The sequence below is a fragment of the Salminus brasiliensis genome, chromosome 18, assembly GCF_030463535.1.
Source record: "Salminus brasiliensis chromosome 18, fSalBra1.hap2, whole genome shotgun sequence".
NCBI lineage: Eukaryota > Metazoa > Chordata > Actinopteri > Characiformes > Bryconidae > Salminus > Salminus brasiliensis.
In genome coordinates, this window is record NC_132895.1 from 12,664,548 (window position 1) to 12,808,726 (window position 144,179).

The following is a 144,179-nucleotide window of genomic DNA, read 5'->3' on the forward strand; positions in this document are numbered from 1 at the left end:
CATTGTTTAGACATTTGTCATTTCTGCAAATAAATGCTCTAAATAGCATTATTTTAATTTGGAATTTAGGGAAAGTGTTGCCCATGGTTTATGAAATACAACACAAATGTTGATTTCCTATAAATAGTAACTCCAGAGATGTAGGGTGGTCTCTTAATTTTTCCAGGGCTGTGTATACAAAAAGTTGTTTACTGAAAAATCTTCACAAAATATCAGTCCAAATTCATCCAAAATATCAGATACTATGATAAACAAATTCCACATTTTTGCATTTCAATGTAACATTTCTAGTGGCCTCACCTGATCATAACTCCATACACATCTAGATGAGGCACATAAAACATCTGTCTGCTAAGTGGTAAAGCCCCTGCACAATGACTAGTGATTGCCATTGTTACTGTTAGTTCACATTTCCTCGATGCTGAAGACTGGGGTTGATTGTTTGTGGTAAAAATATATTTGATTGATGTCTGTCAAACTTAATATAGCCTCAGTTACAGATAATGACCTTTACTGGCCTATGCTAAGTATGTCTTTGATTTGGCGCTCCTTCCCCCTCTAATGGAACTAACTTTACATATAAACATGTCAATATTCATGTGAAGGCCAATGTTCGCCATATTTATAGACACAGTTCATTAAGATGATGGATTCCAAAAGTCAATTAGCATATAACACACCGACTTCAGAATGTCTCATGAAAATGCTCACGGGGCACTGATTTGAATCTGGAGTTTACATTATAATTAAGCATTAATTACCATGCCTAATGGAATCATGCATACCATCATCCGTGCTATCATGGTTCTTAATATTTGAATTACTGGCCATCTCGAGAGATAATTGTGTGTATTAATGTTCTGATATATGTGGATGGACAAGCCTGTGGATGGACATCTGGACCAAATTAGAATTTGCTAAATTTCTGACACAGTATTATTTTAGCAATGTGTTAGTTGTTCATCTGGAGGGGGGAATTTGCTATTTCGGTTAAGCAGGAAGAATAATTGGCCTTGTTGTGCTTGAGGGCAGAGCTGAGTCACAAGGTAGAGAGAGTTAGAGGTTCTGTCACACGTAAAAGACCAGAGCGAGTTTTTTTTTTTTCTTCCAGTCTGTAGACACTCACTCTGTTTTTTTTGTCTCCCCCAAGGGAAGGCCATTCCAAGGGAAAATGTGTGCAGTCACAGTGAAAGGCAGTAGGCAGCGACTTTATCTTACTCTCAGCAGGCGCACATCTACCTCGATGTATGCCATGTATACTGAAAGCTCCATTAAAGCAAAATACATGGAAATCTGAGTGCAATGCATATCTTATTTTGCAGAAGTACCACTTTTCTTTAAGCTGTAAACTCTGGCAATCTTGTTGTCCAAAATTTTGGAGGTGTCCACGCGTTCCGCTTCGTAAATCCCGCTGCTCTCATCTGCTGGCGGTCTGAATTTATTTGACAGGGTGGAGTTGTTTGACTAAAAACAAATGCGAAGGTGAGAGTTTGCATTCTCTTCCAGCTCTTTCACAGTCATACCTGTCTTACACTGCAGTGCACATGACACAGTCCATTACCTTTACAGTCTGTCTCACATTCTCTGGGCAGACAGCAGACAGTACTGCACAAAAGTCACAAAAGCTCACCTTTCATTCAGTTCATTTCTGCTCAAAACAACTATTAAGTAACAAACACAAGTTATTCAGCATCAGCAGAAAGTTATAGACTAAACTGAAAATTATACAAATAACAAAACATTTTATTACATTTTTCAGTATACAGTGTGTATTCCTGCCTCTATTCTTTTCAAGAGACTCGCTTTCAGTTCTGCAGGTAGATTTATCTACACCTCCAAAGTTCAGTCTTAAAAGCTGGACCATTTTCTGCACCAGCTTCTCACCACTTAATGAATCCCAACCAAATTCATTAAGGGTGGCCATTCCATTATTCTAAGACCACCAGCATCTTCTTTGTTTCATTTGTAAAATGTAAAATTTACATGTTATTTGTTTTTCTCTGAAAGAGCTTCTTAATCAGCTCCATATCTTTTCAGACCCACAGAAAGTCTTCTTCTCACAGTTAAAGGATGGACAGAAACACCTGTGAATCTGCAGATATGAATTATCTTCTCTTTCTTAAAAAAAACAAAAAACAACTGGTGGTCTACCAGTCGGAAGCTCTTGTTTTTCATTAATGTTTCTTTAACTTCCCAGGTCGGGCTGGGTGGCCATGTACTCAGAAAAGGTAAAAAGAGATAGAGAAAGTTAGTTCTGAGAGGAATTTTATGGAGGGCGGAGAATGTTGAGCAACAGACGCCTATACCATCCAACATCACTTTAAAAGTGAGTGATGAGGGGTGAGAGCACTATGTGTCCATCTGAGAGAGCAGGGCCAACTACGCCCAATCGGACTTCGGCCGCTGATGGCAAAGCTGAACTTCCCACATTTACTATGCAATGGAATGATTTTATATCTCATCATCTAGATATAAAATCATTGTAGAGTTTCTATTTATTATTTATATCTACTGGTATTTAATACTGACTGTCTAACAGAACGGTGCTGTGACTGCCTTGTGCTGTACTACCAGCAAAAACACAGACCAGAAAGCACACTGAAAAGAATAACCTGCATCATTCTCATTTTCAGTTTGATGTGGATTCTTATGCCACTTCTTATGCCACTGGATGATCATTTTTGCTTGTTTCAAGCATTATTTCCAGAATTAAGTCAAATCTGCATTATATGAACATCTAGAAATACGTTCACAAATCTTATAACATTCTTATGACATCTGTAAATGTAAAGAATATTACACCAAGTTATCACATCATTGTACAATCCACAATTCAATACACAATAAATGTGCCAGGGATCACTTCACTTGGACAGTCCATTATAGATGCTTTGTAAATGCTCACCTGACATTATACTAACATGTATTAAATGTATGTATTAATGTGCAACTGCACTCTATGTTGAATGTATATGGCTGTCAATTAAATGTAACACTAAGTCATAACCCTAAAAGGGTAGGGTTGGGGTTAGGTGTAGGGTTACATTTAATAGACAATCATTAACATTCAATTTAGAGTGCAGTTGCATTTAACAGACATTCAGTTGAATGCCAGGTAAGCATCTATGAGGCATCTACAATGGACCATCCAAGTAAAGTCTTACCATTAGCCAGCAAGCTAAAGCAAAATCAATCAAACAAACAAGTAAAGAATCATAACCCCTATAACCTTCATTCATCCCTTTAGCTTCTGTCCCACTCAGCCTGTCAGCGTTCTTAATCATTTAAGAGTACATCAATAAGATAATCACTCCATTATAAGGATAAGATAACACACTGGGGATTTCATGCAACAGTGCCTCACACCTCTATACTTGTTTGGTTTTGATACAGCCCTTTGGATATTTACATCTTAGAATAAATATTCTGAGCTACTGAAGTACCTGCCCTAAGCCTTAAAGCAGTATAATCCTATCCTAAATAAAAAAGAGCCTACAGGATAAATTGTGAAGGCATCCAACTGAAGGGGTCTAATAATTCCACCTTATCTTGAAAAGCCCTGGTCGCTGTCAATTTTAATCAGTGAGCTGAAGCCATAGGATGGGGAATGATATCATGGTATTAATAAAAATTCCACAGTGGAACATGCCAGAGAAATGAGAATGATTAGATACAAGTCTTTCTTCTTGGTTCCAGTATGTCATCTGTAAGGGGTGGTGAATGGAAGGGACAAATCAGAGCCATCCAGCAGCCTATTATATGTCCTCTCTCTTCAGACAGGCACAGACTGTGGAGACTTTGCCTTTGCCGTTATGAGGTTTCCACTGGAGAATGTGTATAAAAAAAAAGCAAATTGGCTCCAGGAATTCAAGGGAAAAGCCAGAATAGCCAACCATCAGAAGCGCACCATAGAAATATTATACCACAGTGAGTTCAGACCTCGCAATGTGATTGGCTGAGAGGCATTCTTACGATAACAACATTCTTGAATGCATTTCCATAAGATTTAGTCTTCCTGCAACCTAGCAACAGCCAGAAAGTCATTAGAAAGTAATAGCCAAGTGTAACAAGCCATGGGTAACTTATAAGGAACTAATACTAACGACAAGCAACGCAAGCATGCAGCAACAACATACCCAAACGTCCCCATCACAATGAAGATCTCTACACATAATCAGCTCCTGTCCTGACACAGCCTGGTCTCAAGAGGAATTCATACATATTTGACTAACAGACCATTTCAGGATTTGTACAGTGTGTACTAAATATAGTTTGACCCTCATTCTTATGAATGAATGCACACAGAAATCAAACGATTTAGCAGAGAATGTTACAAAGAAACCAGTGAAATTTTATTTCCTGAACCTTCACCTGAAACCACACCTAAACTTAACCAACTACACTTAACCCTAACCTTAACCTAAACATAATCTAATTCTTACCCTAACCTCAACCCTAACCTTAACCATAATCTAACTCTTACCCTAACCCTAACCTTAACCTTAACCTTAACCATAACCTAAACATAATCTAACTCTTACCCTAACCCTAACCCTAACCCTAACCTTAACCTTAACCATAACCTAAACATAATCTAACTCTAACCTTAACCTTGACCTTAACCTTAACCTTAACCTTAACCTTAACCTTAACCTTAACCATAACCATAACCTAAACATAATCTAACTCTTACCTTAACCTTAACCTCACCTTAACCTTAACCTTAACCATAACCTTAACCTTAACCATAACCTAAACATAATCTAACTCTTACCTTAACCTTAACCTTAACCATAACCTAAACATAATCTAACTCTTACCCTAACCCTAACCTTAACCTTAACCATAATCTAACTTTTACCCTAACCCTAACCCTAACCTTAACCTTAACCATAACCTAAACATAATCTAATTCTTACCCTAACCCTAACCTTAACCTTAACCATAATCTAACTTTTACCCTAACCCTAACCCTAACCTTAACCTTAACCATAACCTAAACATAATCTAACTCTTACCCTAACCCTAACCCTAACCCTAACCTTAACCATAACCTAAACATAATCTAACTCTTACCCTAACCCTAACCTTAACCTTAACCATAACCTAAACATAATCTAACTCTTACCCTAACCCTAACCTTGACCTTAACCCTAACCTTAACCTAAACATAATCTAACTCTAACCTTAACCTTAACCTCAACCATAACATAAACATTCTCTAACTCTTACCCTAACCTTAACCTTAACCTTAACCATAACATAAACATTCTCTAACTCTTATCCTAACCTTAACCCTAACCTTAATCATAACCTAAACATAATCTAACTCTTACCCTAACCTTAACCCTAACCTTAACCATAACCTAAACATTCTGTAACTCTTACCCTAACCCTAACCCTAACCCTAACCTTAACCATAACCTAAACAAAATCTAACCCTAATCTTAATCTAAATGCAGATGTGGCAATGCTGTTCTTAACTGGCAGACAAGTTGTGTGTATTTGGCAAAGCAGTGCCACCAGTGGACAGAAGCTGTAGTGTGAGTTGTAAAATATGCATGAAATATCTTTCTACAAATGTTAATCATATCTTGAGGTACACTTTTAGCCATCTATGTGTGAATGTTATGAGATCTTGTTGTTTGACAGATGCCCATTTCTGTGTTTTATGTGCTGCGCTGATGTTCCACCTTAACAAAACCACTGTTATGTAGGCAGACTTTGCCTTTGCCGTTATGAGGTTTACACTGGAAAATGTGTATAAAAAAAAGTGAGTTCAGACCTCGCAATGTGATTGGCTGAGAGGCATTCTTGCGATAACAACATTCTTGAATGCATTTCCATAAGATTTACACAATTTCATCTTGGAGGCGGTCAACCTTGTCTCGAGGACTCCTCTAAGCAGTTGCCCAGCTCTCTGACAATTAAAATAAATGATGCCCACAAAGCTGAACAAGGTTCCAAGAAGATAAAGTGGTTTTAAGGAGGCAAGAAAACCTTCAGGGAGAACTACTTGTAGAAAAAAAACCCTGTTTGACTGCAGAAGACCTTCAGAAGGATTTAGCAAACTCTGGCGGGGCACGCTGTGGGGGCACGCTGTTCCACTGTGGAGGGACACCTGCACAAATATGACCTTCATGGAAGAGTCATCAGAAGAAAACCCCTTTCTGCATCCTTATCACAAAAATCTAAAGGAAATTTAATAGAAAACTGAAACATCCTCTGAACTCACAAACATCTCTACCAACTGTTGAGCACAAAGGTGGATTGATCATGCTGTGGGCTTGTGATGACACCAGTGGCACAAGGATTATTTCACTGGTACAGAGAAGAATGGATCTCTAAAACCTGTAGATGAAAAGAGGACAGCTTCTACAGATGGATAATGATCCTGAACACACATCAAAATCCACAATAGACTACCTCACGGGGGCTCAAGTTGATAGACTTCAAAAAGAGTGCATGTGAGACGGCCCTGAGTGCATACAAACTGAGTTACTATAAAGTTAGTGAAGAAAAAGTTTCCCTCTATAAAATTATACCAGGTCCAGGCTTCTATTTCCTCCTATAACCTGAGAAACCCTGAGCCAGTTTGCACGGTTTATCATGTAATTACCAACAAATAAAGCTTTGGGATTTAATATGTCTGGGAATTTTAAAAAATCTAAGTGATGTTGAGAGTGAGGCACTGAGGTGTGGCCCCACCTTCAGGCCTTTAGAGTTTAAAGGGTTAATTCAGCTCCGGTGAGCTCAGTGAAATCTCCTATATCCATCACGCTGACAGGATGCAGCTAAGAGTAAAGCTTTGAAGCACAAGGTTGTTGCTAGGGGTTATATGGTGGCAGGCGGGGAATGCGAGGCTTGGCTAAAGCCCTCGTCACAGCTGAGCTCCCCTGCCAGCTCCCACTGTTTCATCCCACTCACACTATGGGCTTTCTGCCTTGGCAAGGGAGCTGTTGTGCTCCTTGGTCCAAGATCAGTCTGAAATGCTCCCCAGACACTGAAGAGCTTCCCTGTCAGCAGTATTTTGCGCAAGTAATCACAGATCATTCAAAAAATCTCTCAAGCGTACTGACAGAATGCTTGACATTTTTCATCCCAGTGATGCTGATAATTCGTTTCTTTCCCTTTTAATGATTTGGAAAAGGCAAAGATCCACATGTGGAGACATGACATTCAGTGTTATTCATCAGTGGTGTTAACATTCATTTATCTTCAAATGGCATCATTTACCAAAGGGCTAGATTAAACAAGCTTTTAAGTAGCTTTCATATTAAATAATAGCTTTTATTAAAGGGACGGGTTATGTCCTCAGAAACACGAACGCCCACACACACATACACATACACACAGTAGATTGGAACACAAACTTGGAATACCACAATTAATGATATGTGCATTATAACTTACATCCAGTCCATCCAAATACTATTACTATTGAGGCCTTACACTTTATGCTCATTCAGTATTAATAGAACATTTAACCAAATATAGATTGGAAATATGATCATTCCAGAATTCAGTTTTCATAAGCCCCTACCTTTTTCTACGTTCATCAAGATATAAAGGCAAAAACAAAACAAAACATGAAGACAACTGTTACTCAATTCCACAAGCTAATGGGCTTAGACAATATCAATACTCCTTTGGCAAGAGATGGCAGCTCTATGTAGAATGAGTAAACAGCAGATGCAAATCCTCATTTTCTTTCCCTGCAATATTAATAATGCAGGTGTCAAAGTAGGTTTTTTAAAATGATGTTATAGAAGAACCACTAACCCACAAGTTTTTTACAAGTTTAAAGAATCATTATATCATGTACAGGTTCTGTATACTCTTTAAAGGAATATTCAAGGGTTCTTTAACAAAGGCAGTAGTTTTAAATAGAACCACTAAAACTCAAACCACCTTTTCAAGTTTAAATAATTTAACCCTAACCTGGATAAAGGGTTCTTTAGATTGGTGGAAAGGTATTTGTAGATGATTCAATATAAAACCTTAAAAAGAAGAGTTTCATAGCATCAAAAAGGGATCCATAATCGTAATCATCAAAGAACCCTTTTCAGTACTACATAGAACACTTTTTGCTCAGAGGATACATGTTAAAGATTCCCAGCCCATGTAGGAATCTTTTAGTAACATCTTAAATGCCCAGAAGCCACAGATGAGCCGATTTCCTACTCCCACACTGTAAAACACAGTTCAAATTTACTTCAAAGTTTAAATGAGTAAAGAAAGTTCTGAAATATCCAACAGTTACACTAAAGTAAACATATCAAGCATGTTCAACACTTATTTCTTTTAAGTTCATAAAACTGGTACATTTTGATTGAGTAGAGTTATGATTTAATAGAGAAGGTGGAGCTGTTTGGCATGAGCAAACTTATTCATTTCTTACTCATTATTTCCACATAATGTTATCAGTAAACAATAACATTTAATCTTCATGCTAAAGGTTAGCTTTGGGTGGATTTTACAAGTTGCCATTATACCATGACACTATACTATGTTGGTATATTGGGTTTAAAGACTGTCTGTATCACTGTATACGTCTAGGAGTAAAGAACATGGCAGGTAGTGTTCAGTCTCTTATCAGCCTCTGGTTAGACTGGTCCTAGTGCACATAAACAGTGGAACTACTTAAAATATGTGATTCTGGTCATTCTGAAGTCAAAAAACATAACCATGAGGACACATTGTAAAATACGTACATATGAATATGATTCAGCAGGTGTTAAACGTTCTTCTCTTTACCCGGAACCACCCACTAAGTTTCACACATTTCTGAGGTTCGGAAACAGAACAGTGAGACTGCGCAGACATGTTTTCACCTCTGCAGCTACAGCTTTTGTGAAAAAAAAAAACGGCTCAAGGTGTGAAAAAGCAGCTGTTGCTGGTTTTGACTGTGCTTTTATCCATTTTATCAAGGGGCTTCATGCAGCCTGGTGAGATTTCTTGTAAGCCTTACCTATTGCAGCTCTCATGACATAAGGTGATTCCTCTTATCCTGGTTTTAATGACTGCACTGGTAATAGGGGAGTCTCTGGAGAGTTAGGATGAAATGATACATCAAAGCGGTCCATGTTTCCTCTAGCCAGCCCTACTCACAAAGCTCACCAGTTATACTGCTTCACCTCTTTCAGTTGTAGCTTTACCTCTTCTTTCCTTTAGAGTTATATTTTGTCAATTGCTTAAAAACAAAACTCAAATAAAGAAAAAACTCAAATAAAGAAAAAACTCAAATAAAGAAAAAACAAATGTGTTGTTAAAAAACACAATAAGAAAAATCAACACAACATATCTGCTCAGTGCTTTGTATGCATTTCCCATTGCTTTTATACAGCAGTACAGTGAGACAGGAAATGAGGAAATAATTCAATATTGTAATTTTACATAATATTGTTGTATTTATTTATTTTCAGAATTATGGTAACTGTAAATATTAGAAAGATAAACTTATTTAAAAATGTTTCTGGAAAGTTTTAATTTTATGAATTAAATTGTGGCAATAGCACACATTTTCCCTTAAGAGTATTTATTTCAGCAATAATTATGTTGATAAAGCATTTTCTTCATGGTGTAATATTTATATTTTATTCTGCCATAATTTTTGTAGTTTGTCTTTTGTCTGTATTTTTATTTATATTTTTTTTTAGTTATGAACATGTAAGGATGAAATGCAGTATTTTGTTGTGCTACACATTCTAAACTAAAAAATTGCCAAAGCAACTGAGAGGAAAAAGAAATAGCATTTTATTTCTGTTTATATAACAGCAAAAACAAAAGAAAAGTTGGAGTGTTGCCATTAAAGAACCTTTCAACAGATTACACAAAATGCGTGTGTGGGAAGAACCTTTTTAAAGTCTCAATAATCTCTGCTTAATGTAAAGGATCTATTCTATGTAAAGGGCTTTTCAAGAGTTTAGTAAAAACAATATTTTAAATGATGATGATGATGATGATTATTATTATTATTATTATTATTATTAATAATAATAATAATAATAATAATAATAATAATAATAATTTTTGTGCTGAAATCTACACAAGATCAATGGTAATAGCTCTAAAAAAAACTAGTCTGCTCTTTCCGTTTTATATTTACTCCAATGTTTTGTACTTGATCAATGCTAACAGCCTCAAATGCCCTTTAAAATAGCTTTTTATTTTGACCAAATTTAAACCTATAACAGTGTCAGATTTGTAAGTGTTATCGTAAAACTGCATGAGTTGCCTGACAGATGTGACTTCCGTATTCCGTTTCCACAAAAGAAACCACAGCATTTGTTGTTCTGAGCTCACAGAGACGAGACATAGTTTCCTCCAGCTTTGATGATCCACAGTTTCAAGCATTGCTCATCATCGACACAGCTTTTGTACATTCTTTAAGAGCTGATAAGACGTGATGTTTCACCACAGCCAACGTATTCTTTTTAATGGTATTCTCCTCTTCATCAGTTTAAGACAAGCAGGTAGGATGTTTTTTTCTGCTGTTTACTTTTGGACTCGAAACTAAACACTTTGACTCACCCGTGTTGTCTCTGTAACGGCCGATGATTCTCTTTACAGCATGCATGAATGTATCCATCATAGGAGGTCAAGAGGTCAAGAAGGTGAAGCCATGGCTTGTGTCCATCCAAGCCAAGGACCACCATGTCTGTGGGGGAATACTGATTCATCAGCAGTGGGTCTTGACTGCTGCTCACTGTAAAAAGTAAGGAGGCACAGTTTAACAGCACAGGATGAAGCAGCAGTCAATTGAAACTTTTATGGCAGTCTTTTTAAATTAAACAAGTGCAGTCAATTTAGGCTGCATAAATAAAAACACATTTGGTAAAATGTGCTTTTGGATGAATGCACCGGAGAAATTCTGGTCCAAATTGAATACTAATATACACACTTGAATACGTAATGAAATATAAAGAACAGTTTTGAATCAAAGCTATTTTTAATGAGATAAATGCCTCGACAGTGTTAAAGCATTATATAACATTTACCGGTTGTTAATCTGTACTGAAAAAAAGAAGAAATCTATTTTGTTTATTCTTTTCAGAAAGTTAGACTCATGTCCGTCAGTGACGGTCCTCTTAGGTGCCCTCTCTCTGAGAAAGAGCAAAAACACTCAGCGCATTGAGGTCCTTGAGTACCATATCCCAAAAACATTCAATAACAAAACCAAGGCAAACGACATCATGTTGTTGAAGGTATGGATTTTGGAAATGTATAAAATACTGAAATTCTGAAAACATGAAATATCTTTAAGTAACAGAGAAGCTGCAGTAGAGTAATGAAAATGAAAAGTGAACTATTCTGTGTTCATGCAGAAAGGCTTGTTACACACTAAGGTGTATTATTCAGTAACTGCTGTGTCTTCTGCACAAACTGGTGGGATTGTTCATTCTGAGTAATAGAAGTTTGTAATAACACTTTCGGCGGTCATTCGGCTGTTTAAGGGGTTAAGACAGTGAAACCACAACTGGCTTAGGAGTACCTAAGGAGTACCTGTCCAGCACATCTTCTATTTTTCTTGCTATAACACACTCACTTCAACTTGTGTAGGATTGTTAATCAGCACATCTATTGGATCATGTGCGTTGGGAGCAGGGAAAAATTGTTGGGCAGTCGGTTCACCAAGACCAGGATAAGGAACCACTGCATTAACGGAGTATTTCACCAAAAAACTAATGGACATGATTTATCTCTTAGCCTAGATGCAGTCAATCAGACTGTTCGGTACCTGAAGTGTGCTTCTGTAGTTCTGTAGTTGTAGGGACAGCCGACAGGCCAAAAGTGTTATTACAAACTTCTATTACCAATGAATAGCCCCACCAGTTTCTACAGTAGTTACTGAGTTATAGTGTAATAATGTAATACATGTAACAAGCCTTTCTGCATTTAGGGGTTAAAATGACAGTTGCTAGGCTAATGTTGCTTACAGACTGTTACCAATCTCATCTCTGCAAGTACCTGCCCAAACCAAATCCCTTAACCTGCTAAGGTCCATTGCTGTCCATGTACCATGAATAGTACATTTTACAGATGCAAATGTAATTTTAGTGTTGGTCTATACGTTCCATCAAAGCCATTTTACTATATCATTGTTTACAACTTGTTTATGAAGCTTTTTTGCAAATTAATGTATTTACTGAATGAGATCCACATTAGCATGGCATCTCCCGTTGCAAACTAAAGAGGCACACGCCAGACACCAAACATGTCATGGATGATCAAAATGATGTTTTCTTTCCTGACATAGCTCCAAGAAAAGGTCCAGCTTAAAGAAAAGACTGTGAAAGTGAAGCCAATCCCCAAACCAGTGCGTACAATTATAGATGGTACCAAATGTCAAGTGAGTGGATGGGGAACCACTAATGTGGAAATTTTAGAAGCAAGCGATGTTCTGCGAGAGGTGGAGGTTTCAGTGGTGAACAGAGACCTGTGCAACTGTTACTACAACAACAACCCTGTCATCACTGAGGACATGATATGCGCAGGGAACAAGCAGCAGAGGAAAGATGCATGTTGGGTACGTCTGGAGTCAGTCTTTGATCTATACCTAATCATCGCACGTGCTCAGTGTGTGTGTGCAGAAATAGGCCCACAATCACCTAATATTGCCACAGTCTATAGACATCTTTTCTGTTTTGTAAATGTTTGGAGTTTCACACATGGAAGAACACAGTTGTATAAGATTTCTTCAGTTAGGCTTTTAAAAATAAGGTTCTTGGCCTGGTTGCATATTTCTAGGAAAAACCTACCACATATAAAATAACTTGTCAGCCCAGTAAAAGGCTATGAAACTGGTTTTATTCGACCTGAACACTGAACTAAACAACGCAAAGCAACATTTTACGTTAGACAAAGGTAGTATTTTACTTCAATTCAAATCTTCAAAACTATTTAAATTACATCCAACTGCTTCATTTTTGCACAGTGTGTGAAAGTAGTTTGAAAAAGATCTGATCTATGAAACTGTTTCTTTAAAGCAACATTATGCAGCAATTGTACCTTAAAATAACAGCTTTAAAATGATTCTAATGGCTAAAATCTTGTATTATTACTCTACCACCTCAGTCCATGTGCTTCTTTCACTTTAGATATCAGTTCTGTATCTCTCAGCTTGTCCAGGAATGCACATGTCTATATGGGGAGCTCAAATTATGACAACAGGGGGAGCTCAGGAGCAAAAAGAACCAATTCACGCATAACGTTGCTTTAATGTACCATCTACTGCAAGGAGGTTCCTCAGGGAACATAAAGTGGTTCTTCTATGGCATATCTTTTTTTCAATTGTAAAATAAACCCATTTAAAACCACAGGAAAATCTTTTGGCACAAACATGTTAAACATGCCTTGCTGTCCTTTCCCAGGGTGATTCTGGCGGTCCTCTGGAATGCAAAAACAACATTGTGGGTGTGGTTTCAGGGGGAAACGGATGTGGGGATCCCAAGAAACCTGGTGTCTACACATTGCTCACCAAAAAACATATTTTCTGGATCAACAATGTGCTTAAAAAAAGCATGTGAACAGCACAGCTCCGTAGCAGCGGGAATGTACAGAACTGCTTCAGACTGACAGCTGTAACCCACGCTAGAATGTCATGGTGAGATGTGTGGCAAATACACAGCATGAAGCTGCACTGGTTTTCTTTTATAGTTCCTCTATAGCAGACAATGCATCTTTACACATCAGTGTTGTACTCTGTACATTACTCTGCAGCTTTCAATAAGTGTCTAACTGCTTTCTTCTTTTTAAGTGCTTTCATTTTTTAAGGAACAGTCATGCCAGATGTTTTCACTGTGTAATTCCTGCTAAATCTGAAAATTAGCATAATAACAGATTACGAGGTTTTACTGGCAATTTTCTCTCTCAGCAGATAATGAAGGTAATTACTTCAAAGGATATGTAGGGGATTTGCATAACAACTGGAAGAACATTACCTTGATAAGTTTAATACATCAGAATTTCCCTACTTTGCTATGGAGACCTTAAGTAATAAAGACCAAGTATCCAAGTACATAATGTTTCAGTTTGTCTCTGCTGCACTCATAATGCATTCACACACACTTTCAGTCTAAATGACTTACTAGGCCCAAAAAAGTCTGTAAGGGCTGCCCAGTATGTGGGCATACATAAAGGTTAATTTAATAGCAAAAGGAGTTCATGGACTGTGCGGTCGAAATGCAAAGTCAAGTCCTATCACCCTGTCGTCACTGTCCCACAAAAACCTTGTAGATACAAAAGGCCCCTTTTCAGGAGAAGGAACAAAACTTCTTAACATTCAGTGAAAGCCAATGTAAATCTGGCTATGTAAATTAAAAATGGGGATGCAAGAATTTTGTGTGACAGTGAAGTTATACTCTTCTATAAGTGTTAATGTCTGCAGCTTTAAAGTTTAACAAAAGCTTTGTACACTCGACTTGTCTATCCCAAAAAAACAGAAGATAATTCACAGTGGAACCACAGATCAAAGTAGCGCAGTGATCAGAGTGGACGCTCGCATTTCCAGTCATCACCTTATAGTGAACTGATGTCTGCGAGAAGTCCTGACACATGCAGACTTTTGCTGTCAGTAATGTTCACTAAGGACTTTAATCAGCCTTAGTTTGGGCACAGTTCCAGCGTCAGTTCAAGCACATATCTATGTGGCCTGCTTAGGATTCCTCTGGCATTCTCTGGTTCTGAAATGTAAAGATGGATGGCTTCCAAAAGAATCCCCCAGGAGGAGGTTATCTGGCTATCTAAAAATCAGAGTGCTCCAGAGAAGAACTGATGACTCAAGAGACTGTGGGGAATGAGTGCATGATTGAACTGCCACAGTAGATATGACAGAACTGTACCACCCCCTACTGGATGGATGGCAATTAAAAAGAATATGGCAACACATAATTGGCCTCTAGGGCTCTGAGGCATTCACCAGAAGTAAACACTGCAGTTTATGTTCATGTATTTATTGAGAATGTGTTCATTTTTCATAGCAAATTACACCCACAGCACTTTCTGCTGCCCTGTCTACACTATATGCCCAAATGTTTGTGGACGCCCCTTCTAATGTATGCATTCAGCTACTTTACGTTGCACCCTTTGCTGCTGACACAGATGAGCAAATGCTCACACACAATGCTTTTCTAGTCTCTTTAGAGGAGTACTGTTAATCGAATAGTTCACCTGGAGCAGATGAACATGAACCTATTGTCTAATGCCAGGCATGGGCTAGAGGGGTATAAAGCACCCCACAGAGTGGTGCTGTGTTCTCCTGAATGATGGTTAGTGCTCCATCCAATACTTCTGGGTTGAGTCTGGGAGGTGGGGTGGTGATCATCCAACATCCTGACCTTGGGAAACCTTAAACAACAACTATACCATCATTACTATCATTATTATCATTAACAACAACAGTGACTGATTCAAAAGAACTGCTGAACCCAGGAAAAACACTACCTATCCATGTGAACTCACCTGCTCCCCGCATTCACTCTGCTTTCTTAGCACCTATCTCTTAGATCTGATATTTTCTTAGTCAGTGCACTTACAATATCTAAAAGTTGACAGAGAGTTTTGGTGCTATCCTCATCTGACACCTAGACAAGGAGCTAAATATTATGGATATTAACAAATGCCTTCAGGCACTGGGCCTGATAAACTTGTCATTGAGATAACAGTTTTGATATCTTTTGTTGTCCTGCTGTTTTTAGACCTACTGAATAGGTCACTTTATCCCCTAATTACATTCGTATTTCATCAGAATTGATGCTCCTAGCTCAGTCTCCAATCAAAACGCTGTGTAGAGTATCAGAAGAACCTAACTTTTCTGTAAACATCTGCTTCATGATTGTCTGTGGAATATGTTGTGGCAATCGGCATCACATTTAATAACTCATTTAGAAGCTGTGCGATAGGGGACTGCATACTGACCTACAGAAAAAGACACATGTGCTGTACTTGTGATTTGGTGATCACATGGAGAGATGAAGATGGGCTGGAGAAGGAACTGAAGTTGTGTCTTCTTGGGAAACTCAACTTCTGTTAATCAGTTTATCCACTCAGACTTCTCTCTGAGCTGAACACGGCTTTAGCAGCAAGCATGACATTTTTAGACAGATTTCTATAATGTTAACCTTCTGAAAAGAGGCATAAAGCTTTACACACTGACAGGTCGTCACAGAATATGGTTCTTCACAATACCCAATTTGTCTGTTTGAGAGGGTTGCCGAAATCAGCTCACCAGATCTCTCTGCTCCACAGTGCGGTTATAAATTCTATTACTATTGGCTATGACATCGTGATTTTGTGATTTCCATCACTCTGCGATGGAGAGTTGAGCTTCACTCTGTGAATTATTGAAGATTTTCATCTGTATTGCTGCCCTACTTGCATGCTGAGCAAAATCCTCAGAACAGTTTTACCTAAAGTGGTTGGAATAGAAGGATCCAACCTCCACACTGTAGTTTTCACTGGCTGCTGAATGAAAATATGAAAAACTATTTGGACCTAATTTGTTTAAATAATTACATATTTAAATAAACATATTTTTTGTAGATGTAAACCAAGTAATTCTGAATGTTTTTTATCACCATTCTTGCAAACAATTAAGACAATATACTCAGAATGTTTTTTAATTGAAAGATTTCATTACTATATATTTTTTTAACTATTTTAAATGTTTTAAGGTGTTGTAACATAGTTTAAACCAACCAAACAATGTATTAAAATTAACTAGGTGGAATAGCCTCATGTTTTATAGAGGTATGTATATATATTTTATATTATATGCATATAATGTCACAGCATGTTAAATTTCTAAGCACCTTATTATTAATAGATACCTGTTAAATATATCTATGCACCTTAAACTCAATACTTCATACTCAGAATTGTGACAGCTTCCGTATTTATTGTATTCATCTTGTGTTGCACGTCTGAATTTCTGCAGTCTGTCCTGTACTGTATTGTTTTTGTTCTCGTTTTGTTCCATTTGGCACCCCTGTTCTGGACAAAAATGTAATTTTACTTCACTGTGTACTTGACAATATAAGCCGCTTGACTTGACTTGACTTGAGGTGTGGTTAAGCTATAGAAACTATGCACCATTCCTTTGTTTAGATCCACAGTGGTTCACTATTGAGGATGTTTTCCCTTTTAAACATGGCTTAGAAATGCTCAGATGCTGGATGAGTGAATGGATAAGGCACATATATAAGAGACAGTAGTCAAAAGAGGGCCAGTTTTAAAGTACTTCATTGCCATGCCAACCAACATGACAAGAAATTACTGTGGTGCAGCTCAGGGACTGAATAATATTCACATCACCACACTCATTCTAATAAAAGCACATCTAAATATGGTTCCAACAGAAGAAGTGCAAAGAAATAGTTTTTAATACATCAATTATTTCTAATAAAGAGATCAAACACGTTTCCACACCAATAGCACAGATAAATGTTGCTGTGCTCCTCCGAACCCCTTGTGTTTTCCCCTCATTCCTGCTTTCTTTCTCTCTCTTTCCCATTTATTGAGATGCCCAGTTCCCAACTGTTTCATCCCGGTACGGCCAGATGTGGCTCTGCACTACCCTGCTGCCCACTGTCCTGCTCTGGGGCCTCACATTGATTCACCCTCACCTCACTGCATGGCCATGCTTGTGACTGCCATATATTTGCCATATTCTCTTAATTTAGTATTGTTTTATTGCTGTTTTATCCCTGTTCTGCTTTTTATTGTGCTATCCGGTGTCGACCAGTTGAGGATGGGCTCTCTTTTTGAGTCTTGGTTCTTCTCAAGTTTTTTCTTGAACTTTGAACTGAACTGAACTGGGATAAGAGCTGTTTTTATCTCGTAGTTCTTGTATGAATGGACCTTATTCTATTTCCATATAACGGCATGTCCAACAAGCCGCTTCTAGGACGAGAAGGGTCAGAGAAGGCCTAACGTTGGTCGCATTCGAGGGCTGTATCCACCTCGCGGCGCCCTTCCCTAACATTGCCAACGGTGTTGAGGCCAACAGGGCGATCATCCTCAAAGTTTTACTCCTTCACACTGGGAAGCATAACAACCAACCGCACCCTAGTTTCATGCCATTTCTATCAAGTCGGCAGGGCTATAAAATGAGCTGTATGTCCCGCAACAATCAGTAATTAAAGTTTTAATAGTACTGAATTAGCCCGGCTGCCGTTTGCGGCGTTGTTGTTGTTGTTGTTGTTGTGTTCCGCACCCGTATTCCGGCAAATCCCGCTTCCAGCGTTACGATTGGCTGCTAAGACTAGCGAGTACGAACTATTAGCCAATCGTAGCGTAGCAGCCTGGACCGACTGGAGTCACATGGCAGCTGACATCATTCTGTCACTGCTCAGTGACCAATCAGGTAAGGCGACCGCCTCCGCGCAACACTCCCACTAAAAGCATAGTATTAAGAAGCTCGATCCTGTTCACTGAACCGATTCTTTCGATTCGTTTAAACGAGTCGAGCGCATGGTTCAATAATTCAGTTTCGAATCAGGACTACTACTAACTATCAGTCATATCCTTTATGTAAAACAACTTTTACCAAGTAGGATTCAGTTAGTCTGACACGGTTCTTACACGCAAAACAGCACAATGTCCCTGCTAGCTAAATAGCTAGTTCACAGAGAATAGGGAGGCAAGGTTTGCTGAAATGCTTTGACTTATTTTAGGTTAGATTGTGAAATATTACTATTAATATAGCTAATTAAAATTAAAAGTCTAGCTTTGCCACTCGGACTTGAACGCGGTAGCTACAGAAACAAAAATCGATTAGGTCGGACAGACATGAATCGGTTCTGATTCAGATTTACAAGAGCCGACTCATGCGCGACTCGGACCTCGCTTTCACAGGCCGCCTGAATGGGGTCTTGTCGGTGAACAGCGAGGCTGTCGGTACAAGCGCTTTCTGTCTTAATTAGCTTTGTCGCTCGCACATTCCCCGGTGTTTCACAGTCGACCGGCCAGGCTGCCATTAAACGCGATGTGAAGTACTTTATCGCTCTCTACAGGCAACTGTTCGTTCAGCTTTTTTTTTTTTGCAGTTCAACTTTTTGGTAAAAGTGGGTAAGTGTTCAACAATCTGGGAAAAAGGAGTTGTGTGAGTCGTTTGGCGAATGTGAATCATCTTGTTGGCGATAGATTTGGAGCGGCGTTGCCTGGACGATAAACATGGAAGCCAGCGCGTATTTTAATAGCTAGTGTTTACATTTGCGTTTGCCATTCCTGGCGGTTATATTTGGAGGACATTGTTATCCCTGCTCCTGGCCACTGTTGGCGAAAACGCCGCTCTTTGCTTTTCTTATCTGAACGTTAAGAGTTGGAGGCTAGCTAACGTTAGTCCAGCTAGCCCGAGTGACTGGCTCTGAATGGCCTGGCTGAACTTTCCTCCTTGCCCGCTGAAGTTCCTCAGGAGCAGCACTGATTGCACCATCGGAATATCAATGACTTGTGCTAACATGCTAGCAGTGATAGCTTCTTTATGGGCTGTGTGGCTTAATCACACCTATCTAACAGAGTATAAAGGTTGACGAAATGCTGTCTGGCGTCTTGACCAGGTTATTATAGCAGCCTTTAGATGGAGTGGGTGTGATGCCAGTTTTACTGAAGGAACAGTAGAAGAAGAAGGCCTTTCCGCCCCTTTAAAGAAGTGAAAGTTGGGTCATTGTGGGACCTCTATAAAAAAAAAAGCCCACTGACCTGATGTGACAGTATGGCTCTGAATGAGTGTGGAGTCTGACACAACTTCTGTTTTTATTCAGACCTGCCTGGACCTGCTGGAAATCTGCATGGACTAACATGAAAAGCCTCAAAGCAAAGTTCAGGAAGACTGATGTGAGTAACTGTTCAGTTGAACTCAATGATGTCATGTTGGTGATACATCTGTGTTGAGCAGTTGTATACAGATGTTCACACAAGATCAAGCCTAGAGTCATTTTTACGAAGAAAGGGTGGAGCTGAATGTCTACATGCTCAAGCTCTTTCTGCTTGCAGTCCTACATGGATGTCTGTTGGATGGACTTCATGTTCTTCAGTGGAATGACTGTCTTTGGTGTTTTACACATGCCCATAACGTTCACCAGAACAATCTTTTATTAGAGGCATGATCAAATAGAGCAGGTGTGAAAGGCAGATTTCTGGCAATCTTACTGCTTGGAAATTGAGACTGTCTAGACATAGGATAACTTTGGTCCTCTGCTAAACTGATGTTCTTGAAGTTACACTTGTGGTTCTTTTCTTTTGTTGCACAACTAGTTTAAGACCTCTTCAAAATGAGTCTTTACAGAGGCTTAATGTGATTGTCAGGCAAAGCTGCAGTGCCCATAAAAACGGTACATATACACACCCATAGTGTTATGCAAACGCCTTAAACAGGCCAGAATTTGTTTAAAGCAGCAGCAAGTTTTATATATGTAGGTTAGAAGAACACAGTTAGGGCTGTGGCTTGTTCACAGTCAGCGTTAGGAAAGGCCAGGTGCTTCATATTTCAAAGCTTTATGAATACCCAACAATTAGCAGCCATGGGCTCTTCTAAGAAGCTGTCTGACACTGTAATTGAGTTATTGACACCCAGGAGAAGAAGGAGGCAGTAAGAAAACAGCAGTGTTTTCAGGTCGCATCTTACTTTGTTCGTAATTTGAGATTTGAGACTTGGTAGTTGATCTGAACCCTTGTTTTGACTGGAAAAAGACCTTCTGGAAGTCTGGTGCACTGTTCTACTGTGCAGAAACACTTGCACAAATATGACCTTCATGGAAGCATAATCAGGACAACACCACCTTTCCTATGTCCTTACTACAGAATTTACTTTTAGAAGTTTTCAAAAGAACATTTAAGCAAGCCTGAAGTGTTTTAGAAAAAAACGAAAGACTATTAGCATGCTGCAAAAACATTCACAAACTTTAATGCATACCTAAGGGGGTGTTACTAAGTGCTGACTATGCAGGGTGCCCAGACTTTTTCTTCTGACCCTTTTCCTTTTTTGGGGTCAAAGTCATGCTTAAAATAATAATAAAAAAATTGAAACAAAGAGGAATAAGCTTTAACGTCTTTTAGAAATCCAGTCGTCTTTTACTTGCTTAGATAGTAACGGATATTTTTGCTGGGGTCCCCAAACATTTGCATGCTACTGAACATATTTCTCAATTTTTTTACATTTCTTTTTTTTTTTTAAAGACACACTAACTCCGCCACAACAAAGTGCATACCTGCCTCCTGCTGTTGAACTGTTTTAAGACAGATGTGTCATAACTGAGTCATGACTGGGAGTGACTTTTCTCTGGTTGGGAATTTCTGCCCTCCAAAAAAGGGGGAGCAGTCTGAAGAGGAAGTGACTGGCTTCCACTGTGTGTGATTCAGCAGTCATTTCAGAAACCATAATGGAAGGTCATCACTCCCAGTCTGCTGTGGAGGAATTTCTTGGGCTGAGAGTTAAATGCTCATCCTGCTCAAATGCCAGACCATCTCCTTTTGAGCGTAGTCAAAGGGTAAAGAGTGCTGGGTGACACGATGTGAAGCCACAGCACCAGGTAAAGGTTTTGCTTGCCTGTGGCGCTGCTTTGAACATTCATGCTGGAGGTTGTTCACAGTGGATGATCACAACTGTGATCATAATGAAGACTAATTCTTACAGCCAGGTTGTGGAACATTACAGGTTCTAACAAATTCGGCTTCATTTGAATGTTGAAGGTTTTTTTAGGAGTCTGTTGCGCCATGTCCGTTGGACTGTAGCTCCATCTGTCCTTTTTCTAACTTGAAGCAACAGATTGTTGAGCAGTCCCCGAAGGTTAAATTCCAGTGTGAATTTTCTGTGGTTGAAGATTGTGCCTGCAGTGGCTGCAGATGACATTCTTCCATTGTACCATCCATTGCTTTAGTTAAAAGGAGCACCAGGGCACAATGAGCTTGTTTATATGAGGCAGCCTTGTAACCATCACTTTACATGAGACAGTATGACCTGGGGGTGGGGGAGGTACGAAATTGCATTGTGAAAGTATTTTCTTTATATCATGGTTGTGGGCATCATCAGTACCCAATCATTGTTAAATTTACACCAATTCTAGAGAAAAAAAAACCCAGAAGTTTATAGTAAATCAGGATGCTGGATGCGTCTACCAGTTATGCCACCATCTTATTGTATAAATTATTTATTGCCATTTGTTTAAGCTTTCTTCTTGTTTCTATAAATAGCTGGAATTGGAAAACAACATACTTGTTAACCCTCTTAAAACCTAGCAGTACTGCTTTGCTTCTTTTTGTCCATTCTAACCTATTATACATATTGTTTATTGCGAGTATACACAAGTTATATTTGCCTGCTCCCATTAGTTCAAAGATTCCCATCAGCTTCATATTTTGCCTCCTCTAACCTCTACGATTCAGCTCATGATATGGCTGATGTGTTTAATGGTTCAAAGAGGGGAGATGAACACAACTGACACATTCCCTTCAGGCCAGGAGTTAACCTCCTCTAGTGATGGAAGTCTTAGACAGACTGGTCTACAGTAACCTAATGCTTCCAAATTTCCTTGCTTGTCAGTCGCATTAATTTTCTTTGGCCTGTGTTAAAACATAGCCTAGTTGCATAAATTAATATATCGCACGAGCCTGAATGAAAACGTTTTTTTTTTTTCATGCTGGCTGCAATATATAAGCATATAGCCAGTTTTTAGGCCAGGATGAAAGCTATAACGTTCATCTGAATGTTCTTTCCTCCCCAGGCCTTCAAAGGTAGATTTACTGACATTATCTGTCTTGTTTTTAATAGATATTGTTTTTGTTTTTTCCCCCTAGAAGATATGGATGTAAGATGCTGGGCTTATGAATAAATTCTTGGTATCTGTTTCTGTCAGTGTTTTCTGCATGCAAAAGATAATGAGCTGAAAACTGTCCCCGAACAGAATAATGAAAATGAGCTGGTGTTAAGCCACAAACACTGGAAGGTAAACAACAGGCCTATTGTGAAGGCTATATTTCAGTGGGTTAATGGAGTGCACTTGTGACATTTGTTTCTCCTTATCTGAATTAAGATTAAGCTATCATAATAGCATGTTAAGTCAAGCATGGCTACAATACTGTGAAGTTAGCTTTCAATCTTCCAATCATGCACAAGACTTAGAAATAACAGAATTTGCCATATCGCAGACAGCATCATTTGGTCCAGTCATATTGGGATGGGAAATTCAGCATTCTAGTGGCGTCTTAACGCTCTTTTGCATAACTGCAAGCTAGTTACCAGTGGCAGTAATGATGTGATGTTGAGTATCTGTCAAGTGGCGGATACCCGCTCACGTCCCTGGCTTTTGCTTCCTCGCGCCCCGCCCTTGACCTCCCCCCTTCCCTGGATCGGGCCTCAGACAAAGGTCATGAGGCCTTTTTCCGTTATCTAGCAGAGTCTGGTGGTGATATACATGCTTGCTGCTGAAGGATCGTGGCAAAGACTGTTTCAGAAAATGAACTACAAGTTATAAAAACAACCTTTTCAGCTGTATTTTACTGCGGCAGCAGCTCTGACTAGGGCTACAAGGGATTTCGCCAGTGGGCTGGCTGTATGTACGTTTTGGGAGGGTAAATAACCCATCAAGACCGTTACATACCAGTTTTGGGACTTTGGAATTGGCCCATTTTAGAGCCTAGTGTTGCTTAAGTGGGATTTGCTTTTAAAGGAGGACACAACTGGGTTTGAGGTTTACGGTATGTCACTTCCATGTGGTTATCTCTCATTGTTTAATTGTGCAGAGGTATATTAATGCATAGTTTTTAAACCCTGCTCCAGGCGTGTTGAGGGCAGGAAACACTCCATCTTAATGTAAAGGCAGGGCTTCGTTATGGTTCTGTGTTGTGATATAAATATAGAGCATGTTCCACTGGAACTAAAAACTCCACCTCAAAATATGATAAACTCAATAGAAAAGTCGTACAAACGAATGTCTGGTCTCAATGTGAAAGTAAACCATGGCTGAATGGCCATAATTGAACCACTTTGTGCTGTGTGGTCCTGTGCATACTTTGGAAAAGGAGGAATGAAGATCAAGAGAAAGGAAATATCCTCTTGATTATATTTTAGGTTTTGTGTCCATCCAGAATTGTTTAGGAATTTCATTTGGGGCCAGACATTCATTCTTGGGCAAGCAGAAGATTAGAAGAGCTAGTATAAATAGTTCAGTCGAGACCGTTGCCAAATGGATCTTGTAATGCTCATTTTATTGCTGTAAATCTTACATGTTGCCTGTGCATGAGGCATGTATTACTATAACAAGTACAGAACTGTCATTACATCTGTTGGCTATTAGGCAGCTTGTTCAAGTATGTCTTTTTTCCAGGTTTCCAGCTTCTGTGTAGTATTTTTATGAACTGAAGTTTAAACCTAGAACCTTTAAATGACAGTAAATTACATATCTAGATGCTCTGCACCCTAACTTGCATGTCTGAAATGGCCGTTAAATGAAGAGCAGAGCTTTCATGCGTTCTGCACACATCTCAAATCCAGAGACTTTCCCCAATGTGTGTTTGGGTAGTAACATGAGAAGTGTTTATTTTGCTGTACATGAACTCGTATGTGGGTCATGTATCCAAGGAGTGTTTGCTGTGGCCTTTGAAAGAATGTCTGAAAGTCCCAGCTCCTGCTCTGTGGTTTTTATATGCTTCCATACCAGGTGCCAGACAGCAGCTGACAGGCTCATCATGATTCATTGGAAACGAACATCAGCCCAGTCCTTTTCAGTTAGCTGTGAATTTAGAATGTGTTAAAGTTGGGTAAAGGATGACATTTATCACGTTTATGTCCTCAAACACTATCTCCAAATGTTTGTGGACACCCCTTCTAAAGAATGAATTCAGCTACTTTAGGGTGCACCCATTGCTGGCACAGATTTGCAAATGCGCGCACACACACACACGTGCACACACACAGCTTGTATAGTCTTTGTAGAGATGTATTGCTAATAGAATGGGGCCCTCTGGAGCAGATACACAAACCTATGCTCCAGCATTGATTCTCCATCCAGTATTTTTGTGATGAGTTGGGGAGTTGAGGATGAGATGGGGTGATCATCCAACATCCTGACCTCACTAATGCTCTTGTCGCTGACAGCAATCAAATCCTTACAGCAGTGCTACTAAATCTAGTAGAAAGCAAGAAAACCTTCCTTGGACAGTAGAGACAGTTACTCCAGTTATTTTTTTTATATAAATACCATTGATTTCAGAAGAAACAATAATAAACAATGAATGAGCATATGTCCCAATACCTTTGTTGACAGTGTTTCACTGTAGACACAGTCCTGTTTGTATGTATGCATGTACTGTAGGGGGGGGAACAATAATTCAGTGCACTTAGCAAGTTGCACCTTGACCAGATGCTTTTGGTAGCCACCACCAAGCCTCTGAATTCTGGTTGGATATTTGACCACTCATTTGGCAGAATTGGTAGTTCAGTTAAATCTCTGGTGCAAATCTCAACTTTAAGCACAGTACACATATTTAAGGTCAGTACCCTGGGAAGGCTATTCCAAGTGTATTGTTGGCCAGCTTTATCCATTCCACAACCACTTTTGGTGTGTATTTAGTGTCATTGTGTTGCTGGAAACCCCAGTTGTGTCTGTTTCAATTGTTGGTTTGAGGTTATGCTGGAAGTTTCTGAGGTAATTCTCCCTAGAGCATGTTGCTACCACCACCATGCTTAAGAGTTGGTTCGGGGTTCTTTGGGCTGAATGTTTCACCTTTACTCCTCCAAACATCTTTGTCTTATCTGACCATAAAACCTTCCTCCTGAAAGCATCTTCTCACTTTAATCGAGCCCAGCAGCACAAAGGCTCGCTGTGTACTTTCTGAATGCGTATGTAATTATATATTTTTTTTTCTTGTCAATCCTCAGGCTTAGTCATTCTTAAACCAGTCAGCACCAATAAACACACATTTAGGGCTTTTAATGGGAAGATTTGAGTATTGTTTTGTAAATTGCCTCTGGTTTATGGCTAGCATGAACAAACAAAGCGTTTTTCCTTTGACATGGTTGGGGAAATATTGCTTGAATTTTATGTGTAGGGGGAATGCCACTGGGATTGTCTTGCAGGCTTGAATGCTTAACTGAATCTCTTTAACCTAATTGCTAGTGGGAGGTGTAATATGAAACCCTAGTCATTAGACTTTGCTATGTTTTAATTGCAATATTCTTCTGCGCTCACCTCTGTGCCCTGTGGCCTGATAGTGTCACCTTTAGACTTCCACACGATTGCATATAGTCCCATTTGGTATGCCATCATGTCCACAGCAATTAATTACCATACTTGCCCCAGCCGTCTAATGCCTACGCGCAGCCTCCAGCGCACTGAAACCTTCAAGGGATCAGTGTTAAACTGCCTGAATTAGGAGTATATATATGTATATTTTTTGACTCTGCATGAAAAATAACTACATCCTTCAGGTAACAGATTCAAAATCTCTTAATTAAATAATGCAGGTATACTTTTCTCAGGCCATGTATGTTTACCAAGTTTCACTGTAAATGCACTCCATGTTCTAAAGAAGTGAAATCCCTCCTGTACGAAATGTGTAACAGCAATAGACACAGTTTCTACCTTGTGTGGAGAAACTTGTAGGCCTATTTTACAGGCTGACCTGAAATGACAAGCAACTGTCTACATCACAGTACAATATTTTTACATGACTGTAGGAGTCTGCTACATGGGCTACAAGGAACGCAAGCACCCCCCCCCCCCCACCCTCCCCCCTCTATTGCTGGGCCGCAGCATTTTGGCTAGCCACTAATTCCTCTCTATCCCTTGTCCTAGATTGACACCATTACTAAGCACTGCCTTTCACCGCTTAGACCATAAGGGGAGTGGACCCTTGCCTTGACCATTTGAAAACATGCCCATGCTCTGTCAAAGTGGGTGATGCATGTGGCATAAATAGCTGCTTCTATTGACAGGGACAGGTGTGTATAAATTTGCGTTTTCTTCAGTGTGTCAGCCAACATCAAAATGATGACCAAAAATGGTGTCAGAAATATTAACCCATTACCTAGCTCCACTTGGTAAAGATTGTTAGGGTTGAAATTTGCTCATCAGTGAATATTTTTTATATACATTCTCATCCGGTCAACCTCTTGGGTAGCATGGTCAGTCTTGGGGCCAGTCAAGTTTATACAGCTGCAGAACACTGTAATTAGAACCAATCATGATTAAACTAAACGTCCCTAGTGACCAATCTAAGTGAATGAGTAGAATGTTAAATGAAAAAGAAATGGGCACAGCAGGTTTTTTGCAGGGCTAAGAGAGAGTGTGTATTAGCCCTGGCCCAGCTGCCCAACCCCAAGAGATTAACGACAGCTTGCTCGTCCCAACACGGCCGTCCCCTCAACCTCGGGTCTCGAGTTCATGTACACTCCAGATAATACAGTGCATCCTCTTGACGCTTAATGCATCTGTCTGAATCACAGACTCCACACTCCACTCCCCTGCATGTGGTTGTGGGAAGATGTATCATTCAGATAAGTTGAGATGTTCCACCTGTAATCTTCTCAGTGACCTAATACACGCTGTGAACTGGTCCAACTGATGACTCCTCAACTGCGCTGATTGGCTACGTCTAGATGACCTCATCGGTGCTGTTGTCCTTTGCTTATTTAAGTGTGGCCGTGATGATAAATTAAATGTGAGAAAAAAACAGACATCCTCGCCTCCCTCTGTGTTGCTTCTAACTCCAGAGATGAAGTAATAGCAGAGGCAGCTGATCTGAGATAAGCAGTCCGGCTCACAGGAAATGATAAAACTAGAGCGGAGCAAAGGAGTCGCAAATTAAACTCGTGTGCTCACATTGGACATCTAAAGCAACGTTGTGGAAATACAAGTGATGTTCCAAAAAACGTTATCGCAGTTCTTGTGACCTTTTTGCATTTATTTATTTATTTAGGTTTTAAAAAATGTCAATTTTAATAGTTTTATGTATGCAGTATATCTTATGCATTTTTACTTTAAATTGGATGAGATGTTTTAGGGTGTTTCACCCTAGCTTTTTTTTTTTTCCAGACCCAGGTCCACTTGCTCCACAAGTTCTGTGCGTTTAAACGGTCAAACGTGAAAGCTGTTTTCAAGCCCAGGAGCGGCCCAGAGAATCGATCTCTGGCCCTCCTGAAATCTGTGGGGTTTCACTTCTGTGTCTGGGGTTCGCCTCAAAGGGACTCTGGTGTGGAAGGTGTGCGTTGCAGGTGTGGAAGCTGTCTACTCCCAGTGTGCTGCGTGTAGGGTTGTGTGATTAATTTTGTCACATGACTCCTTCAACAGTATTCACAAACTGAGTTTGCCATTCTGATATCATGACAGTAGCTCTTGTATCAGTGCCATTAACAACACCACAGTTGCTTGGGCAACCAGCAAAATGTGCCAGATCCTGTTTTAAGGGCTGTACATGTGACAAGTACGTAAAGATGTGATGTGGGCAGGAGAACTCCTGCGAAAACCATCAGTCCACTCTGTTTTTAGACAGAGTGAATATATTGGACTTTTTGTCCAATATAGAATTTTTGTCCAATTTTGTCTCAGAAGCACGTTGCTGCCATTTATTTGAATATTTTGTCCCCTCCCCCCTTAGGAATACTGCTACTAATCCTAAAGACTGCTGCTTTAAGAAGTTGAATATATAAATAAGTGTTAAATATATCGTCAGTGTTTGGTGAAAGACAGTGCAACTTATTTTTTTGACACAACGCAGCTCTTGGTAAACGTTCTTTGCATTGTGTCAGAATTTCATGATGGATATTTTTTCGCCTTCTCTTGTAAAGTTGACATTTTTGAGATACAAAGTTATGTGAGACAGCACTGAATGTTTAAATACTATGTACATTAAATCATTTGGAATTTTCTAATCAATCCCAAAGAAAGACAACCAGCATTGAAATATCTGTCAATTGTTATTTAAGCCTTTATGGAAAGCCTGTTTTGTTATGTGAAGTGTGTCAAAGTTAAGCCTATACAGCCCATGTTCAGGTCTGCAGAGGAATGTGAGACAGAGTTCAAAGTATGCTGAGGAAAAAAACAATATCTATTTTTAGCTCTCATTCCTTTGCCTTTCCAGGCATAAATGCTCGGTTTAATTATGACCCATGCAGTCCCAGTGGCTGGACCACATCGCCTGTAAAACAGTGCTCATCACTCTTCAGCATTGTTCTGTACTACATCTCCCCCAGTGCTCCTGCTCACTGCCCTGCTAAGGCAAATCATCTGTGGAGGCCTTCAAAGGGGTTTTAGAGCGTGGCCTTAGGAGGAGAATGGATGGAGTCCAAGTTTAAGTGAACAAGTTAAAAAGCACGAAACGTCCTCGCATTCTTTGTGAGAGGGTCGACGCGGTGGAATGTGATGATGGATGTTCAAAGCTAGATTAAGCTGTCTGCTGCGGAGTTTCTATTTTCGTAACCCATGAATGTGGAATGTTGCCTGAAATCAGTCCTATGGCACGTCTTGGGTAATCTTTATATCTACCCAAACTAACGTAAACTCCTTGATGTTTTGGAACAGGTTAAGCGGTTTCGCTTATTAGTTTGGGAGAGAAGATGTATTGTTTTCAGACATTCATATGGTCTTCATTAGGAAATACTGGAAGTCTTAACTACGCTGTTATGTGACTGGACCTCAAATATTTGCTCCCTATTCTGCTCAAATACAGTTGTGGGAAAGTCTTTTGTGAAGTCTTTGGATTTCTGCATGAATGGATTCTAGAAGGTGATCTCATTTTCGTTGAAGCCATAATAATAAATAATGACTTTTTTTTTTTTATACAAACTGCATTCACAATAGTTAGCATTGCCATATCTCAATTAAACAAACTGTTTAAGCAATCAGGATCATTGATGGAAAACGTATGTGGAATGAGAATGGAAAATTGAATTCAGGTGTTCCATTCCAGGGGTGGGATTGACATAAAAATGTGCAATTTGTGGCGAGCTGCTCTTCAAAATGGAATTCAGTCTTCAGTTTTGCTTGGACGTTTTAGAAGACCTCAGAAGAAAAGTTGCAGACCAAAGCTCTTTAGAACTTCTCATCTTAAGCTTTCTGAAGACCACCCTGATATTTCATATATTTGGAGGAAAGAAAATACTGAACGTTGAAACCAGCACCTACTAATACCAAAAACCTCATCCAGCTGTCAAGCATGGTGGAGGGAGTGTAATGGTTTGGATAGAGATTAAAAAAATTGATGTATTGGTATTGGCCGATTTTCAGCCAAGACATGTGTCTAACTTGCCAAACCAGAGAGCCAATCGGATTGTGTTTTAAGAACAGTTAAGGGCTGTACAGCATCTCTGTGAGGCTTCTTGGTCACAAAATGCTGCAGTTCCTTTGGTCAACCAATAGATCAAGGGAAATACAGCACTACAGAGCTTGTGCATTGCTGCAGAAACCCATTAGAGCCAGAGTTGTATTCCACCCTATGTGCTGATACATCACTGTACTAACAAACACCACTTACCACACAAAACAGTAAACAGTGTAGAGCACATTTAACCATGACCATGAAGTACAGCAGCAGCAGTCGGAAAGCTAAAGGAATTGTGCTCAAAGTGGTGCAATTTTTAGAGCTGGATATGCAGCCTTTTCTGGTTGTTTCCACTTTAAGCTCCACAGGTTAGTTCTATAAGGAAATTCACAGGCTTCAACAGCGAGTTTGACAGCGTTTAAAATGTGGTTGCCTCTGTGAAGCAAAGTAGTAAGATCAGTGATCGGTATCGGCACCCCAAAACTCTGATCGGTCCATCTCTAGGTGTTGGAACTACTTTGACAGCTTGGGGTCATTGAGTGTTTCTTTCTCTGTTGTAAAAGTTGGGTCAGGCAACATGATCATAGTCCAAAACCAGGAGGAAAAAAACAGTGTTTCAAAGGAAAGAAATGACATGTTTCAGAAAAGCCAGGTCAAAGTCCTGACCTCAGTCCCATAGAAAATGCTGTGGTGTGATGCGAAGCATGTCTTCGAGTAAGACGTTCCTAGAAATATACATGAACTGAAAGTGTTGCATAAAGAAATAGGCCAAAACATCTCCTCTAACTGCCGAAGCAGCTGCAGAGAGCATCTGGTTGAGGTTATTGGCAATAAAGGACATTCCAGTAGTTACTAAATATAAATGTTCACGTTCCCTTTGTTTCTGCACATGACCTTGATTTGTTTAACCCATTTGTTTAGTAATGATACGCTGAGCTGTTGTGCAGGTTGTAAATTATGCCATCCTGTATGGTACTTTTGTAACATTACATTTCCTAGCAGCTTTCTCCGGAGCTCTGGAAGCTTACATGAACACTTCATGGAGTGCTTATTGGTGGAGTATGAGCAGAGGAGTAATGGGGGATGGGGGACATGGTGGCAGAGTTTAAGCCCTGATCAACGCAACAGCTAAAACATGACAAAGGGCCAGAGTGGTTTTAACAGCTGTTGTTTGTCTGCACAGACCAGCATAAATCTGGGTTAAGGCTTTTGCCAGGTCTCCACAGCAGCTCCATAGGATTCTCCTTACAGTGCTATACTCTGGAGACACAAGGCATGCACAAAGCATCGGGAGGGAATGCAGAGCTCACTGTTTCTGCCTCAGTTTCCTCCCTGCCATTTCTCGTTTGCTTGGCTTTCCATTGATATGCCACATGGCTGGAAATCTATTAATAAGATTACGGAAGATTATGTCCTTGGCATACTTTCACCCAGAGGAAATGGCATTGCTAGAAGATTCCTTTCCATCATGATATTCAAGCCGGTTTCTGCTGTATGCTATAGACTGCGTTGTGCAGGAATGCAGTGTTGACCTTCCCATGTTTGGGAGTTTTAGAGAGTGTCCATCTCTTTGAGTATTAATTCTCTTGCACTGGTCTCCAAAAAACTTTAAGAAAATGTAATGTTGACGTAAAAAGAAACTGAGGGCTGATTTCCATGTTTCTACCCTTAAGCAGGGATTGATGTGTGGCCAGAACTATAAAAACTGCAACTGTGTACATTCATTTGTATTTACAATAAACAAATATACTTCACTGCTAAGAAAAACTGCTTCTACTCCACTACTTCGTTATTCCAGTCTTCCAGTATGAATGGAGGTCTGTTTTCCATAGTCTAGTCAGCCAGATTGAAGATTATGATTTGATCCCACTGCCCCAACTCCATCTGTGGGTTTGTTACTGGCATCACTGCAGATCATTGAGCTCCAGCAGCGCTGCGACAAAGATACAGCCCTGCTTTCAAATGTTGGTTTCTAGAGGAGAAACATGTGGTACAGAATGAATGTATGGTGGGTTTCTGTCATGGAAATGTAACTCATGCTTTTGTGCAACTTTACACAAAAGTCACGGCTCGGATCGCACCGCAGTTTGGACCTCACGGTTCGGTAGGCTTGCAGTACAACAGGGGGGGAAAAATACAAAAAACAGGCAGTTGTGCAAGTGTCCGAAACTGTGCCCTATTCAGTGTTCCCTACATGCAACAATCCTGATCACTATGTAAAGCACTGTTATAGGGAACAGAGTTTGACAAGGAATTGAACGATGTCTAACCTGTTGTGCTAGTGAGCTCATTTCCACGCAGCATCCGAATGTGTCTTCCTCAGAGAAGCTGCACGCAAATCTTCTAACCTAATAACGCAATGGATTATGGGTATTCCATGTCTGTTTAGTGTACATCGTTTACTGTACACTGCATATTAGGGTGCATTTTGGAATCATTACTGTTCATGGTAAATTTGGCACTACATTCAGACATCACTACAAAATGGCACAATCCCAAAGTAGTGCACTATATAGTGAATAGGGCACACGCACACACACGTATGCCTAAAAACACAAACCCCAGCCTCGAGTTAGAATAAGATGTTAAAGCCAGAATTTAGGAGAAATGCATGTTTTTCTCTCGTTTCTGATCCAGAGGTAAGAGGAAGAATGAAAAGAGAGAAAAAAACGAATGTCTGAGTCTCTCTACCCACGGCAACGAGAGGGAGAGCGACTAGAGAGAAAAGGAGGGGGCAAACAAAACTACAGTTCCCACAATATTGCGCAAATCCAGCACTATACTACTTAAGGTTTATGGATGGAACGTGCGCTTGTGAAATAACCGTATTTACCGTATTTGTGCATATCGTGAATTCATGGTTCATCCCTACTTAAGTGTTAATATCTTTACAATCCGATTCTTGTGTGTTGTTGACACTGCTGCTGACCAATCCATTTTATACAGACCAAACAATGGAAGAAAGGAACTCAGCAGTGCTAATGTTTTGGGGTGATTAGTTTGTTATTTAGTTGGTATCCACTCTGTTTTTTTTTGGTGAACAAAATGTGAGCTGTTGTGGCCAGGATCACCAGGCAATAGGAAATGTCCACCCCTTTCCCTAAGCCATTTATCATGTACAAGATGCCTTTATTAGCTCCAGTCCCTCCAACCACAGCATTGTAGCGTTTTGTTTTTACCAGTTCACACACAATGTATACAATTTCAGGATTTGAGCTTGGCTGCGATCATGTGCGAAGGGAACACTCCAGTTAGCACATTAAGCAGTGCCAGACTTGAACAGAGACTTGTGTGATAAGAGGCCATAGTCCAGTCCTTTCTCAAGGTGTACTACCTCAGCCTCCGAATATGAGAAGCTATTAGCTTGAAATCCAATCAATCCTCCAGCTGGTTCACATGAGGTATTGTGGTACTTTGTCCACTTGGCCTGTGGTCAGAAATGGGCAGCCTGAGCTCTTTTAGTACAAAATGCAGGTTCTTATTTTCAGGATTTTGTACAGTTGGAAATCTATCCGATAGTGAAAGATTCAGAGACGTTTCTAAATCTTAAGTAGAAAAGAGTGAAATCATTAAATAACAGCAGAAATAACAGGCTTTCTAATGGTCTTTATCTACTGAAGTCATAAACTGCTCTTTTTGCTGTCATGGAAGTAAATGAGCCACTACTGACTCAGCATGGCAGCCTGCCCACTCTAATGAGCTAAGGGATGAGCTGGGGAAATGCCATCACGTTTATCCTTCTAGATGAAGCAATGGCTTCAGTTGCTAGCAGCATAGCAGAATTACTGCATACTGATTGACTGTGGATTCTAGTGTCATTAGAAATTAACTAGGTTGTTGATTGGTGCTGGTTGTTTGCGAACGTTGATGTTCAAATTATGCAACTACATTTGATACAATAATTTGAGTTCTTGTTCTCAATAATTAATGGTTATATCTCCATTAGGGCTGGGTGATATGATTAAAAAATAACTGAATAAGTGAAGGAACGGGTCATGAGCTCCTTGATTTCAAACATATTTCAAGTTAATTTTCTTCTCAGGTAGACTACTCTTGTAAACTTGCTTTAAAAAAAACTTTTTGAATTAAATATGATTGAAGTATGATGAGTTATTTTTACCATTTTATTTTCTTTCTTTTTTTTGTTGAATTACAGCTGCATGCAATGGCTTGCATTTCCCTGCAAATTAGCTTTTTTCTGTGTTTTTTTTTTCAGCTATAAATATGAAAATTAAGCACATAAATAAATTAACATGCATACATACATACATTCACATACATATATATGTATATGTATGCTCTGGGTTCACATCCATGTTGTACTGTTGAAACTGTGTGGACGTTCTGGGCACGTTCTGGTGGTGATGTATGGACAAAGAAATGCTGCATTTGCCTGATTGGTCAGTGCGGCTGCCGTGTGTAATTTCCATCAAGCTGTCATGTTCACATAATCATGGTTATGCACACGATCAGTTGCCCAATTATTTGCAGCTACCTGTTGAAATAAAATTGTAACAGAATTTCAGGTGATACATTTGTTCACAGTGAACATGTACAGTGAAGATCTTATATGAAATAGTTTTGATTATTTTCTATATCTAGATCTGTATTTCCCAGCCCTAATTCTTATAATTCCTATGAAGAATAATAGTAAATGTTTGCTTAGAACTTATTTAGATTAATATTTTGGATCACAGCAGTTAGAACCAAGAACTAGAGCTGGATAGGGAATTAAAATAGCCTATACCTGATTCAATAAAATATGATCTGGATTGGGCCTAATACGGTCCAGTGCATCCATCTCTATTGTGTATCATAAAAACTAAAAATACAACATTAAAATACAATTTCAATTGTGCTCTAAATATAGAACAATGCATGCTCTGAAAATAACACTGCACAATCAGCAAGAAAGGAAGTCATGGATTGTGGATATGCTGAATGAAACATGGTAGCTCACAAATTCTACACACTGTTAAGCTTCACTTTAGCCAATTAAAATGTTCATGCTCTGATTTAAACCAGGGTAAAAAAAAAAAAAATCCGAGCTGTAGACATAAAGTTGCCCTGTCCTTTGACTTGCCACGTTTGTATACAAAGTAGAAGTGAGATTCTGTCACTGTTGAAAGCCTTGTGCATGAGCACGATTCTGAAGCCTTTTTAGGTTTATATTACTGGACTACTTAGTTTACACTACACATGCTGGCTGTCCTGTGTTGCTTAAATATTGGTCTGTTGAGGAAGAATTTAATCAGATAAGAGTTAAATGTTTACATTAACACATGGGTGGAGATTGTTTGTTACATGTTTCCTGATCCCTCATGGGTTCAAGTCTCTCGGCTCCGTTTCTGATAAGGTTAAGTGTTGCTGTTTCTGGCTGGATCACAGCTTGGTGTGATAGTTTATGGAACCTTTTTTTATTTTTTATTTTATTTGGGCTCGGAATTCAGTCATTTTTAGTCACCAGAGCTGACCAATAATGGGTTATTCAGAAATAGTTTGAGTGGATGGATTTCTTTTCTTCGTGGGCTACGGGCTTTAAACAGTGTGCCAGTGTACAATGAGACCATTTCGTTACTCTGTCTTTTGGAAGCCTGTTCCAAGAGTGCCAAGAGCGCTGAACTTCACATCTTCATATGCTGAATAACACCACAAACAGACTTGCTGTGGTGTGTTTGTTTACCGGCTGGTTGGCAAGCACAACTGCCTCCCTAAGCTATCATTGCAAAAATTGGAGGTGCTTGGACAGACTCTATCATTTCTGTTTCTCTCAGCCTTAAATGAAGAATGTTTATTTGGTTTTGTTGACATGTTTGAAGTATGAATCTAGAAATCCATCCACGTATTCCTGTGCAGATCTGCTGGGATGCTGTTTTCAGCGGTTCAGAAATGGGAACAGACTCTTAATTTCTATTCACTGTAGGACTGTGTACATGACATACAACATGCCACACACTAGGTTACTAGGTTACTACTGTATTTCACTGTCCTCCTCATGCTTACAGATCCGGAGCTGTCAATTTGATGACGAGAAAAGCTCGAACTAAGTCACATGGAAAGGTCTTATTGTTGCTGTTGGGCAAAATCTTGAATTTTCATTTTTGTCATTGTCACTTTTTTGACAGTTTGAATCTGGCAGTTGTTCACATTGCAGCCATATTTCAGGATGAATGGGCCAATAGAAATGCTACAGGATGACTGGGATTTGAACATTCATCCCTTTTACATTAATTTCCACTGAAATTAAAAAGGTCTTTACTTCTCTTGTAAAGTTATAATTTTGAAGATTCACATTTTATGTGACTGAAGGTTTTCTGTTATATTGTTTAAAGGTGTTACACATGCAGTACTGTGCAGAGATTTCAGGCACCTAGGCGCATTATTTAAAAGTATTTATTGTAAACTTATTTAGCAATAAGAGTTTTTTTTGTTGTTATTGTTTGTCAAAACTACAGATTGCAAAACTAAATACAGTAAAAAGTATCAAGAAATTCTCATTTTGAGGAAAGTTGTTCATCTTGTGAGCTAGTTTGATGAACAAAGCTTGGTTCCAGTGCCCCAGCTAGTGCATGAATGTGTTCAATTCCATCACCAGCTCAGATTCTGATTCAGATTCTCATTCGGTTTTGGAACGTTATTGTCTGTAATTACAGGCCAGACGTTTTTCTTTGATGTGCTGCAACACGTACAACATACCACTTATATACATACAGTCATTACACATACTCAGACATATTCAGACCTCCTTTAAAGAACATGCAATACATACTAGTAATAATATACTTAAAAATCAATCCACAATATACCTTCTTGATATTTCATACATTTCACAATATATACTGCCATGGTTATTAAAACAGCTCTCCTCATTTATCATCATTTTATTATTTAATACAATGCTGTAAAACCACTGCTTTTTGTACGAATGTTATTTATATTTAATATTAGTATTTTGAGTAAATATACACCTACTGCCCAAATAAGGAGTTTGTTTTTTCCACAGGTGCAAGTCTTTTGGTGCAGTATGTATATGTTAAATAATATGGTTAAAGTCAAAGTACCATATATATTTTCTTTAAGTGACCAATTTTAATTAAGTTGTCACTGTCACGTGCCTTCCAAGTGACAAATGTATGGTGTATGGTAAGGAAATACATATATTTTAACATATATTTGAATTCTGTGTATTGCTGTGTCAGATTTCTGCATGGGATCAATGTACCAATAGAAATACTCCAGAATGACTTGGAATAACACAATTTTACATTGATTTCCACTATAAGTTTAAAAAGGTCCTTCTTTCTCCTGTAAAGTTTTTTGGGATACAAGGTTTTTGCAGGACAGAGATGATATGTTAAATGCAGCTACATTGCATGTAATGTAGCAACAACAGGAGAAACAGTGACCATGAATAAGGCCGTGTCCACGTGTCAGCTTTAATGTAATTCACTTCTCTTACACAGCCTTTTTTTATGCTGGTCAGTATAACCATTTCAGTAATTCCTGGTGCTGTGGAAAGGTTCTCCTGCTTTTGTTTTTTAATCTGCGTACACACACACACTTGTCAGTCAGTGTACACAGTTCTACATCTTATCTGCAAGTGTGCTGATTGATACAGCAACAACAGCTTATTTTACAGCTTTTTTTAAAGAGAATTTGTGTTGATTAGAGCACTGACTGATCTCCCACTGTCGCAGCGTGGCTCAAAATAATTAATGCAAATATAATTGGAGGACGTCTTCTTATTTTTTTATTTTATTAAAGAAGTTAATGAATTTGTTTTGGGTTGCGGTTCAGCTGCACCCGCTGACTTCTAGTAGTAGGTCAGAGAGAAGCAGTTTACAAATATAGCAGTGAGTTTTCCATAGTCTGTCAGTAGGCCGTGTAGTGTTGCAGAGCCTTTCCGAAAATAGTGACCGACTCGAGCAACGGCCGCTGCGTTTTGTCCGCTGACCTCTGTGGTGTTTCCTGCTGCTGCTGTAAACACGGCCTTTCCTCAGCTGACGGTTTACAATGAAATGCGAAGCTAGAGAGCAGTGTCAACCAGTAATGGTCAAATGTAGATTACTTAACACATTTCATGCAATCTCTGTAACATAATATAGAGAATGCAAAGAATTAATAAATAAAAAAATAAAAAGGCAAAGTCAAACACTTATGCACCAAGAAGCTGTGAGCATTACATCTTTCTTTTTTATATTGAAAGCAAAATTGTCTTTTCTTGTTTGTTTATTTGTTGTGTGTTTATTGCAGTGCAGAGGGAAATACGTCTGTCCCCATTTGACTCCGTGGCCTTCTCAGGTTGTTCTGCATTCTCAAGCATGGCACGTCTTTAGTGGTACAGTGTTATTGTGCACTGCTCTCTTTATTTTTGCCTTCAAGTTCCATTCCATGAATTGTTGTAATGGGTTTTCGTGGCATTGAAGCATTCGTCAATTCAAAAAATAGTACTGTTTATTTCCCTTTTTGTTGTAGAACTATGCAGCCTTATGTGCTGATTCATTGGTATTCTACTTTAGTAGTCTCTCTGTCATTTTGTATTATGAAGCTACTATTTCATTTCAGTGTGGTGGAAGATGATGTGATAGTTTGTGACTGAGTGAAATAAATGAAAGAATAAACGCTTTATCATGTTTTTGGAAATTTCTGGTATAAGAAAATTGTAATAGAGTGGGTAAAAGTGTCCTCTGTATTCACTCAAGGTTTCTTCAGAGCAACATACGATCAGTGGATTGGGCCTGAAATCTTTGTGGCATGGATTCCACAAGATTTTGGAAACTTTCCTTTGACTTGGTTGCATGATGCAAATTCCTGCAGTAGCCCTTTCATGCTATGAAGCTCCCATTCTGCCACATCCCAAAGCTGTTCCATTGAGTTCAGATTTGGAAACTGGGAAGACCACTGAAGAACACTGACTGAATTCTTAGTAATGTTCATGAAGCCAGTTTGAGACCGCTTTTGCTTTGTTTTGTGGTGCATTCGCATGCTGGAAGTAGCTGTTAGAAGTTGGGTAAATTGTGCAGGGATGCACATGGTCAGCAAAAATACTCAGATAGCCTGCGGTGGCATTCAAGCGATGGTTGATTGGAATTAAGAAGTTAAAAATGTGCCAAGAAAACTAGACCATCTAGACACAGAGCAGGTTGGGTCCATGGATACATGCACCAAGTTCTTATCCTAGGCAAAATGACTGGCTTGGGAAACATTGAGATTCATTAGAATGCTTTAATGGTCACCATAATTTTTATAGCCTTTCTCTCTGCTCAAACCAGTCTGCCCATTCACTATTGACCTTCAACAAGGTGTGTCTGTCTGCAGAACTGTCACTCACTGATTGTTTTTATTTTATTGCACCATTCTGAGTAAACTCTAGAGACTGTTATGTTGATCCCAGGAGATCAGCAGTTATATAAATAATACTCAAGCCAGCCCTTTCTACTTGAACAATTATGCCATGCTCAAAATCACTGAGGTCACATTTTTAATCCTTATTCTGATTGTTGATGTGAGGTAGCTAATGACATGAATGAGTAGGTGTACGGGTGTCCTTAATGAAATGTGTGGTAACTGTATCTGTTGGCTAAGATCAATTAACTGATACATCTGTGCATGCATGTATTTAGCAGTTTCAGCAAATATCCTGTAAATAAATCATGAAGATTTAATAACTGTTCCCTTTCTCAGTCTTTCGCAAAACTCAGAACATTGCTAAAATATCCTTCCTCCCTATGGAATGAGGGGAAATAAGAGCTAATAACATACTTTTGCAAGTCAGAAATATGTTATTAAATCCTTTATATTATGGTCAAACTGTTGTGAGCCAATGGTGTGGTTTCTATACTGGCAACCCTTGTTTTATCTGCTCTATTAGAATATGATTGTAATGAGACTTGACTGTTGCGATTCTTGCCCTCAGGCCCACGAATGGAGCAAGAATGATGAGCGTCTCCTCAGTGCCGTGGAGCATGGAGAGACCGACAAGGTCAGCTCCCTCCTGTCAAAGAAAGGAACCAGTGCCACCAAACTGGACAGCGAGGGCAAATCTGCGTGAGTACCGGGATGGCGTGCTATTGATCCGTGCACTTTCAGACACTGTAGTCACGAATCTTAACTTCGGTTCAACAGCATTCCTAATGGATGTTTTTGTATTGATTTTTTTTTTCCCCTCACAGTACTGTTCATAGAGTAAGCACATTTAAACAATAATGCTTTTCAGAAATCCCAGTGTTTGCAGTTTGCAGTGAAAATGGAAATTGAAAGCCTGGGGTAAGATCAGCATTGCTCCTGAATTGGACATTACGGAGGCATTGCTTCTGTATTTAATGTGCATTTTTGTTTAGCTGTGAATTTTGTGCCTGCAGGCAGACATGCTCACATTTTGTAATCTGATTTAGAGTGCATTTTCCATTTAGCACCTTTTGCTAATTTCTAAAGCCCTTCTGGGTGCCCAGAATGTGCTGAGTGAAACAAGTACAAAACCATAAAAGCCAGTCTTCGGGAACCTCATACTGACATTAGCATTTTCCACATGGACAGGGAGACTAATTTTACGCTGTGGGACTTTTTAATTCTAAGTTGCTTTATATTGGAGCAGTGTTTAGTCAAAAAGCACAACAGTTTAGTTCAGTGTATTTCAGCGTGAGTGCTGTAACATTTTATTGTCTATTCTGATGCTCAGTGTCCAAATATGTTGAAAATAACGTTACAGCAGCTGCAGAAATGTATGTGTCCGTTTTAGATGTCCATTTTAGCATCCATTTTCCTATGGGGTTCTGGTGCAGCATTGTCTGCGATTCCAGCCCCAGACAAACAGATAAAGACCCCCTGGGTTGACCTCTTTACTACAGATGCAGTGCAATCAGACACTCCCGACCTGAATTGGTCCTCAATGAACTGTCTTCATTCAACTGACTTTGAGTGGAAACACGGTCATAAGCTTACAATAACCCTTTATCTCACCATATGAAGAGAGACCATTGTGTTGGGTCTCTGGCAGCTTCGTAAACTGGAGGGATGCATACAGGCCACAGCCTTGCGTGACATTCCTGAACAGTCATAATACCATGAACATGTCGAATAGATTAGATCAAGACCAAGATTTTAGCTGTTGAATTCAGATGCTCATTTAGTTGTGTGCCCGAGTTCACAGAAGTCAGTGAATATTTAGGAGTATGTTGAAAACTATTACTCACAGTTTCTGTTTATATTTATTCCTCATGCAACATTATGATTGTATCTGAGAGAAAATAAACAAGGAGAGTAGAGATCAGGCGCTGTTCAGGAATCTCTGATATGTAGCCTATTTCTGGATGAAGAAATGATGTTTGGCTCAGTAGCCTAAACATTTTTGGCTCAGCTGTTTTTTTTCTAAACCACTTCAGCGTAACAATGCTTGATATCTTCATTGATGTCTTCATTGTCCTGGATTGACCCGTCTATAGTGCTGACGTATGGGATCCCTTACGTAATGCACTCCAGAGAATCATTAGAATGTCATGAATAGTTCCAGCTTGGTGCTTAGAGATTTACTGCAGTTAAGACTGATCAACTTTGATTCAGAGTCGTCCTTGTTTTGCCATTGCAGTGCCTCTGAGTCTTTCAAGCCTCTGTGCTGAAAAGAGAGAGCTGAGAGATTGAGACTGAGATGGTAAAATTCATTAAAGTGCCAAGAGATCGCTGTTAAATTACCATAAATCTAAACTAAAGCTGCAGGACTTGTTAAGAAAGATAATTGACACGTTTTCCCATGAGCCAGGAATTCTAAAAGTTTCAGGAAGTTTTCAAAATATGCACTTTATACTTGACTGACAAATATATTGGCTTAATTATTAAAAGTGCCCTTATGCATGTTTCTAGCCTCCAGCACCGTCTGACACACCTACGTGTGTGTGTGTGTGTGTGTGTTTGTGTGTTTGTGTGTGTGTGTGTGTGTGTGTGTGTGTGTGTGTGTCATGCCTGCCCCATCTATCAACATGAAAAACGGATTGACCTAGTGCTTCACATTAGCCCTTGTATTCACACACCAGTGAACACAGTTCTGCAGTTCTGCCCTTAAGAGATCGCTCATGCATCTAATGCATGTTGGTGGCCTACCTTTTAAAAACAAGTGACACATTCATGCTGTGTTGTCATAATGACACAAATGCAGTCAGGTCCATAACTATTTGGACAGTGGCACAATTTTTTGCAATCTTGATTTTGTACATCACCTCAACGGATTTTAAATGAAGCAGTCAAGATGTGGTTGAAGTGAAGAGGGAAGAGGGAAGAACACATTGCAGTAACAGTTTAGAAATCATTCCTTATACTCCCTCCATTTTCACTGAAAAGTAATTGGACAGTTGACTGATGATGAAAGCAGTCTCATGACAAGGTGTGTCCTGTTTTCTTGTTATTTCACGATAAATACAGTAGATAAAAGCTCTGGAGTTGATTCTAAGTGTGGAAGTTGATACCAAGTTGAAATGGTGTTCATTAGGCTGCAAAAACAAAACAGACCTGTCAGAGCCCATTCTTTTTAAGTCTATTATTAAAAAGAAGGAATGCACACTGGAAAGCTCAGCAACACCAAAAACATGGAAGACCATAAAAGACAACTAGAGCTGCTGCAATTAATCGATGTAATCAGTGATGCACTGCATCTAATTAAACAGCACTAAATACACTCTCTGTAATGAACTGTGTAGTTGGTCGAGGTTCTATGAGCTTGCCTGATCACAAAAATAAAATTGATCATGTTTCTTTAAAATCTTGTCTTTTTGCCCACCAAAGTTTTGATGGCATGCATGATCACCTGAGGAGAAAACAAACTGCTGCTATTCTGGACAATGGACCGCTAGAAAGGGCAAGACCGCTACAACTGTTGTCTGTTTATGCTTATTAATTAGTCGGGAAGCTTTTTAAAATGTATTGTTCTTGTAGCTGCTGCTGGTGTGTGTTCGTGCACTTTGGGCTTGACTGGGTATAAAACCATTTCCAATTATTAGATCATTTTAAGCACATTTCTTCATCTAGGGTGTGCCTTACATGCACAAAATACCCCACTGCACCTCTGACTGTCACACTGGACTTCCCAGTTAAAGTTTTAATGTTTTAGTTACATTTTAATGTGTAAATGTTTGTTTACTATTTATTTGCATACTTCTTTGTACAGATGCACTGTTTTTGGTGTCACAATAAATGGATTTTATAATTGATAGCCACTAATGACTTTTTTTCTTTAAATTAATCTACCATAAAGATAATGAAAGTCATTGATCTTAGAATTCTTATCTTAATAATGGAAAAAACACATCTAGTCAGGTCAGGAACACTTTTTGTTGAAGTATCGCATTTCCATCACTTCATTTCACATCCACAAGTTGAGAGTAGAGGGATAACTACAAAAAAACAGCATTGTCCAAATACTTATTGACTTCACTGTAAATAAAATGTGCAAGTATGTGCACCATGAAACTGTGCTGAGCTGTGCCCATTCTACTATAACTCTGTCTGTGTCTCTCTCCCTCAGTTTGCATGTAGCTGCCACTCGAGGTCAGGCAGAGTGCCTGGCTGTCATTCTGGCCCATGGAGCTGACGTTTCTGTGGTGGATGCTTCAGGTTAGGCTCTAACTTTCTCGTTCTACTTTTCTTTTCTTGTTTCCGGTGTGTAGAAACAACCAAAAGAAGGCCAAGACCATTTTTTTAAACAGCTTTCTCATACATACTTCACTGTTTAAGTCATTTAAAGCATGCAGAATGTAGATCCATGGGGAAATTTACTTCTGTTTTTTCCTGTCTGCTCTAGGTTTTAGTGCTTTACACCTTGCTGCCAAAAACAACCATCAGGATTGTGCCAAAAAATTGATACAGGTAAAAGTAGGGTTGCAGATTACTCCTAAGAAAGCTCATATATCCCTGCTGTCCAGACAGGAGGCAGTTTGATTCACTGTGTCAATATGAAGGTACTTGTAATAACTTACCAGTGTTACTTGACAGAGTCAGACATGAAGTCCACAGGAACGAGACTCTCATGCCTTTTGTTTTATACTCAGAAATAATTGAGGTGATGTTACTGCATAAATGATGTTGTATTTAAACACTTGCATGCATCTGGAGAGGATATGGTGCAGGCTGCATAATAGATTGACTGTAAATGGAGTTACAACATGAATAAGCCTTATACACAGCTGAACCTCAGGCCTAATAAGTGTTCTCATAAGATGTGATCTGACGTGTACTATAGCTGTTGCTGCTGCTTTTGCTTTACGTTCATTAAACTTTAAAGTTTTGCTACACTGTACAAATCTTTTTGACAGAGCACATTATGTCGTGTGTTAGGGCAAGGCTTGTAGGGTATTTGTGTAAGGCCTGGAATTGATAAATAAAATTCTGTGCCATTTTAATTATTCACACCCATCAACACCAGTTCTATCAGCCCCTGTGTGAGCTGTATTGTGTGGCCAGTGTGTGGTTAACTCCATGCAAATCATGTGAATATGTGAGCAGCCCACGCTGCCTGTTAACACAGCTAGTGACTCCTATGGCTGCATGACTTTGCATCTTTTACACTGCCCAATGTTACTCACTCATGCCTGTTCTGACAAGTAATGCAGTTCTGCTGTAGTAAAACAAGGCTTTTTAGTCATTTTGGGGGTTTGTGGATACCAAGGCAATGCAAAAAGCAAAATATTTCAATTGTATTCCTACATATTTCGATTAAATAAACACAAAAAGAACATCTGTGTTTGGTCAGAAAGCTCCCGGCATGCAATAAAGAAATCACTGACCGGTTAGAGGCTTGGCTTGTTGTATCAGTTTGTGAAGACCCATATTCAATTTTGGGCAGCTCTCATATGCTGAGCAGCATCCAGTGCGAACATTTCAGGAAGTATCCTTGCAGACTGCAATAAAAATGTACTTCTGTATCTCCTTCTTCATGCGCACTTCCTCGGGTCAAGGCAAACCTATTCATCCACCATAAATCAAGCTTCAACTGAAATTGCAAAGATTGCTGTCGGCAAATCCTTCAAGAGGGACAACAGCCTTCAGCTCACAGCTTGTCAGAAAATTGAGGCATGTCCACGCATAAAAATATCTGAGCCCAACCATTTCCGACCTCTTGCATCCATCCTTCCATCCATTACTCGTATCAATTACAGGATGTCAGTGATTACAGTTAATCATGTATCCACACTGGATCCACTTGGTTGCTTGAGTCAGATCTGATTTATCATGTCTCTTGTGTTAATGATTGTCAAATTAAAGTCTTGTGCTTCTTCAGGCATGCCACCTGTTAAATATTTCATAGGAGGAAGTGCCATTAGTGTTTTCAAAAAAGTCTGCTTAAGGCAGCTTTTTTATTTATTTATTTTTTAATCTAAAGTTTCTAATTGGCATCCAGTGAGATCTTGGGGCAAAAGATGTTCCTCAGAAGCACCTTTGATTTGTGACATTTGTGATATGATGCTGTGTTTGGCCCTACAGAGCAAATGTGTGGTCGACGCTCTTGACAGTGCTGGGAGGACGGCTCTTCATCATGCAGGTAAGAGACTCTGAAGGCACGTGTGTCTAGACTACTGACTGCTTCTTGCTGTCTGGAGTTTTAACTTTTAGTCTGGATACATCTTTTGTTTGTGGGGTTTTTTTTGTTGTTTTTTTTGTTTTTTTTCCCCTTCCAGTTATGTAAGTACGATAGAAGATCCTTTGTGTTTGCTGTCGTTTGATTGTGTTTTTTTGGCCTGATACCTCTCAGCAGGGCTCCTTCTTTCTCAGCACTGAAAGAGCTGTTATTTAAGCATGACTGTACCAGGCTGCCAGTCGAAGACATGTGAGGTCATGGGCGTCACATTTGTTTTCCATTTTTAGAGGTCTTTTCTGTTGAGAAATTGCTCCCCAGCAGTTCCTCCCTGCATAGAGCTTATGCAGTACTGACAAAGTGACATTACGCCTGCTGATAATTCAGCTATTTAACAAGGGTTTGGGTTTGCTCCATTTGAAAAACTATGTAGCAGCGCTTTGAGAGCTTTTAGCCACCTGGAGGACAAACCTGCCGCTGACAGGATATCATTTTGTCAGGGGGAAACTGGGGGTTAAAGAGAACAGCCAAATCATAGTTTCATTGTATTTACAGGGAACAGACACACCACCTGTGTGCCAGTCAAAGATAATTGCTGGCTGCTTTTGAGACCGTAGGACATGGATGAGTAATTGATGTCGGGTGCAGCGATGATTGTGAGGGGTGGGGGGGGAGGGTATGTTCTGTACTAGGAGTCAGGTTGTGTGTCTTCATGGGAGAGTTTTAAAGGTGCCAAAGAATGCACTTAGAGTTATTTGATGTATAAATGGTAAGTGTATGACTTTGGTTAAGGCAAAAAAAAGATTGGACGCCTATTTACAACCCTGTTATTTTGCCTGATCTTTTTTATGGATAGTGCGGCGCACAATCTGTAAGTTCTGCTGTTATTGGCAGGTTCAGCTGCACTACGAGCTCGCAGAAGCTGCGTATCATAGCATAGTTTTAACCCTGGCTAGAAACAAAACAAAAATCCTGTAATTATTCTTAGCAAGTTTTACCAGATAGTGTTGCTGTCCTCTCATTGTGTGCTCTCAGCCCAATGTGCTTTTAACCAGCTGAAGAGGTTGTAGCTGGTTAGGTTTTTGCTTTGCCCACACTTGCTTCCCAAGTTTGGGCTTTCTCGAATTTTACCAATTTAAATAAATAAATAAAAGCCTTCAGATTTGTGTTTAGCTCCAGTTTGGTTCAGCTGAGGTAGTTATTTTGCTTTCAGGTGGTTCAAGGCTAGCATTAGCTTTTAGCCACAGCTTTCATTTCATCGTGTGCCGAATTTAAGCTTCCCTTCTATGGACACTGGCACAGGAAAAGCTGTGGTCACAAGGCCTGATTCATGTATTTTCATAACTAGTCTAGAGGTACTGGGCTGCTCTTTAGTGTCAACACCACCATATTCTCCAAAAGTCACCACCATGTTTTACAATTTGCCCGCTTTGATTTGGGCTTTCACTAGTGGGCTGGGCATATGTACATTCGGGGGTGGGGGGGGGGGGGTGTTTGGGGTTTACAGTATGCCACTTCCATGTACTAAACTCTCAATACATTCTAGGGAAAGTTAAACATTGTTTAAAGTTAGCACTGGATTATCAGAATGCTCTGTGCATATGTTTTATCTTTGTCTGATGTAGCAGAAAATTTGATTTAAGCAAGTTCCTGTTGTTTTATTTCCCCTGTCTTACAGCTGCCAGTGGAAGCATTGTGATTGTTCAGCTTCTGTGTGACCACAAATGTCCTGTCAATCTCAAAGACACGGTATGTATGACGTTCCAGACTGTTTTGTACATTTCATTATTTATTTATAATTTACAATTACCGAAGTTCATCAATAGAAATCCTACCCGTACTTCACACTTCATTGGACACAGTCCGAATGTGCCTGTGGTGTACCTCAAACATGTAATAACACACACAGCCACTTACCGACTATGTTCTCTTGGGATTAGGCTCTGTGTTTGGTTGTGGTGATGTGAGTCTCCCAGTGGCAGACTTGAGGTCTCCATGAGAAGGAGATTGCTATGTCCGTTTTTTTTCTTTCTTTCTTTCTTTCTTTTTCTGTTTCTCCCTCTGGTGGGCATCAGGCCACTTGTTAAGCTTTTTCCTGTCTGGTTTCTGCCAAGAACACCGATTCTCATTGTAATTATCCACACTTTCCTCTACTCTCTGTAGCACTGACCTTATTTATTTTGCTGCACATTGTGCCACAGATGAGTCAACATGTGCAGCCTTGCTCCTAATGAGAGCACTGTGAGTCAAATCACTTGAGCAGAGTCAAATGAAACAAAAGGTTTGTTATTTAACACAACTGACTCTTGAGTATCTCTTAACATGTCTGTCGTAATTGAGAACGAAATGGATTGGATTTGTTGCCTTAATACTTCGTTTAGCCTTGGATTAACATGATTGCGAAATGCCATTCTCGCCCCATTTTTATTTTTTCTCCTGATGCAATACCTGAGAAATGCTTATACTGTGTCAAACACAATCAACATGGTGCTTCGATTTACTGATGTATGATTTGGAGAAGGGGCGTGTAACTAATTCTCTGGGTGCATGTTGGTCAGAAACAAGGTTTGTTTGATTAGGCCGTAAACAACCCAATGCATCAAGTTGTTTTAAAGCAGTGAACTTGCAGTGTGGAAGATCTTATACCTCTGACTACCTTGGTCATTAAATCAAATTATGTTGCACTCTGTCTGGCCTGCCATGCACAATGGCAAACAAACTAAACTATCTTCATTCTGTTGTTTATGCTACAGTCATGGAGGGAGCTCTGCAGGCTGTGCTCTGAGCAGAATCAAAGCAAAACCGATGTTAAATGTAATTCAGCAGTCGCTATAGTGCACCATAGTCTCTGATCAATCTCCGAGACAAGCTCTGCACATTTGTTTCTGGTTCCTCCCTCCTACTGTCATGCTGTTTTGATCTCAGTACCTGCTCTCTGCTGGAAGCCCAGAACTTCAAAACGTATATTGCTGTGATGCCTTGCTGGGATCAGACGATTACAATTGAGCTTTGATGCCCACCGACAAGGAACTCTGGGAGTTCCTTGGGTGGATCCTTGTGCTCAAAAGCCAAGCCAGTGAAAATGACAGAGCTGTAGAGTAGTGATGCGTGTCCGCCCTCGCAGAGACTTTTTTTTTTTCCTTCTACGCTGATTTTCCAATTTGCATCTTCATCGTTGCACAAGCTGGCCAGAATTTCTGTTTAAGCAAGGTCCAAATTCAGAGCATGAAGCTTGCATTTGGAACAAATTTTTTCCTTTTTTGGAAAGAGGCATGCCAACCTGCCAATCATTATGATTGGTCTGTATGCGCTTTTGAATAAATGCCACAAAATGCTGCAATAAGGAAGGAAACTGTTGATAAAACCCCCAAAAATGTGGTGAATATGAAGAAACTGAGCCTCCATATTGACAAAAAAGCAAAAGTGCTTCAGAAAAGTAACTTTGCAAACACAAGTTCTCTCTAAACCTGTTTTAGAGCAAAGAGCAAATCATGGCCTTTTTGCAGCGCGTCACGTAAGCAAAACCAACATTTGGTGTTACGTTGCCAAAAACCTTGGTTTTGATGATCATTATTCCATTAGTTTCTCATATTCATGAGTGTCCAAGGGGAGCGGATTTAATTCAGTAGATTTTAACTCAACCCACCAGGGTTTAGTCGGCCCTGATGCTATGATGCACTACAGATTAAATTAGTTTTCATTGTTTGGTGCAAAGATCATTTCTGTCAGCGGTACAGCTCAATTTGGGTATCTCTAAATGAAGAAACTGAACATTAGCCAGTAATAGCAAAAGCTAATTCCACTATAATCTAGCCAGTAAGATTAGAACTGAGCTAAAATGTTCTGCTAGAGTGCCTGAAAAAGTCTGACCGTGTCGTACATGGTGCTAAACACACACAGCACTTTACTAATGTGTAATGGTCTGAAAATAGCCCATCAAATAACTGACTGACCCCTCCCTCTATGTTGGTTTAAACTGTAGCCATAACATTCTTTGGCTCTTAACGTCAAGCGCTAGCGTTACACATGGCTCAAATGTCAGTTTGTTAAATTGGTCACCCAGCTCTGGAGTTCTTTCCAGTACAAATGCCAGGTCAGACGTACTTTATATAGATCTGTACTTTTAAAGGGGAATTCCACCAGTGTTTGGTTTATTTATTTATTTATTTATTTTTGGGACAAAATTCAATTAATGTAAACACAATAGCAAAGTGGTGAGATTTGAACTGGTGGATTGTGGAGAAATTGTACCTCTTCCAGTAGTAAATATTGGAACTAGGGTCTGCAGTGTTAATAAAGCAAAATACCTTTTTCATTAACTTTCTAAAACCACAAGTGGGCTTGAGCTTGTCGCCTTGGTTTGTAATGATATGTTAATAACAATAACATATCAGTCAATTTGGGCAAAAAAACAACAACTCCTAACTAAATATCTAAATATAGATTTTGGCATGTTCATAACATTTTCATTTGATGTTTTTAGGTAACGTTTAGAAGCATTAAATACCTTTCACCTCCACTGTAAACAGTTCTAAATTGGGACTTCTTTTTCTTACAGTGGCATATTTTTCAGCAAACTGCTCTGATTGTGTTTATATCTTAATGATCTTATTACACATGCATTTAAAAAATGAAATTTTTGTTGTTACACTTTCTTTCACGCACACAACTTAGGTAACCTTGCAGGTACATGATGCAGCACCTTAATGCGAGAAGGTCGTGATGGTCAATAAGTGAAGGCTTACTCGAACTTGAATTCAGAAAACACTTTAAAGGACAATTTTATGGTTTTGCTCAGTAAAATCTCATACATGCATTCTAAAACTCACTAAAAACAAGCTTCCATGCACCTTGACATGGGGCAAAGCCGGTTTTTACTATGAATTAGGAGTAAGAGGGCTTCAGTGCCCCAACACCTAGGTGGTAAAATCCACACCATGTTGATAGAGTTGACATTCAGAAACACAACTGACCCGATTTGGCCCATACAACATACTGAGAATAAAAAGCTAGTAGACAAAACTCACTAAGGCTAAGTTCACATTACCGGGCTGAAGTGACTCGATGTGAGACAGATATTCGACTCTAAATCTGATTCCTGTTTCTCTGTATGAATAACTATCCCACTTCTTACAATACAGTACTTTCTACTGGTTAGGTTTTGTCAGCATAACGACATGTGTGTATTTAACCAATATTAAGGACAGAACAACATTTAAAAGCCTGTGTGCTGCACCAGAAACATGTGAAATGAAACACTGCTAATTCCTAAGCAATTATCTGTTGTGAATTCCGCACAACACAGACAAAGTGGCAAAACTGAGGCGACAAACAGAAATGTATCGGTGTGTGCGTGCTCGCCATTTCAGGTCACCTACATTTATGACTGTGAACTGTCAAGATGAGCGAGAATCAGAATTGATTAATGAGGCTAGTATGTGATTGGGGGTTTCTGAGCATATAAATTTAGCTAGCATGTCAAAATACATTTTTATCTGTGAGATTTCTGGGCTGAGCTTTTATCATGTCACTGAGTTCAGGCTAAAGCTTAGCTCAGGCTCTTTAAATGTACTTTTGATGAGGTGTCACTTTCCAGTACTGGGCTAATTGGCATAGCCCACGTTGACCTTTGGGGGGTGGAGGGGCAGCTTTTAATCCTCTCTTTGAGGGCTCTCCCTGGCGGAGGAGATCTGCTGTTTTAAACTGGTTTTAATTGTCTTCCCTAAGCTGCATCATTTCCACAGCAACTCCTTATTTCTCCCCTGAGTGTGTTGCAGTAGCACACGTTTTTTTTTTCAGTGTACATTTATCATCATCAAAGCTGCATCTTAGTGATTTAGATTGGCTGCATGCTTTTTTTTTTTTTGAATTTCTGTCCATGTTTGATCTCCTGAATGAGTGAATTTTTGCACTGCCTTCCCTTTAGGACGGATTCACCCCCTTGCTGTTGTCAGCGAGACATGCACACGCAGAGGTGTGTCGCAGCCTGCTGGAATGGGGAGCTGACGTCAACGTCTGTGATAAGAACGGCAGGTGGGCCCCCTAGAAATCCTTTCTATTGAAAGTTTGTGTTTTAGTATCAGCTGAGTTTGTTTCCGCTGTGTGATACAAAATCAAAGGGTCAGTCCTTCAGTGTGAGTGGGGTGAAGGCTTTTTGGGGTCATGGCTACATGAGTGACTGACTGATGTAAATCCTGCAGGACTGCTGTGATGCTGGCCAGCGAGAGCAGCTGTGCTGCTGCAGTAGAGGTGCTGGTGCAGAGAGGAGCAGACCTGTGCATGATCGATTCTCTGGGCCACGACGTCCTCCACTATGCCAAGTTGTCCGGCAGCAGCGAGGTCCGAGCCATAATCAACGCTGCCCTCCACCGGCAGCAGTCCGAGCCAGGTGATTACTGCTTAATCTCAAAGGCACTCCAACACAAATCTCCTTTTAAAAAACCCATCAGCTCTAAGAAAAACAATGGTGTTGTCTTTTCTCGTGCACATTTTCCATTTTCTAGACAACATCATCTGATATCCATTCGAATAACATTTTATTAAAAAAAAAAAAAAAAAAAGCCCAGCCATGTTCATGGCAACTTGTGCAGGTTGAGCTGAGTTTTCGGGGCTACAGACAGTATGAGTCACTTGGGCTGAAATTCTGTGTAGAGCTGAAAACGACATTTCACAGCCACAGGAATGTTCTTAACGCTTCAGGAGGAAAGTGCTTACAAGGTAAGGGCATGCTGGTTTAGGGCAGTAAAACAAAAACCTATTAAGCAAGCTGTAGTCGAAACATGACTCAGAAAGCTTTTTTCTTTTTTAATAGACTAAAGGTCTGGGGTAGCCAGTGAATTATGTACTCTTGTATAACATAAAGCTGAGAAAGCGTACCAACTACTGTTGGAAGTAGGCACTTGGATCATCTTTTGAACAGAATAATAAACACTTGAGCTGTTTGCTTTGTGAGCCTTTCCGTAGTAAAGTAAGACACAAGACGTCCTTGAGCTATTTGCTGTGTCTGTCTTTTCTTTTAAAAAGTTCTCACCCATGAAAGAGCTGTTGTGGGTGGACTTTCATGAGCAGAGTCTGAGCCATTGTGCCATTATTTTCCCTCATTTGGTCAAAGCGGTGTGCACACGCCTCCCTGTTCACTAAACTCTTATTGGTCCAGCATTGCCATCTTGTGGTGGTTAGGTACTGCTTCCTCAGATTCTTCACTTTCTCACCCAGAGTTAGTCACACTGGAGAACTGTGAATATAATGAAAGATGAAAAGATGAATACAACCATAATTACAATGGGAAGCAAGCAATGACATTGGATTTTTATTTCATTTCACACTCCCACTCCATTTTTTTTTTCTTTTTTTTTTTCCCCTCATAAAAGCAGATAAGAGTTCAAGCAGAACGCCGCAGGTAAGCTACTTGTTTTCATACATTTTTTTTTTATTACTTCTGCATTTTATTCTGTTACTTTTTCCTTTATGATTCATGCATCATTGCATTTGCAAACCATTGCTATTCCCTAAATTCTCAAAGTTTATATATAATATTGGGTCACAGTTTTCTGTTCCTTGCTGCTGTTGTAGTTACATAATTGAGCTCTTCCAGTGTTGTGCTATACAGTTATGATGGCAGAAGAGTAGAAATATTCTTGTAAAAATCCTCTAATGCAACATGCATGAGCACGTCTCTCACACTGTAGATGGGGAAACCTCTTCCCGGTTAGATTCTTAAATTTAGCTCCTTATTTATATAATTCTATTCTATTACTAACAGCTCTAAATCCACTGGTTTGCTCTCTCTTTTTTGTTGTCTCTTTTCACTCTCTTACTCACACAATCTCAGCATGATCATGTGGCTAAGTTAAATGAGGAGAGAAGCACAACCCCCAAAAAACGAAAAGCACCCCCACCTCCTATTAGCCCAGACCAGGTAAAAGCACATCATGTACTCAGTCTATCAAATTGCCTTCACTGCTCTTCCGTATGCATTTAAAGTACTTAAAAGCCCCAGTCAGGATGTGTGGTGTGTTAAAAAAAAAAAAATCAACAAAAAAACCACAAGTGAATTATTAAAGTCTTTGTCTGATTGAATTAAGTCAAGCTTTTCTTTTTTTTTCCCAGAGCTTCAGATATTTGCTTATGTCCTACACTTTGAAGACCGATAGAAAACCCTGCCTTGTTGAATAACTTATATAATGCTTAAATAACTGATCTGTTCACATCCTGATTGGGGTTTGACATTAATAGCACATGAAGCTATTGAGTCATTAGTTTATTTGACATTTTCATTTCTGACTTGTTAGTTAGAATAAATTATGGTCAATCATTGTCTTTGTAAAGTTCTGTTTAGTTTGGCTCTTTATGTCTTTTGGGACCTTTTTTCTCCCTCTTTCAGTTTCCTGGCATGGTCTCGCCACCTTATTTGACCCCAACCGAAACTCCAGTATCAAGTAAAAGTGATTCATCCAAAAGGTTCAATTACAAGGTAAAGTACACTGTGGTCACCCAAGCCATACTTATCAATTTTGAGCTAGACTGAACAGCACCCCCTAAGGGAATTGCTCCTTGGTGCGTCCATTCTTGTAACTTTATCGCTGTGCTGTGACTTTGCAGGAGGAGGAACTGAGGACCGTTGCACTAAAAGAGGAGATAGAGAAGCTGCAGGAAGAGAAGAGTATGCTGCTGGAGACCATTGAAGATCTAAAGCAGATTGTGGAGCAGACTGAGCCCAAGGCGAGTACAGCACAGCCCTTTAATATTCCCTCATGTGGCTGCCGCTTTGATCCTCAGCCACTTGCTCTCTCTGGAACCCATTTTAACAACTGCAACTTCTGGCCCTAGCCAGGTAAAGGACCTTGCTTAAGGGAACTCGACAGCAGACCTCTCTCATCGATGCCGCTAGACCCAGCTGTTTTGTTTTTGAGTTGGGCTCATTCAGATAGGCTCTGATCTCATTTGCATTTCAACGGCATCATATCTGTGACCCATATCCCTTGTTTTTTGTACTATGGTTGGTTGTCAGATCACTCTAAAGCTTTTAAATGTGTGTGATGTTCAGTAATGACATTTCTGCCACTGGTGATGGGGATTTTGCCATGATCAAGAAGTGTGATCAGAGGGGGCACACATTGTATTTGCTGTTGATGGTGAATTAATGAGATTTATTTTTTGCTCCAGATGTAATAAAGAGGTCTTCAAGTAAACACTGTTGGTTTCCTGTGTTGACAGCCAGAGCACTGTGGGAATGTTGACTCAACATTGGTTGCAAGCTTGCAAGCAAAGGTGGCTTCCCTTTCCCTGGAAAACCAGCAGCTTGCCCAGATAATCAAGGTAATTGCTTCATAGTAGAATGATCTTCTAAGCTGTATTGTCATAAACACTGGTAATTTGTCTTGCACTATAAAATTCATAGTTTGCACATTCTCCCGATGCTGCTTTAGTTAAAAGAAGAGGTTATTTCTGGGCCTGGAGTACCGCTGCCCTGCATGTTAGTGTTTTCTCTGCCTGAACACACCCAATTAACCTTGGGAAGGCCTTGATCATTGGTTCATTAGTTGTATCAGTTGTGCTGGGAATACGATCCAATATTCAAGTCATGCTCCAGGACCAGGCCCACTAAGAAGAACAGTAGTACAGAGAAAGAAAAAGGTTGAATACACAAGGTTATGCAACTTTTAATAAAGTGTCACATTTTAATCAATATATTCCCTTTCATTGTATCTTTTCTTCTGCTTACCAAACAGAAACGTCCAGCTCCTCAGGGCGGAGAAGGCTGTGAGGACTCCCGCCCAAACAGCTTGGACTCCAACGTCTCTTACCACTCCACCCGCGCAGACTTTGATTTCTCCAGTGACATCCACAGCCGCACAGGCGACGAGCAGGAGCCGTCTGGGGTCTCGGCTCTTGATGTGAGCAGTGCCTCTGTCAAGCACGAAGAGGAGGCTGATCCCACAAAGGAGGGTAGCGTGGACGAAATCCTGCTGCTTAAGGATGCACTGCAGAGTCTGCAAGCAAAACTACAGGAGTCAAAGCTGGAGAATCACTCCCTGCAGGCCAGGCTCAAGCCCAACTCTCACACAGAGGAAATTGGAAATGAAGGCACGTCAGAAAGTGTGGCTGAACTGAAGGCCAGGCTTACAGATACGCAGCAAAAATACCAGGAAGTGTTGGAAGAGGTACAAACACTCCGGGCGGAGAGGAGAACAGGAGGTGCAAGTCAAGGAGAGGATCATGTGGTGCAGAAGTTTCAGTATTTGAAGGGCTGTCTTGAACAGGAGGTCAAAGACCTGAAGGCGAAGTTGGCCAAGTCACAAGAGGAAAAGGTGCGCGACACTTCTTTGATTAAGGATCTGAAAGCTCGTCTTCAGACCGGGTGCATGGCGGAGGATGAGCGTCTGGAACTGAAGAACTCCTATGACGTTCTGGTGGAGAACATCAACCAGGAGAAATCACTGCTCATTGAGAAATACAAAGAAGCGCAAGAGGAGATAAAGATGCTTCAGGAAGCGCTCCGTGGCACAGTGCCTGTTGAGGCTGCTGCAAAGGACTTTGAAGAGATGAAGACTGAGTTGGGAGAGGTTGTCGAAGGACTGCAGAGGCGGCTATTGGAGCTCTCTAAATCATACAGTGACGCCAAAAGCGAGCTCAGCGCAGCCCGCAGTCAGCTCCAGGCTAAAGCCTCAGAGTCCAAGGAGAAACCAGACATGGCCTGCTTTACTAAAGAGGAGCATGAGCAAAAAATGCAAGAACTAGTTCACAAGATGAAAGATATACAGAACACCCTGAAGGACACGGAAATCAAGTATCAAGCAACACTAAAAGAGGTCTCTCAGCTCAAACAAGATGCAGAAGCCCAGGCCCAATCCTCTGTAGCTCTTGCAGACCACACTCAGGTTGTGGCATCTTTGGGGAGTGCGATCAAGAACTTGGAAGCTGAGGTAGAGTCCCTTAAGCAACAGCTCTCTCAAAAAGCCTTGCAGGTGGATGCTCTGCAGAACAGGTTGACGGTGGAGAAAGACGTGACCCCTGACGATTCGGTTTCCAGGCTGGATCATGAGCAGCTGAGGGAGTCTATGGAGGGTGAGGTCAACCACCTGACCGGCCTGCTTCAGGATGCCCTGAGGAAGCAGGATGAGATGGCCCTGGAGGTGACTGCTGCCTGGCAGGAGGTAAAGGATGGAAGAAATGAGAAACAGGCAGCACAGAAGCTGGCTTTGTCAAGAGAGCAGGAGAACAATGTACTAAACTCAAAGTACAAGGAAGCCCAGGATATCATCATGCAGCTGAAGAAACAGGTGGAAAACCACGTGAACTCTGAAAGAGAGAAAAACAAAAAGGTGAAGGAGCATCTTCTTGTTTTCTTGTGCTTAGGGATGCTGCAGGGGATTCTCCTGATATCAATACTTAAACAGTTAAAGTTGGGACCACACCTCCTGGGATTAGCATTACAAGAAATACTGTTTATTGTAGAGGGTTATAAATGCAGTGTAATTAATGCAATTAATAAAATGCATTTTAGCATGGCATCACCTAAACATTCTGCTCTTCTGAAGTTCAATAAATACTTGAGTGTTTAACATCTATTCATATTCAATCTGTTCAGTGCTGCTATTACTTTTTTTTGTTTTTGTTTTTATTACTTTTTATTTGCAACATACTGATTTCATTGATAAAGCCGTACATCCCTGCTTATCATGGTTTCAGGTCTGGCACCTCGTGTCTGCTCTGTTAATCCTTTTGTATTGCTCACTTATTTATTTATTTTTCCTATGTTTAAGATTGATGATCTATCAAAGGAGGTTGGCAAGTTGAAGGATGCCTTGAACAGCCTGTCCCAGCTCTCCTATACAACAAGCACCCCTAAAAGACAACAGAGCCAGCAGGTTGATTCTCTCCAGCAACAAATAAAGCAGTTGCAGTATCAACTAGCTGTAAGTTTTATTTATTTATTTTTTCTATATTGTTTAAGATAAAGAAATGAATTGTCACTGGAAATTATGTATTGCCACTGGTGCTGTTTTGACCTTGTAGTATTCTGCTTAAGTTTCTGACATTTTCTTCTATATAATAGGAATCAAAGAAGCAGCATCATGAAATTGTCTCTGTGTACAGGATGCACCTCCTCTATGCTGTCCAGGTTTGCACTTACTTCAGTTTCTATGCTACTTGTGAATGGTGACCCAAAATCAATACTTCAGTTTTTTTCTGGTTGTCTGTGGTCAAAGAAAAGCAATCTATCAATATTACATTGTTTATGGTGGGAATGTAACTGACTAAGTTGAACAGATCACATGATACATTTCATATGATGAGGGCTGGTATTGACAGTCATCAGTCAATAGAAGTACAAATCTATAAACTCCGCCTACTTGTATATTTGTCTGCACCTCCTATAATGTACACTATATGGACAAAATTGTTGGGACACCTGTTAATTCACTGTCTCTTCTAAAATCAAGGCTATTAAAGAGATTAGCCCGCTTTAGATGGAGTAACTGTCTCTATTGTCCTGTGAGGATTTGGTTGCATTCAGGGACAGGAGTGTTAGTGAGGTCAGGATGTTGGAGGATCGCCACCCCCAACTTATCCCAAAAATATTGGATGGACCACCATTATCCCAGAGAACATAGCTAAATTCTAGGGGGGGTGCTTTAAACCCTCTAACCCATGCCTGGCATTACGCATGATCCAATAGGTTCATGACTATGTTCTCCACAGAGACTACACAAACTGTGTGTGCGCATTTGCACATCTGTGTCCGCAAAAGGTGCAACTTGAAGGCCATTTATTTAGACCTTTTTTGTGACTGTAACTGGTTTCATTCTTTCTGTATGAATATACTATGATTTTCTGCTTTAGGGTCAAATGGATGAAGATGTGCAGAAGGCCTTGAAGCAGATTCTAATGATGTGCAAAATGCCAGCAGAGGCCAAGTGATGGCGCCGATACGGTCTTTTGATACACTGCCAAAATAAAAGTTATTCAAGGAAACTCGTACTTGCAGTTGTGATGCATTCAGAATCCGTCCATCCGTTTATTTAGGTGGTTTATTCAGTGGAAGAGCGTCTGGTCCATTGGTTCTTTAAACAAATGAAGACGGTGAGACGAAGTCAGGTGAAGTACTTCTGCGTATCTCCAAGCAACCTTCTCATCAGACAATCAAACAGAATTTCAGGTGAACCAGTCTGAAAAGTGATGATATGGTTTTATATATTGTGAAATATAGAAGTAAAGGTGCAAACATATTCGATTGTCAATCACTTTTTCATTTGGATAAAAGCCTTTCAGAATCGTTAAGCACTGTGCATGTGCTGGTCCTTTTTTTTCTTTTTTTATATATATAAATATTAATTCTCTACTTTTTCTTCTACTACTTAATACAACAGAGCAGTGAAATGTTTGGTCTGTTTTGGTTTTGTAAAAAGCTAGACCTGTTGCAGTGTCCGCATGCTGTGAAGGACATGTCATCATAGTAACATGTACTGTAACATGTTTTGTAACTTTTAGACTCCTCCTATTAAAAGGCTCCTTGTAGAGAAGGAAGTACTCATGTAACAAATGCACTTTGCTATGCGGATCTCTCTCTTTTCTGCAGTGCTGTTTTTTTTGTTTTTTTGTTTTTTTTTGTTTTTTTGGTTTGTTTTGGGGTTTTTTTAACGCTGGAGCTCCCTGCCATAGCAGGGACACACAAATACTGTGCCCATGTGCCTGTACTGATTTGTAAGACCCTTTAAAATATGCCCTCTGTTACTCCTACATAAACCAGACTGGATCGTTTTTGTATGTTCGTTTACAAGGTAGCTTTTGGCTGCAGTTCTTGAGTCTGAGGGCACGTAGTTTATCTCACAGCACATCAAACACGTTTTTAACCCAGTGTTTTGGGGAATGTGTAGATGAAGCCGCTTGCTGTACCAGGCCCACGGGACAGGAGTACAAAGTTACTTTACAAAGATGCACTTGTTTGTTTTGACTAAAATGTGCCATACAGAATCCTGTGTACAGCTTTATCAAGACTCCAGCTTTCTTTCTGAACACTAAATCTGCTTTCAAATATTCTGAACTACACAGAAGCTCATTGAAAGCATGTCAGTTGTTGTAGAGCATGGTGTAGATTAATTTTTTTTTTACTCAGTATTAGATTGGAGTCCATAACTTTATGGTATATGTTTGATATTTAGAAGTTCTCCCAAGCAGATATGAGTGAGTGTCCTGTTAATAATGAGACTAGGGTTCATTATTAGAACTACTCTCCATAACTGTACAGCACAATGCAAGGACTGCCAGTTAAACACTACCTTCTGGTTTATTCAGTACTTGCTTCTAGGACTGTGCTCAAGTAATGTTTGTGGGGTTTTTTTTTTCGTTTAATATTTTCATTCTCCATTTGCCCAAGGCCACAGAGTGCATCCCTGCCTTCATTTAATCACAAATGATTTCAGTGGCTAGAAAAAGCAATCAGGGCCTTGATATTTGCTGGTATTTGGGTCTATAATTGTCATGAATATATAAGTAAGCATGGAAGTTGTTAAATCTAAGGTCATAACATAAAGTGGTCTTTAATACAAGTGAAGAGATTATATTATATTATATTATACACTATATGAACAAAATACTGTGACACCTGCCCATTCAGTGTTTCTTTCCAAAAGCCAAAAGTATATATATATATATATATATATATATATATATATATATATATATATATATATATATATATATATATATATATATATATATATACTTTTTATGCATTCAGCATCAGGAGTGTTTTCTAGGTCAGGATGTTGAATGGTCACCATCCCACCTTATCCCCAACTCATCCCAAAAGTCTTGGATGAAGCACCATCCATTATTCCAGCTCCACAGCCCAGTAGCCCACACCTGGCATTAGGCATATTGCCAATAGCTCAATCTATTCTACTGGCAATAATTTTCTAGTGTGTGTGTGTGTGTGTGTGTGTGTGTGTGTGTGTGTGTGTGTGTGTGTGTGTGTGTGTGTGTGTGTGTGTGTGTGTGTGTCGGTTTTAGCAATGATTGCAACTTACAGTAGCTGAATGCATTCATTAGAAGGAATGTCCACAAACATTTGGGCATATAGTGTATATGCATATATAACTCGTCACAGTCATGCAAAAAAAATTGTATCTCCAACTTTACAGGTAACCTTTCTGACCTTTCCATGGACATCAATGTAAAAAGGATTAATTCAGTAGTCCTGTATTTCACATTTCCTGCTCTGTAAAATGATTGTAAGCTGTTTGTGCTTTTACCAGGCTTGGGTTTTTGTTATGTTTGTGGTTTGGGTTTTGTTTTTGTTTGATCATTTGTTTATTTGTTTAGGTCTTTGTACTTAGAGAAGTTTGAAGTTTCTCTGCTAATAATTTTTTCTAGTTATTATTATTTTCCTAATGTTTACAAAATAAAGCAGTGTAAACAAACTTACAGGAACACTGTCATGGATTATGCAGTTAATGCACAAGAAGCTGATTTACTGTAGTACCACACGATCATGCTTACCATACGAACTGCATGCTTACACTAAAACCTTTCACAACATGTGTATTTCCAGTAAGTCTGATTATGTGAAACAGAACATCTGTTGAGTTGTAGCCTTAGGGTCGCGATCAATGATTAATTGCATGGAGTAGAGGCCTCATCAGCTGAGGCTCGGGGGTGTTTCCTAACACCTGATAGATTTTGCCAGTAACAGAATGAATCAGATTTGCCATCTGTTACAGAGACCCACCTGAGTTCCATTTCCTTTGGTCATTTTTTATTTTTTAATTTTTTCCCCAGTCCAGCGTGGCCCAGGTCATGCCTTCAGGCTTGTTCTGACCCAACAACACTGACCTGTCATCTTCCGTATGCATGTGTAGAAATCCACAGATTGGCCTGCTTTGCAGTGGGCTCAGATGTGGTGCCAGCTGAATTCTCGATAAGGTCACTGCTTCTATACTTCTAGTGCCAGCTGCATGGTTTACAGGTTCTGGCCAGCTGCCTCACCCAAAGGCAGGAAATCAAATAGCCTCCACATCACTGCTTTACACTGCCAGTCATACTGAAATATTTCTAGTTTCCATGGCTGCCTATAAAAGCCAAAGCAGAAAAGAAAATACTTTATCCAGGTGGACGAAATTTGATCTTAAAAGGTTTTCAGTTCCTTCTCAGCAGGCAGTGCAGGTATTCAGAAAATGTCCCCAAAACCAAAAAAGCCCCATACAGTTTAGCAGTTTCTGTAGATGGACATAAGGAATCTACATGATTAGGATGTAATTCCTCTAGTTACGGCTAGGTGGTAGTATAGTAATGCAACTTGCCATCTGTAGGGCCGGTCATGCTCAGAAAGAGTCCATCTGACTATTTTGCTTCTATCAGGAGCAGAAGAAAGGCTGTTGTATGTATGTATGTGTGTGTATGTATGTATGTATGTGTATATATATAGATATATATATATATATATATATATATATATATATATATATATATATATATATATATATATATATATATATATATATATATATATATATAATGTATATGTGTGTGTTTAAGATAAGATAATCCTTCTCATAATCAGACCATTCTCAAGTGTCGCAGCAGAAAGGGATAGCAAGACACATAATTTACAGATAAATAATTTACACTATATACACAATATAAATAAGAATTTAAAGACCAATAACTATTATTTACATTATATATATATATATATATATATGATAATACAGGTTATATGTGAACGCCAGACATCTTTTACCACCTCTTCTCTCCAAAGTCTGCTGACTTGAAAACAGTCTGCTCTACCTCAGCTGATTACCAAACTGGAGCTGAGCTAAACACACATCAGAAGGATACAATCTGGACAGCAACACTATCTAGTAAGACTCAGGAATACCTGTTATTTGTTACAGTACAAACTTTGCTGTAATTTTCAGGTTCTGTGAGTTTCGCATTTGCTGTTAACCAGCCAATAAAAGCATTATTGGAAGTCTGTGGGGTTCTGTGTAAAGAAAATCTTTTTTGTTGTTGTTTTTTTTAGGCAAAATAGTAGTGTTGTAAATATACTGCATTAAATAACAATTTATGAATTACAAACATTCATAAAATTAATTATTTGGAACCTTGAATACATTCAGTAAATGCCCAATGTAAGGTGTTTCTAAATCAGGGAAACTTACATGTTCCAATGTTCAGTTAAAATCAACAATTTAATAAGCAAAACAAGTAAAGCATAATATAATATAATATAATATAGCCTCCAATAAAACCTCTATATCTAACTATAGTAATCAATATTTAGTATTAGGTGCCTCCAATCCACGCATTACATGTGAAATTCATGCCAGTGGTGTTACTATCTGAAGTGCAGACAGGGCAACCACAACAGGGCCTGTCGCACTGGGAGGCCCATTATGACCAAGCCCCATAGCATTTGTATTGAACCCCTTTATACCACTTTGCAGTTTTACACCTATGAAATTAGAACAGCTATGATGAGCTAAAATGATTTAACCATTAATGCACCAACCTTGTGGAAAAATAGCAAAAGCAAGTGAACAATGAAAAAGATACTATTTATGTCCTTCTTAATGAGTGTTTTATTTATTAATTTTATTCATTAAATAAACGTTTTTCTTATTTGGTCAAATTATTGTTTTTTATTTTAGGCTCCAACAACAATATGTCTAGTTACACTGCTGGCTCACGTACTGTGCTTTAGCCCAGGGATGATGAACCAAGGGTCGGAGTCTGATCTCCCTGCTCTAACACACCAACTAAAGCAGCCAATTTAAAGTCTAGTTGAATCAGGTGAGTTTTAGCAGGAAGAGCATAAAACTGTGCAGAAATCCGGCCCTCCAGGACTGGAATTCCCCAGCCCTGCTTTAGATGTCGAGTCGAAGCTCTTTGGTACATGTGCGTCCGGCAGTGTCAGTGTAGTGCCCCTTCCTGACCTGCCACCAGCGCTCTCCCAATCCTCTTCTCTAACAGCATCCACATCAGGTTCCTATGAAGCTAAACAGAACCAGATGGGCCAATTGTATTTCACAACAGATGGGATCATGTTATTAATGACATAGTACTTGGAGACCCCCCCCCTTTTCTTTTTCTGCTTTTTCTTAACAGGAGAGGCTTAAATAGCTCAATGTAATGAAATGACCGGGGAGCTTTCCTCGAGGCCGCTCGGCTCGCGAGGGTGTGCGGCTCTTTGGCTTTTATACATGGGCTGAGCTTTTGAACTTGCTAGTATCCTACGCTCTAATGGCTTCTTTTTACATTCAGTCACACCTGATTTGTCCAGAATCAAAGAACAGAAGCCGCATTCACAGTGACTCAAAAAAAAAACTAGCAAGAGAGTCAACTCGGGGAGGGGTGTGTGAGTGTGTGTTGGTCGGTGGGGGGGATGCCATGTTTGCAGCCAAGTGACAGGGAATTTATGGGAGCACTTAGACATCTTGGGAGTAAGTAAGAAAGAGAGAAAAAAAAAGACTCAAACACTTGTCTATGAGTGGCTTATTAAAAAGGTGAGAAGTGAGTGTACTGTCTGGAGGGGGGAATAATTGTGCTCTTAAAAGCAACTTCAAAAGGCCAGTTGTGTCGGTGGAAAACCGTTAGCAAGCCGTGAAGGGAACCCAGGGAGGAAGTGACTTGTGAGGGCTTTTTGCCTCTCTATCGGCATGTGCTGGATCAAACCGTCTGGGGCGGAGGAGCTGCAGACACCATATGTCTCACTGTCCTCCATGCATCCATCCGTGTGTATGAAGAAGTTTACATCCCTGCTATTGAACGCTGTGATATGTGCTACTGGGACACCAACAATTCAGAGCCTGGCTCGAGCTGGTGTGTTTCAGGGGTAGTGAATGCACTGTGCTCCTAAGCACAAAAGGTACTCTCACTTTTATCTGATCTGAAGGCCTCTGTCTCGTCTTATTATTTTTAATTGCTTCCTTTCTAAATGTCTTCCTCACGTTCTTAAGCTCATGCATATGTATGTGTCTGTATATATGCATGTAGAATATTCAGTTTTATTCATGCAAAAAAACAATCAATCAATCAGTACCTGGTTTGACTAATTAGTACTTAGTTCTGTTAAATCAGATGAGCTGCTGCTTGTGAAGTTAAATGAGTTTATGAAATGGTATGGGGGCACCAAGAAGACATTGGTGCATTACCATGCTGAAGTAGCCATTAGCAGGTGGGTAAATTGTGGTTAGGAAGGGATGCACATGGTCCATAATGATATTTGCATAAGGAGGCATAAGATGAGCCATTCAAATGATGATTGATAGATTGATTGATTGATTGGTATAAAAGACCAAATAAAAGTGTGCCAAAACACAAGGCATGTTGGGTCCATCAAGCTGTTTTCCGTAGCAGAAATTTAAATTTATAAGACCAGGCTATTATTGTAGTCTTCAGCTGTCCAGTGTTTAATGTGTATATGCTTACTGCAGCCTCAGCTTTCTGTTCTTGGCTGAAAAAAAGTAAAACCTAAACTGTCACTAACGAGATGTTTCTGTCCGCTCACTGGACGGACAGCTGTTGTGCTGAAAGTCCCAGGAGACTTTCTCAGCAGCATCTAGAAATACTCAAACCATCCTGTCTGGCACTAACAAGCAGGCCATACTCAAAATCACTGAAATCTATTTTTCCCCCATTCTAATGGTTAATGGGCACATTACCTCAACCTGACTTGATTTCACACACTGGTTTTACACTGCTGTCAAATGATTGGCTGATTAGGTGACTGTGTGAATGAAATGGTGGGCAATTTAACTGATAGCTCATTATGAATAAAAAAAGAATTCACTTCAGTTGTTGTGAGGCCTGGCTTCTGCTACCACACTGCAGACAGTACAGTTATACTGAGAGTAAGTGACCTTAAAACTCCATCACTGATTGACTGACATTTCTCAATTTTGTGGCAAAATGAAGTTTCAGTCTTTGTGAGTGAAAGTGCCATGAGGTCTGTTCTGCATCGCGCCTGGCACTCACCCAGACTGCCTTTGTAGTGCCGGGCTTTAGTTCCAGTGAGGATTAGTTGTTCTCTGCAAGTTTATTCTTGGTATTAGGGAGAAGATGAGATAGAGTTATTGTGGCTTTTGGATGTCCCCTGGAAGATACAGAAATTAGTTACACGGATTCTTGGAGTGGAGGTTGATGTGGGTCAGTCACTGAAACTCCATTGAATTAAAGAAACAATAACCTTAATATGGCTGGAGAAAAAAGAATAAGTGGTCCACTGCAGGAGGTCTGAAACAGGCCAGGCAAGGAAATCTAATATGTTTTACATCCAACTAATGCTTTCCTTCTAAAATGCAAAATCAACTGTTTGTTCTTTTGGTGTTTTTACATATGTTGGTCACCAAGCAATTCTCAGAAAATCAGTCCTAAAATCTCTTGGCCCTGTTTTGGTCTTCAGAGCTTCCAAAATATTGGAAGTGAGTGAGGACAAGGCTCAAAGCTAACCATCTAGAAGCTTGCTTAAAGCACGTTGTGCTGAGAGGACACAAAGAGAGGACAGCAACACAAACTGTGACTGACAGTGTTTTTGTTTCAGTGTTAATACAATGCTATAACATGCGGTTCCTGTGATCCAGTGAGCTACCATAAACCAGGTAATAAAAAAAGACCTCATCATTTTTCTAGAGCCCACCATGAATGAAATCAGCAGGGTTTATTCTAGGCAAAATAACAGGGTTGTAAATGGAGCATTTTTATTTACGATACATCAAAAAGCAACTTACTGTTAATGTTACTGTTAGTGATAATGTTGTGTATTGTATTGGTGTATTGTGTATTGGTGTCCACTTTTGTACTTAACTTCACACTTAAAAAAAACACTAGTCATCAGTCTTCAATGAAAGGATAATGTAAATGGCAGATATTAGGGCATGGTATTAAACGCATAGCAACACATTTAACCTGCTGACAAAGAAATAAAATGGGATCTTCAGGCTAATTGTTACGTTTAATCCCATGTCTTCCCATTCTCTTTCCTCTCCTACATGCTGTGATCCAGTAACCTCTTCCACCTCCTCTAACAGGATTACCCACATTTTCTAAACCACAACGCCTCAATGAGAAATGTTCAAATGCATCTCAGCCTTCGGTCTGATGCAGAGCTGAAAAAAGCCTTCGAATGGATTCATTATTCTGCATTTGACCAAACGCTGTGATTTCTCACACCAGTTGCACATCCAGAGTATAAGCTGTCCTGTCTAGATTTGATGTGCTTAGAGTGTAAATCCTTTCTCTGTGTTCCCTGAAATCTATTCAGTGAGTCGAAGAAACGCTCTGGAAGCGGCCATATTCTCTCGGCAGGTCCAGGGGGATTCCTTCCAGTACAAATTTTCTGTTAGCACTTCATTACATCTGAACCGAATTATTACCACAGCCTATTCCTTCAAAGCCGCAGACTGTTCTGTTTATTTTTTATTATCATATGATTTCCTCATCAGAGAGGCTCTTCCTTTATTGTCATTAATCGAAGCCCTTTGAGCTCTTGAAAGAACTTTGTTCAGCAGGAATCTGATAATAATAAGGGGAAGATTAATGATCCTTTTTGACGTTTGAGGGTTCAGGAACGTTCCTCGCTGACTGCGGATGTAAGTGAGATGTCTTAATTACCAACTAAAACAAACACATTAGAGGGCATTTTGGGGGAAAACATGACTGATTCAGGTCGGAAAGGTTTTCCATTTTTTCTCATCATATTGCTCATAGCGCATGTTACTCTCATCACCGGCCTCGCTGATGACACATTACTGGACTTCCATGAGCACTAACTATTACTGCTGGAATAGTGACTGGCTTCATTACCCAACCTGATGCATTGCGGCTGTTGCGCCAAATAGCAAAGCAAGTTATCAAAGTATTATATTTTGTGACAGGTTTTTTTTGGTAAAGTCAACAGAACTGCTAATGTGGAATCCATCATGCAGCTCGAAGCCCATATGCTTCTCATAATGTGGAAACAGGAAGCCCAGATGCATTTTTCTGCATATGCACCTGTAGTTTGTCATCTCTCTCTGCCACTTGGGTGAAATGCAGATGGGAGATGATTAAGCAGATCAGTAGTGAAACTGGACCTCTTCAGCTGTTTGAAATATTCATTCATTCATTCATTGCTGGTCGGGGTTGCAGTCAGTTCGGAACGTACCTGGAATCGCCGGTCGCGAGGCAGGAATACCCCCTAAGCAGCGTTCCAGTCCGTCACAGGATATCACACACCCATTCTCTCACACATTCACACCTAGGGGGCAATTTAGCACAACTTACCTACCATGTGATGAGAGGAAACCCGAGTACCAGGAGGATACCCACACAGATATGGGAGTGACGGGAGCGAGGGTTGAATCAACAACCCCAGGCCTCTGGTTGCACCACTGTTTGAAACATATGTAACATTCATTTATTACAAAAGTATTGGGACACCTACTCAGTCATTGTCTCTTTCAAAATCAAAGGTATTAAAAAAGTTCATCCTGCATTTGTCTGAAAAAGCTTTCTACAAGGCTTTTAAGCATTTCTGTAAGGATTTGATTGCACTCAGCCACAAGACTGTTAGTCAGGTCAGGATGTTGGATGATCACCACCCCATCTCATCCCCAACTTCTCAACTCATCCTAAAAATATTGATATACCATCCATCATTCCAGGGAACACAGTTCCACTGCTCCACACCTCAATGCCTTACCCCGCTCTAGCCCACGTCTGCTCAAAGGAATCCTATTCTATTGGCTGGACTTCTTTACAGGGACATGACAAATTGTATTGATTATATTGTATTGTGTGTGTGTGTGTGTGTATGCGTGTGTGTGCGTGTGTGTGTGTCAGCAATTAGTGCAGCTTAACGTAGCTGTATGTATTCACTAGAAGGGGTGTCCACAAACATTTGGACATCTAGTGTATCTTTTATGTAGTTATCATTTCCATCAACTGTTAGAAATGATGGCAGATGTTTATGATTATGATGTGCTGTCAGATGATCTCATTCAGAGAGCAAGGCTGGACTTATGTCTAGACCAGACCACTGCAGTCACAGCAACTGCACCAAGACCCCCAGCAGAACACATTCTTTTCTAGAATAATTAGCTTGCCAAACATCATACTACAGTTGGGAATTGTGCACACATGGCTAATACCATATGGGGTTTTTTTTTAGAGGAATTACGCCCTGTTTGGGGCAGGAACTGTTATTTTAGGATCTAAGTAGTGCACTACATATGGAGTAAGGAGCTCTTTGAGCTTCTGCTTTAGTTGTGTTGAAGCATAGGATAACATTAATCAAGCCTAGACATGGTCAGACTGAAGGGACAGGGGAAGAAACTGGTTAACTAGGGCTATCGTTCAAAACAGTCTTGAGCTACAGGCTTGAGTTTAGATGGGATGTTTCTGTCTTTATGATACACTTCTAGCTTGCTAATTGAATCTAATTGTAGGACTGTATCTGGTTTTAACCGGCTGGATGTTGACAAAACTGCAAAGCTCACAAAATGACTGGAATAATCCATGGTTTGTTTTATGTAAGCTCTAGTGTTTTGTTCTGTTTCTGGTCTCACAAGTCAAACTAGTCAGGTTAAAGCCAGGTTTGTTACAACAGTATCATAAACTATATGTCCAAATGTTTGTGGACACCACTTCTTCTATGCATTCAGCTACTTTAAACGGTACCCACTGCTGACACAGATGTGCACACACATTGCTGGTCTAGTCCCTGGAGAGAATTATTGTTAATAAAATAGGACTCGTTGAGCTGTGGGACAGTGGAACTGTGTTATCTGCAATGATGGTTCTCTACTTTTGTGATGAGCTGCGGTGATCTTTTAACATCCTGACCTCACCAATGCTCTTGTTGTTGCTAATTCTTTTTTTCTGTTAATTCTTATATCCTCATAACATTACATAATGGATTTGTTTCTGTATTTTTAACAACCATCTCAACATTTTATGTAAGAAATCATCTTTTTTTAATGTCCTTAATTATGGAAGAACAAATAAATGAGCAGGTGTCTCAATACTTTTGTCCATATAGTGTAAATATTCATATGAGGAGAGACTCATTATTGACATAATGACATACATATCTATTTTTCTTGTGCTTGGTTTCATTATGACCCTGTACAGGCATTGTATAGTATGTACATTATGTGTTTTACATTTAATTATGTGATTTCTGTTTTTTTACAGATTTGCTTTTAATTATAATTTTAATAATACTTTAAGTAACATGTTTTTTTAACATCTGAACTCAAGCCCTATCTCTAATAGTCCCAATATACACCCCTGCACTTATGAAAGTCAGGAATAGCACAAGAGAAAACCTGTTATCACATGCTTGCGAGACTTATAAACTGTCCAGTGTGAAAACGTGGCCAATGTAATGAAATTCACTAACTTTCTGCCTTTACTTTTGATTAAGATTAGTGTCTTTGAATGTGGTCTCCTAATTTTTTCATGGGTCATAAATCCAGCCTGTTTAGATTATCACACAATATTTAGCTTTGGCATTAAGCACTGAGAGATTAATGATGAATCCTCGATAGCATTTCTCAGTGCCTCAATACCTCCAAGAAATCCTGTATCTGTTAACCCAACTGAAAGCAATATCTCTCCATGGTTTCCCCTATAGGCACTCCTGGGCCTTATTTACGAGCAGCCACCGACTTCTGTAACAAAACTCAACATCCTTGCTGCACATAAGGTAAAGGTAAGAGGACCCGTGCTCTCTCGCGCTCTTTTTTTTTTTAACAGTTGAATAGAATGGATAACACATGCTCTTTAATGTTAAGCCTCTGGTCCACTGCGGAGTCCCCACTGTTTTATCAAGCTACTCAGCACAAATCAGAGCAGTCCCCTAAGTGCATGGGGGTGAAGCAGCGGGCCGAGCACGCCTGCACATTGGAAGCACATTTGGACCGTTGCTATCAGTGAACTTTGTGGCCATCAGAATGAACGTGTTAAAGAGGTGGATATCCGGTCTGTCTTCTGGGCTTCCCCTTTGAGCTCCAAGTCTAAAAACCTTCCCCTTCAACATTTAATACCCATTTATCTAAAGTATTTAAAGTTCTGATGTTGACGTTTCTTGGCATGAAATCAGGATATAAGGATATATGTAGAATTAGAGCATTCTCAGTTTTACAGTGGTTATACCAAAGCTGGTCATATGAAATATAATAAGTTCCATAGAAATCACATTTGACTCTCGTAAGGAATTCACCCTGGATGCGATATCTGCCTCTGGAGGCGAGATGGCGTCTCTAGGCATGATGACAAATCTGCAGACCTTGGATGTTTTTGTAAGAAGATAAGTCAAATTAAGCAAAGTCAAACCTAGTTAGCAAATGATTAATCCATTGGAATATTCTGCTAATTCTGCTCCGACTGATTTCCTGGAACATCTTGACATCATTTACACAGCTGTGGTCTCAAACAGGCCATCCTTAACTCACTGGTGCAAGAGTTTTTTCTCTGCTGAGAAGCTGTTGGGTTTTCTAATGACTTCACTGACAGGTGAAGTAAAAACCGTTGATTATCTTTATCTAAGGTGGTGTCTGTCAAAGGGTTGGGATATGTTAGGCAGCAAGTGAACAGTCAGATCTTGATGGTGATGTGGCATGTAAAAAGCATAAGGTGTAAGGTTCTGAGCCACTTCAGACCTACTCAGTATATATATATAAGGCAGGTGGCACTAATGTTATGGCTGATCGGTGTATTAATGCACATACAAAAATAAAGGTGCTACAAGAGTGCTTTGAGTGATGCCATAAAACAACCATTTTCATTAAAAGTAAAAAAGTCAAGGTAATGGTTCTTTACCAGGTGAAATTGTTGTTTACACTCACAGCTCCTTTACAAAAATGGTTCTTAATGGAAGCAAAATAAGTTCTTCAATGGCATCATTCAAATAACCCATTGTAGCACATTGTAGCTTTATTTTTACTACATTTACATCTGATTTATAATTTTTTGCAGTTTCTTTTGCAATAAATATGGAAATGCCATTTGTAGGCATCCTACCTCAGCTGGACAGAACACACCCCGTATCTCCCACAGAAAAACGATACTTCTGACTCTTGTAACCCTTACTGCATAATTCACACCCTCCCACCACCGAGCATCAGATTCTCAGTCTCCTCGCAATTTCATGGTCATCACAAGGCCAACAACCATAGATTTAAATTTTGTTTTCATTTGCTCAGAGTGGGGGTGGTCTCAAGACAGCTCGTTAAGTCATTAACGATACTATTGTAGACTAAGTGTAGTCAAGTGCAGGATCTTCAAACATGACGTAGCAATTACGTTTGTGTGAATGAATATATTACCAAGCTACTAGTGGAAGCAGACCCTTAAAAAGTGTTAACTGTTAAGTTAAAAGTAACAGGTAAAGATTGATTCATTGGAATTAGATTCAGGATGTAGTAAAGATATTATCACTGACTGTGCAAGCAAAGTGAGCCGCTGTTAAAGGGGTGGGGCTGAAGGTATGAAGCTGATGAACGTCTAGGCAAGGTTTCTATCTTCTATATTCCTCTACAACCTTCAAAGGTTGTATATCAATACCTCGAATAGTTTATTGATTGTGGTTTATTATTAAAAAAGAAAAAAGAAAAATGTAGGTTCTCTGATCGTGTGTGTGTGCACTGGAGAAATTCAACCTGGTGGCTTTAAATAATTCATACTGACGCTAGATATCTTGCAACCCTGTGACATGTGTGTCAATTGGTGCCATAATCTGCCTTAGTTTGTGTCTGGTCACTTCTTCACGTAGTCTCATGGATCTGTTGGACTTCAGCGCTACCTCCTGCTCCTGCCAGGAGTTTGGACATCATATTGATCTAGTTGCTTTGTGATGTCTGCTAGTCAGTAATACCAGCACTTTCGCACTGCAAGACATTAACCTGAATGCCCATGCAGAACTGAAAGTAATCCCATCTTCCGTGGCTTTGTAGTCACCTCTGTACTTGTTGGTTTTATGCTCACAGTGGGTAGGAGCCTGTTCTCCAGTACAGCCCAACTTCTGTTTTACTGTTTTGTTGTTTATTTATTACATAATTTCAATGCGCATGTAATGTCCAGTAGGTCTAAATGACTACAGGCTTCATTTTTGAGAACTGATGCGTTTTATTATGTAACAGTGCCTTGCCAGTGCCTTGTGCCTTGCCTTGTCATGTGTAATTTCCAGTTGGTACAAATAACTATGGGCATGATTTAGAAAAAAAGAACATATGCGTGTCATTACACAGTAATGTTTCGAATGTCCTGCGGCACTGACATGATTACAGCGAGGGCAGCAACTTAGTGGAGAAAAATGCTTAAGGGAATGTTATTTTACCACCATCTCCCAGTGGCCAAGAACACAACTCTAGAAACTGCTTTAAACGAATGCACACTGAAGGGTGAATGACTACGCAGGCTCCTCGCGTGTTCATGTGTGGTCAGCCACCAGTGGATCTGTTGGATTTATATGCAGGATAGGTAGAGGTCAGAAGACTCATAAAAGTTGGAGCACTTTCAGAAGTTGCCTGGACGTATGTGTGGAGGAGAGTTGGACACTGTCAGGTTCTCCTTGGTCTGGAGAACCTGTCATTCTGCCGCCTCGGCCTGTCCACTACTCCACCAAGCAGGTAATGCTGTCATGAATAAATCATGGGCAGTGCTTTATTTCACCCCGGCACTTCCATGGCTGTTTATGACGAGGCGAAAGGGCCTCCCTGACAGTACCAGGCAGAGAGGAACGGCACATGGGAGTGAATAAGGACTGAGGGAGGGTCCCCAGAGTAATGTTCAGTGCGCTCAAGGAGTGCAAACCTGTCAGAATGAGTAACAGCCCTGTCGATCTGAGACAAGCCAGCACCACCCCACTATCACCCACCAGAAAGCTTTTTTTTCTCTCTCCCTACCAGAAACTTCTTTATGGAAAAGCAGTAGTTTTTAGCCACAGCCCATAGACCCAGTACAATTGGATTAGAGTACGGGAAGAAGTGAAAAGCGCGGGCCTTTTGGCTCCAGGACATCTATTCAAGGCTTTGCACAAGATCCACGGAGGGTATTTAAGCGTTTTATGATGCATGGAAATGTTAGGCTTTTCCTCAGGCAGGCAAGGTCGCTAACTCTTCCAAAAGCATGGCATGTGAAGCCTTAGACGTTTAGATGGCTATTCTTGGCTACTGTGCACCATCAGGAACCTTTTTAGCACGTATCTGCGTTTGTAGGTCTCAGGATAGCCTGAACATTGGGACAATCCATCTTCCATATGGCCTCTGAAATATTTTCGCAACTGCAAATCAGAGGAGCTATTAGTGGAATGAATGGAATCGATGGTACATTAGATTCAGACAGTTCCTCCATCTGTAACTTAATGCTTTTCTTGAAAGACTGCATGATTATGAGTAGGAAATGAGATACCTTCCAACAACCTTCTTTTCTACTTCTTCATTTATTTACAATTAATATCAGCTTTTGCACCAAACAATTTAGAAATTCCCCATGCATGGTATGAGAGGAATTCGTGAAATAGCCTGGATTGGACTGTTTGATCAAGCCTGGAGTCATGACTGAAACTGATTTCCTTCATTCTTGGGTGCCACATGTCTTCAGTATCCTCTCTTGTACCAAACAAATACTAACAATGCCATTAACAAGACATGTGTTCTTTAGATCTGTGCTAATAGGAAAACAGCTTTCTAGTCTCTTTCTTGTCAAGAAAAAGCTATATTTTCTAGTCAGAAGTACAGAACAGCTTCCATGGGCTTGACCTTTGTGTCATTAAAAGCACTTCTCGATAAAGTAACTACAGAAGAACTGTTGACAAAGTTGTGTCATTTGTGGAGAACTGAAAAGATATCACTGATTTGAGCATGTAGATACAAACTAAGTTCTACTGGACCACAATGGCAGTACTGTCTTATCAAGAAGGACATAAATCACTAAACCGAACTCCCTTCAGCACTGGAAGTCTCTGAAACCATCTTAGAAACTTCCCATGATGAAGGGAGGAAGTCTCTGAGATGACACAGAACTAGCTGCTGTCCTCCTGACAGACGTCTGTGTATTCTTCTCGAAATCTTGTAAAGCAGGTGCCAGAAAGTGTTATTTGGAGCAATGCCATAGAAGGACTGCTTTTAGTTCCCTAAAAATCTTGCGGTGGATAGTTGGTAAAGGATTTGTGTGAGAATGTTAAGTTCTATGTGATGTAATGATTATATAAAGTTTTTTTTTCTCCCTAGAACTATCCAACCAAGTCAAAAACCACTGAAGATTTAATGTTTTTAAGAAAACGTTATAATGCCAGTGTGGTAGCTTGCCCAGCGATGCCGCAAGCGGGTCAGCTCGAAAAGAGGTGGTGGATGGTTTCGCATCAATCTAAGGAGACTTGTGGTAAGTCCTTCCCTACCCGCACAGTTTTGGGAGCATTGCTAGTGCTAGGGGTATCTACAAAGGGGTGGGTTAGGTGTCAGTACCACATTGGGAGAAAAAGGGGAAAATTTGACAAACAATTAAAAGAAAAAAGAGAGAGAAAGAGAAAAAAAGTCTTACAATGCAGTGTGAGAGGTACAAAGACAGTGATTTGTAACTGGCTTTGAGGAGACGTTAGACTGGTATTAGAGGTTTAAGGTGTCCCAGTGCTTGTAGTCAGCTTTACAAAGCCATTCTACCAAAGTCTTCCATGGTCAGCTGGAACCGGTACCACAAACTTGGTCATGAAGGCCCAGTTCAAACTGGTTTGTGTGGAGTTTGCTTGCAGTTTTTCAGTTGACTCCAGAATGCAGTGCTTTTAATTGTAAAACCAGAGAAATAACACAGAGATAATGGACTGAGGCCTCCAGAGACCTTCACTGCTGCTCTGTTCTTCGTCCAGCTTGCTGGGGACTGTGACAACTATGAGTTGGACTGAAGACAATATACAGACAATATACAAGACAATCACAGACTTTTACAACTGCCCCACTTTTACAACTTGATTGTATTCTCTCATAAGTTAAATATCCTTTTGATTCTGGAGATAAGTTAGCAATTGGGATCAATAAGGAAAGCTTGGGTGATAAAGCATGACTAAGCTAGTAAAGTTTTTGAAGTCAATGCTTAGTCACAGACAAAAGGCGACCAACAGTGCTAATTTAATTAATGCTCGATCAAAGGGGACAGACATGATTCAGTATTTTGTCTGTTTTATCATTGTCAGTCATCAGTACAGATAAGGCATGACCTTTTTGTCTTTCCCAGGGTCTGGTTACCAAGAAAGAAAGAGCTGTGCCCTGTGTCAAACCATTGCATAATCTTCAGTCCTGAACATCTGAATATATTTCAAAGAACTGCAAAGGTAAATGTGTCATGTTAATATTTATATTTGTACTATTTGGTAGCCGTTCTTATCCAAAAATCGACTCGCGCTAATATTATGTTACACAAGTAGGTGAATGTAGAGTTGTGAGTCTTGCCCAAGACCTCTTATTGGTGTAGCATTACATGCTCACCCAACCAGAAAATGGAACCCTGAATGCTGTGGGGAAGCCGGTGGTTTTACCCACTACGTTGCAACAACCACATTAATCACCTGTGTTATACTTTCTTTACATTACCTTAGTAAGGCTTGGCTACCAAATGGCAGGAATTAGCTGCCCATTTATTATTACTTGATTAAGTAGCCTATTAACAATGTGAGTATGTGTATCATATTATAATTTTACACATTGGATCTGAGTATATTGAATACCTGCTGAGAACTGCATTATTTAAAGAATCATATTGAGTTTTTTTCTTTGTTTCCTTTACATTTTTATCAACCGGCAGACTCTCTTTTCTGAAGTGAAGACTTTTATTTGAACTATTTGTTGTTGTATTGTCATAAAAGGCCTCTGTGCTCTCATTTTAATGATTCCCTTATTGATATTATCTATAGGTTTTGTGATGATTTTTCTTTGAGCTGGCAGAGAAAAAAATGTTGGTCTTTTTAGTGGAAACATTTTTTAAACTATTTTCTTGGGTGAGACTAAGTTTGGCCCATCTGATTTCGAATCAAATCAGAGTTAGCAATCTGTTTACGTCACCTACCTCAGTTCCACTAGCCTCCATCTAACCTGCTTCCACCAGCACAAGGCATGTCCCTATAACACAGCAGTCTGACAGTTATACCAGCCACACGCTTGCTCATTTAACCTCTGTGCGATAGTGTAAGCTCTGTGCTCAACATACGGTACAGAAATGTTATTTGCGAATGTAACCATCTCGTCACAGAAACCTTAGTGTAACATTTCTGTCTTTAAATGCAGAACGTAGTGATGTATGGCACTGTAAACAAACATAGCTGCACCAACGAGACTGCAGTTATTTTTTAGTCTTCTACTGGAACTTTCCGTCCACCTTAAGTGGTGAAGAGCTTACAGGAGGAAGCTTTATCTTGTGAGATATACACACGGTCATCTCTTTGTGTTGTTTGTTTATTTACATTGGAATAAAATATATTTATATTGGATTAAAATACATTTTTAAATATTTAGTTTAAATGTTATAGGGTGAGGGTTAGCTATTGGGTTAAGGTTAGGGTTAGCCATTGGCCTGATGAGGCTTAAAAGGGCATTACAAGTATTACAGTGGACACCAATTAACTATTTTAACCTATCAAAGGTACATATTGTCTTTAAACTGGTTTGCCAGATGATAAAAGGCTTGGAAACATCTATAAGGGCCTCCTTTACATTTAATTACTGGTGGAATACTTAACAAAAACTTATGTCTATTAAAATATTTTGTTCATATGCATAATAATGTTACAGAGTATTTTTACAAGCAAAACAAAACCTCACACATTTTGCCCAGATAAGACTTTTACACAATACTGTATGTGTCCTTCACAGCCACATTAGTGTACATGGGCTCATTTGCTCTGTCCCAGCTGTTCTGGCCTTGCTTCTGTTTGTGCATACCACTGAAATGTGACATGTGGCATGCGTATGACCATCAAAGACTATTTCTGACCATATGGAGTATTCGTTCTGTATTTACTCATCATATTTTAGAAAAAGACAGAGGTTTGATATATGATGGTATGAGGGACACGGCACAGATACATATAAAACTGACTCTCAAAAAGTCAACCTCTGGCAAGGCCGTATTTACTTTTTTTTTTTTTTTTGGAACTCAGCTGGGGGGTTCGATGGCATGAATGTGGCTTGGTAAACACTGAAAGGGAACCTTTCCTTCACTTCTCTTGAATAAGACTACATAGGTCGGCCGACCAGAGGCAATGGCAGTCATTCAAAGGGATTGGAAAATAACACTACAACAGCATTGTGTATTGTGTTTCACTTTGGTAATGCAGGTAAATAGGATGTGCGTTCCCTACTGTTGAGTTCAGAAAAGGATCTTCAGAGACAATGTGCTTCTGATATCACTTCAAACGAATGGGAAGATGAATGAGTGAATGAGCTCAGATGGTCAGGAGACTTCACTATGACTTAATGCGGTTTTATTTGGGTCATTGATGGAAAGTACATTATTTGATGAGGCTATTGACACATACAATGTATTCTTGTTAAAATTTAACTCTCTACCACATCAAACAGTTATGTCTGTAGTATTTCATAAAGAATGTGCAATGTTTTGTTTACTGGATTTGCATAGACTAAATAAAAAGAGGTGTTCTTTGGACGGATGCTGTAAGATGCCCTAGAGCCTTTTCATTTAAGCACAAGAGTTAGGTTTTTAAGACAAAGAACAGTAAACAAATCACTTGGAAATCTATAGTATAGAGTGTGTGATGACCTCTGTAGTGAAAAAAAACATTGGTTTCCTAAAAAACCTTTCAATTCTTTAAAGCTTTTTTTTATCAGAGAGGTTCTTTGAAGAAGCCCTTTATCGGAGAGGTGTGAAGGTGAAGACTTTTTCCTCTGCACTGTAAACCCAGATAAGTTCACCTAACCTAAAAACTTTGAGACAATTTGTTGACTTAAATAAAGTTATGCTTTGTTGAATAAATGAAAAATGTAATAATTTGGGTTAATTTAACCCAATCTCCCAAAATGCATTTTTAATGTTTCATTAATGTAATTTAATTCACTATCATTATTAGTATTATTTAAATAGTGAACACCGCAGAACTCAGCCAGCATAAAGTTACACTAAACAGGACAGAAAATGTTAACTTGCTATAATAGCATTTAACATTGAGGCCAGGTAGCCATACATAGCGAAGAGAAGGTAGCCTGGGGGAACTGACAACACATTGACAAGGGTGGGGGGGCATCCAGTATGCAAATATATGGCGCTAGGAGCCAATAGGTACTCTAATAGTTTGTTTTCACACACAAATCCACTGTATATTATTATGACTTAGTTACTGTACGGCAGAAATAAGTAAATCCAACAGCAGTGCAGTTTATCTTTGGTTTGTGCCATTTTTAAGCCTGCATGGGCCAATTACTACCAATGGCAACATATTAAACATAATTACTATAAGTAGATTCAATTCAAAGATCTGGAAAATGACCACAAATATTCTCCTAACTCAAAATAGTTGAGACATAATTTGTGGGATTTCACGTAAAACAGACTTCATTTATTTAGGTGAAAACAACTTGTAGGATTACAGTGTACCCTTATGCCCAAGCCAAGAACCACTTATGTACCACCATGAAGATATCAAAGATATCAAACTTTTTTTACAAGAAGACAAAAAAACTTGCTGTCATCAAAAATGTTCAATCTTCTCCTCTATTCAATGGATCTGTCTCTCATTCAAAACCCTGGTGGACAAGAAGAGACAGACAGACAAGGGCTTGGTTGTGAATTGAGGATCCATTGTCTGGCGCTGAGATGTTTTTACCACATCAGAGCCTAGCAGTGCTTTTGTTAGCATTGTACGCTCTGATCTCCAGACAGACCTTTCAACTTCCCTGTCTCGCCTCTATCAGCAGGGAAAGGGCGGAGGGCATTATGGGAGGTGAGCTGAACAGGTTAACCTAAAGAAAAAAACTTGTTCTTTCCTCAAACCCAGCCTCTGCTTCCAGTAAAACAAGTCTATGAGATGTGTGGCAAATGATGTGCAAGAAAGGAATATAGTTATGACATGGAATATCTGTCTGAGAATTCGGATTACAAAGACCTTTTTTGACCCCGCGGCCACGGTTTTGTTGAACATTTTGATGTTAGTCAATGGGAACCTGACACCTCACCTGGTGCTGGGTGGTATGTGCAGAGGCAGAAGTTAGCCACAGCAATGGAGGTGACGGCATACACTCGACCTGGGGCTATCACAGCTTACAATTACACCCAGAGTCAAATGCTTCACCTTCAGCACGCCTCTGATGTTAACAGTATAAGGATCCTATTAGCAGATTTCTTCAGAGAAAACTGCTCAGTGCCAAGCACAGGTCAATATCTGAATTTACAAACACAATTATGATTTTCAATCGGATTATAGCTAAGCATCATGAGGCACATATGGTGAGTTATGGACCAAAAATGCTAAAATTGTGTTAAACTGTCATGTTTTCATAACAAGCACCTTGCCCAGGCATGTTGACCTTTATATTCCAACAAAATATCAATATTCTGTACAAAGCGGAAAAGAAACTATTGTAATTGTACACATTATATTTGTATTTATTTTTTACAAATGTTTGAATTAATTCTTGAATTCTTCTAAATATTTTTGTTATTTTACAATGATAACTTTGTAATGTTGCTTTGAGACCCTATCAGTCACAATTTCTGAAACATTAGATATAAGATTTTCTGCATATTCATTTTATTGATGCTATGATGTTTTCCCAGTCTTTTCCCAGTCAGAATTTTTTAGCTCTGTTGATTATTCTTCACACTGAATTTTTTTTAAATTGATATTGTTACTGTCCTGCAAAAACCTTATATCTCCGGATTTGTCATGTTTTGGCATGACACTGACGACATACTAACGGTAATGCTTTATTTTTTTTGTTAAATAAAGCCTGAATTAGACATTTCTAAAGAATTTATTTACAAAGCATTAAGCATTATTCGTTATGATCTTTACTAGCACATCCAAACAAACTGCCCTTCTTAATGAAATCATTCATTAAGAGTTAAAATAACTTAAACACTATAGGAGCTTTTTATTTGTTTTACCAAACAAACAAAAAAATGCAAAATAGTTGAGAGACACAGTCAGGTAACAGTCAATAGTTAATTTGTGTATGATCAAGGTTTTGGCATATTTTGAGTTAAGGCAAGTTGAGCAACTAATATATAATGTACTATAAGGGTGTGCCTTATGTGTGGGAAATGCAACCTTAATAAGTAAAACTCACACCTTTCTTATTGGTTCCTGGCACCATCTATTTGGTAGCCATACTGGGTGTGTCTTTCCTTCCTTGCTCACCACCAGTATGTAGTCATTCCCCACTGGCTACCTTCACTTTTACCTACATTTGCTCTCTGGCCTCAGAGTTGTAGGTTAAAAGAGCATGTTACTATCTAGATCCCACATAAATCAAAGTGCATATTCTGTTGAAGTTGTAGAATATGCTACTATGTGTACATTTATGAAATAATTCATGTTCTGTAATATGTATAACAGGATAATTTATTGTGCATTTACAACTAATTACAACAAATAGTGCAATTATTAGTGAAAACAAACCTCCAAATATGTAGTAATAAGGGCCTTAATGAATAAAGCTTAATGCATAGTGAATAAATCCTTTAGAAAAGCATAATGCAGGCTTTACTGGCTTTAAGTCCTTAATAAATTATTATTAACCCTAATTTATGTTCAATAAAATAATTTGTTACCAGTTTTAGATTGATTCTAAACTTTTGAACGCTGATTAAATCAAACATGTAAAGTGCATTCTTTCAGGCTGCTGCAGCAGTGTTGTTCATTTTGTTTCTGCAGACATGAAGAATGTACTACAGAGTGTCTGTGGGTGCCCTCAGTAATCTAAGGCACTGAGTGATGGAGTGATCTCGGATGTGCTGACACCAGTTCAGCTGAGGTTTCATCTCCTACACCGTGAGGGCAAAGGTAATTCTAGTGTCACTGTGTTAATTAATTGGTGGTGTCATTACCTCAGGCAGGATCTCTCTCTCTCTGAATTGCCTGTCCTCATGCCATGTGTTTAAGGAAGGAGAGGGAATTGGAGTGCTCTTCAGTTCTCAGGCTACAGCATGAGCTGCACTTTTAGGCACTACGCAGGAAAAGGTTGGTTTTGCCTAGGCTAGCCATTCTCATAGCCATTTATACAATCCAAGCAATTGCTGCCAAGTCATCTTTGTATCGTTTGAAAATGCCAACAGCCTTTAACACTGCGTAAAAATATCATAATGAATGGGCCTGTACACATGAAAAAAATAAAGGCTCAAAATGTTCTTTGAGTGATTCCATAGAATCTGTTTCACAGAAGCACCAATTTTATAGAAGAAATGTATTCATACTCACAGATCTTATTTATCTGGTTTCTAATGACACCAAAAGTGTAACATGCTGACACACTAACACTAATTTATTACACAATAAGAAACCCTTTCTTTTTTACCTCTATGTTCGTTTTAGAGATGTTTGGACAACAGCAACATCAGGCTTCAACATCATTTCTATATCATCTTATTTCTAACACATTCACATGGCCACCTACACACCTCTGAGTATGTTATCAACATCACCATTTGGCCAGTAAACGTGTCAGGCTTTGTTGAGTTGAACTGAAAGGAGAACGTCTTGTTCTAAAAAGCCTGGGAGTATTTTGTCCTAATCGCCTGTAGTCTCTTCCCACTTAGAGGCACCTGGGCCTCATTTCCTCTCTTTCCTCTCTTCCACTCCATATCTCTCCCTGAACACCACAGCACCTGATAAAACCCACTGGCCATGTGAAGTTACACACACATGAAGCCTACAAAAGATTAACTACTTGATCAAACCCACGGGGGGTAAGAGCAGTGTCCGCTACCTCTCCACAAGGCAGGAACTACAACTGTTCTGTATGCAATAGACTCTTTAAAGCACATGAGGGCAAGTCTAATGTGAATCAGATATGGTGCATGGCAATTAAATAACACTAATATATTGTGTAATATAGAATTTATATATTACATTATAATTGCCCTGATCTTTAGTTTTGTAGTGGAACGTCCTCCTATACATTCATATAGTATTTCAGTTAAGGGTAAGTTCAGATATTTGTTTCAAAGTAACCATTAAAATTATGCTTTTAATGTTATAAATGCATTATGTTAGAAGCAACATTTTAATGGTTGCTTTAAAAGAATGCACTAAGCAGAACATGGGCAGGTCAGAATCTTTCTGTGATAAAGATTCAAATAAATTACAGATAAGCAGTGCTTTTTGTTCAGAATAATGGAAACATTTCACTTGGATGTGCCACGACCTCTGAATCAACTGCTTTACTTAGTATACAAATCAGCCATATCTGAACCTCCCCTAACTGAAATAGTAGTAAATGCTAGAATTACATAAACATCTCATTTTAATGTGCTTTAGTCAAGACTAAATACACTGCTGTATTTGCATTGGCAACAATTGCCAAAAAAAAGCTATTAGATTAGATTGACCAGGAAAGATGATCAAGTATAAGGATCTAAACCACTTTGACAAGATGACTTGGTCTGAGCATCTCCAAAATCAACACCTTCAAAAGATATTGTGTAATGTTCCCAGTATGGAGGGGTTAGTATCTACCAAAAGTGCCCCAGGGAAGGAGAACCAGTGTACCGGTGACAGGGTCATGGGTGCCTAAGGCTAATTGAAGCCTGTGGGGAGTGAAAGCTAGTCCGTCTATTCCGATCCCACCGAAGAGCTGCTGTAGCACAAATTGCTCAAAACGTTAATGCTGGCTGTGTTTCACGGAATCCATGTCTCAACAGGTCAGAGTGATTTTGCCCTCACGAAGGTGAAGCTACTCAATATTAGGCAAGTGGTTTTAATTTTACAGCTGAGTGGTGTACATACAAGCATGGGGAACTGACACTTGTGTAAAAAGTTGATATTATTTGAAATAATTAACTTTGTGCCCTTGAATTTCTCATTAGCTTGAGTGCAACTCAATCTAAATTAATAGATAAAAAAGTCAGCGATACACTATATAGACAAAAGTATTGGGACACCTGCTGATTCATTGTTTCTTCTGACATTTAGGGTATTAAAAATTAGTATATCCTACTTTTATTGGAGTAACCTTCTCTACTGTCTAGGGATGGCTTTCAGCTAAATTTAGAAGCATTGCTGTGGGAATTTGATTGCATTCAACGACAAGATTATGAGTTCAGGATATTTTGGATTTTGGATAATCACCACTGCAGCTTATCCTCACTGCTGGGGGTAGTTTATGTCCCTCAAGCCCAAGCCTGGCATTAGGCAGCATAGTGCCAATAGGTTCATGTTTATCTGCTCCAGAGAGTCCTATTCTATTGGTAATTCTTTTCTACACGGACTAGACAAGCTGTGTGTGTGCATTTGCACATCTGCATCAGCAATGGGTGCAACTTAAAGTCTCTAAATGTATTTATTAGTGTCCACAAACATTTAGAAAATACACTATGTCAGTGACAAAAGTGGCTTGATTGAGACTTTGTGGTTAGTCCCTCCTGTCTGACTGCAGGACCTCCGCACCCAGATAGTTACCAGTTATGTAACCTCTTTTAAAATGCGTGAATTTGTGCCAAGTGATGAAGACACTGCACCCATGGCTTGCTGATAGTGAGATGCAGGTAGATACAATGATCACTTATTCATCTGCCCCTTGCTTTCCCTGAAACCAAAGCTAATGCCACCCTTGCATTATTCATCTTTTGTGGACACACGGTCTATGAATTTTTCAGCGTTGGGGAGCCAGTGTTTTTGTTGCCAGGGTGCAGATCACTTAGTTGTATTGAATAGGTCTGGAGGGTAAAGTCAGGTTCAAATGTACAAAGGTCAATGCCACTGAAAAGGGTTTCTAATGGCTACGTTATCTTAAAATATGCCTGTTTAACTGAATCATTAGTCCTGTTTATATGTTTTGGATCAGGTCTACAGTGGACAGGTCTTAACTTAGGCCTTTTAAAAAAAATCAGTGGTCAGTAATCAGAGACACATCAAATGTTGGGTAAATATCTTAGCATGCTAGTCTAACTAGGCCTTGTTCCCTTGAAAACTCCCTTAAAAGGTACTATGACAGCTTATTTACTTGCCTGTTGCTTTTGATTAATTGTGTTATAAGGTAATATACATATTTGGGGCTAAGAGAGTATTAATTTATTGTTGGTGTGACGTGCCGAGCCCTAATATCATTCCTGCATAGAAATGGTTTCCTCTTAAATATTGTGGTTGGCATCTAAATTAATCATTAAGGAAATCTTGGATCAAATTAGACTAAGATAAATGTGGGCTTTGAAACGGGGCAGTATATTTACCCATGTTTAGCTTTCAACATTGAACTTCGGAACAAATAGCCCTTTTGGAGGTTTTTCTGCCTGAAACTAGCTCAGCAAAACACCTGAGAGAGGGTTGGTTGGGGGGGTGTTGGTAAGAGGGGTGGGGGGTGCGCACAGGCAAAGGTCTCCGCTGCAAGAAAGGTAGAATTTCATCCACTTTGAAGTAACAGAGAAGGATTCAGGCCCCTCATTAGCTAGATAGAATCTACACTCAGACATGTAAGTTAGCGATTCGAATCTATTGGGACAGATTGAATTCCGTTAAATAGTGCTGTTTTGTAGTTTTCTCAGGCTCTCTTGGCTATCTCCTATGAGGCAGCAAACAATGAGAAACACTGCAGGACATTCAGTGGCAGAGTCTGGCTGGGAAAAATCCTTTGGCTTTCTCATACTCTCCCCTTTCACAAATCCCTCCATAGATAGGTTATCTCTGTGAATGGCACTCTGTAGTCTCCTGCTCTCTCTTTTAAATGATTAAGAGCATTTAAGAGGAAATAAAAAAACAACGAGCACAACCCATTTCATACTGACAGTCTGTTTCATTAGCCTGGTGTTCAAAAGAAAGTCCTGTAGTACAGTAAAATATTAATGGGACTGGATTCAGGAACAGATTGAACTGTTCATCAGATCACAGGCGAAAGGATATACCACACAGGAAGACAAATGCTGTTCTTTTTATGTTGTACAAGCCATAGTAATTCCACATGGGAGAATTAAACACAGTGTACTTAGCAAGAAGCCAAGGACGATTTATTTATTTATTTATGTAAACTCCTCTGACGTCTGTTGCATTGTGTTCATGCAGTGAAAATTAAGCCTTGCCCGTAATACTACTCTGCACATCCCCATACAAAACTCTATGACATACTGTATATTAAAATACATGGAAGTCTTTTATATTCAACCTGTTTTTTTCAAATTGTCATTTTCAAACATGGGACATGCACCGATCAGCCATAACATTAGCACCACTGACAGGTGTAGTGAAAAACATTGTCACCCACACTGGCATCTGTCAAGGCGTGGGGTATATTTGGCAGCAAGTGAACAGTCAGTTACTATAGATGATGTGTTAAATGCATGGGCAAAACAATGTCTTGATGCCAGATGCACAGTCTTGTGGAGTCTATGCCTTGAGTGATCAGATCTGTTGTGGTGGCTCTGTATTAGGTACTAATGTTATGGCTGATTGATGTATATTTCATCACAGACAAAATATACAAACATATATGTAGTGGCATCACTACAGGACTGCCCGATGTCAGAAATAAAAAAAACAATTTTTTGCAGAACAGCGAAAATTTAAACCACACACACACACACACACACACACACACACACACATATATATATATATATATATATATATATATATATATATATATATGCACAACAATTGATATTTACTATGTATAAATTATATATATATGATATGAATGATCATCCATATGCATAATATGATCATTACACAGATAGCCTTTTTATTTGCACATTTTAATAAAGTGGTGATACATCAGGACTCATGTATTTACTGAGAAAGAAATAAACATATAACATATATTATACAGCTGAGTTTGCTGAGTGCTAATTTCACATAATAATAATAATAATAATAATAATAATAATGCATGAAGTTCACCTTAAGATAGCATTACAGTTACACTCTGCCTCTGGTAAGCTCTGCACTATTTAAGGTGGAACTAAATGTTTTAGTGAATAATGTGGGATAGACATCACAGGAGTGTAAACTAGCACATTGAGTTTCACATGAGGCTTAAAGGTGCATGAATGCGGTCGGTATGACTGGCAACTTACATAGATTAAGACTAGTTAGTGTTTAGTGATTAGTGTTTCAGGGACATGCGGGGGGTTTTAGGGTGTGCTGGGGGAAGCAGGTTAGATGGAACTTGTGGAATCGAGGTAGGTGCTGCAAACATATTGCTAACTCTGATTGGTTCATTTGCCTGACATCATTTGAGCTAAATTTATTTCTGCTCAATTTAAATCCAACGGATTAAAAAAATCCAACTACCTAAAAAATAGATTGAAAACTCTGACCACAGAAAAGACTGTTTCTGTTCTGTCAGTTCAGAGTAAATTTATCCCAAAATTTAAGAAGAGAGTCCTACAAAATGAGCAGACGAGCTTTAAGGGCCACTTTGGTACCAAAATCCCATTTGTGCTTTTGGTCAGAGTTCTTATTTCTCTGGTTGGCTGCTGCTTCCCTGGGTTGGCAGGAAACATCTAACAGAGGAAGTGTGTGATAAGACTGAAGGCTTTTCAGGCACGTCAGATTAAAGGCCGAGCCAAAACTTGGCCACTGGGTTAGCCCAGAGATAGGTAGCAGAGATAGGTTCAGGGGGTTACGGGGGGTGGGGGGTGGATTGAGATTTGGCTGGAATGGCAAAGGACACCTTGGATTGAAAACAGCCATTCGTCTTCAAACGTGGGCTTTTGAAGGGATTAGGTTTGAATTTCATCTTTTTCTCTTGTCATTAAAATTTACCTCACTAGAGGGACCCACTGAAGTTTGGAGAGTTTACGTCGTCAGGCCCACGAGCAAAGCTTCTTGGGATCACCCTGTCAAGAACTGCTTGTCCTGCAGGGAGAAACACACAGGGAAGTTTCATTGTTCTGTGTCTGAAAACACAGTCTAGATACGAATCCTAAAGAACCTAGAAATCTGACTAGTAGGTGAAGATTGAGGCATGTAAAGAAGCAAGCTCAGACCGCAGTAAATCAGTAAATGGACAGTTCATTGACAGTAAAGCGCATTGTTTTGTCACTGCGCTCAAAAGCACTGGACAGTTTGGTAGATAACAGATGTTACTTCTCTTGGCCCTCTGCTAGCCCCTCCCCCTGCCTGATGAGGGTTTCTTTCTCCCTCTCTCTCTTTCTTTCTCTGTCGCTCTCACCCTCATGGTTTGTGATGTCCTTGTGTGTGCGAGGACGATCAAGACGGTGTGACGCAAGCCTCAGACTGTCCAGTCTATCATGTAGGTACCACTGTCACGCAACTAGTGCCAGGCAGAGACTTCAAAGAGTAAACAAACTGTGGAGATTGTAGCACCCCGGACACACCTGGACTCAAACCACGCAATCACTCTCACACTCACCCACAGCACTCTTAGCAAACAGGGTTCTAGATACTGTCAAGCCTTAGTGTTAATAGTATAACTCAGCATGGGTTCTACCTTCTTAAAAATAAAGTGCTACAAAAGGTTCTTTGAGCGCTACCACAGAAGAACAATTTTTGTCCCATAAAGAATCTTTTTTTTTAAAGAAATGTGAGAGTGAAGAACCTTTAGTCTGGTAAAGAACCCTTACATCACCTTCTTTAAAGGTTTACAAGGTTCCTCATGCACACACACACACTTTTTTATGGCATCGCTCTAATCTACTGCTAAGAACCCAGTGTATAGCAACAGCAGAACCGTTTTTGTACTCAATAGAACATTTGTTTTTATGTTTGCCATCATACACAATAACCAAAAGGCCCATATACATGAACATGTCCAAATGTTTGTGGACACCCCTTCTAATGCGGAATGCACCCATTGCTGACACACACAGTTTGTCTATTCCCTGTAGTACTGAAGTACTGCCAATAGAATAGGACTCTCTGGAGCGGATAAACATCAACCTATTGGCCCCATGCCTAATGCCAAGCATGTTCTAGAGGGGTATAATGCCCCCCAGCAGTGAGCTGTGGAGCAGTGGAACTGTGCTCTCTGGAATGATGGATGGTGCTCCATCCGAAACCTTTGGCATGAGTTAGGGAGTTGAGGATAAAGGTGGGGTGGTGATCATTCGAGACCCTGTCCTCACTAATGTTCTTATGGCTGAATGCAATCAAATCCTCACAGCAATCCTCCTCCAAAATCTAGTAGAGACAGTTACTCCAACAAAAGCAGGGCAAACTCTGTAATACCCTTGACTGATGGCCAGAAGAAACAATGAATGAGCAGGTGTCCTAATACTTTTGTCCACATAGTATACCTTCAAACGCTTCTTTGAGTTACCAGTCTGTTTAGAGGATTATGGTTATGGAGGTACTGTTTCAGAAAATCACACATGATGCGAACTGTTTTCTGTTGTCTCTTATATTCTCAGACGTTCTTGTCATGGCTCTACATACAGCATATCCATTGCGTTTACTTGCAGAACCCTCTTTTTTAGTGGAGAACTGAAACTGAACAACTGTACACCTGTGTGCCACAGTACAGCAGCACAGGCTGTAGCTGCAGCTGAGACGAGAAGAGGGGGAACAGATATGATATGAATGACATTTCCTTGAGAGCAAACGAGTAACTGCCAGAACGGAGGAAGAGGTTTGATACCATGGCTGGGCAGCGCAGAACCGGGGATATGGATATTGTCTAGCAATGTGAAAAGGAAATTAAACGACAAATAATCCAGACATAAGTCTCTGACTCTTTTCTGGGCATATTCTCGGTGGTATGACAGCCTGGCTGCATGTAATTGACTAAAATCTCCCCAGAGCCATTATAAGGGCTACTCCTCTTTTTTATCGTCTATTTCAACATGTGTTTGCTGTTATAGGTACTTTAAAGTGTACAGCAGCAACAGCACATACACAGCACACACACACACACACACACAGCATGTTCAGCACACAACTGAAGGTGCGTGCCGTTTTGGGAGAACCAATAAAGGCGAAGGCAAAAGGAGAAAGGAAGTTCCAGGTGTCTGATAAGGTTTACATGACAGTGTGTGTGTGTGTGGGGGGGGGGGGTCCACTGAGGCAGGCTGGTGGAGGGGGGGAGAGCACAGAGAGAGAAAGTGGGCAACTCTTTGGGGCTCACAACCCCAAAGGGTAAGTGGGAGGGGCAGAGAGGGAGAGAGAATCAGACAGGGAGAAAGAAAGAGAGGGACAGAGAGAGAGAGAGAGCGAGAGAGAGAGAGAGAGAGAGAGAGAAAGTGGGCAACACTTTGGGGCTCACAACCCGAAAGGGAGGGAGAAAGGTGGGTGGGAGGGGCTGAGAGAGAGAGAGAGAGAGAGAGAGAGAGAGAGAGAGAGAGAGACAGATAGGAGACGAGAGAGAGGGAAAAAAATGACCCTCTCGTTTCCCTCTCATTCTGACACACACCCACAGGCGCACGCACGCGCGCGCGCGCACCCGCACAGATCTTCAAAGCCAACTGCTTTTCATAGACTGCCTATTAGCGCGAGAGAGATTACATCTGGGGCCCTGCGCTAAATAAATAAGGTGAGAAGAGTGGCAGAGCTCAGTCACTTCAGAGTGCTCCACCTTTCAGGACCTTCAGAGAGAGAGAGAGAGAGAGAGAAAGAGAGAAAGAGAGAGGGAGCGGGACGCACGCACGCAGAGGGGTGGTGGAAGGAAGGCACCACGCGCACTCTAGAGGGGACACTCAGAGAGAAGAGCTGAAGAGAGAGAGAGACAGAGACAGAGGGGGAAAGGCGCGCTCTCCCTCGCTGCCTTCCAGAGAGAGAGAGAGAGAGAGAGAGAGAGAGAGAGAGAGAGAGAGAGAGAGACTAAGTCACAGCAGGGATTACACGAGTTTGGATCAACTGGGCTGTTCTGACGTCCATTCTTTTCCCGTTTTCTCTTTTTTAAGGACATTTATTTCTCCTCCTGTTGCTGTTCGCGCTCCTGGACTTTTCCTCTGTTTTCTGAGGTGTGTGTGGGTGTGTGTGTGTGTGTGTGTGTGGGCGCGCGCGCGCTGGGGGCTCTTCAGCTCTTCAGCAGGGGGACGCGCGCCTGAGAAAAAAAACTTTTTTTCCTTTTCTCTGAGTTATGGATGTTGACGCATTCCTTTCGGACACGAGGGGAAGCAGACCCAGACTGTTAGACGACCACCACAACAACAGCAGCAGCAGAAGAAGCAGAAGCAGCAGCAGAAGCAGCAGCAGCAGCGTTCTCGTGCGCGTTCACGCGGGGCTTTGCCCCCTGCCCTCTCGCCTTCTCCCGGCGCGCGCTCCAGCATGTTCCTTTCTGTGAGGCTCTTCGCAGTCCTCCACGCATCAGTACCATGTGCAAATGGAAAGTGACGAAGGGTGCCGCAGCCTGGTTCCGTCTGCCCTGCGCGTGCACGCTGCTACTGCTGCTGCTCGCGCTCCTCGGCTCCTCGGTGCCCGTGGCGTGCCATGGCGCGCGCAGCGGTAGGCCCGTGCGCTCTCCACCTCATCCTCCTCCTCCTCCTCGTTCTCCTCCTCGTTCTCCTCCCAGGGTGGCCACCAACTCCTCCTCGTCCTCGTCCACGGCGTCGGCGGCGGTGGTCGTGGTGGGCCGACATGTCCGCAGCTACAGCCACCTCACGGGTGACGTGCGCAAGCGCAAGCTCTTCTCCTACCAGAAGTTTTTTCTCAGGATTGATAAAAACGGCACCGTCAACGGCACCAAGAGCAAAGACGACCCGTTCAGTGAGTAGCAGCTGCCTTTGCACATCTCTCTCTCTCTCTCTCTCTCTCTCTCTCTCTCTCTCTCTCCCACACACATATACACTCATACACACACACATACACATGTGGGTCCTATAGAGGCAAAATAATGTTTCCCAGAATATGGCACAGCATATTTCCTGCCTCCTTTGATTTGCTCGCCCCAAACATCCCCCCATAATAAGAACCTTACCTGAGCTTGTAGTGGCACCAAACTCTGAACAGCAGACACAGTTTTACAGTTTTCTGACTGGTTACCCAAGCATGTTTCCCCCTCCACGTTTCCGAGCCTGCACTTATCCACAACAGATTCCCTGGATCCAATTAGACATGACCCAGGGAGATCTCCTCTCAGCAGACCGTTTGAACATTTGAAATCGTTCAGCTTTTCTACCACAACTTAGAGAACATCTTAGAACATGACTATTATTTTTATCACTGCATCTGCAGCTCTTATGTATAGCCTATATCTGGAGTCCTTCAGGCAAAGGCAGTGGTTTTATACATACGTAGGCTCATGACAACCGAAAGAGCCACCTGAATTTAGAACCATTAATGTAAGCCCGGATTGTCATATATATATATATATAGCATAGTTTTGGAACCTCGTATGGTACTCTTTAGAGCAGGTGTGGTGTGACGTGTGTGGTGAATTCCCGGCTCAAAAACACCTGATTCGACTCATGCCAGGTTTAGGATACGTTAGTGAGGACAACACTACACTATACTGGATCATGGCTCTCAGAGCATCCAGATGGTTCTTTGAGTAGTCTGGGTTCAGTTCCTTTACCAGAGAACCCTTAAAGAGCCCATTTTCAGCCTTCACTATAATCAGCTATAGCTCTGCTTCTGTAGAGTAATATACGTAATATACCACCCGTGTCATTTCTAATATTCTCATCATTACAGCTCATTGATATTTTTATTAATATTGTCATTACAGCTCTAACTCTGCACTAGAGTGAACTATAGCTCTGCTTCTGTAGAGGATCTGGTGCTTTCGTAATGTTACACACGTGTCATCTTGTTTCAGTTTGAACCCCTCTGAAAAGTGACGTCTCATCCCTTCATGTTGTCTTTTACTTAAAACAGCCTGTAAGTCTACATGTTCTTAAGTTTACTGTTCTTAATGCCAGACTCGCTGCGAAAGGCCAGAGCACCTGGCCAGCACACTGAAAACCTCCCTATACACTTTTCCGTTACTGCATTGCGCGCACATTGCGCCCTAATAAAAAAAGGCTTTGACATATGGGGCCCATGTGCGTGGGGTTTTGTTTCAGACGGAGAGCGCTGGAACTCTGTGGGTAGTTCAATTAGCTGAGCTGCCTCTTAAACGCGTTGGGCTGAGAGCGCCTGACTGAAGAAGCGGTGCCGCTTTTAGATTTGTGAGACTACTTAGACCAGTGTCAGTTCGTGATGCCTAAGTGACACGGCCAGGTCATGTTGCGGGTTCGCTTGGGTAGCCTCTGGACAGCCTTCGAATGGCTTTAAATCACCTGTACAGATGGAAAGCATCTCTCCGTGTGCCAGCAAACACGACAGGCATGTTAAGAAGTCGGTTGCCCTCAACTGCTTACCACATGTGAATATAACGTGGTTGTCATTTGGGTCCCACAATGACCTTAAGGCACAAGCCATGCAGGCCATAATGTTGCAGCCAGATGCGTGGGGACGTTTTGGAGGGAATACACATTTCGGTTTCAGCGCCGTCCCATCAGTAAGTGTGGATATGGCCTGGAATGTCATTCTGCGGGAGGCAGAAGAGGGGAACCACTCGGTGGTGAATGAATCATTTTTCCAAAACAGGTTGGAGCTGAGCCACCTCCGAGCTTTCCCTAGCTTTCGCGTGGACGTTTTGGAGAGTGGCTGTGCCCACAAGGTAGCAGTAGTGCTCTGCTCTTCAAACCAAGCCAGAGCTGCCGGATCTTTAAGTGTGCGGCTGGCCTGTTTGGTTTATTTATTCTGTAATCAGAAACCATTGTTGCCACCATACGTGCCAGCAAAATGGGCAGAAATTAGTTGACTGGAATGTTGGAGCACCCCGCACTGGCAAGATGTCAAGAGGGGCATCTTGCTAAATACTTTTGCTTTACTCTCCACAGTACTCTGGAGCTGTGGCTGTTGACATTCTGGAAAGTTCCTCTGCATGTGGTGTCAACACAGCATGATGTCTTAAACCCCATAGTATAGTTTGTTATGTATCACAGTGGTCTCACTGATCATCTCAGGGTTTTAGATCTGGATGTTTGGCTAAAATGAAGCATCATTTTATTATTATACTGCAAGGGGTCCAGTCTGAGATTTGGATCTAGTCATATAGAATCTTTACAGCCTAAGGAGAACATTGAAAGAACGTCCATCACCATCTGTTTCCTTCCTTAGCCACAAATTTTCTTGATGTATGTGCCTACATATTACCTCCATAAATGTTCTTTTATATTCTATTAAGCTTCCAACGTTCTCGTATGACCTTCAGCCGTGATCTCAATTTGAATTCATCCCAGTATAAATCATGGGCAGAAATGCTGAACAAGGGAGGTCATTCGGCATGCTTCTAGTTTATTGTGCTTGTTTAACACAGCCATGAGATCACTTAACAAGAGAAAGAGAGCCATTGGGATATATTGCTGGTGAAAAATGCCGTCCACTTACTAAAAAGAATTGCAGAATTGACACACGCATGACCTTCATATTTAATGTTATTCCAAGACACCAAATCTTTCTTTAGCATATGGAAAAACATTTAGAGAAGGCTTAAGTATGACAGAGTGTACCTCTTTTCTGGATGCGAGGGACTAAAAGCGAGTGTATGTGTGTCAGCAGTGGAGACCGGAGCACTCTCTCCAGCAGAGTCGCGCTCTTTCTCCCTTCGCCCCACAAAAGACCTGTCTATGTGCAGCTTGTAATCCAATCCCACCCATATTGTTTGATTTCCCTTTCAGAATCCATCTGCTCAGTATCACTTTGTCACATTGTGTTTGCGACTCTCATCTCCCACAAGACATTTTTGGACATAGCTCCCATGCTGGAACTCCGAGCTGTCCTCAGTCCATTGAGCTTAGCAAACAACAACCTCACTGTGATGCTGAAACATACACATGAACGGCCCGTTCAGCTGAGAAAGCAAAATCGGTCCGCCTCAGTGCTGGCCTACAGTTTAGACTTTCTTTCCCCTAGCTTGGACTGGCTTTATCTGTTTCTGCTTAAGGTGGTCATTGTTTGTACCTTCCATTAGCGTCTACCCGATGAATAACACAAGCCAGAAGGTAAACCATACACTAAAGGCTCCTTGGCTTGGATGTACCGTTCCAGAGAAACCTTCAGATGGTATAGAGGCTTCAAATTAGGTGAAGTCTCTCAAAACTTCACAAAGGTTTATCCCACTTGATCTTTCACTTACAATACTGTTTTTTTAAGGATCATTAGTTGAACCAACCCAACCTTCAATCATGTAAAGTCTTTGCCTTATGTGAAGGTTCTTTAAACATTCTTTTCACTACAAAATTGATCCTGTAAAGAACCATCCATTGAAAGGTTCTTCAGAGAGACACAAGTGGTTCCTCTGTGCTTTAGCTCCAAAATCTCTTCATCAGCAGAAAAAAAAACTTTGCTTTTAAAGTTCAATCCGGCAGGCCTGGCAGGAGGAAATTCTTAATGAGGATCATTAGGCCTTGACAGCTTTGACTGAGGGTATTTAGCAGTTTAGGGTTCAACTACTGGTTGTGAGGTCCAAAGTGCAGGGGTCTATCCAATCATCATGTCAACTAGTGGGCAGTACATCAAACAGAGGTCGGCACACTGGTCATTTTCCCCCTACTCAGTCCATTTAGAGCCAGTTGCATCTAATAGTATTCAATTAGGGATACAGAGGATGCCTGCGGCAATGAGGTGTTCCTAAGCCAAAATCAATGCTCTGCCTAGAGTGCTGCTGATGTGCAGCCTGCTGGATGAGAGCACGCTCAGGCCATTAAGAGGGCTAACACCTCATCTGTCACAGCTTGTTCTTCGCACTCTTCAGAGTGTGTAGAGTAGGAGGTGAGCACTTAGGTTGTTATCTCTCTCGGTTCTAACACAACAGTGCTTTTTATGAACAACACTTGTTGCTAAGTTGCTCTGAAAGCTAGAGTTGGAGAGAGTTGCCAGATTGTCTCTCAATTAGACATCCAACCGTGATAGCAGTGGCGTTTGTTAGCTTCTAATCCTAGACTTATCATTGTGGTATTAATCCTCAGACTTATTAATCACTAACTAGTATAAATTAAGCAGCTGCCATTAAATTGATAGGTAAATGATGTAGTTATGTGATACTGAGGCCCACATAGTGGCCCATACGCTGTTTATAACTTTCACGCAGTTACAAACATTATTAATGTTCTACAACTTCTATCTGTGTTTCCGTGGTGTTTAGATGAGCAAAATATTGTATAATGCGCCGTTATCAACTGGTATTGCCAACATTGCTAACCTGAGACACTGCTAACAATGCTAACCTGGGGCATAAAAATAGGACATATTTTGGTTAGACTGCCATAAAACATCTGTAGTCTTGGAGTTTACCACAAGAAATGAAGAATCAAAATGTTTAACTGGAACACGAATAACTCAGGTGGGACATTATTCTCAGCTCTGATTTCGAGGTAAATTGAACGCAGCACAACAAGCAGCCGTTCGTACCACTGTCATGTCGTTCTTAGCTGGCTAGTTAACTAGCTATGTTTAGTTAACTAAATGCTGTTTGCTAGTCTACATTGAAAAAGGGTCCAAAATTAAGTGGTGACTTTCTACATCTTCCTTCAGCAGACAGATTCGCTATAATAATAATATTATTATTACTATTACAGTGTTACAGTAAGCAGCTATTGGAGCTAGTTGACTTTCTTCAATGATTCTTCAGCAATTAAGTGATATTCTGTCCATCATAATGGGAAATCAGTTAGTTGAGCGAAATAGTTAGTGAGCGATTGAGTTTCTGAAATCGCTGCATTAAGTAATAGAAGCTTTTACAGCTTTTATGCAGCACAAAGTTAAAGGTTTTGGTTAAAGAATAGGCCTCTCTGGAGCAGATAAACATGAACCTAATGGCACCATTTCTAATGTTGTGGAACTGTGTTCTCTGGAATGACGGTGCTCCATCCAGTACTGGAGTTAGGGAGTTGGGAATGAGGTAGGGTTGTGATCCAACAGGACAGTAGAGACAAAAGCAGGATAAAGTATTTTGTAATGAATATTAATTTCCGAAGAAACAATGAATGAACTGGTGTCCCAATACATTTGTCAGTCTAGTGGTTTAAGTTATATTGGTCATATTAGATAAATCCTTTTTCTATTTACTGAGAGATGCATCTTGAGACCTTTTATAAGGAGCATCATTGTCGGCCAGGCTGCTGGATGGTCTCAGTGAGACACTCCTCTGGGCTCAGACGGGAAGCTTGTGTGATGTTAAATGCCTCGTCAGTAGCTAATGATATGATATCAACAAGCTCTCTCAGCGGGAGAATCAGCTGCTCCTCATTATGTGTGTTTGTGTGTGACATTATAGTCACATCCATTTGACCCCTTTCACATAATGAGATATCATAAACATAATGAAATGAACACATGGCATGCGCTAGTAAGTGTAATTGCAGTTCTGAAGTGCTGATGTTGGGCTGGTGCGCTTCTTTTTTCCTCTGTGAGCATCTGTCATTGTCAGTCTGTTCAAAGAAGAGATGATGGTGAATGGCTTTCATAACAGGCTGTGAGAGATGGGACAAAAGCAAGCACTCTGAATGTGCAGTTCCACTGTTTCAAGACGCCACCCCAACCACATGGATGGTATTCAGTACATATGAGCCTGCACTCGTCCTCTGTGTTTGTGGTGCCCATTTATAGCTCTCATGGGAAATCTCAACCACACAAGCCATAAAAGTGATTTATGGGGAGTGAGCTGATGTACAAAAGGTTAATGTCAATGTTTCTTTTCATTCCATTTGACCGGAACGTCCTCAGAAGAGTTTCTCTCCTGCAATTCATAAATATCAGAGCTCACTTTTACTAGACAACTTAAGGATGCAAACAAGACCTGTGACCTACAAAAATGCAAGGTACTGACAGTTCTGACATGTTTGCTCGTCTCGTCCCCGTTGTGTTATGCCTGTAGGAAGACATAAGCAATTCGTTCACAATGTAAAGGCGATGTTTACACAAATGGAGCAGTGTTACAGACTCATACTTTTCTCTATTCTCTATAAGAGTCAGGCAGCTTAGTCAGGCAATGTAATGTTGCCTTCTACATATTCAGGCCTGACAGATATGAAACGTTTATGGCCGATATAAGTGATAATATCGGTTGAAATACTTTAAATTTAAATTGTACATTTTAATCTGATTTTTTAATAGTTTTTGTTGAACTGTGTTTTGCTGACATGTCCTCATCAGCTCACCAGTCTTTACTGTCACTCCGTCAGACACCGTCACAGTCGGCATGATATCAGCGATATTTTCACAGTTATTGTTAAAACCATTGTTCAACAATATGAGCTAACATTATTGGCCAATATTTGTCTATTGGTTGGGTTCTGCCGCAAATGCAATTTCTATATTTCAGTCTTAAATGCATACTATCTTTTACAAAAGTCTACTGAAGCTCTACCTTCAAAAACAAGGTAATTTAGTGGCGACTTTCTTCATCTTCCTTTACTCATTGTCTTGTTTTTGCTCTGTTGAAAGTTTATCGCAGAGGTATGGAAGGCCAGATGTGTGCCTAACCTTTGACCCAGTAACTTAAAGCACAGGGCCATTTGTGCCAAGGCTGGTGCTGAAGAGAAGCACCATCTATCTTCTGATGCAGCAGCTCGCCTGCCAGCCGACAGGCCAAATCACATAGAGCATGCTCCTCCATTGACTGCTGAAAGAATACTTTACTATACAGGCCTGACAAGTCCCGACCAAGAGTCAGTGGATGGGCTTTGAATGGCCAGATGAACTTTTCTGAACTCTGTATTTATACAACCGAGAATAGATTTCAATAAAACACACTGCTTTGTGTATAGTCTTTGGTCAGATATTGTTTTGGTTGAAAATTCAAATGCAGAGTTGGATGTGTTTTTCCGTGTGGTTTCCAGCTTGACCAAAGTCGCCTGGGATGCAGGAAGTGGAAGCGTCACGTTCAAAGTCGCCACCATTTTTTCCTACTTTTATTTATCTCTGCGCCGTTGGACTTGCTGAAAACCTACTTTTTACAATTGCTTTCAACAACCTCTGATATTTGCCCGTCAATCCCCTGTTATGCCCACTATAGAGCTATCCTGCAAGCTTCGGAATGAGATACAGATTTATTGGAGGAACCTCATGCTCTTACTCCATCACACCAACTGGTCCGTCACATTCTTCTGTCTTTCAACAGAATTGAGCTCAAAGTGAAGTGAACTGATGGTACTTTTATAAATAATCGTTTGCCATGTCATCACTTTGGTCTGATTGAGCACAACAGAAGAGTGTTTTTACACCCGGCTGGGCTGTTAATGGATATTAGGGTGTTTTTTTTTTTTTTGGCCCCTCAGTGTGTCAGAGGACATGGGTCTAATGGGGACTTTAGAGGACTTCCCTAAAGCATATAGAAAGTATGGCCAATGGATTTTATCAGTCTCAGAATGCAACAGAAAAGTGCAAATTGATGCGATTCATCGTCTTTAGGAAATGATTCAATGAATCACAAAATATCATTTTTTTATTACAATTTTATTTCATATATTCAACTAATGGCACAGTCGAATATTGACTGTGAAAACAACATATAAAATAATTACCTATTAAAATATATCATTTTTTGCCAAACAAATGATTATTTGTTAATTAATTATACTCAATTATTCAACTCCAAAACCTATGAGCCTAAATTGTCACACTCAGATCAAAGCATTACACAATGCGTCCCACTCCTAACAGACTGTTCTATCACACGGAACCAAACCCAAAACAACTCAGAGCTGAGAATGCGGTGAACTTTTCCCTGGACACGTCTTCACATCATCACCAGGGCGAATTCTTGCGAAGAGTGCGGTTAAACAGATGGTGGTTGGGGGAGCCTAATGGAAGCATCAAAGGTAGTGAAGTGAGAGCGGCGATGTGACCAGGGATGCATCTGGCCGGCCCGTTTTTTAAAGAAGCAGGCAGGAATGCCGGCTAATTATATATTGCGTGCACAAGAGGCAGGGGGTCCAGGCGAGAGGGAGGGAGCTTATCCTAAGGCAACTGGTGGCTGCAGCTAGAGCCCTGCTTCTTATCCCTCACAGATCCTATGGCCTGCCCTCCTCCCTCCTCACTCTCTCCCCCATTGCTTTACTAGCCTCTAATGCAACACGTTCCCACACACTGCTGCTCCGGTCCCCATCGACCTGGGTGCCTGTTCTGACATTTAAGAGGAGGCTGGAGTCTGTTTGCCGCCACAGCGGTGTGTGTGTGCATGCATTTTTTTTTTTGGTGGGGGGGTGGTTTCGGGTATGCATGTGTGGGTTTGTATGCAAGCTCTGCATGCACTGCTGCTATTCAGGTTGATTTTTGCTTAAGAGCTCATAAATGAGTATTACACAGATTGGCTTGGAAATGTGTGCAGAGCTTAAAGGCCTTCCCCTTTACTGTCCTCTCTACTCTGATAGGATGCCTGTAGCGAATGGGAGATACCTGGAGGATGGACAGATAGACTTTTTAACATGAATTAAAGTAAAATGTATTTGCATAGCACTTTTTACAATGTTATAAGCAGATATTTGTCAAGAAATAAGACAAAAATAAGGCAGGAAACCCAAAGGCGACAATGGCAAGGAAACTCCTCAGAGCTGGAGGAAGAAACCTTGGGAGGAACCAAGACTCACAAGGGGAAACCCATCCTCCTCTGGTCCAAACCGCTTATTAAGTCACCATAACACTACAAGTCCATTGTTATGCACGGGTGTACTGATGTAATGATGATTATGCTTACCGTGGTGGCCCTCTAAGGCCTCAGTACTTCATTCATTTCTTGGTCCTCAGAAGAAGCTAAGCTGTAGCAGTCCAAGCAATTTCTTCACACTCACAGAGTGTACTGGTCAGTGACAGGAGTTTTGTCATTGGTTTTTCCAAAGAACACGGTATTCTGCATCTTCTGAAAGAACAGCAAGAACATGCGCTTTGGGCTGATCAAAACAATACTTAAGCATTTTTAAGCCTCAACTTTAGCAGCAAATTAATAAATGCTGTAGCACCGCACTCAACACTGGTACGTGCACACTGTGTGAGCCCACCGGGAATAAGATGTTGTAGATCAGCATGTGCTAAAAGACAGTGCTCTAGGCATGTATTTTTTCGAAAAGGAATCTGGAGTTCCTTTATTGGCTTGTTTATTCCTCAGCCTCTCTCCTTGTGCCACATGGATGCTCTCACAGGCGACCAGATTTATAGAGAGTGAATGACATGAGCTTCATAAACATCCCTTGTAATGTAGAGCTGTTTTAAGGGCTTAAGGTGAGTCATCTCATGAAACAACAATCCAGTTGATCAATACCTTGACATGAATATTGTAAAACTCTTAACACAACCTTGGTATCACTAATGTTGTTATCATGTACAAACTGCTCTCTCATGGATTTATGTTTTTTTTTCTAAAATCATGTTTTCTGGTTAGTTTCAAAATGTATGGCTTTCTTAAGAAAAACAATGTTATGATTGGAAAGTGCTGGCGAAGGTAGAGATGTGGAGAACAAGGCAATAAAGAAAGATATATGAAGGCAGCTGTGAACTAGATATGTAGCCTTTCACCAGATTTCCACTCTTCACATGACAAATAGTTGGACGTTAGAGAAAGTGCAGTGCAGAATTCATACAGATTGTCCATTTGGAACATATGAGAGTGATGAACTGTAGTTGATCCATGTGTTAGGACAGGACAGTAAGACATTTAAAATATCTCTGAGAAACACTACTCAAGATGATTCATACTTGCAGAATTTATAGTTCTAGTTAGGTTCTAGAAAATATTCACCTGAACAGTCTTTTCTAAACCAGCTGGAGTGACCGTGTTATTCCTAACCTCTCCACAAAGTCCAGATGTCTTCTGTATATAATTTTCCATATTTAAACCATGCATTTATAATATTAAAATGCCATGTTCATATAAGGAGTTACAGCAGTAAATAAAAAGAGCATTCTGGTTTAGAACTGCCCCACAGACTCAGAAATTGAAAAAATAAAAGAGGCAAAAGGGGTCTTTGAGCAAACCCATAGTAGAAGCAATTTAGTTTTTATAAAATATATGTGTGTGTAAAGAACCTTACATTTTTAAAGACATTGATATAATAGTGCTTTACCAATTAAATTCTTCACACTCACATAGCTGTTTTTATAGAACCAAAAATAGATCTTCTACGGAACTCTTAAAGTATCACTATGTAACATTTCTACCCTAAAATACAGACTCAAAATCATTGTAAAAGCATCTCTATCTTTTAGACTTAAGGTTTGGCTCGCTGCTAACTTCACTATAACTTTGGTCATTTTAAAAGTTTCAAAAGAACACCAATAGACAATCCAAAGTCCAGCCAAGTCAATTGTATGTATAGCCGAGACATTGTAGCAGGGGGAACTAGTTTTTGACCAGTTTTATTTATTATTCTCTAAAGTTGAGCGCATTGACCACCACAGGTCCTCTTCTTGTCTACACATTACCTTGCAGTAGCGTTCTCAGTCCTTGACATGAACAAAACATAATAATGGCAGCAAAAAGCACTTTCACCGTCCTCCTGAACAGCTTAGGTCCGCCTAAGGGCAGTGGTTAGCATATGACAGTACGAGCAGCGAGCTGGTTAGGGCAGAGTAATGAGAACGCAGAGCGATCAGTCCGCTCATCTGCTAGAGTCCAGGAGGCAGGGGCCTGCACTGCCCAGATCAAAGGTGCAAGGCAGTGTCATCAGGAGCCAAGGCAGGGTCAGCAGCAATGATGGCTTTTAATGGGGACCCTGTTTCCTTTATGGTCTGGGAACCAGGGGGCTAATTGATAAGACATGTTCTGTCCCAGAAGCAGCAGCTTAGGGTTCCCAGGACAATTACGCACCCTGACATGGATATATTGCTCAGCTTGAAAGAGCATTGAAAAAAAGTGGGAAGGATGGCTGACAGCTAGGTGAGGGTGGCCGAGTGCAAGTAACTGATGGATATTGCTGTTTTGATGTCTGGAGATGATTCAAGGGCTTGTATGCTAACTGCAAGAGGCCCGTGTTTTACTTTCAGCCAAGCTTGGCGCAAACCCCTGAATGATAAGGTTATAGTTTTCACAAACAAATGAGCACATAGGGGGACTGGGGAGCTGAAGTGGATGTGGGTCTCTTTCACTCTCTTACGGGCCTCAATGAAGGCTGCACGGGGCTACAGCTATGAAGCTGCAGGGATTTTCGTAATTATCACAAGATGCGATAACGCGCGCTCTGTCACCCTGCCAAGAAAACATAGACCGCCGTCAAGCAATGGGGGTGGCCACCAACAAAGCTTGGAGCACAAGCCAGGTCTGTCGAGAGCAACACACTGCACCACTGGACTACCACTGGACCAGAACTAGACCAAACTACCAGTGCCAGTGGCCATGTTAGCACTCCAGACACACGACCAGGCGGCCAGGCTTTATAGAGCCTGTAGACCGAGCTTGTTAAAAAGCCATTGTAATCTGAGCTCTACAAGGGTATAAACCAAGGATACATAGAGGATTGTGTTGCATCTCGAGTGGCTCTTCTCACATTTTTAGCAGGCACTCCAGTAGATGCCTTAAATCATACAGATGGCAAAGGAAGTCCTGTCAGCAAACCGGACCGGCAGATGATGAAATGTAAGAAATCACTCAATCTGCCAAGAGAGAGAGAGCTCTTTTAAAGTAAATCACGCTTGTGCATTAACGCGTCCCCATGTGCAGAAGTGTCTGCTGAAACGTGGTGGGTCCTGCTTTTATGAATCTGGCACATAAAAACATAACAGACTTGTTACACATGCAGGTGTTATTCTATCTAATGTCCAAAAAATGTTGATTAGGTAACAGAGCCTGTTTTGTGAGCACTGCACAGACTTTACAGTAAGTAACTAGCACTAAGGCGTAACGTGAAAGAGAGGGTCTGTAAGAGATAGAGAAGCTATGTTAGCTGTTTTTGGAGATATTTTTGTCTTGCATAGCTGTTGTTCAGCTCACAAGTGCAGACGGAGGAAATGCTTGAGCAATTAGCAAGGGGGTTGTAAAAACGTTGGTGTGTTTTGATTCAGTAGACCACATCAAACGGTCAGAAGAACGTCTTAAACAGGTGCTTTGACTGAAGATCTACAGTAGATCATATGTAGATCATATTTTGACATTGGGCATGCCTAGGTCAGCAAAGCCACCAAATTTACTGTAGGGATAGTATGAATGCCTGCACTCGTAATTAAATGGGCAGTATCAAAAACAGGTTTTTTATTAAAGGTTCTTTAAGGAACCATATAGAACAGGTGGTCCAAGGCAGTCAATTGGACAAAGCACCATTTAAACATCTACATGGTTCTTTGAGTTGTCATGGTTCTAGATATAACCATTGCCTTTATTTAAAAAAAAAAAACCTTCTAAGGGTGTTGATGTCTACTATTGTACTTTTGTGTGTGTGTGTGTCTAAGCAAAGAAAGGCTCTATATGGCTCTGAAGGTTATTTTGACTTATAACAATAGTGGAATCAGACGAAGATCCTTAGAACCATTGCCTTTTCTAAAGAAACCTTGAAGAACCTCCTTTCTAAAAGGTGTGGCTCTACTGCTTCTGCTCTTTAGACAAAGGTCTCTTAATGGTTCTTGCAACGTCTTATTAACAAATGTTCTTTAAAGAACCATCCATTAAAAGGTTCAAAGGTGGTTTTACCATGACATTGCTCCAGAGATCCCTTTTTAGCATCTTTATTTTGAAGAGTCTACATGACTGTGGTGTTCCACCAGCCGACGTCACACACAGGTCTGGTTTGGACCACTGCTTCTGTCCACGCTGCCATCCTTTGATCGCGGATTATTCTCTTCTAATCCCGGCGAGTCTGTCATCCACGCTCTGTTCTTCCTCTTTTCATTCTGCCGCTTTCGTTCACAAACCTGAGGCGAGGGAGGAGAGGGGAACGCTGACTAGATTCTCTTACATCTGCCTTCAATGGCTGCAACCTGAGTCCATGCGGAAGGGGGAAACTCTCAGATCCTGCCTAATCCTTCTGTTGTGGCCAAGCTGCCATGCTCGCGCCTCGCTTCGCAGGTGTGGCTTCAGGCCCACAGAGCACTTCACCTCAGATGTGCTCTGTGTTAGCATTGCCTTCAGAGGGCCTGGGAGATGTATGGGTGTATATTTCATTTAGAATTGAACAAAGTGATGTTCCCGATGGTCTTGAGCTAGTAGAGCTAATCTTCAGTGGTTGGGCCTCAGCTGTATCAAAGTGAACTACTGAAATGTGGACTTAAAACGCAGATGTTCTGATGCAGATGTTCTAAGCCACCTTTTGGGGCAAGGCCCTCCTAATCCCATACGCAAATAATACAGGATCAGGCTGCTTATGTGCAAGCACACCCTGCCTTGGTTCAAGGCTAAGCCCTTTTTAGCTTTGTGAACTTATGTAATTGCCGTTAAGAAGGGAAAACAGTGATGCTTACAGGAGCTTGAACCTGTAATGGATCAGAAATAAAAAGACAGTAGGCTACAGAATATATATATATATATATATATATATTTTTTTTTTTTTTTTATAGCACACACACACAGCTTGTCTAGTACCTGTAGAGTAGTATTAATACACTTGGACTTTACTTAATGCCAGGCCCCCTAGCATTGAGCATGGATGGTGCTCCATCCAAAACTACATTTAGTATATAACTGTATTAATATACACTATATATGTACACTATATTAATATACACTATCTGCTGGCAACTTTTCAGGAGAAGGAAACAGCTTTCTTAAATATAAGAGCCTTCTTCATAAATTTCAGTGTCTCTGTTTCGGTGAGCTCTGAAAGCAAACAATGACAACAAAAAATTAATTTGTTTTGCGGATGCATGTTTTTCCTCTCCGAGAGAGCTCTCGCAAAAACTTTCTGGCCAGTTAGCAGAGAGATCAAATGGATCAGCTCAAACGGCTGTGTGTTCTACATGACTGGCAGTGGGAGGCAGAGGCAGCCTGTGCGACCTCCGCAGGGAAACTGATGGGGATTATACAGGAATGCAGTGATTACACAAATATCAGACATGATTCAGATGTGCATCAACAATGCATTCATCCTCATGAGTGTAATCAGCTGGTGTAAGGCCTTGCTTTGTGACCTCTCAGGACCTCTCAGTTCTTTTGGACCTTAATGAGATAAAAGACTTGGACACTGACCACCAGAATCACTTCAACTCATCATACCAATAATCTGTCATGTTCTGTTTGACTTTTGGACACAGCAGAGCTTTTCTTACAGTTGCATATCAACAATGTGTTCTCTTTCGATTTGTAGGTATACTCGAAATCAAGTCTGTGGATGTTGGCATTGTGGCTATCAAAGGGCTTGACAGCAACTACTACCTTGCAATCAACAAGAAAGGGGTGGTGTATGGAGCGGTAAGTTCTTTTTTTTCAACTTGCAGCTGCGCACACACATATGTATATATATATATATATATATATATATATATATATATATATATATATATTTACACTATATGTCCAAATGTTTGTGGACACCCCTTCTAATGAACACATTCAGCTAATTTAAGTTGCACCATTGCTGAGACAGTTCTACAAATGTGCACACACTAGTTTCTGTAAAGTAGTATTGCTAATACTATAGGACTCTCTGGAGCATATACACATATACCCATTGGCACCATGCCTAATGCCAGGTGTGGAATAGAGGGGTAAAAAGCACCCCAGCATTAAGCTGTGGAGCAGTGGAGCTGTGTTCTCTGGAAAGATGGTGCTCCATCCAATATTTTTGCGATGAGGAGGGGTGGTGATCATTTAGTATCCTGACCTCAGTAACAGTCTTGTTGATGAATGTCTTGTCCCGCCACAGACACTTCTGTGAGAAACAGAAAATATTAAAATTTAAATATTAAAATAACCTTGAGTTCAAATCGTAAATTTTATACTTAGCAATATCAGTCAGACTAACTGTTCACTTCACTACTATGTTTAGCAGCAGAAGTGCAGGGTAGGCCCAGTGCTTCTTTAGCAGGTCTCTGAAAGATCAGTGAAGGCTCAGGGTCTTTGATGTTGCCTGAGCCCCTGCTCTATTTCTCATGTCCCTAGGCCCTTAAAAAGCCTCGGGTCCTTTTAAAGGACAGTTCCACTCCATTGCTTGTAAATAATCCCCTAGCAAAAGTCGGCTTCGGCAAAGGGGTTCTGTCATCTTCGAGAAAGTAAGCTGAGAAGCCCCTTTTCCTTACACAGTAGTCTCTCCCCAAATACTGCTCCATGCATGTAGCAGCGCTCCATTCACCGTCCAGCAACACAATCCACAGCTCGGCCTTTGTTCCTCGCCCCCTCCAGCTCCACCGGCTCCATTCATCTGCTCTCATGAATTGCAAATGTTACCTGAAACAGGAAAAAATGGTGGCTTATGTCTGGGAGAAGTAAAATTAAATGGGAAAGAACCGAAAAAAGAAAAGAAATAAAACAATAACAACACATCAGTGACGCAAAAGCTCACATTCGCATTGTTACAGCCCTTATAAAAGTGAGGGAACATTAGTAGGCCAGATCTTTCTATCCATCCATCTATCCATCCATCAATCTGCAGAGATTAGGTTGCCTGTAAAAGTAGAAACAATGCAAAATTTTTCTTGAAAATCAATCAGCCAGTTGAAACCAACTGAACCAGTCATCATCTCACAAGTGGTGCTGAACGTTCTGCTGAATGCTAATGTTCTGTTTCTGCTCTCCAGAGGGAGTTCGGCACTGACTGCAAGTTCGTAGAGAGGATAGAGGAGAACAGGTACAACACCTACGCCTCCGCAGAGTGGAGGAACAAGAAGAGGCCCATGTTTGTGGGCCTGAGCGCCAACGGCAAGCCTATGAGGGCCAAAAAGACACGAAGAAAAAACACTGCCACACATTTTCTGCCCATTCCCATTCCATAACCACAGTCCTGTACAAGCCCCGCCCTACCCATCCCCCCCGCCCCCCCTCCTGGGAACAGCTTACTGCACTGAGGAAAGACTTGGAATTTTCTATGATATACAGAGACTGTTTTTTAAAGGAAGGCACTATGTAAAGGAACTTATATGAACTCGTTCTCAATGAGTCTGCTTGATGTCATATATTTGTTTTTAAGTTATTGGCACCAGAGAAAATATGAGATGTTTTTCGACGCCAAATCCTTTCCAGTGGATGAAATGTTGGACCAAAAGGACAGAGGAGGAGGAATGGCCACCCTCTCCCTGAACGAACTAAAGATGCATTTCACAGAGTGTATTACTTGTGTTTATTTGTGTGCGTGTGTGACCTTTGAATGCAGTTATTTATGCTGTACTAACTCATGCAAGACTTTCTTAATGGACGGTTGTGTGCTCTGTGACTCAGTGGACTGCTAGTAGCGCAAACACTTAACGGAAGCACTTGCTCAAGGTGCGAGAGTGAGGGGCCAAGACAGAGGAACTGCATTCTACGAGAAGAACCTAGCCAAGGTAGCACCATAGCATAAACGAATCTAACAAAATCCTTATTTACATGCAAAGCCACTGTATTTGATAGCTCCATTCTTTACCTGACTGCTTTTGAATAAATTATTTATTTTATGTAATATTTAAAGGAATACAAAGGCAAAAAACATGGAATGGACATTTTTTATCAGTTATGCTCCTCTTTTTAAAGCTATTCTATCGGTTAAACATGAATAAATAAATATATTTCTCTTTACTGCAGAATTTGTGTCCATTGTACATTGCTTTTTTCACATTAAGTGAACACCCTCTTGTATCAAACATTGTCACAGTAAAGGTTTTGTAAATTAGGTCACAAATAAGCTGATCTTCAATAACACAGAACCAGTTAAGTGGCAGAAAAGCGAACAAAAATTATTTAATAAATGACTGGTCCAAAAAATGTTCAAGTTCATTACTGTATGGTTGAGTGCCATTGCCTGGATGATAATTAGACTCATTTACATATTTAAAATAAAGTTCGAAATGAAAACTTATTGTACCTTTCAGACTGTAGTTATGCATGGCATTGTGTCAGAAGGCTATCCTTCATTCCACAAGGATTTCTGTGAGCTATTATTTCAAAACACACAAATAATAAAAGAAACATGCCCAGGATAGTCTCCACTTACAACCACAAGCATGTCTAGCACATAATTGAGTGTCAGTCACAACAGAGACACACTCAAACACTTAAATACCCTTTAGGTTTCTGCTGAATTTGTGTAATGCCAACCTCATGATCATCTAATTAGACAAGCTTTACCAAGGAAGCTATCAGTTCATACCTAAATAAAAAAGCAGCTCTATATTTATTTACACACATTTATTTGCACATCTACAGTTACAACCTTCCCAAGAAATATGTCTGAAAAAACTCTTTTAATGAGATCCACTCAGCATGAGCACTACTTCAAATGTTTATGGACACCTCTTCTAATGAATGCTTTCTAATGAATACTTTAAGCTGCACCCATTGCTGCCTCCACAGATGTGCAAAAGCACATGCAGCTTGTCTAGTCCCTGTACAGAAGTATTGCCAATAGAATAGGACTCTGGGGTAGATAAATATGATAAACATCCTGACTTTACAGACACTCTTGTCACTGAATGCAAACAAATCCTTACAGAAATGCTCCAAAATCTAGTAGAAAGCCCTGTCTGGACAGTAGAGACAGTTACTTTTTTAATACTCTTGATTTCAGAAGAAACAATGAATGAGCAAATGTCGCAATACTTTTGTATATAGTATGGTGTATAGATTGTTGCTGTCACTCCAAATTGGCAACTTTACAGGAAAAATCAATGTCATTTTAAATTAAAGTCAATACAAAAATATTACTTCAAGTAATTTTGGAGCATTTTCTGGCATGAAAATCTGTCTCAATGTAAAGAACAGATACGTAACCATCTTAATTTCTTTCTGAAAGTCCCACTTTCTCTGTTTTAGGAATTTGCAGTGGTATTAACTATGAATGTCTATATCAGATATCTGCTCTGGCACTTGTCAGCCCTATTGTATACACTGAGTTTAGGAACATTTATCTAATAGGAAATGATTCGCCTGGTCGTGGTCTGTCTGCTTACTTGTGTGTGTGTGTGTGTGTGTGTGTGTGTGTGTGTATATATATATATACACTCACTAAGGAACACTGAGTGTACTATCACGGGGTAGGTCCTCCCTTTGCAACATTATTTCTTTATGGCATGTTTTTTTCCACAAGATTATCACACAGATTTTACACATAGAAGTACACTGGCTTGGAAGGCCACTGAAGAACACTGAACCAGTTCGAGACATGGTGCATTATCATGCTGGAAGTAGCCGTTACAAGATGGGGAAATTCTGGTCATGAAGTGATTCACATGGTCAGCAACAGTACTCAAATAGACTGTGGCATTCAAGTGATGATTGACTGGTATCAACAGGCGCACAGTGTGCCCAAAAACATTCCCCACACCATTACACCACCTCCACCAGTCTGGACTGTTGACACAAGGCAGGTTGGGTTCGTAGATTTATGCAGCTGGTGCCAAATACTGACCCTGTTTCAGCAGAAATTGAGATTCATCAGACCAGGCTTGGTTTTTCCAGTTTTCAAATGATCAGTGTTTGCGCCAACTGCAGCTTCAGCTTTCTGTTCGTGGCTAAGATCGAACCCAATGTGATCTCCTTTGTTGTAGACCATCCACTGCAGTTGTACAGATCAATTATTTGAGTTACCGTAGTTTTTCTGTCAGGTCTAACCAGTCTGACAATTTGCTCTTTACCTTTTTTTCATCAATAAGGCATTTCCTTCGGCCACAACATTAATACCACCTCCTTGTTTTTACACTCACTGTCCAGTTTATCAGCTCCACTTACCATATAGGAGCACTTTGTAGTTCTACAATTACAGACTGAAGTCCATCTGGTTCTCTGCAAACTTTGAAGGCCTCCTTTCACCCTGTTCTTTAGTGGTCAGGACCACCACGGAGCAGCTATTATTTGGGTGGTGGGTCATTCTCGGCACTGCAGTGACACTGACATGGTGTGTTAGTGTATGTGCTGCACTGGTACGAGTAGATGAGACACAACGGTGCTGCTGGAGTGCTGCATGTCTTATTTAGGCCTGTCACTATTGATTATACTAATGATCACATAATCTATTGATTATTTTAATTAATAAACTTCCTTTTTAGAGGACAGAGAATAAAATGAACAAAACTAGATTCTTACATACTTTCCTGGAAATAGATAAACTAGAAAGCCTTTAATCATCATGCATATATATATTTACAATGTCTTGTTTTTTTCTTTTTCTGTACTACACACCTCTGGCGATCCTACCCATGTGTTACTCTCCACTCTCATCTACTAATTATGCTCCCCACCCTCTCAGTGACAAGCAGAGGACGTGTGGGATAATGTAAATATTAGTTAGCTGTTCATGAGCTGATTCTAATTATCCCTGATGTAATGTTTTTCCCGTAAGCACTACTAAACCAGGTCCTGCAGTTACCAAGATAACAGAGAGAGAACGGAGGGTCGGGGGTGGACAGACACGGGGGTATGGGTGTGTTCCCCAATGGATCAATCAGTGTCAATCACGGCCCATATGTCACCTCCTTACGCAAGCACAGTAGAATGCCACGCTTTTCGGTGAGGCGACTGACTTTTAACCATAAGCGTTATCCCAAAGTGTTTCATGCTTGTGTAACAAAGGTTGATAAATGACGATGCACTTGAGCCAGATTTGACTCAAAGGGTTTCTATGCTTCCCCTCCTTTCAAGTGTAGAGAGAGCTTGTGTGTTTGTTTACGTCCTTTTGGGTTTTCCATAAACCAGCCTTCATCTACGATTAGACCAAAATGGGTTCAAGACACTAATGTGATTGAAGTCTCCACTCATTAAAGCAGAGAGATTAGCGGACAGCTCAGCAGCATTTCTTACCCTCTGGCCTTACTTGCGCACACCACAGAAGTGAGGATGGTGTGTAAATAGTGAAAAACAGCCCTGCTTACATAGTGTATATGCATAAAGTACACTTCACCGTGGCATTTAGCAGTGCTGATCATTTAAAAGTCTGTTAGCATGCCGCCTGGTCAACCGCCCCAGCTTTCTTGGGGCGAAACCTCAGATTCGGGTTTTTTAACCTTTTTGTATATAAACTTGCTAAGAGCAACACATTCAAGACGCATCATACATATTCAGCGTGCAGGCCTAAAGGAATTCCCATATGTTTACCTAAGCTGAAATATATATTATAGCCTTCGCAGCTTCACAACTTGACTCTCTCCCCAGAGGAATCTGTGGCTTGTTGACCAAACCACAGCAGCAGCTGTGAATATTTCATTCCAGAGAGGTTGCTTGGAGAGCACCGGTAGACAGGGCAGATTTTAATAGCCCTTGCGGAGAGCAGCTCTGCAGTATTTTTGGACCTGGACGTGGTGACGTTGAGCCAGGCCCAAGGAGTTCCAGTAACAGTGTGAGCTCCTCAACATTAGAGAAGCTCAACGGGCCTCTGCAGAGCATCGAAGCTGGTGTCAGCGAAAATCAAAGAGCAACACGGCTAAATATAGTTTGATTTTCGGGCCGCGCTTGCTTGCAAACGCAGAGCCAGTTCAGACTGAGGTTTGGACCTGCAATGATCTCTAGAGGTTTCCAATTTCTGTTCAGCAGGTGTGTCAAACATTTGCCTTGGCTTTGGCCGAGATGAGGCATGTGTTTATCAATTCAGCTTGAGTGAGTGAGAGAACTGCAGAGACGGAGAGGCTGCCAACACCAGGCAACATCAACCTTTCAGGAGAACAGAGCACTGAATTTACAAACTAATACGAGGCCATATTTTGACTCTGTATGGAATTTAATATGCCCAGAGCTTGGTGGTGTTTTTCGATTAAATTACTTAAGCATCAAACATAATTAGGAGAAGAAAAAGACATGGTGGGTTCTTCTGTTCAGTTGAAAAAGTGAAGCACAATTTTCACGAGAAATTCCAGAACTTTAGACCACGAAATTTTAGAAAGGAAAGTTACCTTAGCATGGTTTCAAACCCTCTCCGTGGTTTGAAACCATGATGAGGTGGAGAAGGGAAGAAAGTCTCTACACTTTAAGCTGTGTTTGTTGGCTGTTTGTAATAATTACACAAAGTTAATACAGGAGGTTGGCCGCCATCTGCCGCCTCGGCTGCTAATAAAGCTGGTGTTTATTGTGCCTGTAAACCACATAAGTAACATTTCACTAATAACTTTGTTTACAGAACAACAAATGAGCTTGATTAAAGACTATATAAATGGAAATAGACCTGCTTTGGGTGTTAATAAATGCAAGGACTTGACATTTTTGAAGGTAATTCAATCATTTTCTTCTCCCCAGGCAATTAAGTGAATATAAACAGAGTCTGGTAACAACTCAGTCTCACTTTGGAGTCTGGCTGTTTGCAGGACCTTTAACAGCAGAAAAATGGTTCTTTGTTGTTAATGTCCATTTTTCTGACTCATGCCTGGGCCGTGTGTGCTAATAAAAGTGCTGCATTGAGTTGATTTGATTCATATGTGTACATCATTTCTACATGAACAAAATACATGCACAAAATCAGCACAGTTATTCCCAAAGGTAAGTAAATGTAATACACACTGTTTATTTGGAAATGACGCCAGTAGAGTGCCCAGTCCTGGAGAACTACCATCCTGCAGAGTTTAGAGCCAACACACCTGGGTCTAATATTCATGCCCCTGAAGGCCTACATTACCTAAATCAGGTGAGTTACAATGGGGTTGGAGCTAAATTCTGCAGGGTGGTACTTACCAGGACCAGGACTGGAATTTACTTCAGATGTCAGGTCGTGTTGCAAAGTATTCAGTGCTTTTCAGTGTCAGTCTCTCCAAAGGATGTGGACTAATGTCAGGAACCCAACAATATCAAACTCAAATATTATTATTCATCAAAAATGAGCATTTCTCAAAGCAAACAAAACATCAAGGAGCTAGATTCTAGCTCTTTAATATAGCTTATACATTATTCCCAATACATTTTGTCTCCATATTTTTGATGAACAACTTGTCTCAAAGTCTTTCTCTGATGTGTGAATTCAGTATGATCATACTGAAGTATTTCTAAATGATGAAGAACTGCTTCAGAACCACGGACAGCTCTGACTTTATACATTATTGTGCTGATTTGAAGAGAAAAGCACACTTTTGAACAGTAACTGAGAACATAACACTCCAAAGCAAAGTTACAAATGAGTAAATGTCAGTGATATATTAAACCATAAATCATTGCAGATATTTGGAGTTCAATTTTGAACTGTGCGATATTCCAGTATTATAGTATTACAAATGTTTACTCAGCAATATCACTATAAAAACAACTGGAAACAAGAAGACGCTGGTTTGAAGTATTCATGGGCTTTAAACTGATATGTAATAGTGTGCTTGTTTAGATAACCTATTCATTTTGTTTTATGCAATGTATTATTTTAGAGTTTAGAGAAACTGCTTTTTATCACATAAAATGTTGAACTGAAAAAACATTTTTACAGCAATTCTTTAAAGTCATGGTATTGAAGGCATTCTAATGTGCATTTGTGTATAACAGGTGTATTTATTTCACTTTAAAAGTAAGTAACCTTACAGCCTGATGGGTAAGGGATTGTCTGACTTTTAACGATAGTGTACACTTGTTTGGAGTTATATAGGACCATTTTTCTATAAAGAACAACAGGGTTTTTATCATAGAGAAGAACATTTTAACCAGGCAAAGGACCATTATAGGAATCCAAGACCCTATTCACACCTGGTCACTTCATGTGTAGTATCTTGATTGTATTTTGATAAGTCTTTAGACACATGCATTTACATGGTAGTCAAATGCGTCTCTGGTTAGACTGAAAACTGTCTAAATATGCAAATTCACTTGTTGCACAGAAATTACTACTGGTGTTCTGTTGTACTTGGAGGAGTTTTGGTTGCTGAATGTGTCTTGGAGAGATGGATGTGTTTACACTGTTATAACGTGGCACAAATGCATCTCAGACCATCTCCTGAAGTGGTTCCAGTAATCAGATTGGTATGCGGTTTAAAAGAGTCTTGGGTGCGTTTACACTTGCATTTCTTTTGTGTACTGGCCTTATCCAGATCCTGATACTGAAAACACATGAAGGGATCAGGTGTGAACAGTAAAAAGCTCCTAAAAATATATACTACCAAAGTATAAAGTAAGATTTTTTTTTTTTTAAAAAGACCAAAGACTCCAACAATAGTAGAAATAGGATTTTGCAATAAAATGTGCATACAATGTTAAAAACAGTAGAGTGCAGCACAGGTTAGTGCAATACTCTAGCAGCTATTTTTCTAAAATAAATAACAGGTCTGTGCAAAATGCAAAGGGCAATTTATTCACAATAAATGAGCAATAAATGAGTCCAGTGACACAGTGAGGTATTATGTAGTGCAATGTTTTCACATTTTCTGTGTGTGTGTGTGTGTGTGTGTGTGTGTGTGTATGGAGGTTGAGAAGTCGGATTGCTCGTGGGAAATAGCTGTTGCAGAGTCTTGTCATGTTGAACCGGATGCTGCGATACCTTCTTCCTGATGGCAGGAGGGAGAATAGTTTGTGTGAAGGGTGGGTGGGGGTCATCCGCAAAGCAACCAGCATGCGGGCGGTGTAAATGTCCATAATGGATTGGAGAGAGACTCCAATGATCCTCTCAGCCGTCCTCATTATTCTACTGTACTATTATACATATAGATTTGCTGTATATGAAGGATATATGGGATGTTGTTATTACTCATACAGGTGCATTAACACTGTTAACACAGTACAAATGTTGGCACCTTGTATCTTAATTTTGTTAATTTTTTTACTCTTGACTTGGTGTGAATCTGGCAATCATCCTTTACATTGTGTAAAAATGTCATGATGAATGGATCAAAAGAAATGTTCCAAAGTTAAGAAGAGTTTTTCCTACTCCTGTAAATTTGCCATTTTGGAAAAACAAAATTTTTGTGTGACAGTAACAATATACAGTGCGTGTGTGTCTGTGTGTGCATGTGTTGGTGGGGATGGGGTCAGTGGGCGTTTTTTGTGTACACTACAGAGAAAAGTACAATAGGCTGCAGGCACTGAAGTACTGCTGGTCTGCTAGTGCTCCTCTTCAAGGCCACATTGCATCATTACTAAACACCAGCATGGACATCTGGCCTTGACATGATGTTTCCCTTTTATCACCTGCTCAAAGCCCAGCAAAATAAGTCTGGTTCCTTTCAGAAAGACGTATACTTTAGCCTCTGCTAATTACTTACTGTATGGAAGTAGGGCTGATTTCTAAAATTGGAGACAGCAGGCACTTAAGTCTTGCAACAACTTTCTCTTTGTTAAAAACAACAACAACGAAAAAGCTGAGGTATAATAATAAACAGATCAAAGAAATATGCAGTCGCCCCCTGTAAATCTGTTCAAATAGCTGCATGTAGTATCTCCAACTAAATTATTTAGGCCTATAATGTACTAATGCAATTATTTGAACACTGAACTCAAGCAAAACCACAGATCCCAAAAATGAGCTAAATAGAATTCTTTTTCATTATTATTTAAATCAATTACTCATTTTAGATATTTGGGAAGCCACTGAGTATTTGGGTTGAACACATTTACACCACAGAATGTGATATGTTTGCATATCAAATCATTTTTCATGGGTTATGACAAATTTCAATCTTCCAGCAGTAACATGTGCCTAAGCTCTGCTTTCACAAGGCAAAGTAAAACTCAAAGTCTTTGTATTACATAAAGCCGTTGTCACTGTGATCTTTATTAAAAATACTCTGCCTACTGGGTCAGATATTGAGCAAAACTGTAAGGAATTTAGAGGGATTTCTGGATTGTATCCAAAGCTGCATGAAATAAAGTCTAACCACCCACAGTCTGCACACCAAATGCTAATAATCAGGGTTTTGAAATGTCAGATTCAATTGTGGTGAGCTGTGCTGGATGTTTCAACAACAGCACTCAGGGCTATAGTCAAATGTACAATGACAGGGCAATATCAGCACACAGAAAAATGAAAGATTGTGCTGATGATTATAGTTGGGAATTCTTTTGGTTTAACAATTGAAAAGTAGAATTTGAAAGAGAACTTGATGCTTTATTAAGGCAAAACATTGGTTCTTGGGGAGGACAGGTAAAGGACATGACTTGTTCATTGCTAATAATTTTGCTTCTTTTTAACAGTACACTTTAAAAATAAAGCTGCTTAGATAGCATAGAAGAATAATTTTTGGTCCCAGAAGGAACCTTTATGTTTTTTGTTTTTTTTAAGTCCCTTTTTTAAATAATTTAAGGTTGTTTACGCTCACAGCTTCTTGAAAAATGAAGCCATAGCTGTCCACCATGTTGCCAAATTTGCAACCAGAGGCGGCACCTACTACTTTAGTACACCCGCCCCCTTCTCCCAGACCAAGCATGTCTTAGACCACCTTCATTGAGCTTTAAGTACCGTACAGATCAGTTAACAGTAAAAGTTTAGCTCATGTAAGTCCAGTATTCCATGTAATGACCAGAAAGACCACCGGTCTCTTCCAGCCAAGGCTGTCAGTCACTTTATTCCTAAGTGTAACCCAATATTGGTCCATTTTTTATTCTCCACCAGTTTTTAAACCATTATTTTGCTAAATGGTAAAAACATACCTTATACCATTCAGCAGAAAAACAGGAAGAGAATAAAAATGACAAATGAAAAATAAGAAAATGAAAAATGAGGTGGAAAATGGGCTGTTTTGTCATTGAAACATACAGGGATCGGCAGAGCTACACAACATACTATGACTAGACAGCAGAGGCGCTAGACCTGTGGTTCCTTCACTTTTGAGAGAGACTTGTTTTTACAGTCATTATATGGAAACAAATATGGTTAATTGGCATCCCCCAAAAGCATCTTTATTTTTAAGAGTGTACCAACTTCTGCAATCAGGCCTTCTGCCATCACCGCAAGCAATGTTAGTTATGAAATACTGTACAAAACACTGAGAAAAAGCAATACTTACATTAGAAAATGCAATGTGTTGCAAAGTGTGAGAAATAAGGAGGTTTATTAATGATGTTGGAATGATTTCTCCTTTGTCTTTTATGTGAAACCAAAATAAACACTGTTAAATTGACTTCAAATGTAATTTTAATAGATTTCAGATTGAGACAGTAATTAAAGCAATGAGAACCAGTGCAGCATTTGTTATTCAACTTTTTTAGTTGAATTTATCAAAATGCGATTAAAACTACAACTAATAAAACTGACTTTTGAGTAATAATGTGGTCATGGTTGTGGATTTATTGTAATGCTATAATTCTGAGTGGCTTAAATGCCAGCATCTAATAACAAAGGAAAGCTAATTCTAAGGAAAATAAAACTCTAATAACATCATACTATAAGTTTAACTCATGGTATCTTTAACATGAACTGTTATCAGTCTATATATTTTTATGTGAGTAAAGCAGTGGTTCAAGCTGTACAAAGTTCTCACTACCTTAACGGTTTATCTTGTGGTACTTTGCTGGTAAAAGCATGCCAAGTGTACACATTTTAAAAGTCTTGCTCTTTTAGCAAATGTAAAACACATGCTTGCCACATATGTAAGCAATAAACATTTTCGGGCCCCACGTCCCCAATTTCAGCCGTCACACAACACAAGTGCAGATAATAACAACGATGACTGAACAAAACACATTTACTGCATTTAATTATTCGACTGGGTGTGTTTTCCCAAGGTCCAGTGAATTATGAATCAACATGTCAAAGCTCAACAACCGGGACGTTAACTGGTAACGCTAAACATGACATTCAGGTAATATAATAGAATGGAACTCAGTTGTGGCTTCTCACAGCAAATTATCTGTTACGCCCAAAAACCACTCTGCCAAGTCATGGTATTAACTATTGTTTTTATTTATAACATATTATAAGATTATTATTATATATTTGTCTGGGTTAAATCACAGGATCCTGTGATCATGTAGATGAAGGTGCTGAAAAGGGTTATTTGGAGTGCATTCAACTGTTTATTAAAGACAATCCACTGAAAAAGTTCTTCAGAAAAGGTTCTTTACTGGAAACCACTCAGATAACTCAGATAACTGAACGACCTAAACCTTAAAGTTGCCATGAAATGCATTTATTAAGTATTATTATAAGCTGTTAGTTGATGTTTACATAGTAAGTTTGTGATATTGGTTGGGGCAAAAATGTCCTATTTACCCCTCTGTTGTTTTGTCTCAGATTGAAACACACTGATTTTCCTCTCATAGTGGATTTGTGGGAAAGCAAATGATAAATCTTGCTCTTTTTGGTTGGTTTAATGCACCGCAACGGCTCACAAGAGCCACGTAGAATAGCACAGCATACCATAGCATAGCTTTGTTTTTCAGCACTGTAACAAGAATAATTGTAATTATTAATTGTAAATATTTTTGTAATTATTTCCAAGTCTTTTCAGATAGTGTGGATAGTGTCCACTTGGTATCCTCTCTGTGTTTGTTTCATTGAGGGAGTGGATGATGGAGAGAAAAGATGGTAGAGATGGTCATCTAGAATGCTGTTAGGCCAGAGATGGTAGTTCTGGGTTTGTTTTTTAAATAGACTTATTTTACTTATTTTATGATAGCTATATCACTTCCATGTACACAGCTCTCGTTGTTTAACTGTGCAGCGATAAATACAGATTTGTATTTGTTAAAGAACTTTTAAAGAGACGAACTGAAGTGATCAACCATAGTTAACATCGAAGCATTTCTTCCTAATGGCTGCTGTTCTGTTCTTCAGCTCCTAACCACTGGCTCAATTATTTGACTTTCCAGAAACAGTGGCATGCTTTTTGTGTGGTCATCCAAACAGACGAATGTCTCAAGTGGCATCTGTTGTTCTCCTCTAAACAACTGTAAATTATTAGTGTTGACTCAGGAGGCAGAGGGGAAAGGGATTCTTTCTGCTGCAGTGACACTGCAAAAATGAACCAGTGCGGTTGCCATGAAAGAATTATGGTGCAGACTTTATGTTGCACGTGTTAGTGAAAGGTGGGAGGAGAATGGGGTCTTGGAAAAGGAAGAGGCAGGGTAGAAACATATTTCATAAGGGCCGCTAAAGCCTGGGTTCTTGTTTTAAGAGAAAATAAGAGAATGATACAGAGAGAAGGCATCTCTCATTGGCTTCAATTTCCTTATCTCTTCCCTTCTCTGTTTTCTTTCCAATATCCTTGTTCCATATTTTTTCCCTTCTTTTTTCTCTTGCTGCTCTCCAAGTCATTGCAACATGTACTTGAAACTAGCAAACTTCTCAGTGTCTGCTCTTGATAACAAATCCCATATGTTGTTAAAATGTGGATGCTTTCTTCTGTGAAATTGATCAGAGTGCTGCGTCAGTTGGTTACAGCACTCACAGTTTAAAGCCCCCCCCACTATCATTCCATTTTTCTTACACAGACACAGATCATTTGGCTCACTTGTTACATTGTAACAAGTCTCCTTCCAACACCTCAAAATGTCTACGTCCATTGTCTGGTCTAAATCTTACACCAAGATAAATTTAGCCCATTCTTATTCTCTTTAGCCCATAAATGTCAGTGTTATTACTTAGATATTAATTTTAAAAGTGCCACAGAAGGCATTTATTTATCATTTTAATTGCTCTCTGTCGCCTGAGTGTTAGCATAGTCATAACTTTCTTCTTAGCATCATAATTATTCCTGCCAATGTGAGGCTTACCGGTAAGGTGCAGCTAGTGCAGCCTGATCTTAAACACTACTAGGCTAGAATGAGACCCACATTAGGGTTTTGGACTTGGCTCATTCGCAGCCCTCTTTTACATATGCCAAATCTCATTTTTCCACTCTGCCAAGATTAAAACAATTTCTTAGTTTAATTTCCATGTTTTAAGGGGCTTGTATCCTACATTTGCTTGTATTTCATTTGTTTATTGACCAAAAGTCAATAACTGATTTTTACATTTCCCATCATCTCTTTAGTCCTTAGAATTAAATAGTTGTGTTTTGATACTGTGCTCTTAAGTCGGGTAAATGACAGTTGTCACAATAGTGTGTCAGCTGTGTAAAACAGGATATTTTGTCTCTTAATTGCTATATATATATTTTATGGAGTGAAAAGTGAATGGTATGTTGTTAAACAATATTTTCATACTACATCCCTTTTTGTCTTCCCGTGATATGGGCCCTTATGCTTTGTGACTTTTATTACACCCTAAGGATTACTAATCAGTAACTACATGCAAAACAGTAGTTATACGTTATAACAGTGAGGGGAAAACACTGGTGGTTCCAAGAAGTTTAAGAGGTTGAGATATCTAGTGCATTATTTGGTAAGTGCTATAAAACACATATCAATGACATGATATATCAATGACCACATCAGACTACTTGATTATGACAGCTGTGAACAGTATTATGACAAGTGGACACTGTTTCCAATTTCCAGTCAGTACAGTGAGGAATTGTATGGACATATATGGGCCTGTACAGTTTAAGAACCTAACATGTTGTATGCTTGAAATGGTTGGTTTCTTTTACCTTGATATGGGATACAGTCTATCAAAACTTCAAATCAGACTGGCCGTTTTAAAGTCCGATCATTAAAGTAGACCTAAACTGGCCTGTCTGCCAAGGCCCAGGTTAGTTGACACCCTTGATGTACAAAGCAAGTTTTTTTCCCCCTTCCCCTTCCTCATCAAAGAGCTCCTTCTCTATCACAGCCTTAAAAGCAGCCTCCTATAGCAGCAGCTGCCCTCCCCTGCCTCTCCTTCCCCTGCTGAAATGTGGACCTGCTCACTCTGAGGGTCTGTCTTTTCTCACCTCCACTCATTTAGGCCTTGATAAGGGCCCTCCAGCTGGGGCTCAGCGGGGCTGCGACGCTTCAACTCGCAATGCTTCAGCGCGCCGCACTCATTTCCACACGCTCCGATTGGCCCACAGCATCACCCTTCATTTTACAAGAAAGGCACTTTTAACCATATGTACACAATACAAATTAAGTTTACCTTGGCCAGCGAGGCTTAAAAGCCAATGTCCTCAACCCTCCTTTAAAAGAGCTAAATAACTGAGGAGGGTCCGACATCAAAAGAGAGAGGAAACCGGGGGGGATGAGGTGGGGAGTTGCTGGGGTGATGGTTGGGGGGACTGAGAAGTCTTACCAGACTTGGAGGGCTCAACATAGGGGAAAAGATGGCTGGGTGCCATGCCGTGTAATTACTAAAAGTGTCTGCTGCTCTTCTAATGAATGTTTGTAGTGTAGATATTCCAATCCCAACAGTCCAGTTTCTAGACTTTTTAAGACAGTGTAAGGCGTGTTTATCTTTAACCTGTTTCACATGTTTACTGTGAATATCTTAGCAACTAAAAGCTTCTTAAATGTATTAATACATGCAATATCTACATATCTCCACTATTACACTACATTAAGACTATTATGGGAATATTCTACTAAGACATTTTACTTTATTTCACCAGCTTTGCACTATAACATCTTACAAGCATTTTTGCCAGTCGGCCTAGCAATTTTGCTTTCTGATTGGCTGAGTGAGGGACTGACTGACAAATGTTCATGTACAAAGACTGCCACTTGTTTGCTTAGAGAAGACAGGACTACATTTTGCCACAAAGCTAACAAGTACATGTGCTGCCGAGAGGACAGGAGAAGAGAAATAATCTCACCCAGCATCGCGACGGCAGCATTAACATCGCTACCATGGCGATCGGCTGCCTCGCCCAGCATTGCTTCTGCAGTGTTAACATCGCTATTGTGGAATTTGCATCATTGCTTTGCCGCCACCCTCACCCAGCATATCTAGCACAGTGTTAGCATCACAATCAGCATTGCTGCCATGGTGTTTTCATTGCTGTTGCGGGGTTAGCATCGCTACTGCGCCGGCTGCCAGACTCGCACAGCATTGCTACAGCGACGTTCTTGTTCATGAGTCCATGTTCATGAGGTGCTCGGCCCTTCACCTCTAAAAAATTGTAAATATGTGGTCTACATCTTAAGGCTCGGAGGGCAAGGCTTGAATATTTTACCAGTACATGAAGAATAATAGATTCATTTTATGCCACAGAACCTTTTTCACAATAAAGAGCAGATATTTTGGTCCCAAACTCCCCTTTGTTGAAATGCCATTGATAGTTTTATGCAGCCAATCGCAGTCCAGCAAAACTAGGCTTGCCTGTTTTTTCGTGTTTTAGAAAATAAGATTAGAAAAGATTATCTAATTGTATTCAGAGAAACAATCAACAAAACTTACAGTGGCCCTAGAATACAAATCTGTATATACCTATATATACATCTATATTTGTATATATGAACCTATGATATGGAACCTCAAACACTGTTGTCTCTATTGAAGTGAAATGAGTTGTAAAATGGGTTACAGACCAGGCCTTGTGACTATGGCTTTTCCTGCTCCTGCTCCTCAGAAGGGGAGCTCACACTTGAGAAGAAACAAAGCTAAGTCCATCTCTTCTTTCCAACATCCGCTGTCTTAAAAACATTGAACTTCCACACTGACTGCCCAACTACCAAACTGGAGCTAAACACACATCAGAAAGTAAAGCACTGGCCTATTTCTAAGTCTCTTCAGCTTGCTAACAGCACATCATGGTGAAAGAACACAACAGCAAACGAGTTGGGAATAATTACAGTGTTTTTGTTAGCGTTAAAAATATGCTATAATATGCGGCTTCTGCAAGCTTTTGTTAGTGCTGTAAACCAGCCAATAAAAACAGAGCTTATCTTTTCCCAAGAACGCAGCACAAAACACAGCTTGTGACCAAATAACAGGTTTGTAAATAGGCTTGTAACACCAAATCTGAGCATTTTTTGTCCCAACCAAAGTCACACACTTTCTATTTATATGTCAGATAACAACCTAAAATACTCAGTCAATGCATTTTTTACAAGAAATTGAAGGAATCTTGTATTGTGACCTAGATTTCACTGATATCTGCTTTTCATTACTTTTGCAGCATCAAGCCAATCTATCAGCACCTCTACACAACCAAAGGAGCTTTAATGATTGCAATAATCGTAACTCACACCAGTTCAAGAGTCACTTTAATTCCTACCTCAGTAAAAGGGTTAACTGGCCTAATCTGAGCAGTGACGGATGATGAGGGCCTGAATGGTAATGCCTGTGCACATCACATATATCCTGCCGCACATATCCCGGCTATATAAAGACCGGCATGTGGTTAATGGGGTTAGTTTCCACTGGTGTTCCCATATGCCCTGACTGTAACCTGTAGGGGGAGGCTGGTTATGGCACACTGAGCCTGCTGTCAACCCCCATTTACTGCGGCCCTGACAGCGGTCACCCCACAGACCCTCACACACAGGCTATCTAAACCACAGCACAGGTCCAATGCAGAAACAATCTCTCTGAATTTCAGCCGAAGTGGAACTCTGACACTTTACAGTGTGGTGAAACAAATTACGGCACGCCAAATTTTTAGGGCTATAATAACTGCCCTGAGGGCAGGAGATGCTATATTAAGTGCAGAAAATATCAAGCACAGCTCAATCTGCTTTATCCTTTATCCATTACTGGAAATTTGGTGCCAAATCCCCTAGTTTATGTGTACAGGCCTGCTATAAAAATGAAAAAATTCATAGTTGCAAATCTTTTTTATTATATGTTGTTTCAGGGTGTTTTTTCCCTTCATCAACATTTTTCATTCCGTAAAATTCAGATTTATGTGACTACATGTGGTTTCAAGCAGAAACATCCACAAAGCCAAGCCAAAAATGTCTGCAGGGTAAACGCCAAAGTTTCAATTAGCATACTGCACCATCAAGCAGAACTTTGCAATCTGGCGTTACCTGAGCTTAAAAAGCACACGCGAAGGAACGCTCCTCCATCTGAACGCTTGTAGCAGCCAGCGGTAGTCTAGCCAAGGGCCCCTACTGCTGTGTGTCTGCTTTGACCACAAGAATGACACGGCCAGCTTTATCTGATGTTTTATCAGCACCTACAGGCTTATCTCCTGATATATCCTCCAGCCCTACAATCTGGAGATAAAACCAAGATGCTCCTCTAGTGCAGTATCATAAAATGGCAGCAGCATAGTGCTTTGGGTCCCCATCCGTTCCCCAGGCATACACACAATGCCACAAGAATTCATGGAGCTGGAAGAGTTTAGCTACGACCTGACAGAGTAATGGTCATGCTAAGAGGAGCAGAGCTGGATTGAAGGGCTGGGAGGCAGAAGTTATGGGGGGATATGGGGGAGTGGATGCGGATGGGGATTCACTAATGTGACGTGTTCCATTCTCCACTTATGGAGAAAAGTGCAAGAGTGATTATGGTTTACTCAAACAGACTTTATGACTTTCATGCAGACTAGATATGGGTAGTAACTAGTTACACATACTCATGTACAATTTTGACTTGTAATCTTAAATTTCTTTTTTTTTTTTTTTAATTTCCATACTTTGTCTCTATGGAATTGAGAATTAAACAACAGTACTTTTTGACATTTACCTTTTACATTTACCTTTTAATTCTTTTAATTGAAGTATTAAACATTTTGCTCTTATTTTTTGTCTCAAGTACATTTGCAAGAAATTGAGTTTCATTGAGAACTTGCAATTTTTTGGAAGTGGCATTTGCTCTTGAATTATTATTTCTACCTGAAGACTCCAGATTCAAGCAATAGATGATAGTAATTGTAAGTAAGTCTTTGGCGTCTTTTCACATTTGGACCCTCATAGATCCAGCTGTACATGGAAGGCAGGGGCAGAGACAGCCCCCTGGGCAACCGGGCAGGATCAAACTGGTGACAATTGGGAGGGAGGAAGGTAGGCATGTAAGTAGAGGATTTTTAAGGACAGGTGCAGGCTGGTAATTGGTCAAAGTAAAGGTGATTGGGGTCTTCCAGTAAAACTTGAAGCACTGAAGCTTTCATGTTATGTTCATATCTACTACTTTACTTTTAGCTGAGGGTCTTATCTAGAATGACTTACATCTGAATAATGTTGCACAGGCAGACCAATGTAGTGTTAGGCGCCTTGCCCAAGAACTCTTACTGGTGTGGTGTTGTGCCCAGCTGGGGAATCAAACTCTACTGCCAGTACCCTCAACACTACACCACGTTACACCAACTGCTGCTTTGCTTTTGCAGCTTCAAATAATAAACACTGATGGATAAAATCCCAGCATTCAATGCCGTGAAGCCAATTTGTTGAAGGACACTGTAAACATTCAAGCAATGTTCAATTTAAGAACAGAACTGCTGATGATGCCACAATGACTGAGAAAACTACATATCATTTAGGATGAAGGTCTAATAAAATTAACATACAAAAGGTGGTCAAATCTCAGGCAGACAACGTCTCAAGAAGTCACTATAAATGGAGAATTACATGATTGTTAAGACTGCAAAGAAGAGGATGGTCCACAGAACATTTTGGCAATGGAAATGCTCTTTATTAGGCAGGGTTTCTCACACTTACAGCGTGTAGCTCTAATGTCTGGCAGCAAACTAAAAAACAACCCACATGAGGAATACCAGGTAGATTCAGTCATGCTCTTAGTTAACAGTGAGCCAAGCAAACATCCCCAAATTATTATTGAATATTATTAATATTAAATTAATCTTGATTAAATCTTGATTAGTTAATTAGTTAAAATTGTTGTGTGGATGTGGTTTCTAAAGGACTAAAGGTCACACTGAATGCCCTCTTTACCAGTTCTCTACCAGAAGATCTTACCTCTACATACGTTTTTTTGGTGGAAACTAGGCCCTGGTTACTTTTATTTTTAGTTTGTTTTGGTTTTTAATGAAATATTACTTGAGTCATTATTTCACAGAAATAACAATAAATTTACCTGTGCATGGCTTTAGGCTACTGTATCCAGACTGCATGTCTGCAGTAAGGAAAATGCCACACTTAGCTTGCTTTGTGTGCTTTGACTAGCTTAGTGCGTTTTCATTGCAAAGGATCAGGTAAATGTGGACCCTCAATTGCAACTGAAATGACAAGGCAATCATTTCCCATAAACCAACTAAGTAAAGAAAATCAGAAATCAGCTTATACACCCAGGCCTGTGTAAGTCGGATTGGAAAGCTCAGACTATAAACTAGAGATAAGGACCGCATACTTTATGTCAAAAGCAAATGAGGAATTTGGCTCATTACATAGCACGTAAAATGTTTTGGTATGTTCCACACGCTGTTATTTTCAACCATAATCTGGATTCGGGCCTGAGTTGAATTCCAGTATTTTTTTCATGTCGTTCGAAAATACCTGACAGGTCAGGTACTGAAACTGTTTGCTTCTTTTTTAGCCTCTAGGTCTCACATTAGGAATCTTACATGTCTGCAGATATTACTTAATACCCGCATACTTATGCATACTTTCCTGACATTTTCATGAGGGGTGAAATCTGATTCCCTCCAACAGGAAAAAATGTTCAATTGGGGAGACATAAATATGCAAGGAGACGAAAAATTCAGCAACCGTACGAGCTGGAATCTGAATCTCCACCACAGAGAGAGTAGAACCAAGAGAAAACAACAACAACACCACCTCTTTAGAAGGTAAGTGGATTGTGTGCACATGGGAGCCGGTGTGTGGTGACAGAGGGGAAGAGGTCACCGCTCCTCTCTTCTTTCATTCTGTCTCTCTCTCTGCTTCCCTGGAGAGGCGCTTTTTCTGAAAGCAAAGCCTGTTTGTAGTTACAGGGTTTGTTGTGCTCCTCTGTTTTGTAGGTCAACATGTCCTCCTCCCCATTAATTGGAGTCTCGGTGTATCACGCAAAGTGAGCCGCAGCTGCTTCACATTACAGTGGGAGGGGTACCCTGTGGAAGGCCGGACATCTTTGTTTGGAACAGACTCTCAGGGGCTTCCTACAATGTCCATGTTCGCTTATGCTGACCCTGTGCCCCTCCCCCCGTCTCCCTCACCCCAATGCCCCGGCTCACACGGCTACCAGCATCGTGCCACACAGGAGCTAAACCACAGCGCTACTTGGTCCAGTACATACACAGAATTGGCTTTTCCTGGGATACACCCTGGGGGTCAGGCCGGCACGAGCACCACGTCTGGTGTACACTACCCACACACACTTCTAATTGGTTCCTATGCGGTTCTGGGCTTGGACGCTCTGTTCTAGGACAATCTTTTGATTGCTATGCAACTTTTATAGCATGGAGAGGTGTTTTAAACTTTTAAACTGCTTATTTCAAATAATGGTTCTTCAAAGAACCATCTATTGAGAGGTTCTTTGGGGAACCAAAGTTGTTGTTTATTCAAGTTTTTTTCTATTTTGCCGTGAAATCTCACTGATAACCTCTGTTAAATTGAAAGGCCTAAGAACTTGGGTTACAGTTGCAATGTACAATATTAATTACCTGGATTTCTGCCTTGATTACTAATAACACAATGGCATGTTATCATAATTATAAAGTCATAATTATAGTAATTATACACACAATCTAATCTAATAAAAAACATACTAACTAACTAACTAATCTAACACACATTTGTAAGGTTATTGTCATTTATTCAGTGCATTGAGTAAACATCAACAGTGCAGGCTAGAAAAAGTAAGTGAACTTTTGTGTTATTGACTTCTACAAAAGCTAATTGACAAAAGGTGTTTTGATTTAGATTAGATGTGTTCAAGTGTGAGTATCACACACATGCTTTGCCCATTAAATAAAGGCACACAAAGCCTGGATACTTACAAATCAGTTCTTCTAAAGAAAGACTGATTAGTGTGAACCATTCCTCAATGCAAACTTTCAGAAGACTCCAGAAGAAATGCAATATGAGACATGTGAAGCTAGAAATGACTCCAAAAGCATTGCTGAAAACCTAAGGGTACATCAATCCATAGTTAGATGGATAGTCTACAGGTCTTTATAGATAGAAAGAGTTGTGCACTACAATCCGGCATTCCTATTCCTTAAAATAGCTCCATCCTTGTTGCTAAGCAGTCTGTGTTTAGGTTTTAAGCTCTATTTTGTGCTCTTTAAACATGGTATCCAAGACCTGACAATTGTGTCATTTGCTGAGATTGTTTTGAAAGAACAGTTCAAAATCCATAAAAAAAGCTAAATAAACTGTGAGTTTCCTTTCCGGAAATCTGGTTTCTGTCTGGTTGACGTTTACAATACTGTGAAAGATTTACTTTGGTGTCATTTTAAGAGAGAAACAGAACAAAACAGTCCAACTTACTTAATAACTGTGGACAGCTCTGTCAGCTTTATAGGACATTTAGCATACAGTGCCAGCACCAAGCTCATTACCTTTATTAATACAAGCTTAAATATGATCTGATACTGTGGCATATATTTAAAAAATATCATGACACTGAATTTGATCAATAAAGCCTAGCACTAACTGGACCCATGCGGCAGCCAAAATCAGGCGGTGGGAGGCCGGTTCGTGCCACAGGATGACTGGTCTGGGATGATGAGTGATTTTACACGTGTGCGCTTTGCACCAGTGCCAGGTGCCTCAGACGCACACAGAGTAGTGCATAAACAAGGCCATTATTGTGCTGACAGATGTGCTTTTCTATGGAATGTGTGGATTTTGATTGTTAATGAAATCATCAGCTCTTGGTGAGAGACTGTGAAGGTGGCAGACAGTGTGTAAAAAAGTGCTAAATTCAGTGTGGTTTAGCTGAAGCCTTCTTGTTTTCTCTCTTAGTAACAGGTTGCTGAGATAACAATGCCCAAATAGTTAACATGCTGGCAAAAAAGCAGAAAAACACTTTACAACCGGCCTTAAGGGATGCATCTTAATAATTAGATTGCCATGCCATAGTGTGTGAGACACCTGTTGGTTGCGAAGACACATTAAAATAAAACACAAGGTCTTGAGGTCTGAGACCCAAGCATTTAGCGCAGCAAAGCAACACAACGGCATTATTGCCATTAACATATTGAGATGCTTATTTGAAATATACAATAATGAAATTGGATGAAAGCAAATAATGAAATTCTTGGGAGTTTATTTTGTACTTAGATGCAATGAAGTACAGTTTACAGCATACTGACTCTGATCTCTTTACAGTGGGGGTAACATGGTGGTAATGCAGCCATAGGCATATTATTCAGTACCCAAAATGACCAGTGAGCCTACACATTTTCAGAGTTTTATAAGTAATGTTGATGATAATGGTTAAATTGGAGAAAATAGTAAAGGCTCACAACACACTGCATGTACCTGCTGCATGTATTAATGGTGGCCTAAAAAATAGTTGAAGAACAACAGTTTGGTACATAGAACTGACACACCATCAACCTCAAACTCTGTTGTGATTCACTGAAAAGAAATCCGGGCATAACCAAACCAAGCACTTTAAAACGGGTCAATTCTAAAACCCCAAAGCTTATCATGTGGTAATGTGAAAGCAGGGGAACCAAGCCTGTATTCACACTAGTCTTATGGCGAACGCTAGCAAAGTGGCTTCAGACACGTTCTTTGCTAAAAGCACAGCAAACACTAAGGACACTGAGAGAATGACAACATTATCCAATAAGACTAATTATGATTATTAAAATTATCATAAAAATATGATTACAAAACGTATGCTGTGGTATACTAAATCAGGCAATTCTTTTTTATTTGTAATCATTCCATGTAATAATAGATACATTTAATAATATAAAATGTTCCCTTGGGAGTAGCTTTTCACAAGTACTTAGCGAAGTGTAGTGCAGAGTACTGTGGTCTCCATACTGACTTTTGTATTTAGTGGTATCTAAGCTTAGAGGTATCTTTTGGATCCTAGCCGATACAATCTAGCTCAGGATATTTTCTGAGTAAATTTTCTAAATAAGAACATCTGCTAAATACTTTAAATGTAAATATAAATGTCAATTTAATAAGACATCTAAAATCTTTCTCTAGAAGGGAGAAAGAATTTCACATTATACCACTCTAAATGACATGCGTAATCCTAACCAAAACAACCTTCTGTCAAACCCTCCTCAACGCCATCTTCCCAAAATGTCTTTACAAATGTTTTATATTCATTATTAGTCTTCTCTGTTCTCAGACATCTACCATTGCATGTACTTATGTGTGTGTAGAGGGCAGCTACTCACCAACCCTATACTTGGTTCCTGTAAAATGAAAGAATTGCATGAGAAAGCATCTTCATACTGTAAATTCATTTTCATGCTGAGATTGAATGTATTTTTAATAATATGAGAATGGACTCACCTCTTTAGACCTCTGTCTGGCTGGTTAATCCCACCTGTGTATTTAGATTCAGCACACAGGCCTTTCTAATTCCCAGACCCCCTTCTCCAGCCCCGTATTTAGCTGTGCCACGGGGGACTGAGGGAAAACCTGGCTTTCAGAAAGGAAACAGAGCAAAATTACCAATTCAAGACACATGTTGTAGACTGTAGTCTTTCCTCTGTCAAAATAAAATAATTGTTTTTTCATAGTTTTTATTATGTTTTATTTATTTGCAATAAACACAGGCTCTGTAGCTAATCGAACATAACACAATATTTTCAGAAAATCCTAATGCAGTTTTTCTGCCTTTCATAACATCAAAAATATATAATACATCAATTTGGTATGTGCAAACGGTTGAGCACCTCACAGAGTTTGTACTAAGAAACACCCCCTTTGGCTGAAATCACAGATTGCTTTTTGTGACCAGCTTGTAGACGGCTTCTAGTTCTGACATATTCTTGGGTCAGTTTAAGGTCAATTCACAAATTGTCTATGATGTGCAGGTCTGGGAATGTGAGGGCCATTTCATAAGCTCTAGTTTGAGTCTCTTCGGGTAGTCAATACTGGGTTCGAAATTTTGAATCTGTATCCTGTTGTAGAAAGTTTGACATTTGCATCCAGGACTTGCTGCTATTTTGTGCAATCCTATATTTTACTCATGCAATATTGCCCCAAAGCATGACAGACCTACTGCTAAGTTGGCTAAGTTCTTTTGTGTGGCCATGTTCAACGCTTTATGACAAGGCCACAGTTAAGGTGTCCTTCTTATGAGTCCTCCATGAAGATAGTGTTGGAATGGGGCACCAGCTTCTCGACTTAGCTAAATTTTCATGCAGGTTCTTGGCAGTCATATGAGGGTTTTGGTTTTGACTAGCCTGACTTACCAGAGAATGAACAATTCTCTCTAATAGTTAGCTTCTCTTCTCATCTTGTCTCATCTTTCCCCTGAACTGTCACTTATTAATTACATTCTGCAGTGTAGAAACCACAAGCTGAAATCTTGGTTGGTGTAGTGTAGTGGTAAACAACACTAATCTCTCAGTGGCAGACTGGGGTTTAATTCCTCTGCCATGCAAATACACCATGCTACATGGGCAAGACTCCCAACACCACACTTGCCAACCTCTGTAACATGATCCAGTTAGAAAGCTGCTAACAAGAAGAAAGAAATGTAATACGCCTCTCATAGCTTTTCCCTACCTTGCGGGCATTGACTACTTTTGTTTTTCAGATTTTTAGACTGTTGCTTAAAGGTTGATTGCTGAGTGTGAAAAGTTTGAATTAAATTGGTTCAATTTATTTTATATTACAATTGGTGTCCTGCCTCGGGCCTGATTTGCTAATCAGGTCTGAAACCTTTTTAAAAAATGGGTCTGTTTCTAAGCTTATGGTCTAAACTTTTACACAGGCCACATTGATCATTTTTAGATTTTATGTTATGAAGTGCAGAAAAGCTGTTTATTACGAATCTCTACAAATGACAAAATGTGCCAAACAAGGTCACAATTTTTTTTTAAAAATAAATATAATATACAAAAAATTAAAAGAGATATCATCATCTTAGAGTATAATATTAATAAACTGTACTGATGTTCAACAAGTATTTAAGTCTAATAAGTGTACATATCACTGCTGTCATGCCAAAACGGCAACTTTACAGGAGAAGAAAGAACCTTGACTTTTCAGAATCTCTCAGAATCAGAATCTCTTTATTTCACCAAGTATGTTACCCATACAAGGAATTTGTCTTGGTGAGAGCAACACGTATGACAAGTAACAAAAAACACAGAACACAGTCTTAAACTAAAGGAAAATAACACTAAACAATAAATAGGGTAGGGGATAAAGTAAAAAAGTAAAAAGTACTAAAGGTAATAAAGAGCTGAAAATATATTTACAGAAAAGAAAAGAACATCTGTACAGGTGTGCAAATAGTCATAGTGCAAAATAGGCAGAGTGCAAAATAGCTGTTCATTCCGTACTTTTAATTGCAGTCAATGTAGAGAGTCATTGCGGAGTATTTCTATTGGTTCATTCATCATTAAATTTGGCCACAATGCTAAGAACAAAATTCACCATAGCCAGATTCACATAAAAAAGCAAAAACGGAGACACAAAGATTTTTTGCATGACAGCAACAATATAGGTGCAAAAATACAAAATGCATGTATTTGACTAAAGTCTACCACACTTACAGTTCTGCTTCTTGCTGGACTGGCTGATGTGGAGTGGAATGAGAAAAATGGCCTCCCACATGGATGAGTTTATTCTTTTTGCCACAAATTAGTGGCATGACCAACAGAAATAAGAAGGCAATGCAAGCTCAACATCTCCTCAGAGAGGACTGGAAATGTTCACACACAGGAGAAAAAACATCAAGTCTCTCCAAAGAATGAGCAGCAAAAACACTCCAAGAGGATATTATGTTGACTGGAAGGCATTTTTTCACACAATCAGTTTTTACAACATGCAAGAAGTGCTGCAGAACGGCAAGTATTGCTGGAATGGTTCTGCTATGATAACACACGAGTATGCCAGTGCGGTTTGTAATGTATAACAACAGATCATGCAGAAATGGATCAAGTGCTACAATAATTAAATCTATCATTCTGATTAAATAAATACATAACTGCGACTACATTCCAGCACATACAAGGTGGACATTTCCATTTATTAATGTATCAAATAATTTGACCAAATTGCTGGATGTTGAGCTATGTGCCTTGTTTCCATACCCCTGCTCTCGCATAGCTATGGTCCACTTCATGTCTTTTTTCATATAGGTATTCGTCCTATCATCCTGCTATGATCACAACTGTAAGACAGAGAGAAAGCCAAAGTAAACCACACACAAAGGAATTCTCACAATGCTGCTTGGAGTCCAGAAACCTCAGGAGCTTAGCTAACGGACGGTGAAGACCAGGGGCAGGGAAGAGTCAAGAATACAAGCAGAAAAGAGCCAGAAGTGCAGTCTGTGTAGTTACAACCACAATATCCAGCGGTTGTCCAGGACACAGTAAAACAGAGACTGGGTTTTATAGGCTTAGGCAGAGAGTAGAGGCTTTTTGGTGTGGTCTGGTCTAGTCTGGTCTGGTCTGGTCTTGTTTAGATTGGTTTGGTTTGGTTTGGTTTGGTTTGGCCCTACAGCATTTCTCTCATTCATTCAAGGTACTTCATTACAGAGACCTGTAGGAGTATAAGGCACACTCCAAACCAGTCAGTGACTGGGAAATTAGAATATTATTACAAACATGAGCGACTGGTTCGGGGCGGTTGATTGCCTCCTCACGTGGGAGGTGCAATTTAACAGGAATGTAGGGGGGGTGGACTTGGAAAGGGAGGTAGGGAGGGGGGAATTGGGGTTAGAGCTGGGCGCTTGGTAATGGAAGCACCGTAGCACATTTGGTAATTATCTGGAGCAAAAGAAAAGGAACCAGGGGCTCAGATTATATCCTAAATTTGTTTTGATTTCTGTCTCCAATAAGGCGGGGAGAAATTAGCCAAATCCTTAGCCTTAATTTATCCCCATGTTTCCTTTGGTCTTGTGAACCAAGCCACTGCCTCCTACCTAGAACAGAGCCATAACCTGTCCCTCCCACAACCGGCCATAATAAAAACACCTAATTTGGAAATGTCACTTTAAACCCACTACACCTCCTTTAAGCTTTCAAGCCCAAAAAAGTATAATTTAGTCTTTCTGTCTGCTTTAACAACAGCTCTACATATGTCCATGATTTAATTTCTGATAGAAGGCCATACATTTGTATTAAAGGTAAAAATTCTGTATGGAAACCGCTGTGGTTATGCTATAATATTTAGTAATGACTAATAACTCGTAGTACCTTATAATAGTGATATTTCACTTGTAGTATGCTGTAGTAAACTAATAGTAGTAATTACCTTAATTTAGTATGAGGTTATGGGATTATACTCAATATACTCAATACTAAATGTGTGAGTATAAATAACTTTTTAATTTGGAAACAATGTTTACTTCAAGTAAAGTTTGTTTTGTTAGCAACAAGATCTTATAAAATTGCACCTCAAGAAATTTGTAACATTTACATGAACATAGTCACACATCTTTTACCATTGACAAAGAGCTCCCACCCACTGCTTTGCCAAATACACACAACCCAGCCTGTCATGTACTTGAAGTAGAAATGAGAAAACAGCAGCACCACAGCATGCTGATTTTCCCCATTATGGACCTTCTAAAAAAGGAATTAATGGACGCAAACTCCTGCAGGGACTCCTGCAGAACTTTACATTCTACTATGGTTATGTTTAGGGTTAGGGTTCTGGTTACTGTTAGAGTTAAGGGTTAGGCTAAGTCTAAGTTCAAGTTAGAGTTAGGTTTAGTTGTAGTAACCTTCTCTGTTTAATTTCTGCATGTCTGGCTTATGTCAGTAATTTGTGCATATGGTCAAACTATATTTAGGACACTTTGTACGAACCCTGAAATGGTCTGCTCCTTTTGATACCATGGTTTTTAGACCTTCAATAATTTCTTCATACTTATCTTTATTTTAAAATGTTTCTTTATGGAGGAACAAGTGCTTAAAGAACCACTTGAGGCACTTTTTTAAAACCCCTAAACCCCTCTTTAGGCCTGTACTTGGACCCATACATCAGTTCCTCAAACAACACAAGTTACTCATTAGTTTAACTACAAATCATTTTCATAGGGGATATTAAAATCATAACATAGTGTTATTCCTCCTGCCTCAGAGGCCTAATGTTAGCACCAGATGCCTTTTTCATCTGTCAAGCCTTGCTTTTGCAACACATGCAAAAAGGATTACTGCCCCTAGTTAGTCCCACCTTGAACTGCACATCGAAGCCCACATGCAAATTCTACATAAGGTTTTCAATACACATATCGCTTTACAAACGCACACAGAGACACAAACATGGATAACACTTGACATTCATTCCAAATGCCTCGTATCTAAAGTGGTCTAGAGCACCAGTGGGAAGAATCAAGGCTGCTGGACTTTAATTTGATGTTGTTTGTATATTCGTGGAACGTGTAAATGATGAAGGAAGCAGGTGGCCCCAATCATCTGGCCAGCAGCTGTGCATTTATGACTCACTTAGCCTATACCTTGACCAGATTAGGGCCTAGCACATGAACACACACAAATGCACACACACTTGCACAGATACATACACATATACATGCCCACATACAAAAAGTCCATCCTGCACACAGCATAAGGTAATGCTGATAAGTGTTTCTGTGAGCTTCTTGTCTTCATAAACGTCTTGAGGTCGCTCTGTCTTATTTAATCAGACTGTTTGCTTACAGTTTTGACTCAACATATTTACACTCTAGTCAAAACTGGTGAGGCAGTAAAACACAACAGCAGGTTTTGGAAAATTTGATGTTGATACTGGAGCAGCTCATCACCTCCAGGCTCTGGTAGATATGGGGTTACAGGTTGCTAGGTTAACCAGGTCTCAAAACTATGACTTTTCCTGTGCCAGTCTTTACAGAAGGGGACCTTAGACACAGCATGCAACAGAGAGAAAGCCGGGGTGGGCAAACAGAGGTCTAGGCTAAAAGCTAATGCTGGCCATGTACCATCTCTCCTCTTCAATTGTCCACTCCCTCAAAAACAAACTTGGACTACCGTAACTGATGCTAAACACACATCAGAAGAGAAAGCACCAGCTTATTGAGAAAGCCAAACCTGGGGAAACGAGTTGGGGCAAGGCTGAAAGCTAACCAGCTACCATCTCTTCAGCTTGCTAACAGCACAATGCACTGAGAGGACACAATGAGAGTGCAACAGCACTATGCGGTAAAAATAATTACAGTGCTTTTGTTTCAGTGTTAAAACTATGTATGTATAATAGGCAGATTATTTTAGCTGTTGCAGTGCTGTAAACCAGCCAATAAAAGCAGAGCTTAAAGAGCTTAGCATTTTTTTCCCCATACAGTCTTAATAAACAAATATCATGTTTCATTCTGGGGTAAAGTAACAGGGCTGTAAGCTGTGTTAAGCTTTGTTTGCCCCAACCAAAGCCACATACTTAATATAAGAACACTGTAAAATATTCAGCATCTTTAAGTACATTCATGGCTATTGTTTTGTTACTAAGCCTTCAAGACCTATGTAAAAATCAGCTCAATTCTGATTGGCTGACCTGAACATTATTTAAAAAGCTTACAGCTTTAACATGAATGGGCCCAAACTGAGGGCTGAATCAGCAGATACTGTAGTGAGACTGTACTCTGCTGGTTCTTGTGAGATCACAAATATAATGAATTCAAAATGCTCTGATTTGCATCTTAATGTTTTACATTACATTAACTATGGTATTTTTTGAAACACTGAAACATGATATTAAACTCTCTCATTTAAAAGTGAGGAAAATTGGGCACGTTGCATTACACTCTATTCTAACATTCAGTCATATTCAACAATAACACAGCTCTGAAATTACTCAAATTGAGTTTTCCCCCTCTTCAGAGAGGAAAGAGAAATAAACACTATAAATCATGCAATGATACTTAGAATCTTGAGTTGTTTATCTACATGGAAAAGGGAGCAACTCTACAAGGTCAGTGTGTGATGTTCATCAAATCTGACAATGCATTGAAGATGATCTACCAAAACAGAAAAACCTCTCATGGTTTGGCAAAATCCAAACTACTAAAGAGAAAATTAGTCAAGGAAAAAGAAAAAAGTGAAGTGAATAGAAAATCTTGACCAGTATGTGCAGGCTGGGGTGGGGTCGGGGCGGGGGGGCATTGGGGGGTGCTGAGGTTGCAAAGCAGAAATCAATTCATAGGGTCTAATCACTAATAAGAATGCAGGTGTCTGCTGTGGCTTGATTTCTAAACAAGGTCCCAAAATGAAAGTGGATTCAGCTGATTCGGAGCCAACGATGAGGTCACGTAGGACTTATTCCAAAGTGACTGTTCTTGGAAGAGCATTCTGTACTTTATTTATTCTTCAGGTTGTGAACTACGCAACATCGTTTCCAGCTTGCTGTGTCAGATGTTTTACAGGAAAGAGAGAACCAATAAAATCTCAAGTTGGACTTTCTTCTGAAGTCATTTTGGTGCATTCTTTTTTTTTGTTACTTCAAGCATTCTTGGGCCTTGTTCAGTCTTACTCGCTTTAATGATCCAGTCATTTGGATTTAATTGTGCATAAATTCATTCAGAATTCAGATTGGCAGTTGATAGGGGAGCTAGAACGGGCAGTGTGGTCTTACTGTCTAAACAACAAATGGGGCACCTCTGTGTAAACTCCTAGAAGGGAGCAGTCAGAAAACAGTTATTCATTTTACAACATCAAATCTATGGCTAATTTGTTACAGGACAATTGCATCAAAAAACAAGTACACTAACCATGAAGTGCACTTTCACAATACTTTACAATGCTTTACCTGTAATGTTAAGTGAGCTTGGACGATGGTCTCTGTTCTCAGCTGGTTTTTGTCTTATGTTTTGTCAAAATATTTTGTCTTGTTTTTCTCTTTCACCAGGGAAAATGTGAGCACAGAAGTCTTTCCAAATGTACACATCCAACTTTGTGGCAGATGGTCTACTAGAGTAGAAGACCACACTGGGTTCCAGTTCTGTCAACTAAGAACAGAAAGCTGAGGCTGCAGTGGGCACAGGCTCACTAAAATTAGACATGTAAAGACTAGGAAAATGTAATCTGGTCTGACAAATTTCAAAGTTGGTGCCAACAGCAGAAATCCATGAACCCAACCTTCCTGGTATCACCAGTCCAGGCTGGTGTAAATGTGGCCCTTCAAGCTTCAAGTACGGCTCAGCTTGACCCGCCATCCCTTAAAATCCATGGAAGACAAGCGTCCAGCCTTTTTTTGTCCTGGCACCAAAGTGGTGGAACAAACTTCCCCTGAGTGTCCAAACAGTAGAGTCGTCGCTGTCTTCAAACACAGAAACTGAAGACCCACCTCTTCTGAGAGTACTATGGTCTCCATATAGACTTGTGTTTAGTAGTGTCTAAGCTTAGAGGTATTTTTGAATTTTTTGTCTATTCAAACTAGCTGAGGTTATTCTTGAGTACATAGTGAAGCACTTTTGTAAGTTGCTCTGGATAAGAGTGTCTGCTAAATGCCTTAAATGGAAATGGAATGGAAATGGAATGGAAATGGTGTCGAAAATGGTTTGGGAAATGTTCTCTTGGCACACTTTGGGCCATTACCAATCAATTATCACTCAAAAGCCACATTTGCTATTTGCATAGTGTTTCTGACCAAGTGCATCCCTTCATGAACAGAGTTTACCCATAAAATTAGATCAAAATAATGGCTACTTCCAGCATGATAATGCACCATGACACAAAGCAGTTGTCAGAGGTCCAGCACCTCAGTGAGACTGGGCAAATATAGCACACTGTAACTCTTTGCACTGCACTGCCAGCACATGAGCACAGCTCATGAGATCATTGAGGCCTTTCCTTCTGGAACACCCACACTATCGATCAAGGGAATAAACCCACACCAACCTACTGCACTTCAGGATGTGTGCAATGTTGGATTGCTGACGCAGTTTAGCAAAAGAGTTCACAGAGTTCATGATGGAAAAGGTGCATTCTGCAATGTTTGGCTCAGCATTACGGAGTTTAGATAGATCTTTCCTCTGTCTTGCTAAACAAAAAAAGCTAGTTCAAGAAGACTCTCAAGGGTTTACAGCAAAGTGTTAAGCTCACTCTAACCCCAACCTTTATGTGTCCACAAATGTGATTTAACATGCTAAGGACTCCAAACAAACACTTCGGGGAATGGTCCATTCCGCATTAATAACACAGCTGCTCATTTAAAAGCAGGGCCATTTGTCAGGCCTGCATGTCATTAAATACTCTCTTTAAAAGACCAATTATTGATCTCTCAAATCAATCTGACACTGGACTCGGAGAACTTGGTACTCGCTTTTCCCCCTGCAGCTTCTCAGGCCTGTGTCCTGTAAACATCACTGACTGCACCGACCGAATGTGCTCTGTGCTGTGGAGCAGCCAGCTTGATGTTCACCACATTGACTCCAACATTCTGAAAATCCGAACTTTTATACAGACCCTATCATCCCAGGCTTAATGTCTTCCAAAAAAACTTTGATATCGGCTTATAAAAATGATGGATATCATCCTATAACAAACACCAGTGATGAAAAATATAAACGGAGTGGGTCCTAGTTGCAATCGCGGACTTATTATGGGTTTTAGGTCCTTTCTTCCCGCACACAGCTCAATTTGTCAGTGTTATCTTCATGTCAACAGTTTCCCTTAAATATTTATAATAGACTCTGAGCTCTGAGAACTAGCGAGCGCAGGACAAATCTGAGAATGTTAACATGTAGGACATTTTTTCCACAGGCCATCAGAACAGGGAAACGCGAAATGTCTCAAGCAACCTGTTTAAGAGCAAGCATAACTCCAAAGGTGAATTTACCGCTCGAGTCTCATCAGATTTCATGACTCATTCAAGGTCTCCCTCATCTGTTCTACTTTAGTTTCCACTGATTGTGCGCAAATGAGTATTGGAAAATTTGTTATGTATTAAAGAACGAGAGTTCTTCTGAAAGTTTATTCAGATCTTGTAGCAACTGATGAAACATTCAGTTCAAGTCAATTCAATACAAGTTTACTTGTAAAGCACACAACAGCTTTACAGACATCCATGTGCACATCCATCGTGAGCGAGCCAAGGCCTCTATAATTGTAAGAGCATGAGGAACCTTAAGAGGAACCAAGACACGTCTTCAGGTCAACATCAGTGCAACTATAACACTTATAGTTCTAAAAATGATGAACAAACAAAAGGAGCCTAATTATTAAAGTCAGATTAACCATTAAAAAACACCAGGTAATATAAGAAACCCATTGGTTGTTAGACTGAGATTGTTAGATTGCTAGACTGAGAAGAAGCTTGTGTTGACTAAAGTGCCAGCTGAGGCTTCTAAATGCATCAGAAGAGGATCAATTAAAGTGTGTATCAAAAACTTGTAGCCCCATTTTTTCCCCATTGTGTGAACAGATCCCATCCAAAAGGTCCAAAAAAGAATAAATAAATGTGCAGCAGTTTAATTTTTCATCTCTTATAAATTTGGATATTCTGGAAATTTGGAGATACAGTGTTCTCTGATGATACATATGAAATACATCTTGCTCTGGTTCCATTGCTGGCAAACACGGCCTGCAAGTCAGTGTCTAAAGCTAATCCATCAGATATGCCGACCAGCAGTCAGTGTCAACAACGACAGCCACCTGGTAATCCTCTTAACACTAGAGCGATGTCTTAATGTACCTCTAATGCATCTCAAATGCATCTTTTATCTGCTCAGGACCTTGAGCAGTAGCAGGCAGGCCCAGCCCTGGATCCTAAGAGGCCGCAAGTATAAACACAGCAGTGTTTCCCTGCTGTGCATTCAGCCCCTGACTCATCGCGGAGACCCCTGACATATAAACAATTATCGGAATGTTAAGTTTATTTGATGATACTGTCTTGACTCTTCGTGGTCGGTTGCTGGGGATTGAACTCGGATTCTGTTTATTTTGGAATTTTGGCTTTGGAGTGTTTAACAAGGAAGTGTGCATTGCTGAACGGCTGCGGGAAAAGGAGTAACACAAGATATTAGAGCAGCAAGACGCATCACCTCATAAAATTCTGAAAAAGCACGAATGGGGAAGAAATCTCACAGCGGAGCAGTGAGACATAACATGATATCCATCACTGGTTCCTGAGATGCAGGGTGAAATATACTTCAGCATGAACCCCAACCTTTACTCATGTAGATATCTCACCTGGGCTTCCTTCACCCTTTCCGAAGCATCCTGCCAACTCAAAGAAAGATATGGTGGCAAAGAGTCAAGATGGAAGTTGTAATTTTTAAAACTATAATAACACTGTCACATTTTATATAACGTATAAGGGCAAGACCAAACCTTTCAGTACAACATCAGGCAGAGTGAACTTTATACCAGATGTTCAGAGCACTTTCTTTAGTTCTCACTGAAGACATTTCACCAACAGAGAAGCTTTTCAGTCCCAACCTACCCTTTAATAAGTATTAATTTAGTTGTTTTTTGAAGTGAAAGGGAACTACAGGCTCTGCCGCAAAGACATTTTAAATCAATTAACTTGAGACAGTTAACTAAAGAAAAAACGCATGTAGATTTGACATGTCCATGTGGTTTGAACACCCTGTCAATTGTATATTGCATAATTACTTAATTGATGAATGAGAACTACTTAGGCAGGCCACAAGTTGTCTTTAAGAAGCTGATGACAATTGCAGAGGGCAATAAATTCTCTGACTCTACGACATTGTGCTAATGCTCAGCAACCATGGGCTCCTCTAAGCAGCTTGGCTGAGGATTTGAAAATGAAGCCAATTAATGCCTATAAAGTAGAGGAGGCCAAAACCCATGTACCTTTCTTTGCTTTTAAAGCAGCACTAAAAAGTGTATTTAGAACAGAATAGTGGCTAGATCAAAATAATGGCTACTTCCAGCATGATAATGCACCATGACACAAAGCAGTTGTCAGAGGTCCAGCACCTCAGTAAGAATAGTGAACACTAAGGCTAATACACACATGCTACAGATCATCATGCCTATAAATCATTCACCCACTTTAAAAACGGTTATTTCACATCAGTAGTCGACAAACAACAACAGATATCAGTTCAGAGTGTGTGCCACTACACACACACACACTGCTTTTTGCAGCATTGTGAAGGAGCTGAATGGTCAGGGAGGTGAGTCAGGTTGGATTATAAAATATTAAACACATTATAAAAGACATTTTAAGAAAAGTGTCTGCTAAACTAAATAAATCAGTATTAACCATATTAATCAGCATCACATCTTATCTAAATTGTGAGGCTGGATTATTTATGCAAACACAAAGATTGGATCGGATCAGGGGGCAAAACAACTTGATTGGTTCATTACTACACAGTTATTAGAGTGGCTCATTATTAAAGGGGCCCAATTCCATTTTCTATGAGATGGCATGTAAACAAAACATACAGAAATGAGACATTAGACTTTCATTTAGACAAAATACAAAATTTGAATGTGTTTCTATTCTGTTTAGGGTGAGCCAAAATCTTGACTCTATTGGTGGAGATGGTAACAGATTGAGGAACAGTAAGGGCCCCACTGACATGGATACTTAATACCCAACTGTGTAATCACGACAACCTGGCAGGAGGAGATCTGTTTACTCTACCTGGCCTGCTCATCATCTCCTCACAGATTTCTGCACAGGGTGAAACAGGATAACGTTTCGAAGCAGAATTAGGGCTGAGGTGGCTAACATATGAGCTGCCCATACATGGACATTGCGTTAAAGGCAGAGAGGAGCAGGAATGAGATCCCGTTCACCTGAAAGGAAGACAATCAGGATAAGGAAAAGTGAAAGTGGCGATTTGGAATGAAACAAGGTAATCAGTCTTTGTTTATTAACTTTTGAAACCAGGCCAAGCTCACAGTCCGAGCTTGATCAATGCAAAATCACACAAATTAAAGCCATCAGTTTTCAGATGTGCACGAATGCCAGGGCATGAACGATATGGTGTATCCACTTTCTTTTTTTTTAGCACTCTATTCAGCATTTTCGGCTGCAAACGCCTCATCCTCTTATCACATCCCTTACTCTTAAAAGCATTATAAACAGACTGACCGTTTGCCCTGATACTCTATCTCATAATGAGAGGGCTTTCATTTCAAAGCCAGTGAAGGTCGTTAGGCCATCTCGAGCAAGACAAACACCAAGTAAGCAAAAACCAAAAACGACCTACAGAGCCCCGTGTGATGGAATATCAACTTCACCGCTTCTGCAGCTTGTTAATCCTTGGAATCCTTTCTGCTATCATTTGTGCAGAAAGTTCAAATCTTCATAAAGATGTCTGTACCTGACGTCTCTCTCCTAAGCTCCGCAATAAATACAAATGTATTACATCTGTTCTCTCTCTGCTCTGCCATAAACCCAAATGTATCACAGTACATTGCAAATATCCATGTACAGTATGTTCAGTAGTAAGGTATGCACGTGTGTATGTGTGTGTGTGTGTGTTTTTTGCATATAAATCCCAGTGAATGTGAACATGCGGTTATGTAGACTTCTGAAATATCCATATTTACTTGATCGCAAAG

At 40.0% G+C, this 144,179-nt stretch overlaps 3 protein-coding genes across 3 annotated transcripts; all 3 read left to right on the plus strand.

Moving 5' to 3' along the window:
• Positions 1–10,325: 10,325 nt before the first annotated feature.
• Positions 10,326–14,000, plus strand: LOC140539462 (granzyme K-like). The gene is made up of 5 exons (XM_072662181.1): positions 10,326–10,475; positions 10,573–10,717; positions 11,057–11,207; positions 12,260–12,529; positions 13,374–14,000. The coding sequence occupies exons 1-5, from the start codon at positions 10,409–10,411 to the stop codon at positions 13,527–13,529; spliced, it is 789 nt and encodes a 262-aa protein (XP_072518282.1). The 5' UTR covers positions 10,326–10,408; the 3' UTR covers positions 13,530–14,000.
• Positions 14,001–19,175: 5,175 nt separating this feature from the next.
• rai14 (retinoic acid induced 14) lies at positions 19,176–60,444 on the plus strand. Its single transcript, XM_072662688.1, has 17 exons — positions 19,176–19,836; positions 40,172–40,302; positions 43,766–43,854; positions 44,042–44,106; positions 45,721–45,778; positions 47,490–47,560; positions 51,738–51,844; positions 52,012–52,199; positions 53,185–53,210; positions 53,643–53,729; positions 54,195–54,284; positions 54,413–54,536; positions 55,032–55,129; positions 55,543–57,135; positions 57,577–57,729; positions 57,870–57,935; positions 58,658–60,444. Exons 1-17 carry the CDS (start codon positions 19,801–19,803, stop codon positions 58,733–58,735), a joined length of 3,060 nt encoding a protein of 1,019 aa, XP_072518789.1. The 5' UTR covers positions 19,176–19,800; the 3' UTR covers positions 58,736–60,444.
• A 30,775-nt stretch (positions 60,445–91,219) lies between these two features.
• On the plus strand, positions 91,220–108,448 carry fgf10a (fibroblast growth factor 10a). Its single transcript, XM_072662020.1, has 3 exons — positions 91,220–91,610; positions 106,115–106,218; positions 107,544–108,448. Exons 1-3 carry the CDS (start codon positions 91,220–91,222, stop codon positions 107,736–107,738), a joined length of 690 nt encoding a protein of 229 aa, XP_072518121.1. The 3' UTR covers positions 107,739–108,448.
• The last annotated feature ends 35,731 nt before the right edge of the window (positions 108,449–144,179 follow it).

What these genes read in the sequence shown, in the direction of transcription:
- LOC140539462 (XM_072662181.1), top strand. Translation starts at nt 10,409, where the DNA reads ATGTTTCACCACAGCCAACGTATTCTTTTTAATGGTATTCTCCTCTTC. An exon ending in ACGACATCATGTTGTTGAAG is followed by an intron (nt 11,208 to 12,259) that starts GTATGGATTTTG and finishes TTCCTGACATAG; the next exon opens with CTCCAAGAAAAGGTCCAGCT. An exon ending in AGAGGAAAGATGCATGTTGG is followed by an intron (nt 12,530 to 13,373) that starts GTACGTCTGGAG and finishes GTCCTTTCCCAG; the next exon opens with GGTGATTCTGGCGGTCCTCT.
- rai14 (XM_072662688.1), top strand. Translation starts at nt 19,801, where the DNA reads ATGAAAAGCCTCAAAGCAAAGTTCAGGAAGACTGAT. An exon ending in TTCTGTGGTGGATGCTTCAG is followed by an intron (nt 43,855 to 44,041) that starts GTTAGGCTCTAA and finishes TGTCTGCTCTAG; the next exon opens with GTTTTAGTGCTTTACACCTT. An exon ending in CTCCTATTAGCCCAGACCAG is followed by an intron (nt 53,730 to 54,194) that starts GTAAAAGCACAT and finishes TCCCTCTTTCAG; the next exon opens with TTTCCTGGCATGGTCTCGCC.
- fgf10a (XM_072662020.1), top strand. Translation starts at nt 91,220, where the DNA reads ATGTGCAAATGGAAAGTGACGAAGGGTGCCGCAGCCTGGTTCCGTCTG. An exon ending in GAGCAAAGACGACCCGTTCA is followed by an intron (nt 91,611 to 106,114) that starts GTGAGTAGCAGC and finishes TTCGATTTGTAG; the next exon opens with GTATACTCGAAATCAAGTCT. An exon ending in AAGGGGTGGTGTATGGAGCG is followed by an intron (nt 106,219 to 107,543) that starts GTAAGTTCTTTT and finishes TCTGCTCTCCAG; the next exon opens with AGGGAGTTCGGCACTGACTG.